This window comes from Salmo salar, chromosome ssa02, assembly GCF_905237065.1.
Source record: "Salmo salar chromosome ssa02, Ssal_v3.1, whole genome shotgun sequence".
NCBI lineage: Eukaryota > Metazoa > Chordata > Actinopteri > Salmoniformes > Salmonidae > Salmo > Salmo salar.
Window position 1 is genome coordinate 61,862,029 of NC_059443.1, and position 144,179 is coordinate 62,006,207.

Below are 144,179 nucleotides of genomic sequence, written 5' to 3' on the forward strand. Positions count from 1 at the left end.
CAACACTCTGGACAGTGAGCTATGGTTTTGTGGTTGAAGGTTTATGTGTATAACTAGATCTACTGTATGGGACAACAAAAAGTACATATGAATAGGGAGTTTAAGCATTTGTAGAGTGACACGGCCTATAAACACAAATGAAAACACATATCAACACAGCCTTATAAATACTAATAAAAACATAGGCTGAATAATACTGAAAACTTTTGTCAATCAACAAAGGAAGATTGACAATGTGCTTTTTTGGAAACCACAACTTATTCCCTAAAAGTACATTCTATTTACATCTTCATTTGGACTAAATATAAAAATATGTACATTAGAGAAACAAGTGTTTTATTTAAACCTTAATTTACTAGGCAAGTCAGTTAAGAACAAATTGTTATTTTCAATGACGGCCTAGGAACAGTGGGTTAACTGCCTTGTTCAGGGGGAGAACGACAGATTTTTTTTTACCTTGTCAGCTCGTGGATTTGAGCTTGCAACCTTTCGGTTACTAGTCCAATGCTCTAACAACTAGGCTACAAGTCGCCCCAGTATAAGTATAATATGTGAATCTGTCTTCGTATGTTTTCAGTGCATCTTATCATTATATACAGTCTATAATCTCAGCCCAAAAACAGAGATCTTTTAATACTGTATAACACAATGTTATAATGACTAGGACTGCATTGTAAAAAGTGCCTAAAACCAAAACATCACTACTTCAAAAGCACCTATAAGGAGAATAACAGCTATTGCATTAACACAATAGGAAATGATTCTGATGTTTGCTTCTCTTTTAGACAATGTTGGTACTACGTTGGTAATGGTTGGTACTACTTTGGTAATGGTTGGTACTACGTTGGTAATGGTTGGCACTACTTTGGTAATGGTTGGTACTACGTTGGTAATGGTTGGCACTACTTTGGTAATGGTTGGTACTATGTTGGTAATGGTTGGTACTACGTTGGTAATGGTTGGTACTACTTTGGTAATGGTTGGTACTACTTTGGTAATGGTTGGTACTACGTGGTAATGGTTGGTACTACGTTGGTAATGGTTGGTACTACTTTGGTAATGGTTGGTACTACTTTAGTATTGACATTCACAACTCCCTGTTTCTATTGCAGAACTCAATAAAATAATGTATACATGCAACTACAAACTGCTTGTCATCTGCAATCAGCACTGAGTGATTTCCACAGTATCACTCTCACAGTCACTCTCACAGTGTCTCAGAAGACAGTCTAGGTTGAACGGGGTGCCGCTGAAGAGGGATTCTTGGCAGGTGGATTTGGGCCGATCGGTGGCTACATCTGGGTTTCTGGGGGGTTTGTTTGGGGGTGGTGGTTGATTATCAGTCTGGTTCTTCTGGATTGTTCTGCTTGATTATTGCGGGGATCTCCTTTGAGACATGACTGAGTCATGGTATTGAAATTAAAACTTGAAAACTAAAATTTTGTGCAGGCTACCATACTGATGCTCTGTTACATCATCAGCAGTGAGCGGACAACTCGGGAAAAAGGACTGGCTCCATACTACAGCCTCTGTAATGTTCATATATATCACAGTACAATGTTACCTGAACAAATACTCTACTACACATGTGTGTGGAGCATCAGTCATATACCATTGCATTGAAATAAGTATTGATCCTCTGTCTAAAATACTATTATTTTCTGAGCTATTGTCAATTTTGTTTGATAAAAAACAGACAATAGGCCTCAAGAATATATCAAATTGTCCTTCTGATTGTCTAACCAACATATAATGCCTATAGCCAGAGTCCTTTACTGTAATAGAAGACTGCCTGTACAGTTCTTTAAGTTCTCTATTCATAGCATCCTTTTCTGAGGGCTATATTTCACTCAAAAGTCGAATATGGTAAAAAAAAAAAGTGAATGTGTGCAAGTTTGTGTGCAAGGCAGTGAACTGGGAAGATAGGGCAAAATGACTATAGGCGCGGGTACGCCTACACTGCCCAGGTGTGGAAAAGTGAAGGGCTGAGGGCACTCATTTCTGTGACAGTGCGCACGTCCCGCGCTTTTACGCACGGTCTCTTTGCAGTAATGCATAAACGTCGTTTTGGTGTTATGACACTAGCTTACTCGATATTTTACAACTAATAAAAAATAAGAAATTAAAGATGTTTACATTTGGTTTATGGCTAGAGCTTGTGCTAAAGCGAATTAGAATTCCATTCCGATTCTAAACAATGTGTAATGACGTATTCCATCTCTATGCGACCGAGAGGGTCACAATGCCGACGCTTCACATGGAACTCCAGAACCCAAGAGATATGTTCCGAACTCTCAAAAAATCTTCAGTTCTTGATCGACAAACAACGAGAGAGACAGCATTATTATGGCGAGCTTTTCATTCATCTTCCCTGAAGACAGACATTGTTCCATTAAGGACAAAGAAGTCAATTCAGGTAAGAACAATAACATACATTTCCGTCTTTAAATACAAAGATTAATTAAATGTGTGATTGTTAGTGGAAAGAAAATAAAAAACGTAGAAGATATGGCTTTAGGCGTTTGTTGTTAGTTACCAAACAATGTAACCATACAACATGATATTTTCCAGCTGACTCGGATGTTACTTAGGCCAATGAAAATACTATATGTCCCAAGTATCTCTCCTTACACCAAAAATGTGCACTTGTTCACTTCCCTTCACTGATTTGAAAGGAAATGACTGGTATAATAAATATGGTTAATATGGTACTAGCCAATGATTTTAGATTTGTTGAAAATATTGAATGAGTGCACACTTCAGGAGAAATAAGATGTTATTGGGATGCATGAAGAATATGAAGAATGCAATGAAGAATATCACTTGCTTGTAATGCTGAAATCAGTTTTGTTAACTCTGTGTTGGTGTTTCTTCCAGGGTTGATGTCAATGGTGACCCAGCTCAACGCCCTTGGCGGTCCAGAGTCAGAGAGTCAGAAGTTCCGTCAGAGCTTTGCAGAGGAACTTGGTGACAAGTACCACTACTCGAATGCCATCGACAGCTCTCTGCTCTGGACTGTTGGGTACACCCCCTACATTCCCGCAGCTCTGAAAGGAAGAAGCTTCCCCTCTGTCGAGAGCTTCTTCCTGGATGAGTGGGAGCCACTGACACTCCTGCAGACTCCTCAGGTTCTGTCCACCAGTGTTTCCATCGAGGAAGACAACCTGATCCAGTCTGCTGCAGGCCTAGTGTCTCAGGTTCTGTCCACCAGTGTTGCTATCGTGGAGAGTGACCTGATCCAGTCTGCTGCAGGCCTAGTGTCTCAGGTTCTGTCCACCAGTGTTTCCATTGTGGAGAATGACCGGATCCAGTCTGCTGCAGGCCTAGTGTCTCAGGTTCTGTCCACCAGTGTTTCCATCGTGGAGAATGACCTGATCCAGTCTGCTGCAGGCGTAGTGTCTCAGGTTCTGTCCACCAGTGTTGCCATCGTGGAGAGTGACCTGATCCAGTCTGCTGCAGGCCTAGTGTCTCAGGAGCTGTCCAGCAGTGATGCTAGAGTGAAGGATCGTGATGATTCCACACTGAGAGACTCCAACCAACCTGAGGTCCATGTGGCTGATGTCTCAACCAAGAGAAGTAGACTAGTCATCACTATTTCTATGTTTTCAACCGAGAGTTGCAATGCTTCGGTCCATGAAGTTGATGCTATTGCTACCAGCCTGGAGCACTCTGCTGAGAAAATGTCTACCTCTACCGCTGATGGCCACATTGTTTCATCCACTGCTGTTGCCAATCAGAAGAAAACAAGGGGTGGATTCATCTCAGCTCTTCGGAGATTGTTTACAAGAAAGAACAGGAAGCCTGTCAGTAATACTTATATAGTTTTTTGTACTGTAATATGTTATCATTTATTAACTATTGTTATACTAATATCCAGTGTTAATATTTTAAAATATTTTTTAAAATATTTTTCTCTATTGTCTACTTGTCTGTTTTTCAGGCTAAAGTGGCTTCCAAGAAGGAGCACATTCACTTGGTTGACCGCCTCAATGCTGAAGTCACCCACTGAGGACACTCACTCATTGCTGAAAGCATCCAGAATGATGCTTCTGTTTCTCCTCAGCGCCACCTACACCCCTGCCCCTCTCCCCCACACCAAACCCTACCAGGGTTGGGGTGAAATCCAGATCAATTCAGTCAATTCAGGAAGTAAACTGAAATTCCAATTCCAATTGTTTCTCATAGGAGGCAATGAGGTAAATTTGAATTGCTATTGGAATTTCAGTTTTTTTACTGAATTGACTGAATTGAAAATGAATTGACCCCAACCCTGATCCCTAAGCCCCCACCCCATCCATTTCTATCTTCAGTAAATTTTGTAGAATTTTATTTGAATGTGTTTTGTATCTTCATTAAAACCACAATACATCTCTAATGAGGGTCACTCATGTTACACATCTAGATTTATCATCAAATATCGTAGAATTCAACAAATGCAGTGGTTTAGCAGTTCAACTTCAGTACTTGTCAATGAGTCATTGCACTGTGACCTTCAGAAACATGTAACATTGTGGAACAATTGAAAACTTTTGCTGACATTCTGTTACAATGTAACTACACTGAACAAAAATATTAACGCAACATGTAAAGTGTTGGTCCCATGTTTCATGAGCTGAAATAAAATCCCAGAAGTGTTCCATTAGCACAAAAAGGTTATTTCTCTCAAATGTTGTGTTTACATCCCTATTATTGAGCATTTCTCCTTTGCCAAGATAATCCATCCACCTGACAGGTGTGGCCAGGGGCGAAAATCTGATTTCCACTTTGGAGGGGACAATTACATGAAATTTTCTCAAGAGCAATTCCTGAGGGGGTCACCAAAAGTAGTGCTGTAACACATAGCCTACATTGTAATATGGTAAATGTATATTGAGGAACCAAAGAAATAAGGTGTTTGCCGTACTCCTAACTACCGGTACCCAAAACTACACAACTAATCACAACAGCAATACCATTGCCTTTAACAAATCTTAGTTCAGTCACCAGTTTAAGTTGAGAGTGGGGGTATCCATGGCATTTTCCAATTATGTTCCTATTTCACAAGTCAAAAAATTGAGAACCTTTCATAATGTTGCCAAACAAAGACTCAACAAACTTACCTGAGACTCCCTGTCTCTGCCAGTCTGTCCCTGCATATCTGTCCCCAACTCTGCTGTCTGTGTGCCATCTGTTGCCTGCTCTGCCTAATGACATCATTGTGAAACATTTCCATTAGAATTTCATTTCTTTCTTATGAACATTTTATCAACTAGTCTTTGGGATATTAGGCTACTAGGGTTCTTACTATGCGTTTTGGTGTATTGAAAAATACTCTGATGTCCGTCTTTTATTTTTCTGCCATTTTTCTACCTGGCTGGCTACACACACAGTGTGTAGGTTATTTACAGTAGGAGATGGGCTTCTATCATCTTCAATCATTCTATATGGGCTTCGATCTAAAAGGTAGCTAGCAAATGTGAAACGGATTAAAATGACAAGAGTTGACAGCTGTATGAGTTCACCATTTACACAACATATGCTGCAACCATTTGTAATTTTAATAGTTTGTTTCATATTGCCTGGCTTCCAACAATAGCTGAATTTGCAAAGCTAGCGAGCACCAATTCAGTTTCAGTGGTGTTTGCTATAATCTTTGCTACCCGGGTTAAATAAAGGTGAAATAAAATAAATAAATAAATAAAAGTTCCCTTGCGACAATGTAGCTTTTGCAACGAGACCATTAAATATATTTAAGACAATGGTAGATGAGAGTGTAGTTCTGTTCAGTTTGGACTTCAGTTTATCGCTAACCTTATCACAGGGACATTGAAGCACTAACTTACATCATCTGCATGCTGATTCCATCTTTGACGACGCCACATAAATGGAATAGGTACTAGCTAGCTTAATAGTTAATATTTGCACGCTAGCTCTGCATATTCAGCTAGTGTGTGTCTGTGCGCGATTGACTGGATGAACCTCACGGCAGTTACGTAGCAAGCTAAGGAACTGGCAGTGGATCAAACCATTGTGAGGCAAAGGGCGGGGGGGTCGCAATCTTTTGAAACTTAAAAACGCGCTATTAAGTGTCTATAATCAGCACAATTGCTTTCATTGCGTATTATTAATATTATTTAAATTACATAGTTATGTTTCAGTGATATATTGGGGGGACAAATCATATTTTTCCCAGGATGAGAGGGTCGTGTCCCCCCGTCCCCCCCGGGATTTCCGCCCCTGGGTGTGGCATATCAACAAGCTGATTAAACATTATGGTCATTACACAGGTGCATCTTGTACTGGGGAAAATAAGAGGCCACTTTAAAATGAGCCGTTTTGTCACACAACACAATGCCACAGATGTTGGAAGTTTTGAGGGAGCGTGCAATTGGCATGCTGACTGCGGAAATGTTCACCAGAGCTGTTGCTAGAGAATTCAATGTTCATTTCTTTACCATAAGCTGTTTCCAATGTGGTTTTAGCGAATTTGGCAGACCACACCAGGGGCTGAGGAGTATTTCTGTCTCTAATAAAGCCCGTTTGTAGGGAAAAACGCATTCTGATTGGCTGGGCCTGGCTCCCCCAGTGGGTGGGTCTGGCTGCCAGGTGGGTGGGCCTATTCCATCCAAGGCCCACCCATGGCTACACCCCTGCCCAGTCATGTGAAATCCATGGACCTAATGAATTTATTTCAATTGTCTGATTTCCCTATGTGAACTGCACCTATAGTAAAATCTTTCAAATTGTTGCATGTTGTGTTTATATTTCTGTCTGCACATTTTCTTGAGAATTACATGCATTCTCACTCATAACCTCTAGAATAAGAAATCAAAACAGACTCAACGTAATATATTAAAGGAATGAAAAGGGCTTTATTCAACTGTGGCTCCTGAAGTCCCTGCACACATTTACATTTACAAGGTTTCATCTTCACTGAGGACAATCTCAGTATTTGATTTTTGCCGAGACAATCAAGCAGAGACAATGAAAAGCAAATAAATAAACAAATAGAACAAACCAAACAAAAACACAGTCCCCACATGACACATGACACATGACACATGACATGACACACGACACAAGACATGACACATAGCCCAAGAACCATATTGGTGCGTTTTTCCTAATCAGATGATTACTGATTGTGTTTGTTATTATAAGTTCACTGTAATGTCCAGCGTGGTAATAAACTAACATGGTAATGTAATGTACATGTTGTCTACTAGTCTGTATGTACTATCAACACTCTGGACAGTGAGCTATGGTTTTGTGGTTGAAGGTTTATGTGTATAACTAGATCTACTGTATGGGACAACAAAAAGTACATATGAATAGGGAGTTTAAGCATTTGTAGAGTGACACGGCCTATAAACACAAATTAAAACACATATCAACACAGCCTTATAAATACTAATAAAAACATAGGCTGAATAATACTGAAAACTTTTGTCAATCAACAAAGGAAGATTGACAATGTGGTTTTTTGGAAACCACAACTTATTCCCTAAAAGTACATTCTATTTACATCTTCATTTGGACTAAATATAAAAATATGTACATTAGAGAAACAAGTGTTTTATTTAAACCTTAATTTACTAGGCAAGTCAGTTAAGAACAAAATGTTATTTTCAATGACGGCCTTGGAACAGTGGGTTAACTGCCTTGTTCAGGGGGAGAACGACAGATTTTTTTTTTACCTTGTCAGCTCGTGGATTTGATCTTGCAACCTTTCGGTTACTAGTCCAATGCTCTAACAACTAGGCTACAAGTCGCCCCAGTATAAGTATAATATGTGAATCTGTCTTCGTATGTTTTCAGTGCATCTTATCATTATATACAGTATATAATCTCAGCCCAAAAACAGAGATCTTTTAATACTGTATAACACAATGTTATAATGACTAGGACTGCATTGTGAAAAGTGCCTAAAACCAAAACATCACTACTTCAAAAGCACCTATAGGGAGAATAACAGCTATTGCATTAACACAATAGGAAATTATTCTGATGTTTGCTTCTCTTTTAGACAATGTTGGTACTACGTTGGTAATGGTTGGTACTACTTTGGTAATGGTTGGTACTACGTTGGTAATGGTTGGTACTACGTTGGTAATGGTTGGTACTACGTTGGTAATGGTTGGTACTACTTTGGTAATGGTTGGTACAACTTTAGTATTGACATTCACAACTCCCTGTTTCTATTGCAGAACTCAATAAAAGAATGTATACATGCAACTACAAACTGCTTGTCATCTGCAATCAGCACTGAGTGATTTCCACAGTATCACTCTCACAGTCACTCTCACAGTGTCTCAGAAGACAGTCTAGGTTGAACGGGGTGCCGCTGAAGAGGGATTCTTGGCAGGTGGATTTGGGCCGATCGGTGGCTACATCTGGGTTTCTGGGGGGTTTGTTTGGTGGTGGTGGTTGATTATCAGTCTGGTTCTTCTGGATTGTTCTGCTTGCTTATTGCGGGGATCTCCTTTGAGACATGACTGAGTCATGGTATTGAAATTAAAACTTGAAAACTAAAATTTTGTGCAGGCTACCATACTGATGCTCTGTTACATCATCAGCAGTGAGCGGACAACTCGGGAAAAAGGACTGGCTCCATACTACAGCCTCTGTAATGTTCATATATATCACAGTACAATGTTACCTGAACAAATACTCTACTACACGTGTGTGGAGCATCAGTCATATACCATTGCATTGGCAAAAAGTATTGATCCTTGTCTAAAATACTATTATTTTCTGAGCTATTGTCAATTTTGTTTGATAAAAAACAGACAATAGGCCTCAAGAATATATCAAATTGTCCTTCTGTTTGTCTAACCAACATATAATGCCTATAGCCAGAGTCCTTTACTGTAATAGAAGACTGCCTGTACAGTTCTTTAAGTTCTCTATTCATAGCATCCTTTTCAGAGGGCTATATTTCACTCAAAAGTCGAATATGGTAAAAAAAAATGTGAATGTGTGCAAGTTTGTGTGCAAGGCAGTGAACTGGAAAGATAGGGAAAAATGACTATAGGCGCGGGTACGCCTACACTGCCCAGGTGTGGAAAAGTGCAGGGCTGAGGGCACTCATTTCTGTGACAGTGCGCACGTCCCGCGCTTTTACGCACGGTCTCTTTGCAGTAATGCATAAACGTTGTTTTGGTGTTATGACACTAGCTTACTCGATATTTTACAACTAATAAAAAAGAAGAAATTAAAGATGTTTACATTTGGTTTATGGCTAGAGCTTGTGGTAAAGCGAATTACAATTCCATTCCGGTTCTAAACAATGTGTTATGACGTATCCATCTCTATGCGACCGAGAGGGTCACAATGCCGACGCTTCACATGGAACTCCAGAACCCAAGAGATATGTTCAGAACTCTCAAAAAATCTTCAGTTCTTGATCGACAAACAACGAGAGAGACAGCATTATTATGGCGAGCTTTTCATTCATCTTCCCTGAAGACAGACATTGTTCCATTAAGGACAACGAAGTCAATTCAGGTAAGAACAATAACATACATTTCCGTCTTTAAATACAAAGATTAATTAAATGTGTGATTGTTAGTGGAAAGAAAATAAAAAACGTAGAAGATATGGCTTTAGTCGTTTGTTGTTAGTTACCAAACAATGTAACCATGCAAAATGAGATTTTCCAGCTGACTATGGTGTTACTTAGGCCAATGAAAATACTATATGTCCCAAGTATCTCTCCTTACACCAAAAATGTGCACTTGTTCACTTCCCTTCACTGATTTGAAAGGAAATGACTGGTATATTAAATATGGTTAATATGGTACCAGCCAATGATTTTAGATTTGTTGAAAGTATTGAATGAGTGCACACTTCAGGAGAAATAAGATGTTATTGGGATGCATGAAGAATATGAAGAATGCAATGAAGAATATCTCTTGCTTGTAATGCTGAAATCAGTTTTGTTAACCCTGTGTTGGTGTTTCTTTCAGGGTGGATGTCAATGGTGACCCAGCTCAACGCCCTTGGCGGTCCAGAGTCAGAAGTTCCGTCAGAGCTTTGCAGAGGAACTTGGTGACAAGTACCACTACGCGAATGCCATCGACAGCTCTCTGCTCTGGACTGTTGGGTACACCCCCTACATTCCTGCAGCTCTGAAAGGAAGAAGCTTCCCCTCTGTCGAGAGCTTCTTCCTGGATGAGTGGGAGCCACTGACATTCCTGCAGACTCCTCAGGTTCTGTCCACCAGTGTTGCCATCGTGGAGAGTGACCTGATCCAGTCTGCTGCAGGCCTAGTGTCTCAGGAGCTGTCCAGCAGTGATGCTAGAGTGAAGGATCGTGATGATTCCACACTGAGAGACTCCAACCAACCTGAGGTCCATGTGGCTGATGTCTCAACCAAGAGAAGTAGACTAGTCATCACTATTTCTATGTTTTCAACCGAGAGTTGCAATGCTTCGGTCCATGAAGTTGATGCTATTGCTACCAGCCTGGAGCACTCTGCTGAGAAAATGTCTACCTCTACCGCTGATGGCCACATTGTTTCATCCACTGCTGTTGCCAATCAGAAGAAAACAAGGGGTGGATTCATCTCAGCTCTTCGGAGATTGTTTAGAAGAAAGAACAGGAAGCCTGTCAGTAATACTTATATAGTTTTTTGTACTGTAATATGTTATCATTTATTAACTATTGTTATACTAATATCCAGTGTTAATATTTTAAAATATTTTTTAAAATATTTTTCTCTATTGTCTACTTGTCTGTTTTTCAGGCTAAAGTGGCTTCCAAGAAGGAGCACATTCACTTGGTTGACCGCCTCAATGCTGAAGTCACCCACTGAGGACACTCACTCATTGCTGAAAGCATCCAGAATGATGCTTCTGTTTCTCCTCAGCGCCACCTACACCCCTGCCCCTCTCCCCCACACCAAACCCTACCAGGGTTGGGGTGAAATCAGATCAATTCAGTCAATTCAGGAAGTAAACTGAAATTCCAATTCCAATTGTTTCTCATAGGAGGCAATGAGGTAAATTTGAATTGCTATTGGAATTTCAGTTTTACTGAATTGACTGAATTGAAAATGAATTGACCCCAACCCTGATCCCTAAGCCCCCACCCCATCCATTTCTATCTTCAGTAAATTTTGTAGAATTTTATTTGAATGTGTTTTGTATCTTCATTAAAACCACAATACATCTCTAATGAGGGTCACTCATGTTACACATCTAGATTTATCATCAAATATCGTAGAATTCAACAAATGCAGTGGTTTAGCAGTTCAACTTCAGTACTTGTCAATGAGTCATTGCACTGTGACCTTCAGAAACATGTAACATTGTGGAACAATTGAAAACTTTTGCTGACATTCTGTTACAATGTAACTACACTGAACAAAAATATTAACGCAACATGTAAAGTGTTGGTCCCATGTTTCATGAGCTGAAATAAAATCCCAGAAGTGTTCCATTAGCACAAAAAGGTTATTTCTCTCAAATGTTGTGTTTACATCCCTATTATTGAGCATTTCTCCTTTGCCAAGATAATCCATCCACCTGACAGGTGTGGCCAGGGGCGAAAATCTGATTTCCACTTTGGAGGGGACAATTACATGAAATTTTCTCAAGAGCAATTCCTGAGGGGGTCACCAAAAGTAGTGCTGTAACACATAGCCTACATTGTAATATGGTAAATGTATATTGAGGAACCAAAGAAATAAGGTGTTTGCCGTACTCCTAACTACCGGTACCCAAAACTACACAACTAATCACAACAGCAATACCATTGCCTTTAACAAATCTTAGTTCAGTCACCAGTTTAAGTTGAGAGTGGGGGTATCCATGGCATTTTCCAATTATGTTCCTATTTCACAAGTCAAAAAAATTGAGAACCTTTCATAATGTTGCCAAACAAAGACTCAACAAACTTACCTGAGACTCCCTGTCTCTGCCAGTCTGTCCCTGCATATCTGTCCCCAACTCTGCTGTCTGTGTGCCATCTGTTGCCTGCTCTGCCTAATGACATCATTGTGAAACATTTCCATTAGAATTTCATTTCTTTCTTATGAACATTTTATCAACTAGTCTTTGGGATATTAGGCTACTAGGGTTCTTACTATGCGTTTTGGTGTATTGAAAAATACTCTGATGTCCGTCTTTTATTTTTCTGCCATTTTTCTACCTGGCTGGCTACACACACAGTGTGTAGGTTATTTACAGTAGGAGATGGGCTTCTATCATCTTCAATCATTCTATATGGGCTTCGATCTAAAAGGTAGCTAGCAAATGTGAAACGGATTAAAATGACAAGAGTTGACAGCTGTATGAGTTCACCATTTACACAACATATGCTGCAACCATTTGTAATTTTAATAGTTTGTTTCATATTGCCTGGCTTCCAACAATAGCTGAATTTGCAAAGCTAGCGAGCACCAATTCAGTTTCAGTGGTGTTTGCTATAATCTTTGCTACCCGGGTTAAATAAAGGTGAAATAAAATAAATAAATAAATAAAAGTTCCCTTGCGACAATGTAGCTTTTGCAACGAGACCATTAAATATATTTAAGACAATGGTAGATGAGAGTGTAGTTCTGTTCAGTTTGGACTTCAGTTTATCGCTAACCTTATCACAGGGACATTGAAGCACTAACTTACATCATCTGCATGCTGATTCCATCTTTGACGACGCCACATAAATGGAATAGGTACTAGCTAGCTTAATAGTTAATATTTGCACGCTAGCTCTGCATATTCAGCTAGTGTGTGTCTGTGCGCGATTGACTGGATGAACCTCACGGCAGTTACGTAGCAAGCTAAGGAACTGGCAGTGGATCAAACCATTGTGAGGCAAAGGGCGGGGGGTCGCAATCTTTTGAAACTTAAAAACGCGCTATTAAGTGTCTATAATCAGCACAATTGCTTTCATTGCGTATTATTAATATTATTTAAATTCCATAGTTATGTTTCAGTGATATATTGGGGGGGACAAATCATATTTTTCCCAGGATGAGAGGGTCGTGTCCCCCCGTCCCCCCGGGATTTCCGCCCCTGGGTGTGGCATATCAACAAGCTGATTAAACATTATGGTCATTACACAGGTGCATCTTGTACTGGGGAAAATAAGAGGCCACTTTAAAATGAGCCGTTTTGTCACACAACACAATGCCACAGATGTTGGAAGTTTTGAGGGAGCGTGCAATTGGCATGCTGACTGCGGAAATGTTCACCAGAGCTGTTGCTAGAGAATTCAATGTTCATTTCTTTACCATAAGCTGTTTCCAATGTGGTTTTAGCGAATTTGGCAGACCACACCAGGGGCTGAGGAGTATTTCTGTCTCTAATAAAGCCCGTTTGTAGGGAAAACGCATTCTGATTGGCTGGGCCTGGCTCCCCCAGTGGGTGGGTCTGGCTGCCAGGTGGGTGGGCCTATTCCATCCAAGGCCCACCCATGGCTACACCCCTGCCCAGTCATGTGAAATCCATGGACCTAATGAATTTATTTCAATTGTCTGATTTCCCTATGTGAACTGCACCTATAGTAAAATCTTTCAAATTGTTGCATGTTGTGTTTATATTTCTGTCTGCACATTTTCTTGAGAATTACATGCATTCTCACTCATAACCTCTAGAATAAGAAATCAAAACAGACTCAACGTAATATATTAAAGGAATGAAAAGGGCTTTATTCAACTGTGGCTCCTGAAGTCCCTGCACACATTTACATTTACAAGGTTTCATCTTCACTGAGGACAATCTCAGTATTTGATTTTTGCCGAGACAATCAAGCAGAGACAATGAAAAGCAAATAAATAAACAAATAGAACAAACCAAACAAAAACACAGTCCCCACATGACACATGACACATGACACATGACATGACACACGACACAAGACATGACACAGCCCAAGAACCATATTGGTGCGTTTTTCCTAATCAGATGATTACTGATTGTGTTTGTTATTATAAGTTCACTGTAATGTCCAGCGTGGTAATAAACTAACATGGTAATGTAATGTACATGTTGTCTACTAGTCTGTATGTACTATCAACACTCTGGACAGTGAGCTATGGTTTTGTGGTTGAAGGTTTATGTGTATAACTAGATCTACTGTATGGGACAACAAAAAGTACATATGAATAGGGAGTTTAAGCATTTGTGGAGTGACACGGCCTATAAACACAAATTAAAACACATATCAACACAGCCTTATAAATACTAATAAAAACATAGGCTGCATAATACTGAAAACTTTTGTCAATCAACAAAGGAAGATTATCGATGTGCTTTTTTGGAAACCACAACGTATTCCCTAAAAGTACATTCTATTTACATCTTCATTTGGACTAAATATAAAAATATGTACATTAGAGAAACAAGTGTTTTATTTAAACCTTAATTTACTAGGCAAGTCAGTTAAGAACAAATTGTTATTTTCAATGACAGCCTAGGAACAGTGGGTTAACTGCCTTGTTCAGGGGGAGAACGACAGATTTTTTTTTACCTTGTCAGCTCGTGGATTTGATCTTGCAACCTTTCGGTTACTAGTCCAATGCTCTAACAACTAGGCTACAAGTCGCCCCAGTATAAGTATAATATGTGAATCTGTCTTCGTATGTTTTCAGTGCATCTTATCATTATATACAGTCTATAATCTCAGCCCAAAAACAGAGATCTTTTAATACTGTATAACACAATGTTATAATGACTAGGACTGCATTGTGAAAAGTGCCTAAAACCAAAACATCACTACTTCAAAAGCACCTATAAGGAGAATAACAGCTATTGCATTAACACAATAGGAAATTATTCTGATGTTTGCTTCTCTTTTAGACAATGTTGGTACTACGTTGGTAATGGTTGGTACTACTTTGGTAATGGTTGGTACTACGTGGTAATGGTTGGTACTACGTTGGTAATGGTTGGTACTACTTTGGTAATGGTTGGTACTACGTTGGTAATGGTTGGTACAACTTTGGTAATGGTTGGTACTACGTTAGTATTGACATTCACAACTCCCTGTTTCTATTGCAGAACTCAATACAAGACTGTATACATGCAACTACAAACTGCTTGTCATCAGCAATCAGCACTGAGTGATTTCCACAGTATCACTCTCACAGTCACTCTCACAGTGTCTGAGAAGACAGTCTAGGTTGAACGGGGTGCCGCTGAAGAGGGATTCTTGGCAGGTGGATTTGGGCCGATCGGTGGCTACATCTGGGTTTCTGGGGGGTTTGTTTGGGGGTGGTGGTTGATTATCAGTCTGGTTCTTCTGGATTGTTCTGCTTGCTTATTGCGGGGATCTCCTTTGAGACATGACTGAGTCATGGTATTGAAATTAAAACTTGAAAACTAAAATTTTGTGCAGGCTACCATACTGATGCTCTGTTACATCATCAGCAGTGAGCGGACAACTCGGGAAAAAGGACTGGCTCCATACTACAGCCTCTGTAATGTTCATATATATCACAGTACAATGTTAACCGGAACAAATACTCTACTACACATGTGTGTGGAGCATCAGTCATATACAATTGCATTGGCAAAAAGTTTTGATCCTCTGTCTAAAATACTATTATTTTCTGAGCTATTGTCAATTTTGTTTGATAAATAACAGACAATAGGCCTCAAGAATATATCAAATTGTCCTTCTGTTTGTCTAACCAACATATAATGCCTATAGCCAGAGTCCTTCACTGTAATAGAAGACTGCCTGTACAGTTCTTTAAGTTCTCTATTCATAGCATCCTTTTCTGAGGGCTATATTTCACTCAAAAGTCGAATATGGTTAAAACATTTTTGAATGTGTGCAAGTTTGTGTGCAAGGCAGTGAACTGGAAAGATAGGGCAAAATGACTATAGGCGCGGGTACGCCTACACTGCCCAGGTGTGCAAAAGTGCAGGGCTGAGGGCACTCATTTCTGTGACAGTGCGCACGTCCCGCGCTTTTACGCACGGTCTCTTTGCAGTAATGCATAAACGTTGTTTTGGTGTTATGACACTTGCTTACTCGATATTTTACAACTAATAAAAAATAAGAAATTAAAGATGTTTACATTTGGTTTATGGCTAGAGCTTGTGGTAAAGCGAATTAGAATTCCATTCCGATTCTAAACAATGTGTAATGACGTATTCCATCTCTATGCGACCGAGAGGGTCACAATTCCGACGCTTCACATGGAACTCCAGAACCCAAGAGATATGTTCAGAACTCTCAAAAAATCTTCAGTTCTTGATCGACAAACAACGAGAGACAGCATTATTATGGCGAGCTTTTCATTCATCTTCCCTGAAGACAGACATTGTTCCATTAAGGACAACGAAGTCAATTCAGGTAAGAACAATAACATACATTTCCGTCTTTAAATACAAAGATTAATTAAATGTGTGATTGTTAGTGGAAAGAAAATAAAAAACGTAGAAGATATGGCTTTAGGCGTTTGTTGTTAGTTACCAAACAATGTAACCATGCAAAATGAGATTTTCCAGCTGTCTATGGTGTTACTTAGGCCAATGAAAATACTATATGTCCCAAGTATCTCTCCTTACACCAAAAATGTGCACTTGTTCACTTCCCTTCACTGATTTGAAAGGAAATGACTGGTATATTAAATATGGTTAATATGGTACCAGCCAATGATTTTAGATTTGTTGAAAGTATTGAATGAGTGCACACTTCAGGAGAAATAAGATGTTATTGGGATGCATGAAGAATATGAAGAATTCAATGAAGAATATCTCTTGCTTGTAATGCTGAAATCAGTTTTGTTAACCCTGTGTTGGTGTTTCTTTCAGGGTGGATGTCAATGGTGACCCAGCTCAACGCCCTTGGCGGTCCAGAGTCAGAGAGTCAGAAGTTCCATCAGAGCTTTGCAGAGGAACTTGGTGACAAGTACCACTACGCGAATGCCATCGACAGCTCTCTGCTCTGGACTGTTGGGTACACCCCCTACATTCCCGCAGCTCTGAAAGGAAGAAGCTTCCCCTCTGTCGAGAGCTTCTTCCTGGATGAGTGGGAGCCACTGACACTCCTGCAGACTCCTCAGGTTCTGTCCACCAGTGTTTCCATCGAGGAAGACAACCTGATCCAATCTACTGCAGGCCTAGTGTCTCAGGATCTGTCCACCAGTGTTGCCATCGTGGAGAATGACCTGATCCAGTCTGCTGCAGGCCTAGTGTCTCAGGATCTGTCCACCAGTGTTGCCATCGTGGAGAATGACCTGATCCAATCTACTGCAGGCCTAGTGTCTCAGGTTCTCTCCACCAGTGTTGCCATCGTGGAGAATGACCTGATCCAGTCTGCTGCAGGCCTAGTGTCTCAGGTTCTGTCCACCAGTGTTACCATCGTGGAGAATGACCGGATCCAGTCTGCTGCAGGCCTAGTGTCTCTGGTTCTGTCCACCAGTGTTACCATCGTGGAGAATGACCGGATCCAGTCTGCTGCAGGCCTAGTGTCTCAGGTTCTGTCCACCAGTGTTTCCATCGTGGAGAATGACCGGATCCAGTCTGCTGCAGGCCTAGTGTCTCAGGTTCTGTCCACCAGTGTTTCCATCGTGGAGAATGACCGGATCCAGTCTGCTGCAGGCGTAGTGTCTCAGGTTCTGTCCACCAGTGTTTCCATCGTGGAGAATGACGTGATCCAGTCTGCTGCAGGCCTAGTGTCTCAGGTTCTGTCCACCAGTGTTGCCATCGTGGATAATGACGTGATCCAGTCTGCTGCAGGCCTAGTGTCTCAGGTTCTGTCCACCAGTGTTTCCATCGTGGAGAATGACCGGATCCAGTCTGCTGCAGGCCTAGTGTCTCAGGTTCTGTCCACCAGTGTTTCCATCGTGGAGAATGACCGGATCCAGTCTGCTGCAGGCATAGTGTCTCAGGTTCTGTCCACCAGTGTTGCCATCGTGGAGAATGACCTGATCCAGTCTGCTGCAGGCCTAGTGTCTCTGGTTCTGTCCACCAGTGTTACCATCGTGGAGAATGACCGGATCCAGTCTGCTGCAGGCCTAGTGTCTCAGGTTCTGTCCACAAGTGTTTCCATCGTGGAGAATGACCTGATCCAGTCTGCTGCAGGCGTAGTGTCTCAGGTTCTGTCCACCAGTGTTGCCATCGTGGAGAGTGACCTGATCCAGTCTGCTGCAGGCCTAGTGTCTCAGGAGCTGTCCAGCAGTGATGCTAGAGTGAAGGATCGTGATGATTCCACACTGAGAGACTCCAACCAACCTGAGGTCCATGTGGCTGATGTCTCAACCAAGACAAGTAGACTAGTCATCACTATTTCTATGTTTTCAACCGAGAGTTGCAATGCTTCGGTCCATGAAGTTGATGCTATTGCTACCAGCCTGGAGCACTCTGCTGAGAAAATGTCTACCTCTACCGCTGATGGCCACATTGTTTCATCCACTGCTGTTGCCAATCAGAAGAAAACAAGGGGTGGATTCGTCTCAGCTCTTCGGAGATTGTTAACAAGAAAGAACAGGAAGCCTGTCAGTAATACTTATATAGTCTTTTGTACTGTAATATGTTATCATTTATTAACTATTGTTATACTAATATCCAGTGTTAATGGTTGTCTTTAAAATATTTTTCTCTATTGTCTACTTGTCTGTTTTTCAGGCTAAAGTGGCTTCCAAGAAGGAGCACATTCACTTGGTTGACCGCCTCAATGCTGAAGTCACCCACTGAGGACACTCACTCATTGCTGAAAGCATCCAGAATGATGCTTCTGTTTCTCCTCAGCGCCACCTACACCCCTGCCCCTCTCCCCCACACCAAACAATATCAGGGTTGGGGTGAAATCCAGATCAATTCAGTCAATTCAGGAAGTAAACTGAAATTCCAATTCCAATTGTTTCTCATAGGAGGCAATGAGGTAAATTTGAATTGCTATTGGAATTTCAGTTTATTTACTGAATTGACTGAATTGAAAATGAATTGACCCCAACCCTGATCCCTAAGCCCCCACCCCATCCATTTCTATCTTCAGTAAATTTTGTCGAATTTTATTTGAATGTGTTTTGTATCTTCATTAAAACCACAATACATCTCTAATGAGGGTCACTCATGTTACACATCTAGATTTATCATCAAATTACATGCATTCTCACTCATAACCTCTAGAATAAGAAATCAAAACAGACTCAACGTAATATATTAAAGGAAGGAAAAGGGCTTTATTCAACTGTGGCTCCTGAAGTCCCTGCACACATTTACATTTACAAGGTTTCATCTTCACTGAGGACAATCTCAGTATTTGATTTCTTGCCGAGACAATCAAGCAGAGACAATGAAAAGCAAATAAATAAACAAATAGAACAAACCAAACAAAAACACAGTCCCCACATGACACATGACACATGACACATGACATGACACACGACACAAGACATGACACATAGCCCAAGAACCATATTGGTGCGTTTTTCCTAATCAGATGATTACTGATTGTGTTTGTTATTATAAGTTCACTGTAATGTCCAGCGTGGTAATAAACTAACATGGTAATGTAATGTACATGTTGTCTACTAGTCTGTATGTACTATCAACACTCTGGACAGTGAGCTATGGTTTTGTGGTTGAAGGTTTATGTGTATAACTAGATCTACTGTATGGGACAACAAAAAGTACATATGAATAGGGAGTTTAAGCATTTGTATAGTGACACGGCCTTTAAACACAAATTAAAACACATATCAACACAGCCTTATAAATACTAATGAAAACATAGGCTGCATAATACTGAAAACTTTTGTCAATCAACAAAGGAAGACTATCGATGTGCTTTTTTGGAAACCACAACTTATTCCCTAAAAGTACATTCTATTTACATCTTCATTTGGACTAAATATAAAAATATGTACATTAGAGAAACAAGTGTTTTATTTAAACCTTAATTTACTAGGCAAGTCAGTTAAGAACAAATTGTTATTTTCAATGACGGCCTAGGAACAGTGGGTTAACTGCCTTGTTCAGGGGGAGAACGACAGATTTTTTTTTACCTTGTCAGCTCGTGGATTTGATCTTGCAACCTTTCGGTTACTAGTCCAATGCTCTAACAACTAGGCTACAAGTCGCCCCAGTATAAGTATAATATGTGAATCTGTCTTCGTATGTTTTCAGTGCATCTTATCATTATATACAGTATATAATCTCAGCCCAAAAACAGAGATCTTTTAATACTGTATAACACAATGTTATAATGACTAGGACTGCATTGTGAAAAGTGCCTAAAACCAAAACATCACTACTTCAAAAGCACCTATAAGGAGAATAACAGCTATTGCATTAACACAATAGGAAATTATTCTGATGTTTGCTTCTCTTTTAGACAATGTTGGTACTACGTTGGTAATGGTTGGTACTACTTTGGTAATGGTTGGTACTACGTTGGTAATGGTTGGTACTACTTTGGTAATGGTTGGTACTACGTTGGTAATGGTTGGTACTACTTTAGTATTGACATTCACAACTCCCTGTTTCTATTGTAGAACTCAATACAAGACTGTATACATGCAACTACAAACTGCTTGTCATCAGCAATCAGCACTGAGTGATTTCCACAGTATCACTCTCACAGTCACTCTCACAGTGTCTGAGAAGACAGTCTAGGTTGAACGGGTGCCGCTGAAGAGGGATTCTTGGCAGGTGGATTTGGGCCGATCGGTGGCTACATCTGGGTTTCTGGGGGTTTGTTTGGGGTGGTGGTTGATTATCAGTCTGGTTCTTCTGGATTGTTCTGCTTGCTTATTGCGGGGATCTCCTTTGAGACATGACTGAGTCATGGTATTGAAATTAAAACTTGAAAACTAAAATTTTGCGCAGGCTACCATACTGATGCTCTGTTACATCATCAGCAGTGAGCGGACAACTCGGGAAAAAGGACTGGCTCCATACTACAGCCTCTGTAATGTTCATATATATCACAGTACAATGTTACCTGAACAAATACTCTACTACACATGTGTGTGGAGCATCAGTCATATACCATTGCATTGGCAAATAAGTATTGATCCTCTGTCTAAAATACTATTATTTTCTGAGCTATTGTCAATTTTGTTTGATAAAAAACAGACAATAGGCCTCAAGAATATATCAAATTGTCCTTCTGTTTGTCTAACCAACATATAATGCCTATAGCCAGAGTCCTTTACTGTAATAGAAGACTGCCTGTACAGTTCTTTAAGTTCTCTATTCATAGCATCCTTTTCTGAGGGCTATATTTCACTCAAAAGTCGAATATGGTAAAAAAAAAATGTGAATGTGTGCAAGTTTGTGTGCAAGGCAGTGAACTGGAAAGATAGGGCAAAATGACTATAGGCGCGGGTACGCCTACACTGCCCAGGTGTGGAAAAGTGCAGGGCTGAGGGCACTCATTTCTGTGACAGTGCGCACGTCCCGCGCTTTTACGCACGGTCTCTTTGCAGTAATGCATAAACGTTGTTTTGGTGTTATGACACTAGCTTACTCGATATTTTACAACTAATAAAAAATAAGAAATTAAAGATGTTTACATTTGGTTTATGGCTAGAGCTTGTGGTAAAGCGAATTACAATTCCATTCCGGTTCTAAACAATGTGTAATGACGTATCCATCTCCATGCGACCGAGAGGGTCACAATGCCGACGCTTCACATGGAACTCCAGAACCCAAGAGATATGTTCAGAACTCTCAAAAAATCTTCAGTTCTTGATCGACAAACAACGAGAGAGACAGCATTATTATGGCGAGCTTTTCATTCATCTTCCCTGAAGACAGACATTGTTCCATTAAGGACAACGAAGTCAATTCAGGTAAGAACAATAACATACATTTCCGTCTTTAAATACAAAGATTAATTAAATGTGTGATTGTTAGTGGAAAGAAAATAAAAACGTAGAAGATATGGCTTTAGGCGTTTGTTGTTAGTTACCAAACAATGTAACCATGCAACATGATATTTTCCAGCTGACTCTGATGTTACTTAGGCCAATGAAAATACTATATGTCCCAAGTATCTCTCCTTACACCAAAAATGTGCACTTGTTCACTTCCCTTCACTGATTTGAAAGGAAATGACTGGTATAATAAATATGGTTAATATGGTACTAGCCAATGATTTTAGATTTGTTGAAAATATTGAATGAGTGCACACTTCAGGAGAAATAAGATGTTATTGGGATGCATGAAGAATATGAAGAATGCAATGAAGAATATCTCTTGCTTGTAATGCTGAAATCAGTTTTGTTAACCCTGTGTTGGTGTTTCTTTCAGGGTGGATGTCAATGGTGACCCAGCTCAACGCCCTTGGCGGTCCAGAGTCAGAGAGTCAGAAGTTCCGTCAGAGCTTTGCAGAGGAACTTGGTGACAAGTACCACTACGCGAATGCCATCGACAGCTCTCTGCTCTGGACTGTTGGGTACACCCCCTACATTCCCCCAGCTCTGAAAGGAAGAAGCTTCCCCTCTGTCGAGAGCTTCTTCCTGGATGAGTGGGAGCCACTGACACTCCTGCAGACTCCTCAGGTTCTGTCCACCAGTGTTTCCATCGAGGAAGACAACCTGATCCAATCTACTGCAGGCCTAGTGTCTCAGGATCTGTCCACCAGTGTTGCCATCGTGGAGAATGACCTGATCCAGTCTGCTGCAGGCCTAGTGTCTCAGGTTCTGTCCACCAGTGTTGCCATCGTGGAGAATGACCTGATCCAGTCTGCTGCAGGCCTAGTGTCTCTGGTTCTGTCCACCAGTGTTGCCATCGTGGAGAATGACCTGATCCAGTCTGCTGCAGGCCTAGTGTCTCAGGTTCTGTCCACCAGTGTTACCATCGTGGAGAATGACCTGATCCAGTCTGCTGCAGGCCTAGTGTCTCAGGTTCTGTCCACCAGTGTTTCCATCGTGGAGAATGACCGGATCCAGTCTGCTGCAGGCCTAGTGTCTCAGGTTCTGTCCACCAGTGTTTCCATCGTGGAGAATGACCAGATCCAGTCTGCTGCAGGCCTAGTGTCTCAGGAGCTGTCCAGCAGTGATGCTAGAGTGAAGGATCGTGATGATTCCACACTGAGAGACTCCAACCAACCTGAGGTCCATGTGGCTGATGTCTCAACCAAGACAAGTAGACTAGTCATCACTATTTCTATGTTTTCAACCGAGAGTTGCAATGCTTCGGTCCATGAAGTTGATGCTATTGCTACCAGCCTGGAGCACTCTGCTGAGAAAATGTCTACCTCTACCGCTGATGGCCACATTGTTTCATCCACTGCTGTTGCCAATCAGAAGAAAACAAGGGGTGGATTCGTCTCAGCTCTTCGGAGATTGTTTACAAGAAAGAACAGGAAGCCTGTCAGTAATACTTATATAGTCTTTTGTACTGTAATATGTTATCATTTATTAACTATTGTTATACTAATATCCAGTGTTAATGGTTGTCTTTAAAATATTTTTCTCTATTGTCTACTTGTCTGTTTTTCAGGCTAAAGTGGCTTCCAAGAAGGAGCACATTCACTTGGTTGACCGCCTCAATGCTGAAGTCACCCACTGAGGACACTGAAAGCATCCAGAATGATGCTTCTGTTTCTCCTCAGCGCCACCTACACCCCTGCCCCTCTCCCCCACACCAAACCCTACCAGGGTTGGGGTGAAATCCAGATCAATTCAGTCAATTCAGGAAGTAAACTGAAATTCCAATTCCAATTGTTTCTCATAGGAGGCAATGAGGTAAATTTGAATTGCTATTGGAATTTCAGTTTTACTGAATTGACTGAATTGAAAATGAATTGACCCCAACCCTGATCCCTAAGCCCCCACCCCATCCATTTCTATCTTCAGTAAATTTTGTCGAATTTTATTTGAATGTGTTTTGTATCTTCATTAAAACCACAATACATCTCTAATGAGGGTCACTCATGTTACACATCTAGATTTATCATCAAATATCGTAGAATTCAACAACAAATGCAGTGGTTTAGCAGTTCAACTTCAGTACTTGTCAATGAGTCATTGCACTGTGACCTTCAGAAACATGTAACATTGTGGAACAACTGAAAACTTTTGCTGACATTCTGTTACAATGTAACTACACTGAACAAAAATATTAACGCAACATGTAAAGTGTTGGTCCCATGTTTCATGAGCAGAAATAAAATCCCAGAAGTGTTCCATATGCACAAAAAGGTTATTTCTCTCAAATGTTGTGTTTACATCCCTATTAGTGAGCATTTCTCCTTTGCCAAGATAATCCATCCACCTGACAGGTGTGGCATATCAACAAGCTGATTAAACATTATGGTCATTACACAGGTGCATCTTGTACTGGGGAAAATAAGAGGCCACTTTAAAATGAGCCGTTTTGTCACACAACACATTGCCACAGATGTCGGATGTTTTGAGGGAGCGTGCAATTGGCATGCTGACTGTGGAAATGTTCACAAGAGCCATTGCTAGACAATTCAATGTTAATTTCTTTACCATAAGCTGTTTCCAATGTGGTTTTAGTGAATTTGGCAGACCACACCAGAGGCTGAGAAGTATTTCTGTCTGTAATAAAGCCCGTTTGTAGGGAAAAACGCATTCTGATTGGCTGGGCCTGGCTCCCCAGTGGGTGGGTCTGGCTGCCAGGTGGGTGGGCCTATTCCATCCAAGGCCCACCCATGCACCCCTGCCCAGTCATGTGGAATCCATGGATCCTAATGCATTTATTTCAATTGTCTGATTTCCCTATGTGAACTGCACCTATAGTAAAATCTTTCAAATTGTTGCATGTTGCGTTTATCTTTTTGTCTGCACATTTTCTTGAGAATTACATGCATTCTCACTCATAACCTCTAGAATAAGAAATCAAAACAGACTCAACGTAATATATTAAAGGAATGAAAAGGGCTTCATTCAACTGTGGCTCCTGAAGTCCCTGCACACATTTACATTTACAAGGTTTCATCTTCACTGAGGACAATCTCAGTATTTGATTTCTTGCCGAGACAATCAAGCAGAGACAATGAAAAGCAAATAAATAAACAAATAGAACAAACCAAACAAAAACACAGTCCCCACATGACACATGACACATGACACATGACATGACACACGACACAAGACATGACACATAGCCCAAGAACCATATTGGTGCGTTTTTCCTAATCAGATGATTACTGATTGTGTTTGTTATTATAAGTTCACTGTAATGTCCAGCGTGGTAATAAACTAACATGGTAATGTAATGTACATGTTGTCTACTAGTCTGTATGTAATATCAACACTCTGGACAGTGAGCTATGGTTTTTTGGTTGAAGGTTTATGTGTATAACTAGATCTACTGTATGGGACAACAAAAAGTACATATGAATAGGGAGTTTAAGCATTTGTAGAGTGACACGGCCTATAAACACAAATTAAAACACATATCAACACAGCCTTATAAATACTAATAAAAACATAGGCTGAATAATACTGAAAACTTTTGTCAATCAACAAAGGAAGATTGACAATGTGGTTTTTTGGAAACCACAACTTATTCCCTAAAAGTACATTCTATTTACATCTTCATTTGGACTAAATATAAAAATATGTACATTAGAGAAACAAGTGTTTCATTTAAACCTTAATTTACTAGGCAAGTCAGTTAAGAACAAATTGTTATTTTCAATGACGGCCTTGGAACAGTGGGTTAACTGCCTTGTTCAGGGGGAGAACGACAGATTTTTTTTTTACCTTGTCAGCTCGTGGATTTGATCTTGCAACCTTTCGGTTACTAGTCCAATGCTCTAACAACTAGGCTACAAGTCGCCCCAGTATAAGTATAATATGTGAATCTGTCTTCGTATGTTTTCAGTGCATCTTATCATTATATACAGTATATAATCTCAGCCCAAAAACAGAGATCTTTTAATACTGTATAACACAATGTTATAATGACTAGGACTGCATTGTGAAAAGTGCCTAAAACCAAAACATCACTACTTCAAAAGCACCTATAAGGAGAATAACAGCTATTGCATTAACACAATAGGAAATTATTCTGATGTTTGCTTCTCTTTTAGACAATGTTGGTACTACGTTGGTAATGGTTGGTACTACGTTAGTATTGACATTCACAACTCCCTGTTTCTATTGCAGAACTCAATACAAGACTGTATACATGCAACTACAAACTGCTTGTCATCAGCAATCAGCACTGAGTGATTTCCACAGTATCACTCTCACAGTCACTCTCACAGTGTCTGAGAAGACAGTCTAGGTTGAACGGGTGCCGCTGAAGAGGGATTCTTGGCAGGTGGATTTGGGCCGATCGGTGGCTACATCTGGGTTTCTGGGGGGTTTGTTTGGGGGTGGTGGTTGATTATCAGTCTGGTTCTTCTGGATTGTTCTGCTTGCTTATTGCGGGGAGCTCCTTTGAGACATGACTGAGTCATGGTATTGAAATTAAAACTTGAAAACTAAAATTTTGTGCAGGCTACCATACTGATGCTCTGTTACATCATCAGCAGTGAGCGGACAACTCGGGAAAAAGGATTGGCTCCATACTACAGCCTCTGTAATGTTCATATATATCACAGTACAATGTTACCTGAACAAATACTCTACTACACATGTGTGTGGAGCCTCAGTCATATACCATTGCATTGGCAAAAAGTTTTGATCCTCTGTCTAAAATACTATTATTTTCTGAGCTATTGTCAATTTTGTTTGATAAATAACAGACAATAGGCCTCAAGAATATATCAAATTGTCCTTCTGTTTGTCTAACCAACATATAATGCCTATAGCCAGAGTCCTTCACTGTAATAGAAGACTGCCTGTACAGTTCTTTAAGTTTTCTATTCATAGCATCCTTTTCTGAGGGCTATATTTCACTCAAAAGTCGAATATGGTTAAAAAAAAATTGAATGTGTGCAAGTTTGTGTGCAAGGCAGTGAACTGGAAAGATAGGGCAAAATGACTATAGGCGCGGGTACGCCTACACTGCCCAGGTGTGGAAAAGTGCAGGGCTGAGGGCACTCATTTCTGTGACAGTGCGCACGTCCCGCGCTTTTACGCACGGTCTCTTTGCAGTAATGCATAAACGTTGTTTTGGTGTTATGACACTTGCTTACTCGATATTTTACAACTAATAAAAAATAAGAAATTAAAGATGTTTACATTTGGTTTATGGCTAGAGCTTGTGATAAAGCGAATTAGAATTCCATTCCGATTCTAAACAATGTGTAATGACGTATTCCATCTCTATGCGACCGAGAGGGTCACAATACCGACGCTTCACATGGAACTCCAGAACCCAAGAGATATGTTCAGAACTCTCAAAAAATCTTCAGTTCTTGATCGACAAACAACGAGAGAGACAGCATTATTATGGCGAGCTTTTCATTCATCTTCCCTGAAGACAGACATTGTTCCGTTAAGGACAACGAAGTCAATTCAGGTAAGAACAATAACATACATTTCCGTCTTTAAATACAAAGATTAATTAAATGTGTGATTGTTAGTGGAAAGAAAATAAAAAACGTAGAAGATATGGCTTTAGGCGTTTGTTGTTAGTTACCAAACAATGTAACCATGCAAAATGAGATTTTCCAGCTGACTATGGTGTTACTTAGGCCAATGAAAATACTATATGTCCCAAGTATCTCTCCTTACACCAAAAATGTGCACTTGTTCACTTCCCTTCACTGATTTGAAAGGAAATGACTGGTATATTAAATATGGTTAATATGGTACTAGCCAATGATTTTAGATTTGTTGAAAGTATTGAATGAGTGCACACTTCAGGAGAAATAAGATGTTATTGGGATGCATGAAGAATATGAAGAATGCAATGAAGAATATCTCTTGCTTGTAATGCTGAAATCAGTTTTGTTAACCCTGTGTTGGTGTTTCTTTCAGGGTGGATGTCAATGGTGACCCAGCTCAACGCCCTTGGCGGTCCAGAGTCAGAGAGTCAGAAGTTCCGTCAGAGCTTTGCAGAGGAACTTGGTGACAAGTACCACTACTCGAATGCCATCGACAGCTCTCTGCTCTGGACTGTTGGGTACACCCCCTACATTCCCGCAGCTCTGAAAGGAAGAAGCTTCCCCTCTGTCGAGAGCTTCTTCCTGGATGAGTGGGAGCCACTGACACTCCTGCAGACTCCTCAGGTTCTGTCCACCAGTGTTTCCATCGAGGAAGACAACCTGATCCAGTCTGCTGCAGGCCTAGTGTCTCAGGTTCTGTCCACCAGTGTTGCTATCGTGGAGAATGACCTGATCCAGTCTGCTGCAGGCCTAGTGTCTCAGGTTCTCTCCACCAGTGTTGCTATCGTGGAGAATGACCTGATCCAGTCTGCTGCAGGCCTAGTGTCTCAGGTTCTGTCCACCAGTGTTGCTATCGTGGAGAGTGACCTGATCCAGTCTGCTGCAGGCCTAGTTTCTCAGGTTCTGTCCACCAGTGTTGCCATCGTGGAGAATGACCTGATCCAGTCTGCTGCAGGCCTAGTGTCTCAGGTTCTGTCCACCAGTGTTACCATCGTGGAGAATGACCGGATCCAGTCTGCTGCAGGCCTAGTGTCTCAGGTTCTGTCCACCAGTGTTTCCATTGTGGAGAATGACCGGATCCAGTCTGCTGCAGGCCTAGTGTCTCAGGTTCTGTCCACCAGTGTTTCCATCGTGGAGAATGACCTGATCCAGTCTGCTGCAGGCGTAGTGTCTCAGGTTCTGTCCACCAGTGTTGCCATCGTGGAGAGTGACCTGATCCAGTCTGCTGCAGGCCTAGTGTCTCAGGAGCTGTCCAGCAGTGATGCTAGAGTGAAGGATCGTGATGATTCCACACTGAGAGACTCCAACCAACCTGAGGTCCATGTGGCTGATGTCTCAACCAAGAGAAGTAGACTAGTCATCACTATTTCTATGTTTTCAACCGAGAGTTGCAATGCTTCGGTCCATGAAGTTGATGCTATTGCTACCAGCCTGGAGCACTCTGCTGAGAAAATGTCTACCTCTACCGCTGATGGCCACATTGTTTCATCCACTGCTGTTGCCAATCAGAAGAAAACAAGGGGTGGATTCGTCTCAGCTCTTCGGAGATTGTTTACGAGAAAGAACAGGAAGCCTGTCAGTAATACTTATATAGTTTTTTGTACTGTAATATGTTATCATTTATTAACTATTGTTATACTAATATCCAGTGTTAATGGTTGTCTTTAAAATATTTTTCTCTATTGTCTACTTGTCTGTTTTTCAGGCTAAAGTGGCTTCCAAGAAGGAGCACATTCACTTGGTTGACCGCCTCAATGCTGAAGTCACCCACTGAGGACACTCACTCATTGCTGAAAGCATCCAGAATGATGCTTCTGTTTCTCCTCAGCGCCACCTACACCCCTGCCCCTCTCCCCCACACCAAACCCTACCAGGGTTGGGGTGAAATCCAGATCAATTCAGTCAATTCAGGAAGTAAACTGAAATTCCAATTCCAATTGTTTCTCATAGGAGGCAATGAGGTAAATTTGAATTGCTATTGGAATTTCAGTTTATTTACTGAATTGACTGAATTGAAAATGAATTGACCCCAACCCTGATCCCTAAGCCCCCACCCCATCCATTTCTATCTTCAGTAAATTTTGTAGAATTTTATTTGAATGTGTTTTGTATCTTCATTAAAACCACAATACATCTCTAATGAGGGTCACTCATGTTACACATCTAGATTTATCCTCAAATATCGTAGAATTCAACAAATGCAGTGGTTTAGCAGTTCAACTTCAGTACTTGTCAATGAGTCATTGCACTGTGACCTTCAGAAACATGTAACATTGTGGAACAATTGAAAACTTTTGCTGACATTCTGTTACAATGTAACTACACTGAACGAAAATATTAACGCAACATGTAAAGTGTTGGTCCCATGTTTCATGAGCTGAAATAAAATCCCAGAAGTGTTCCATATGCACAAAAAGGTTATTTCTCTCAAATGTTGTGTTTACATCCCTATTATTGAGCATTTCTCCTTTGCCAAGATAATCCATCCACCTGACAGGTGTGGCATATCAAGAAGCTGATTAAACATTATGGTCATTACACAGGTGCATCTTGTACTGGGGAAGATAAGAGGCCACTTTAAAATGAGCCGTTTTGTCACACAACACATTGCCACAGATGTCGGAAGTTTTGAGGGAGCGTGCAATTGGCATGCTGACTGCGGAAATGTTCACCAGAGTCGTTGCTAGAGAATTCAATGTTCATTTCTTTACCATAAGCTGTTTCCAATGTGGTTTTAGCGAATTTGGCAGACCACACTAGGGGCTGAGAAGTATTTCTGTCTGTAATAAAGCCCGTTTGTAGGGAACAACTCATTCTGATTGGCTGGGCCTGGCTCCCCAGTGGGTGGGTCTGGCTGCCAGGTGGGTGGGCCTATGCCATCCAAGGCCCACCCATGGCTACACCCCTGCCCAGTCATGTGAAATCCATGGACCTAATGCATTTATTTCAATTGTCTGATTTCCCTATGTGAACTGCACCTAAAGTAAAATCTTTCAAATTGTTGCATGTTGTGTTTATATTTCTGTCTGCACATTTTCTTGAGAATTACATGCATTCTCACTCATAACCTCTAGAATAAGAAATCAAAACAGACTCAACGTAATATATTAAAGGAATGAAAAGGGCTTTATTCAACTGTGGCTCCTGAAGTCCCTGCACACATTTACATTTACAAGGTTTCATCTTCACTGAGGACAATCTCAGTATTTGATTTTTGCCGAAACAATCAAGCAGAGACAATGAAAAGCAAATAAATAAACAAATAGAACAAACCAAACAAAAACACAGTCCCCACATGACACATGACACATGACACATGACATGACACACGACACAAGACATGACACATAGCCCAAGAACCATATTGGTGCGTTTTTCCTAATCAGATGATTACTGATTGTGTTTGTTATTATAAGTTCACTGTAATGTCCAGCGTGGTAATAAACTAACATGGTAATGTAATGTACATGTTGTCTACTAGTCTGTATGTACTATCAACACTCTGGACAGTGAGCTATGGTTTTGTGGTTGAAGGTTTATGTGTATAACTAGATCTACTGTATGGGACAACAAAAAGTACATATGAATAGGGAGTTTAAGCATTTGTATAGTGACACGGCCTATAAACACAAATGAAAACACATATCAACACAGCCTTATAAATACTAATAAAAACATAGGCTGAATAATACTGAAAACTTTTGTCAATCAACAAAGGAAGATTATCGATGTGCTTTTCTGAAAACAACAACTTATTCCCTAAAAGTACATTTTATTTACATCTTCATTTGGACTAAATATAAAAATATGTACATTAGAGAAACAAGTATAGTATGTGAATGTGTCTTCGTATGTTTCCAGTTTGTGTTATCATTATATACACTCTATAATCTCAGCCCAAAAACAGAGATCTTTTAATACTGTATAACACAATGTTATAATGACTAGGACTGCATTGTGAAAAGTGCCTAAAACCAAAACATCACTACCGTACTTCAAAAGCACCTATAGGGAGAATAACAGTTATTGCATTAACACAATAGGAAATAATTATGATGTTTGCTTCTCTTTTAAACAATGTTGGTACTACGTAGGTAATGGTTGGTACTACATTCGTAATGGTTAGTACTACGTTGGTACTGACATTCACAACTACCTGTTTCTATTGCAGAACTCAATACAGGACCGTGTACATGCAACTACAAACTGCTTGTCATCAGCAATCAGCACTGAGTGATTTCCACAGTATCACTCTCACAGTCTTCAAGTCCTCCATTTTGGCTCTGTACATTGTCCATGTGTCCCAGTGCCGTGCCGTTAGTGGACTCCTGACTCAGGGGCGGGCAACTGACGTTACGCTCCAGTTCTGGGTTCAGACAGAGGAAAGTCTGGTTCTTATCGTTATTATTGCTGTTGTTACTAGTAGTGGTGGTGACTACCGACTCGCTAAAGATAGTGTCTGAGAAGACAGAGTCTAGGTTGAACTGGGTCCCGCTGAAGAGGGATTCCTGGCAGGTGGATTTGGGCCGATTGGTGGCTATCGCTGGGTCTCTGGGGGGTTTGCTTGGGGGTGGTGGTTGATTATCAGAGTCTGGTTCTTCTGGATTGTTCTGCTTGTTCTGATTCTGATTACCCGTGTCCATCTCCTGATTTGGGCTCCCATCAGATTCCATGATAGGTAAGGGATCTACTTTCGCCATCACCCTAGTGTCACTGTTGACACTGGATCGTCGAGAGGAACCCTCGGCTGTTGAGATGACGCTACTGGCCCGGGGTAGAGCGGTAGGAGACCATGGTCCTCTTAGACGCACCTCCTTCCCCAATGGGGTGGAGAAGCAGTTAAGACACCCAGACACCGAGGAAGATTTACCCTGGACGTAGAGCACCGTGATCGGGGACATGGCTGAGGCTCGGGTGGTGGTGGTCTCTGGAGCTTTGTTCAGACCTAATCCAGATCGAGATAGTACGGCAACCTGCCCCTGAGCTGTTTTGGGGACATTCCCATTGGAAGGGCGCTGGGGGGCTCTGCTGCCGCTGGCGCACCTCCTGAGGACACTCCTGGGCCAGGGGTCCTGGGTGCTACCCACCTCCCTCCCCCTACAGGGAACTGAACCCTGGGTGTTTGCTATGGCAATAGGTGAAGAGTCCTTCACTCCTACCATCTCTCTGTGTTTGTTGCTGCTGGTGTGTGTTGAGGAAGTGGATCGCTGCTGTGCGTGTGTGGTTGGCGAGGGGTTCTGCCATGTGTGTCGGGGGGTGGAGGTATCGCTAGGCGGGAGGCAGGAGGAAGAGGAGCGGCGTGATGAAGGAGGCGGCTGGACCGGGCTACTGCCGTTGGACCAGGGTTCGTTGTCTTGGCTGAGGCTGAACTCTCCGCTGCTCTGGCTCTGGGCACGGCTCGGCACGCCATTCAGACCTGGGGGAACCGCGGATGGAGAGAACGTCTCTTTAGGTTACTCCAACAGCAGGCTACACTCTTGATTACAACTGTCCGGAAAATGTATGCATTTTCACAATGTATTATAAACACCTTTTATGTAAAATAAACATAGCATAGGCAACAATATAAGCTAGTAAATGCACGTTATATCATTATTTCTGCCTATAGAGGGCAGTATTATCAAGCTGTTCAGACTAATGCCTACTTTGAGCAAAATAAGAGATTCACTTGAAAAAAGGCCATGTTAACAGTTATATTGATTTATTCATCATTTTAACTCCTTATAAATCCGTATACATGGTCTGCATCCCAAATGGCACCCTATTCTCTACATAGGGCTCTGGTCAAAAGTAGTGCACTGTGTACTGAATAGGGTGCCATTTGGGAACCCTCAAATAATGAGTTAGCGGGATGTTGTTTACCATGGTTTTGTAGTTCATCACCGTCGTCAAAGTCAGTCGCCACAGCACTGTCATTATAATCCTTGTCTGTGCAACACAAAATGGCAGGGGACAGAAAATGAGACAACACTGTTTGGGTATCCAGGAGCGAGACAGTGTTGCGTTTAAACTGGTCAGGTTAAAAGCAAGAGAAGCATATGGTAAGTGGTAGTGTTCATTCAAACAAACTGAATTGCAGATGTATGAAGCAACACATCCCTATAGAGACGTTGTAGCTCAAACCCCTTAGCAAATGTACCCTTGTAGCATGATTCTTAAAACTACAGCAAAAGGTGTTCATAGCAGATAGCTGATGAAGATGTCAAATAGAAGGACGTAATATGGATGGTGGAATGACTCTACCTGTCAAACATAGCTCATTGCTATCAGTGGCAGCGGCAGCAGCAGTGGTGGTGGGATAAAACAAAGGAGTGGTGGTGGGCTGGTGTTGATGGTTGATGATGGACAAGATGGAGTCACTCATGGATGAGGTCATAGACTCCTTCCTGGATCTGTCATTCTTGACCTCTGACCCCTCTAGCTGCTCAGGGTCCTCAGACAGGGTTGAGGGGTACACCAAGTCATTCAGTTTGTCCAGGTCATTCAGGGCTGGGGGTGGAGGTGGAGAGAGGTGACTTGAGTTGCCTCTGGTAATGGGGAAGTCCTATATTTTCTTTCCCTACCTGTCTTTCATTCAAAGGAGAGAAGATTCTACACACTTCACTTGAAAAGTATGACGTTTATCAATAACTACGGTTTTAGCCTCACAACCTCCGTCAGAGTCTTCCTGCCTTCCAGCAATGTGGTCCCGAGAAACTAAAACATTATGCAGTACCAGTGTTCTGCAATGCAGTATTTCCTGACCTCTTGTGTAACTCTACAGAACTGCATGGAGAACAGAAGAGTGAGAATATCCATGGTGGCGGATGCTTATGCTAACAGTGAGAAAGTGTGGGTATGGGTATGAAAATTGCAATATATAGCAATATTATGGCTGAACTCAATAATAGGAACGGTGCCAAACTGCACACTTCGCAGAACTCTACACGGAATTCCAAGAGTATTGTCTAGGAGGATTTCTGCTGCATTCATTTAGACAATGGTAGACTAAAGAATAAGGTAAAACATAGTTCACTAGCCTGGGTCCCAGATCTGTTTGTGCTGTCTTGCCAACTTCGTATGGAATTGTCAATCCTAAGAAGTTGGCAAGACAGCACAAACAGATCTGGGACCCAGGCTAATAGTTTGCTAATGATGAGAAAATAGGCAGGTTGCAGCCAAGATGAGGTAGTCACGAGACATCGACCCATCATGTTTCTTACACATGGAACGACGAAAGAGGGACTTGACTTTGTCCTTATCCTTCAGTCTGTTCCTCATAAGGGGAAAGATTTTCAGAGTGGACACTTTACAGTGTGGGACAACAAGGGACAGGGGAGGGAGAAACAGGGGAGGATGAAGGGAGGGGAACGGAGAGAACACGTTAACACACACAAAACAGACACGGGGAAAGACAGAAATAGACAAAACACGAGTTTGGCCTTATTGAGGGAAGGATCCACATAAAGAAACATGCAGACATATCCATAGTGCAACACTAAGTAACAACTGTTTCTGCATGCACTGTCTGTCATAGAAACCCACGTACACAACACAGCCCTCAAACTACACTCTGGACCTCCAAGCCAGTTCCACTGCATTTTTTCATTGTTCCCCTCTAATCGGGGACTGATTTAGACCTGGGACACCAGGTGTGTGCAATGAATTATTATGTAGAACAGAAAACCCGCAGGCTCCGGACCTCGTAGGGTAAGAGGCGAGTTATCCTGCTATACAGGGTAGATAAAGACAGAGCAGCCCTACATCTTACCACTTTAGAAGTCAAGTGTGTTTGATGATTTCTTACCCAGGAGACTCCTATACAATGGCACAGCAACAGATGAGCTTCCAACAGATCATTTTTATTCCTTCTCTTAGATCTCTGTGTAAAGAGCCTGGGAGGCGGGTCTATCTTGATACAAATAGGAGGAGTCTATCTTGTAGGGCCGTCAAATAAAGATGTAGCAATTGAGTGACTTCTGTCTCCCTGTCCAATCGGTGGTGGCTGGGGGAGGTTCCCTGCAGTAACTGGCTCCGCCCATATTTTTCTGTTCTATCCCTGATGGCCGTGGCTGCGGGGTCGGCCGTGGCGAGGGAACGGGCCTAGGTGTCGCTCTCTCTTCTTGGCCTATAGCTCGTAGCAGGGCGGGTGGGCATGTGGTGACGGCGGAGCGTGATTGGACAGCCCGTTCCTGCCTGGCCTATCAGGGCTCTCAGACGGGACCAATGGGAGGGGATAAGGAGGTCATACTCACTGCTGCTCCTCCGGGGGGAGGTGGTGGACCCACCCGAGCCGTCCGAACCAACGAAGGAGCCGTTGTCCTGGCAACAGGAAGCAGAGGGGGAGGTGGGCGGGAGGGCCTCGAAGGACCCGGAGCGTGTGGGGGTGAGGGAGCGATGGTGGTCAGAGGAGGAGGCGGGGCCACAACGCTCGCGGCTCCTCGGCTTCATCAGCTTCCTCATCTTCAGGGCGATCCAGTTCCCACGCCTCGGGAAATATAATAGATATGTTAAAATCGATATAGAATAGGATAAACTTTATTGTCCCTGATGGAAAAATGGTCTTAAAAATAAACAGGTAAAACTAACTAATACTGTATCCAAACTAATGAATCTTGTCACTGTCAAAGTGAATTGATTTCCTCTCCAAACGGCACTGTACCTCCGTGGGGGTGAGGGGTCATAGAACTTGTACTGATCCATGATCTTCTCCTCCAACTTCTCCTTCTGTCTCCTCAGCTCATTCAGCTTGTCTCTGAGAGAGAGAGGAGAGAAAGAGAAAAACACCGTGTTTCACACAGAGAGGTAACATCAACAGAAGAGGTGTCGCTGCTGCAAAGATGGATGGTGTGTTTACATCTTAGAATAAACTCTGACTGAACTGTCTCAACCGTCACACTGTCGCACCCAGCACCTTTAAACACCATCAAACCCCAAGGTCGTATTTATTAAGGCACCAAATGGAAGAAAATGGACTGAAACAGTGAGGAACTACATGTACTCGTCCAATAAGAAACTCTCATTTCCGTTTTCCGTTGCAAAGCGTTTTCCGTTGCATGCTGCAATGAATACGACCCAGGTGAAAAGAACGTGAATGTTATATTTCCATACTTTCATACATATTACACAGTAATATGCCCCGCTTAGTATGCCCCATATGTCCAGAAGATAGGTCAGGCAACTTTTTTTCTAAACTGGCACTACAGATGGCAGACTACATCAATAATCCATGCTCTGTCAAACTCAGATTCCCAGTGTTTTTGGTGCTCTAAATATGATGGGATGCACTGTGTTTTTGGTGCAACGGTGCCCTATAGCTAAATCAATGCCTTTTGTTTTCTGCTGCTCTGGAATGCTTTGTGTCCTATGTGAAGCTTATTGTTTTCGCATAATGTGAATACATTCCATAGGTCTATCATTATGAGAAGAATTATACTGTGGCTGTAGCTGCTATTGTACAAACAATGCTCTTATATACTGTAGATATACTGTACAGTGTCTGCTACTGGTGGAAAATCCATTTTATTTGGTTCAATTAACCTCAATTCAGTCCATTAACTGCAAGTTGGATAGCAAGGGGTTAAAGCTCTACGACTTGGCATTCAGCCAGATAGATGGGTCCCTTACATGTGCTGTCTCTGTTCTACGTGGAACAGGTCCTTGCTCTCCATGGTCTGTTCTAGCAGGGTGCGGTTCTGCAGCATCAGGGTCTGGATCTGGTCCAGCAGGTGACGGTTCTCCTCCTCCAGGTTCCCCTTCAACTGACTCAGCAGCTAGACACAATCGCACATACTATATGTTAATGACTTCTTTAATGATATAATTACTACAACTCATCAATCTGGCACCAAACTGCTTTGAGAGCAAATGCGAATGCGTATATCCTCACATAAACTCTTTGTACAGTGCTTTGGGAATACAAAATCCAATTACTTTGCCAGCAATGCTGTAACGACCCTGGGTTAATAAGGGTGGAGAATCGACTTTGCCACACGAGCATGCTTCTGTGGCACAGTTGATGGCGGGCTGGGCTTCGGGTCAGAAGGTGGAGGGTTCGAGCCGCACTCCCTGACTGTTTCATTACAATACGATCAACAACACCTTCATTACAACTGTACAGAATATTGGCATTTTGATCAAGTTTTGATGCTTTTAGGTAAATATATTTTTTAATTATAACAAAAATGAACCTGGATGGTGAAAGTATTATTAGAAACTGGGTGGTTCGAGCCCTGATTTTTGATTCGCTAACAACCGTGGTATACCACGGGTATGACAAAACTTTAATTTTTACCGGTCTAATTACATTTGTAACCAGTTTATAATAGCAATAAGGCACCTCGGGGGTTTGTGGTATATGGCCAATATACCACGGCTAAGGGCTGTATCCAGGCACTCCGCCTTGCGTCGTGCTTAAGAACAGCCCTTAACCATGGTATATTGGTCATTTACCACACCCCCTCGAGCCTTATTGCTTAAATATATCCTTCATACCTCACACTGGTTGGTGAGCTTGGTGTTGGTGATGTCTAGCTGTTGGTACTGCTCTCTGAGCTTGTTGAAGTCGGACTCTAGCTTGGTCTGCTCCAGCTTGGTGCTGTTCAGCAGGGTCTTCATGTTCTTATGGTCCGCCTGGAGCTCCTCCTGATCCTTCAACAGCTGACGGTACGTCTGGTTCAGCCTGGGGGCACATAGAAATATACACAGAAGAGACACTCTGACAAAGTAAAGCGAAAACATATTGATAAGAACAACAGTTATACAAGCAAAGTTCTCTGAATTCTATGTAAAAGCTATCAGCCTGTAACTATCTTTATTGTGAGTTTATGTGTGTAGTCAGCTATGCTGTGTGTAGAGGGAGTCTTTGTCATCTTTAGGAGATGCTGTGTGTGTGTGTATGTTATGCTATGTGCACCCCTCACCAGTCCTTCTCATCCCGGAGCTGTCGACACTCTGAGGCGGTGGTCCTGTGCTGCTCCTTCTCCACAGACATCTTGTCCTGCTCCTCTCTCAGAGCCTTCTCCAGACCCTCTAGTTTGGCCTTCTGCTGCAGCAGGGTTTTGTACCTACAGCAACACACCATCGTGGTTATTTAGAGAGCGTTCCCCTCGGTTTCTGTTTTTGTCTTTGTTGCATGGATGGGAATAGAGTGTCACAGCCATTGATGAGTGTCTTTGATAAAATATGAATGGGTAGAACCTATATACCGTAGTTCTAAAATCCACATGATTTTTCAAGATCCATTTGACTTGGTGGCACAACAGATATCCTCATTGTTGCACGAGAACATAACATACTTTTATGTTGAGAGGTGGAATTTAAGCAACCAGTAATCAAGCATTCAAATTGTATACCATGAACCATGAACCATGACTTAGAATCAGAATGGTGTCTGGTCCCCCTCCTCTACCTGTCCTCCAGCGTTCTATGCTCCAGCTCCAGGGTGCGGTGGACGTTCTTCAGACTGCCGTGTTTTCTCATCAGGGCCTCGTAGTCCATGGCTTGTCTCTCGTGCAACGCCGCCAGCCTCTCGTGGTCCCTCAGGAGCTGGTCGTGCACGCCGCGCAGCTCCTCGCGCTCACGCATGGCCACCTCCTTATCACCCTCAGTGCTGGATTGTTGGCATTGGAGCTGAGCGTTCTGGGCCAGGAGTGATGCACTCTGGGAGTTCAGAGTGGACTTCTCCACCTGTGGATGGATAGGCGTGGAGATGATTATTATGCGTGAAAAGGTTGTAATTCAAAGGTATGAGTTTATACTGTATAAGATGAAATACTACTCATACCATGTATGAAAGGACTCTATAGGAAGTGGTTCACATTTAACAAATCAACTAAAGTTGCATTCAAATTGCTTCATGTAACACCGGCCTTACAGTATCAGGTTCTACTAGAATGGCATTATATGAGGCAACTTGAGTCCTAGGTATAAAAACAAGATGAATCCAATGCAGAATGGATATCGGCACAGAGATTTCACTTCAAAATAAAAGTACTCACTTCCAAATAAAAGTTCATATTTTGGAAGCATTAAATCAGTGTGTGGGTATTTCTGTATTTTGAGTATCTTATCAGTATACTAGGAGTATATTAGTATATCAGGAATGTTGCTCCTCTAACCTGCAGGTTAGCGTTGTGTGTCTGGAGAGCCGTGTTGTTCTCCTGCAGGGAGGCGGTCTGTCTCTGCAGGGCCAGGATCTGAGCCTGCAGGCCGTCTGACTGGGTCTCCAGCTGTCTGAGCTGGGCCTGCAGTGCCTGACGCTCTGCCTGCAGTGTGGCATTCTGCAGTAGGGGAGGAAAAGAGGGACAAGTCAATAATACATAGAAAAAATGTGAAGCTGGTGTTGATCCATAGTAATAGTCTGGTTGAGATGGATAACATTTGTATTAACGTGGCAATGTAATGTAATGAAATAATGAAGAGTCTGCTAAATGACTAAAATGTAAAGTAGGTTTGATTTCTATCATCCCATAGTCATTATTGGGAGGACTTTAAACAAAGTCAGGTGCATTTCAGAAAATATAAAAATGTAAATAAGAGCATCAAATTTAGTGCTTAGTCACAACATGATGACACAAAGTTCTCCACTCACGTTCCTCTCCACCTCGATGAGGCGGTCCTTGACCCTCAGCAGCTCCCTGGTGGCCTCCTGGCTCTCCCGCTGCCATCCGCTTACCGCCCTGTCACTCTCCCTCTGAGGGGTGGGGCTACGGGCCGCATGCTCCTCCTCCTCCCTCTGCAGCAGGGCTTCATAGTTCAGACGCACCTGTAGGGGTCAAGATCAAAGGTCAGATATTGCTACTGAGCGGGGACATTTTTCAACATGCTTTGACAAAGAATTCCAATGTAAAAGTGAATGAATGTAGACAAGCTATAGTTTCCCTTTGAAACCGAGGAACTTTAGGCCAGACTCACAGTCTTGAGCTCTTGACGTAGCTGCTGGTTGAGGGTGGAAGACTCCTGCAGACGAGCCTCAACGGCAGCCATCTTGTCTTCTTTGATCTGCAGGGACCTCTTCAGAGACGACTCCAGCTCAGACTCCAACATCTTGAACCTACTGGAGAGAGGGAAATAAAATAAAGGGGGATTTAGAACAATACGTGGGGGAGGGAAAAGTAGACATAGTTTTCGGTATTTTGTCACTGATTGTAATTGATGTTATTGAAAAATAACTCACCAATCTATTGTTATGTGTATAACACAGCCATTCACAAACTTAATTGAAGATTTGTGTAACTATCACCTAACCTGGTTTATGGGGGGTAGACTAAATCAGTTGCATGAACCTCACTGTGTCCGGTGTTTTACCTGTTGTCTGGAGTTTCCTCGTCACTCCGTGGTGACGTGTCCTGGTTGAGGACTCTCATCTCCAGCTCGTGGGCCAGCCTCTCCAGCTCATTCTCCCTCTGCTGGGTCTTCAGCTTGTCACTCACCAACTCCTACAGAGGAAAGACGGTCAGTTCAGTGACTCCTCTTGCAGCCATGTAAAGCTCTTGTGACCAATTACCTATTTATCAGAGAGCTGTTAAATCAAAAACAATTGTGATCTAAATCTCCACGACTTCAAGCTCGCTTAACTTTATCTTTCCATGAGGAAACTTACGAATCTGTCATGTCAGGCACACTGAAATACATGAATATCACACATAAGAAGCTAATGCTGATCTGAGTAGCTTCACCTCTCTCAGGGTGACCAGGGTCCTCTGGTTGATCGCTCCCTGCTTGGCCAGCTCTCTGTTATCCCTCTCCAGCCCCTTGACCCGCTCCTCCACCTCCTTCAGTCTCTCCACCTCCTTTCCCATCCCCCTGTTAAAATTGAATAGAAATATAAACCATTTAGCAGATGCTTTTATCCAAAGCTGTGAGGACATGCATTTTTGTATATTGTATTGTATATGAGTAGATACATTTGTATATGTGCATACCTTTTTATACAGTTGAAGTCGGAAGTTTACATACACTTAGGTTGGAGTCATTAAAACTCGTTTTTCAACCACTCCACAAATTTCTTGTTAACAAACTATAGTTTTGGCAAGTCAGTTAGGACATCTACTTTGTGATGACACAAGCAATTTTTCAAAAAAATGTTACAGACAGATTATTTCACTTACAATTCACTGTATCACAATTCCAGTGGGTCAGAAGTTTACATACACTAAGTTGACTGTGCCTTTAAACAGCTTGGAAAATTCCAGAAAATTATGTCATGGCTTTAGAAGCTTCTGATAGGCTAATTGACATCATTTGATTCAATTGGAGGTGTACCTGTGGATGTATTTCAAGGCCTACCGTCAAACTCAGTGCCTCTTTGCTTGACATCATGGGAAAATCAAAAGAAATCAGCCAAGACCTCAGAAAATAAATTGTAGACCTCCACAAGTCTGGTTCATCCTTGGGAGCAATTTCCAAACGCCTGAAGGTACCATGTTCATCTGTACAAACAATAGTACACAAGTATAAACACCATGGGGTCACACAGCCGTCATACCGCTCAGGAAGGAGACGCATTCTGTCTCCTAAAGATGAACGTACTTTGGTGCGAAAAGTGCAAATCAATCCCAGAACAACAGCAAAGGACCTTGTGAAGATGCTGGAGGAAACTGGTACAAAAGTATCTATTTCCACAGTAAAACGAGTCCTATATCGACGTAACCTGAAAGGCCGCTCTGCAAGGAAGAAGCTACTGCTCCAAAACAACCATAAAAAAAGCCAGACTACGGTTTGCAACTGCACATGGGGACAAAGATCGTACTTTTTGGAGTATTGTCCTCTGGTCTGATGAAACAAAAATAGAACTGTTTGGCCATAATGACCATCGTTATGTTTGGAGGAAAAGGGGGATGCTTGCAAGCCGAAGAACACCATCCCAACCATGAAGTACGGGGGTGTCAGCATCATGTTGTGGGGGTGCTTTGTTGCAGGAGGGACTGGTGCACTTCACAAAATAGATGGCATCATGAGGTAGGAACATTATGGGGCTATATTGAAGCAACATCTCAAGACATCAGTCAGGAAGTTATAGCTTGGTCGCAAATGGGTCTTCCAAATGAACAATGACCCCAAGCATACTTCCAAAGTTGTGGCAAAATGGCTTAAGTACAACAAAGTCAAGGTATTGGAGTGGCCATCACAAAGCCCTGACCTCAATCCTATAGAAAAGTTGTGGGCAGAACTGAAAAAGTGTATGCGAGCAAGGAGGCCTACAAACCTGACTCAGTTACACCAGCTCTGTCAGGAAGAATGGGCCAAAATTCACTCAACTTATTGTGGGAAGCTTGTGGAAGGCTACCCAAAACGTTTGACCCAAGTTAAACAATTTAAAGGCAATGCTACCAAATACTAATTGAGTGTATGCAAACTTCTGACCCACTGGGAATGAGATGAAAGAAATAAAGCTTAAATAAATCTTTCTCTTAACTATTATTTTGACATTTAACATTCTTAAAATAAAGTGGTGATCCTAACTGACCTAAGACGGAATTTTTCTTGGATTAAATGTCAGGAATTGTGACAAACTGAGTTTAAATGTATTTGGCTAAGGCGTATGTAAACTTCCCACTTCAAACCCACAACCCTGACGTTGCTAGCACCACGATCATACCATGGTGACCATTAGCATCATACCTGTTCTCTCTCTCCAGACTAGCCACCCTCAGGTTGCTCCCGTCCAGGGTAGAGTCCTGGATCTCTGCCTGTTGCCTCAGCCTGCGGTTCTCCTTCTCCAGCCTTCTCTTGTCTCTCTCCAGGCCTGAAGCCTCCTGCTCCAGGGTCTGCTTCTCCTGCTCCAGCTGCTCCATGCGCCGCGAGGAGATCCTCAGCTCCTCCAGCCCAGCCTGCAGGATCTGGTTCTCAGCCTCCAGCTCGTGGACCTCAGCATCCAGCCGCTGGAGCTTCCGGCCTGGAGGTGAATGGATGCATGAATGGATAGGTGGATGGGTGGGGCGTGGGTGGATAAAAAATAAATAATAATAATTATGAATGAATATAGGTTACTTCATTAATCACCAATCATTAGGTTAGCAGGCATACAGAGCACAAAAATCAACAAGCATATGGATATCTAAACAAGTAAAGCGCATCACATTGCCCACTCATTGGCCCTGCATCTAACGCAACAGAGCCAAACGCTACAAAGAGACAGCAGTGCCACAACATTCTCACAGAAGACCAACCTGTGTTGTCCAGGGCAGCCTGAAGCCGCTGGTTCTCTGTGTCCAGGGCTCTACACTTAGCTTCCAGGCGCTCTGTGTGCTTAGTGGATGAAGAGGAAGCCCTCGTCTGCAGCCCCGTGCTACTGTTCTCCCGACGTGGACTCTTGTTCTTAGAGCAGGGTGAGGTATCACGCGTCAGAGACACTGAAGCGCCTGGTTGAAGGAGATTGCGGGTGTTGCCTTTAGCTACTGCTTCCAGGTCAGCCATGGGGTCACTCAGATCGCAAGACTCTCCGTCTTCGAGTTGGCCTTTCTCTTGCTTCTGAAGGTCCATCTTCTCCTTGAGGGTCTCGCTCTCTCTCTCCAGTCGGTCAATCTGTCCCTCGAGGTCAACCGACACGCCGTTGCACTTTGGGTCCCTGTGATGTGATGTGTCTATGTCAATGTCACAATCCTCTTTGATGACCAATTCAGACTGCTCCCAGGAGGTGTTGTCTAAACTGCCAAGGTACTCTCTAACCACCTCAGCCTAATAAACAAGGAAACACAACCAACATTTTCACATGGAAATAGCACCGCTCACCGCTATAGTTCAATAGAGTCGCCGGGAATCCGAATGTGTGGGTTGATGGTTGTACGTGCGCTCCCTGAGCAGCTGTGTGTGGCTATTGTGTTCATGTTTGTGTCGTGGTCCCTGGCTAGTTACCGTGTTTGTGGGTAGCTGGCCGTCCCTCCGCGTGTGCTCATGGTTATGGTTGTGCTGCGGTCCCAGGCTGAGGTCAGCAGCTCTCAGTTCCTCTATGGTCCTGAGCAGGCTTTGGTTCTCTCTCTCCAGCCTCAGCAGACGACTCCTGGTCCCATCAACCACCTCTTCACCCAGAGACTTCTGACCTGAACACAACCATCAGACCGAAAGGATGACAGGAATATGAGCTAGCTGTTACATAACCTCCACTATGAACAGACAAGTGAGATAATGACTGACTGAATTATCTTATTGAAGTTATCTTTTTTTTGTGCCATATAGAATAGTCCATAACGTTAGAATGATATTTCACATGTCACTTCTCTTCCCATAAGTACCACTGCTCCCACAGGGCAGATGAAGTGGGTAGAAAAAGACTTGTCAGCCATACCCTGTGAGTTGTCGGGGCTCCTGGAGAGCTGCTCCAGCTCCCATCCCAGGTGCTGTGACTCCTCCATGCTCCTCCTCTGGGCCAGGTCCAGGGCCAGGTTCTCCTCCTGCAGCTCCTCCATGCGCCTCCTGTCCACCTCCTTCTCCTGGGAAGGGCCCGAGAGAGAGGACGAGGGTGAGATGACGTTGTTATTCTAAAGATATTCAACTTCCTATTTCTCTATCTGATCTTCGTTGAAAGTATGACCTTTTGACCATGGCACACACATGTCCACAACATAGTCTAGCATGCATGATCCTCTTTGTCCATCAACCTGTTCCATCGCATGTATCTTCCAATACACATCCTCCCCTGCACTAAGACCAGTCCCTTTCCTATCCTTCCCTTAACCTTTAACCTGTTTCCCCTCAATGTTCATATTGACCACCGTTTACGTAGATGTAATCCACTGCATAATACTCCATGTTGTTTACCTGTTCCATGACGTGGACCCTGGCGTTGAGCAGCAGACTGTGTTTCTCTAGCTGGTGTAGTTTATCAGAGCGGGCCCTCCACCCCTCCAGCTGCTGCTGCAGTACAGCCTTAGTCTCCAGCAACACGGAGTTATCCTCCTTCAGCTCCTACAAGATAAGACACAAATCAACGCTGTTACAAACAAAGAAACTCCTGTCAGGTACATGATAACAACAGATCTATGTCAATTGTTAAATGATGAAATACATGAAGTATTGTTTGAGATCTAGCTAAGTTTTTGCAAAGTGCGATAACAGTAATTTGTAAAAACCTTCACAATTGATTTGAAATATTACTAGCTGCGGTGCTTTGCATTCTGAAACGTTCTGATATAAATTTAACAGTGGACAAAATTTACATTTTAAGGTAAAAAAACATTTTGTTTTCAATGTGGCTGTTTATCATGCTATATTCGGAGTATTGAATGTGTTTCTCCGAACGGTACCGTACCTCCACTTTGGCCTTGTAGAACTCCAGGTTGTGTAGTTTCTCGCGGTATCGTCCCACCTCGCTCTCCAGCTTGTCAGCCCTGATGGCCCTCTCTCTCAGGGCATCCAGCTCGTCACGGTACGTACGGGCTGACCGGGCCTCCGCTAGCAACACAGAGTTCTGATACGGACACCGACACGGGAAAGGGTTTTAGCATACATGGGACACCGTCGTGAGGTAAATATACGGCAAAAGTTCTCTCAAGTGGGGAGAGGAAAATGCTGGGAAGTAGCTCCTGTCTTAAAATAAATCTACAGTTTAAACAAAACTATCTACACTGTATTTATCTTTTGAAGATTAAAGTCTTTGAATTTCATTGAATTTATGCGGGGTTTTCCCTGACCATGTAACTCAGTTGATGTAAAACCATGTTTTAGGCATGAAAATAAATAACAAATCTCACTTTCTCCTTTCAGGAAAACAGATTTAGGGAACTCAGGAGGTCAAGCTTCAGCTTTCGTGCTGTTGTAGAAAACAGTGTTGAGGTTTAGCCACTGTCACTAGCTAAGCACTAAGGCTTTATCTACACTAAAGCATAGTGTACATTCATCTGAATAATCTCTGATAGAAGAAAGGATACTGTGTGTCATGTTACTGAGGGTTAGAGAGGAGGTCCATGTGTGTGTGTGTGTGTGTGTATGTTTATGTGTGCGTGTGTCACTTCTCTCTACCTCCTGTTGAATCTTCTTGAACTCAGCCTCCATGTTCTCCAGCTCTTGTCTGCAGTCCAGTACCTGCTCACTCTTCTCCTCTCTGAGCGGGATGGAGAGAGGAAGGGAGGGGAGGGGAGAGAAAGAGATGGTGTAAGTATGCAGAGCTTTTCTTAATGTTACCGCACAAATGCATGCACGCCACACGCACAGTCCTGACTTCTACCCCCCACCCACTCAGACAGATCAAGTCATACAGTCATTATATACAGCTCTTGGAGAAGACATTTAACGCGTTCAATTTAATATTATATAAGAGAACCCTTTGAAGAACCCCTTTTGGTTCCAGGTAGAACCCTTTTGGTTCTAGGTAGAGCCCTTTTGGGCTCCATGTAGAACCCTTCTGGGACCCTTTTTTCTAAGAGTGCAGATATGGGATGCCTGGCTCCTGCTTGCTTGGCCACATTCCACCACACACTGCAGCACCCAGGCCATCGCTTCCTCCACCCCCAGTTTCTCTGGGAAGTAGCACCACACTGGCCAGAACTACGGCATCCCATGCATGACTCTGTTTTAGAATCCCTAGGAGAAAAGCTTCTCTCGTACATGCTTTCTCACAAACCTATCCCTTTGTTGACATCAAGTGTGAACTACAACCTAAAGCTATTACATTTCTAGGGACAGAACAGATAGTGTTGGGTTGCATTATGAGGACACTGTACTGCTGTACTGTACGCCCGGGGGCTAGAGTCAGCATATCCCAGTTAGACGATGAAAGTGATAAAAGAGAGAAGAGGAGGAGAGATGGAGGGCTGAATCAGGTCTGGGGGGTGGCAGGGAGGAAGAGGGCCAAAGTGGGACAACGGCTATGCAAGGCCCTGGAGGTTCATGCCAAGGCAGGCCAGGGTGAGAATATGGGCCAAACTATCCCCAGACACCTTCTCCTGTATCCGTTCAGGATCTCTCTCTCTCTCTCTCTCTCTCTCTCTCTCTCTCTCTCTCTCTCTCCCACCATTTGCCTTGTCTCACAGCTCAACTGTTTAACCTCCAAACATATGTGGAGACAACCCGAGAGAAGAAAAAAGCACTTACAGAATTTGCTTTCAATTAATTATTAAAAAAAAATAGAAAATGATACTGGAACTAGTTGGTCTTATTCATGCTATTTCAAATGTTGCATAGAATATAAAACAGGAAATGAAGATGCCCTAGGGTGCTTTTGAGTTCTTTAAAGAAGGCTTACATACAGTATATCCTCTAACGCTGGGTTAGGGAAATGACATATGTATCCTCTAAACACAATGACCAGTTGGGTGGAAGATGACTCAGAAAGTCCTGAAGCAGTACTGCATTACTGTTAAAATGACAGATTGTGCCTTTCAAATACATTTATGCTTAGCCTGTGTTCGAGATCTGTTTATGTCGTCTTGCCAACCCCATTGCTGTTATTGTCATGCCCAGGTGACTTTATGACCATTGAGTGGGAGGGTTGGGACTGGGAGTGTCCTTATCTGACTACTCACAGCTCCTGGCGCAGCCGTCTGACCTTGGCCTTCGAGTCGGCCAGCTCTACAGACAGGTGCTGGTGGGATGCCGCCTGCTGTTGCATGCTGGGACAGTCACTGGGGGACTGGGCGCTGGGCGGAGAGGGTGACGGGGTGGACTCTCTCTCCTGCATTAGCTCTAAAATAGTCTGGGGTAGGGAGGAGAAAAGAACAGGGGGAGGAAAGATGAAAATAGGACAGGAAATGACACTTCCTTCTAGCTTCATCTGTCATTTCAAGTTCAACTTCCTCCCTTTCAAGTTCCTCCATTTCACCACAGATCAATATAAAAACTCAATCAGTAACTACTGCTATAAAAGCCTAGTAAGACAAAGCTCAAAGATATTCCATTGAAATACATTATCGTCAAATTACATAATATTTTATGGCACAGCAATATCTTGTATGACTCAGCAAGGTCAAACCTACAAACATATAAATATGTCAACAGTGGCCCCTACCTCCAGCTGTGTGTCTCTCTGGCCCACCAGGCCTACATAAGGATAACATAACACATTCATAACCCTTCAAAACCCCTCCATAACCCATTTATAACCCCCTTCCTCCAGCTGTGTGTCTCTCTGGCCCACCAGGCCTACATAAGGATAACATAACACATTCATAACCCTTCATAACCCCTCCATAACCCATTTATAACCCCCTACCTCCAGCTGTGTGTCTCTCTGGCCCACCAGGCCTACATAAGGATAACATAACCCTTCATAACCCCTCCATAACCCATTTATAACCCCCTACCTCCAGCTGTGTGTCTCTCTGGCCCACCAGGCCTACATAAGGATAACATAACACATTCATAAACCCTCCACAACCCATTTATAACCCCCTACCTCCAGCTGTGTGTCTCTCTGGTCCACCAGGCGTCTGAACAGGGTCTCCAGGTCCTCAGCACAGAGCTCGCTGGCCTCCAGCCAATGGAGGTCCAGTACACTGTCCTGACTGTGGGTAACCTGACCAATCACAGGGAGGAACAGAGAGTTGCAGTCGCAATGATTTACAGCACCGAAGGTTGGTGAGGACGGGCTCGTGGTAAAGGCTGCAGCAGAATGAGTGGAATTTGATCAAATAAACCAAACACATGGGTTGACGCCATTCCATTCACTCCATTCTCCACATATATGTATCTCAAAGCAGTACGTGGAATGATACTGTACATAGGTACCACTTCATAATAAATGACTCTAAAACATGTTTGTGTGACTAGTCAAGTATAGTGTAATACTGTGCAGGTCTTTTAGCAATATCTATGTGTGTTATTAGACACATCCTTTAATGTTGCGAAACACTTAGCACATGTTTCAAATGACAATGTTTGGACCATGTTATTGGCAACCAAGTAGGAGTGCCTCTGTGACTGGATTGGCTACAATGGAAGACTGGCAATGCAATGACAGTTTTTCATTTTTCATTGCACTGTTCCCAATAAGCGCTTGATGATCGTGCTGTGCACTGTTGTCACGCAGACAAGACAACACGTGCTAGAATGTTCCTTTGGTATTCGTTCCTGGGGAATCCGAAAGCCTTTTCATTTAGTTTGCATTGCTCGTGACCTGTTCAGAGTAAGTAACATCTAGCACACTGAATCAGGTGATTCAATCCCTGGTCCTATCACACTTACTGTCCAGTAATATGGTCAATCCCTGGTCCTATCACACTTACTGTCCAGTTATATGGTCAATCCCTGGTCCTATCACACTTAGAGTACTGTCCAGTTATATGGTCAATCCCTGGTCCTATCACACTTAGAGTACTGTCCAGTTATACGGTCAATCCCTGGTCCTATCACACTTAGAGTACTGTCCAGTTATATGGTCAATCCCTGGTCCTATCACACTTACTGTCCAGTTATATGGTCAATCCCTGGTCCTATCACACTTAGAGTACTGTCCAGTTATATGGTCAATCCCTGGTCCTATCACACTTAGAGTACTGTCCAGTTATATGGTCAATCCCTGGTTATATCACACTTAGAGTACTGTCCAGTTATATGGTCAATCCCTGGTCCTATCACACTTAGAGTACTGTCCAGTTATATGGTCAATCCCTGGTTATATCACACTTAGAGTACTGTCCAGTTATATGGTCAATCCCTGGTCCTATCACACTTAGAGTACTGTCCAGTTATATGGCCAATCGCTGGTTCTATCACACTTAGAGTACTGTCCAGTTATATGGTCAATCCCTGGTCCTATCACACTTAGAGTACTGTCCAGTTATATGGTCAATCCCTGGTTATATCACACTTAGAGTACTGTCCAGTTATATGGTCAATCCCTGGTCCTATCACACTTAGAGTACTGTCCGGTTATATGGTCAATCCCTGGTCCTATCACACTTAGAGTACTGTCCAGTTATATGGTCAATCCCTGGTCCTATCACACTTACTGTCCAGTTATATGGTCAATCCCTGGTCCTATCACACTTAGACTTCTGTCCAGTTATATGGTCAATCCCTGGTTATATCACACTTAGAGTACTGTCCAGTTATATGGTCAATCCCTGGTTATATCACACTTAGAGTACTGTCCAGTTATATGGTCAATCCCTGGTCCTATCACACTTAGACTTCTGTCCAGTTATATGGTCAATACCTGGTCCTATCACACTTAGACTTCTGTCCAGTTATATGGTCAATCCCTGGTTTTATCACCCTTAGACTTATGTCCAGTTATATGGTCATCTGTAGCACAGAAAGATCTAAAAAAGCTCCAAATGGCTCAAAACAGGACTGCCAGATTATCTCTTCATTGCTCTATCCGTAGGAATATTATACAAATGCATCAGAATCTCTCATGGCTTCACGTTCAAAACAAATTACTATCCAGTCTTCTGATTTTCTTTAGGAATGTTATATTCTTTTTAAAAACACTGAATTTTTCAGTCCAGTTATTACATATTAGCAACACGCATAACCACCAAACCAGACAGGCAAATTCAGGGCAGCTAAAACAACCCAAGCCAAGGACAAATTGCTTTAAATCTACAGTTTTATATAGAGCCATAGCTGAATGAAATTCTTTACCAATCCATATTTTTCAGGCAAAAAGTAAATCCACCTTCAAGAAAAAAATAAAAGAACATCTAATGCATCAACTGAATGTTAAATGTGTTTCCTGTCAGGTATTTTAATTATCTGTATTGTCTACTTGTTGAATGTTTGTGAAGTCTTGATTGTGGTTGTTTGTAATGTCTTGCTAGTTGGTGTTGGACCCCAGGAAGATTAGCTAGCGTTACGGCGTTAGCTAATGTGGATCCTAATAAAAATTACAAAATGACCTATGACCTTAAGTTCCATGTGAACTTCTATTACCTGAGGGAAATAATTACGTAATTTCTCATATGAACTAAATACTATGAAGGTATTATTGTTCTCCTTAATAAATAAATCTGGGATAAATGTGGTATAAAGCTAACCACATAGTCCTTTTTAGCTGAATTGGTAGAGTGTGGTGCTTGTAATGCCAGGGTAGTGGGTTTGATTCCCGGGACCACCCACATGTAAAATGTATTCACACATGCTAAATTGATTTATTATGTTGCTGTTTATTACTAACAGCCCTGTGGTCATATAGGACCTTTAACGGATTATTGTAAAATTAATGTTTGTAATGCTTTTAAAAAAAACATAATTATTTAAATCACAACACTGTTTGGTGCATGCCGCTATAAACAGTTTGCAAATGGCTAGCCTGCCCTTGTCATGTCCTCAATGACTAATACTCCAACATAAGAGAAATATGCATGTTACTGAATGTAGAACAAGCTAGCCTGAGTCCCAGATCTGTCTTGCCGCCTCTACTGCTGTCATTGTCATGCACAGACCAGGGACAAGCGCAACGTGGAACGAGATACTGTACCTCTTGGATATGAGCAGCTATTGCTGCTTTCGTGTCAAAGTCGAGGGTCTGGATGCGTTCGACGTACTCCTCTTTCTTCTCACACTGAAAACACAGAGTGGGTATAGTAGATTAGGGTCTTAATGAGTGTGTGTAGCCTAGCCTGGGGGACGGACATCCTGTTGGTGAGGTGAAACAGGGGTCCCCCTCAAACCCTTAATTATGAGCTAGCTAAAACAATACCTTTCCATTTGAATTTCAGACACACAAAAGCAAGCAGGCGCACCCCCCCACACACACACACAGTGACACACAACTACACACACCCCTCCAACTCCTCCTACCTGGACAGCACAGCCCAATAAGAGAAGAAGTAATTTCTTCATTTCCTCCAGACTTTGCGCTGAGGAGAAAACCCCAAAAATACAACCCCCACATTAAATTCAGATTAAAGTCAATGATTAAAGGAGATTCAGATGTAGTCTAACTTGAGGCAGGCTGCTGTGTGAATTTAGGTCACTCATCAGGCCAGAGACTGTCACAAAGGCTAGCACATCTATCAGACTGATGGTGTGCTATTGAATTACACATCTGCTGAAGACACAGACAGCGAAGGCCCTCAAAGTCTGTCTTACAGGAGTTTTGAGGTCAACTTATAGGGCAGCGTTGCAAATGAACTGGTCTGGTTTGTGTTCAGTTTACTCATATGAATAATTATATTATGTCATGGTATGTCATGGACAACAAATGGAAGGATGATACTGAAAACTCTAAGATGGTGTCAATCATCTTTACAAACTGTACTTAACTATGCAGCACAGATACAGTTGGTATTTCTAGTCTCTCAACAGATGTGTGTGACTGGCAAACCAAGTCTAGAGGTAGGATCTTCATTTGACCACTTTCTCAAAGAAGGAAAAGAATCCTGAAATTTGAATTATTGTGTGGATTATAATTTATGAACATTTTTGTAGGGGTTGATAAAAATGTTGTTAGGGCAAATAAAGTCTGACATTTTAAAGTGGATATTACCAACTTTAAAAGCCTTTTTAAACATTGAGTACAATAAAAGTTTGACATTTTCAGCAACAACAGGGTGATCAAACGAAGATTCTACATCTGTGGAACTAAAGTAGTACTGTACTTCACTGTCACGTCCTGACCATAGTAAGTTGTTATTTTCTATGGTAGAGAAGGTCAGGATGTGACAGGGGGTGTTTGCTCTATGTTTTCTATTTCTATGTTTAAGTTCTAGTTTTTCTATTTCTATGTTGGCATTGTTTGGGTTGATCTCTAATTGGAGGCAGCTGATCCTCGTTGCCCCTGATTAGAGATCATATTTAAGTAGGGGTTTTTCTCTTCCTGTTTTGTGGGTGATTATCTTTTGAGTAGTGTGTTTTCCTCTCTGCGTCACGGTTTTTTTTTTTTGTATTTGGTGTTTTGCAACGTTTCACAATAAATATAAGTATGTGGAACCACAACCATGCTGCGCGTTGGTCCGATCATTCAAACTGCCGTGACATTCACATAGAATTCAATGGCCACCAGTAGAATTTAAAGGGTGTACTGCTCTCCCTTTGGGTTTCTCAACAGAATGTAAAACGGTGTGGGCATGGTGGGCAAACATACCACAGTGAGGAGTCTTGCCAAGCACCAACACGTTGGGTAAGGGCATCATGATCAGCTGCCTCAGAGTCTCCTAGGAAAGAGAAAAGGGGGGATGAAAAAGGGAGGATGGGTACAGAAAAGGACAATGAAAGCGTGAGACAGAAGGACAAAAAGCACTGTTGGGATCTGGCCAATGCTATCTGAATGAGTAAGGATGTGTATGTATAGTCAGGCATTTAAATATGTACACTTGGTGCCAACAGATGGAGAGGGACCAGAATGGCTGTAAGAAACGGGCAGTTTCTTTGGTTCTTCTTTATGCATAACCCTTTCAGCCTATAATGCCAGTGGTGCCAAGGCACTTTCCAGTCTGGGGAATTGTTGACCAGACCTGAGTTCAAATAAAATGTTCTTTCAAATATGTAGCACATTTTATTTAGCCTGCGTCGAGTGCCAGGTGGGCGGGGTTTGCACTTTAGGGACTATTCCATTGTGCCAGGGTAAGCTCAATCAAGCACAGTGAAAGTATTGGAAAGACACTAAATACTATTCGAACCCATGTCTGTTTGTTGGTCGCTACAGTGGCTAGCTAGGCTAATGTGGTGTGAATGTGTAATGCAATGTTTAATTTCCCATTGAGAAAACCAGGGCCCCTCTTTAGTCCAGGAAACAATTAGTAAAGTCCCTAGTAAGAGAGTTCCAGTCTGGCTAGCCATGCAGCTGTGATGCAGTAAAATCCACCACTGCCATCCAACCAACCAGTCAATTTTTCCAGTGACCGCGACCCATTTCCAGTGAGGAATGTTCAAGGGACTGGGCTCTGGGGTCACTTTGCTTTCCCCCTCGAGCTAAAATCTGATTACGAAGTGAAGTCAAATTTTTTGGATTGCGGTTTATAGAGTTGAGATAAAATCATCTCTTCAACCAGTGATTGGTGCACTACACACAAAATAAGACTTTGATACATTTGACGTAGAGATTACAGCTGCAACGTTGCAGCTGAATATGACAAAAAAAGATATCTTTAAAAATCCTGTCACAAAATGCACAAATCTAAGACTAACACAAACTAGGCCAATTCCATCCCAAAATAATTATGTCTAAATATGACAGAATTTGAATCTGTCCTGAAATGATAGTGTCTGGGAAACAGACACCATTTCATCTCTTGATCAAGCATTGTAGCCTACATTACTGCAGAGAGAGAGAGGAGAGCTGCCGTCTTCATTTGCCATCTTAGCATACCTCCCAAATTGCAATCCACTCCTTTTTGACCAGGGCCCATAGGGAATTCTGAGGGGAATTCATTAGATATCTTGAATGTCCTTGGTGTTTCTTTCCTATTTGTTTTTTTTGCTGAGCAAGAATTAGAAGTGATTGAACTGTCCCTCTGGAGTCCAAATCAAACCCTTGGGAAAGTAGATTGCTGCGATGATGAGATTGAACTGGTACTCAACCGTGGTAAACACACCACAGATCCTTTATATATAAACTACGACAATATCATTTCAAAAGACTATCAGTCTTCATGTATTTTTCTAGATGATATACTGTAATGATACACTATGTGTGCTGTATGATGAGGGTTTGTACAAATGCATGCCCTGTAAATAAATACAGACACTACAATAATTGTGTTACATACAACAACAACAAAACCTAGCTAAATACATTCTGTTTCAAAATGATCTCCATACTGGAAATATAACAATATTAAAGTATGTCTCGGCTATCACACATTCACACTGTACTATATTTTCTAACCCACTGGAAGAATACCTTAATTCTCTATTTCCCAATCCCTACTGATCTTATGTCTGTATAATTGCTCTGTTTTTAATTACTACAATTGCTTTCATCCAAACCGCAGCATTAGACAGACAGTCGTGACTGAGAGGGACTCTCTCGTTCTCTGTCGTGATCCCACCCAAATGGGTCATTCCAAAGCCTTGTAGGACTGGCACAGGCATTGCTGTAGCCTGCCTAGCGACACACACTGATTGCACAGATGTTTACATGGTGGATGTGGTGATATTTAGGGCAGTCGTCTTAAGAAGAGCCTGGCTGACAGTCTGGTGGGTGGCCTGGTGACCGACCAGATCAGGCCAGGGCCGTGGGCCAGATGTGCAGAGAGCTGCTCTCCTCACTTAGAGGGTATTAACCCTTCCCATCATGCATTTCTTTAGACTGTGTGTGTGCGTGCGTGTGTGTGTGTGTGCGTGTCCCTTCCCTAGAACGAATGTGGTTTGACTTTCCAATCTTTCAAACTCAAATGTTCCATACAGTATAAAAGGGAGGAATGTTTAATGATGGAAACTTCGCTAAGAGAGAACATCCATAACTGTAACTCACTAGGTAATAGGTTTTGATTTGACGGATGAGAACGGTCAGGTTCAGAATCCTCTGACTGGGGTCGTTGTTCACTTTGTTGACGCTCTGAAGAGACGCTTTGGGATTTCTGAGGAGAATGAAAACATTATAATAACGTTATAGCAACTTAATTACAACAACGTATTTCAGCTACAGTCACAAAGATGGTAAAGTGTTACCTCTGTGATTACTGAAGGAAATTAAATGACATTACATAAAAATGCTATTTCTAAGACGTATTAGATTCTATTTCTACAGCCAAAGAGGTGGTGAGTTATGTGGTAAGCCAAGTGCTATAAAGATATAGTACATCTGGCTAAACTTGGCTTTAACTCCCATCAAACCTGCTTCTAGCTCTCGCTCTCTGTTTTTCCCTCTTTTTCTGCCCCATTACATCATTCCCTCTGTCAGGCTCATGGCATGATGAATTCACAGCCAAATGGTAGCTGCTCTCTAGCCATAGCATCAGCCTGCTCCACTCTAGCCTGGTCCCAGATCTGTTTGCTCTGTGTTTCTAAATCATATGGTCCTTGACACGTGCGAGTTGGGAAGACAGCACAAACAGATTTGGGACCAGGCTAGCAACACTCCACTCAAGCACCTAAAAGCGTCCTCCCTTCACTCATCCACTCCCTTCCCAGCCATTTCAATTTCCCTAACGACTGGCAATCTGACTGACACAGTGACCTAAACCTATTTGGGCTCAGCCTCCTGTAACAGATAGGATGTACCCTGGTATCTGTCCATGGTTGTATTCATTAGGCAGCAAATGGAAGCAAACATTCCAAAACAGGGAGGGACTACCTGAACTGGTCCAATAAGAAACACAAATGTTCGATTCCCGTTGCAAAATGTTTCACTACTGTGAGCCCTAATGAGGATGACCCCACAGTCTCCTGTAGGTCTCTGAGCCACTACTGTCTCCCTCCCTGCCGCCTGTCTCGCTCTCCACATAAAACTAAACACTATCAACAAGCCCCTAATCCAGAGGGTCTCCATGCAATCCAAGGGATTATCCTAAACCTAACCCACCGGCAGGCCCCAGCATTGTGTGTGTGTGTGTGTGAGTGTGTGTAATTAGTGTGTGTGGTGTGTGTGTGTATGTGTGTGTGTGTGTGTGTGGGGGGGGGGGGGTGTATTGTTTTTTTAGCCAGACTGTGACAGATGCTCTTGTCCCCAAGAAGACAGGATATATATATTTTTAAACCTCAAGTTATTTGGGTCCCTTCAAACATAACATTAGTCCGAGATATTGATATTATACACCCAAAAAGTCCGGTACCTCAGGTTCAGAACTAGGCTATGTCTACCCATAATAAAAGTTGTTCTATGGGGTTATAGTGCCTTTTCATTGGACAGCCTGGGTCTAACAAACCCCCAGCCACACTAATGACTGTCTATCAGAGGGGTCATCGTTTTGTGATGATTAGGTAGGTGATGATGATAATTCTCCCAGCCATAAGGTACCCCAACAATAAGCTACTCAATAAGCTCTTGAAGATTTCCTTTAAGACTTTGATGGCTATGGACTTCACACAAAAACCTATTGTGTCCCAGATCTGTTTTGTAATGTCTTGTCAACTTCGTCGCTGCCATTGTCACATCAGCAATGGAGCTGGAAAGACTGCACGAAGTCATCTGGGACTCAGGCTCGACCTTTTCTGGAAACCAATTAGAAATGTTACAGTACATATTCTTGACCGAGACAGATAGACGACAAAGAGCTCCTTCAGAGCGAGCGAGTGACAAAGCACACACTGTAGTGCAGCATCGACTAGTCAACAAGAACTTCAGCAGCTCTGTGCTGTACTAGTAACAGCTGTATCCACTAGCCTACACGCAGAAACAGACAAGAACACAACTTCATTCTGAAAACACAAAATGTCTGGCAGAATGACCCTAACCAACCCAGCACAACTCAGAGCTCTAAAAATAGCATTCCCAAAATGCATCTAAATTCTGAGAGGACTGGAGTACAAACAGGTTAAGTGTTATATCACTTTGTACATACATTTTTTTTTGCATGAAGTTGGCAGCAGAACTCACTCTAATTATATCATGCCAAAATGGAGTCAAAATTGCCTGTGCTCTTCCTATCTCCACTGATGTCATTGTCACGCCAAACATGACAATGACTGACAAGGAGTTAGCATGATAGCAGAGAGACTGGCACTCAGATTATAGTCAAAATACAACCAAGTGAAATAGCCTATTATTATGTAAATTCTCTCGTTATTAGCATGGATGATCACAGCAACATTATGAGCAACATTGTAGCTTGCTGTCAGATGAGCAGAAGCGGTTGATGAGTCAATCATTGACATGGGCTACTAGGTCGAAATGTGTCAAATTCCAGCTACACTAACTGTTTTATCTGGACAGTGCTGCTCATTAACTTGGATTAGGCTACACCAGGCCGGCACAGAGCCAACTTCCTTATTGGCTGCAGTGCATAGGGCAAAATGTGCAACTAAACAAAACAAAACAGACAGAACTTACATTCGAATCATGATCTTGTTCAAAACTACCCCATCCAGTAACTCGGAATAATCCAATGTCATGTTCCCATCGTTTTGCCCAAATGTCTTCACCTGAACAAAACAAAAAATAAAAACATAATTATTTGCTTATTAATAGGAAAATCAACGCCAAGGACATTTATCATAGCTACATCATTAACATGTAGAAGGGTACTTACCCAAATGACAAGCGGGCTGAGCATAAATTGCTCTAGATGGGGGGGAAAAACCTCGCTTTCCATCTTGATCGATGTCCTTGATGATTGATTGATCGATCCTTTAACAGCAAAACATATTGGATTTGATGATGACTTCTGTAGACGTTAAAAGAGAGATCGTTTGCTTGACAGAACACTCTTTATTCAAACATTCGTCCTATCCCTAGATGGGAATGAAACGCCGGACACAGCCACTGTCATTGTGGAAAAGCCTGCAGCATTTCTTGTGGTCGGCAGGGATCCCGTCGCTTTAGTAAAACTATTTGAGAATTCAAGTAGCTCCCTGCTGCAGCCGCAGTGTTGACTGCATAATAGTCCTGTGCGCACTTTTGTCGCTAGTACACAAACTAACATGCTACATCATTTGTTTTGAAAAGATGTCGATATGTAGCCGTGGACACGCATTGTTCAAAAAAAAAATCCATTGGCATTTCCCCCGCAAATGTATTATGTATCCTACATCCCTTGGAAGGTCCATTCCCTGGTGCTGCAAAGGCATCTGCAGGCAGTCAGGTGGCACACATCTAACGTTACGTCCCTCTTTCTCCCCACTCCTGACTCTCTTTCCCGTACAAAAACACATGCACGCGCGTATCACTATCCACTCGCTACAGTTTGAAGTTCTGTTGCGGACACTCAACCTACGAGTGACGCAGTGCCGGGAAAGTAGCTACCTACACTAAGTGCAAAAAAGTTGCAATGATCTCTCACTCTGAATACATTGTATCTTTGCACCGGTCCGTATCTTTGTCATGACAAAACGAGACTGATAACACACTAACCTCAGTCAAACCATCGCACATCCCTGCTGCCACCACCCATATCAAATAATCCCGAGTGGGTGCTAATCCGCAGGAGCAAAACGTGCTAATAGAGCTGTCTAAAATATCTTTGACCTTAATCTGTTGCCATGACAACGGCACCCACCCACCCCACCCTTTCCATCCCCTCCTCTCCTCACCGCTGGGAGGGGGCAGGTCCTTTTCCGTCACAAACACAGGGATAATGCTGAAGCCACGCAACACTTCACTAGAAGAAGCAGGAAAGGAAAGCAAGTTTCCCATTCCATATCACCACCATAGGCTACATAAAGGCTATTCCATAATAACAAAATACAATTTGGACAGAAAAAGAGTAAAACATGGTATAATACAAGTTGAGGGGATACATAAACTGCAATCCAAATCCAAACAAAAAAACGATCAAACGATAGGCCCCATTATATGTTTATAGCAATTTACAACACGAGTAAGACTAGGCTGTAATTTCAACATGAATAGTCTATAATAAAATTTACTAGAAAGGTTGATATCAAACTTTGCGGTTAACATACAACTAACTGAACATGAAAAAGTCATTCTCATCTCTCACTGAATCCATTTACACAGTGACAACCCAGAAGAGCCATTCTATATCCAATATAATACTATAGTACCATCATGTGTTCAAAATAAGTACTACCACACGCCTGATGTTGCTTCATGTGGTGTACGGCACCGGCCCCAAACGCAAGGCACGTGCCCTGGGCCCCCGACCTATGGGGAAGCTAACCAAATTATTATAACACAACTTCTAGCAAAATCTCTAGAATTGCAGGAAATTATCTTTAAAACTGCTAAATTCTCTCATAGCCTCATGACAAGATGTGTAGAATAGCATTATAAAACATATATTTTAGGCATGAAGTTAACTGTTTTCTCAACAACAACAAAAATTTATCCGGTGCCCAGGGGCCCCAAATGTGGTATTCTGGCCCTGTCTGGCACAGGTAGGGAACTTTTATCACTCAGAAAAGGTATTTAATGAAACTTCCTGTTACGCTCTAATGAAGGTCTACCAAGCTGAAACATGTTGGTGTTTGTTCTATAACAGCCCCGATGGGAAAAGTAAGCCCCATGATTCATTTTCCTACACTTTTCCGCTTTACTAGGCCGAAGTGGTGGCCATTATATCATTTGTTTTTCTGCTACTTCTGGTTGGAATTGTTTAAGAACAGTGGAAATAAGGATGAGGTATCGTTTTTATTATAGTCAAGTATAAAATAAGTTCACATTATTTTATAGATCAACAAGGCGAAACTGTATGATAAATATATCATAAATATAGTGTACATTCCATGTATTTTAATGAATCATTCCTACATACATAGGCCTACTGGCTTTTGTATAATGATATTCTTCTGTACTAGGTCAAATTATCCTCTTGTCCTTGAGCGTGTGTGTGTACTGAGAAGGGGGGAGGGCATTTTGGCAGTTCCCCCAAAAGGCATGCCATGCAATTGCACACAGGTAACATCCTACCAGTTATATAGTCATTTAAGTCTACAAAGAGAGGTCGTCTCCATGTAAGCATGTGGAATATAATTAAGGCAAAGCATTTTATGTTTACTATGATTTTTTTTGTGGTTATATAGATTATTATTAAAGGTTAAAATACTGAGGTATTCTTGTCAAACTGAATGCATAATCAAACAATACAAAATGCATATATACTTCAGTGTGTGTAAATGTAGAGGTCCTGAAAAAATGTCACCATTAGAATAGTCTTATATGTTCAACCTCCATGCCGCTCATGCGTATAATAATGCATATAATGGTCCACATAACCAGATTTGTGGATTATCTTCAGGATAATCCATATTTGGCCGTCATCAAACATGGGGTGTATTCATTAGTACACACCACAGCAAACCGCAGCAAAACGTTTTGCAACAGAAACATTTTTGCTACGAAAACGAGAGTTTCATATTGGACAATTTTAACTCGGTCCCACCCCCTTTTGGCCTGTTTGCGTCCGTTTAGTTCCTAGTGAATACACCCTTGTTTCATGACAAGTTAAAGGGAAAGTTGTGCTGATAGTTTATTAATAGGGGTCGTTAGACTCATTCCAGGTGTCTTTGCCCTTCTTGTTATCCGTCAGACTCTTGACCTCTGGTTGTTGTGGAGGTTCCTGTATTTGCTACCCTCTGGGGTCCTATTACTGGCCTGTAGGGTTTTAGCGTAGCGCGAATGCCAGTCTCTCTCGAATACAGCCTTCACCTGTTCCAGGATTGTGGCACCCCTCTCCTTGAGAGTTTGTGTTGGTTTGATGACGAGTCCGGTCCCAGCGTTATAGGCAAACTCACTCCCCACCCAGTCGTGATTACCTGAGGAAATAGAGGCAGCGCACATCAGATATCAGATATCAGACCATTGTGCCCTGAGCAAGGTACTGCATTCCAAACTAGCTCTAGGGAGTGCTGAATTGTGGCTGACTCTTTGCTCCTCTCCAAAATGTGTGTGTGTGTGTGTGTGTGTGTGTGTGTGTGTGTGTGTGTGTGTGTGTGTGTGTGTGTGTGTGTGTGTGTGTGTGTGTGTGTGTGTGTGTGTGTGTGTGTGTGTGTGTGTGTGTGTGGGGGGGGGGTATGTCTTCTTGTATGTCTTCTCCATATAAATAATTGTATAATCAATGATACAGTAAATTCCCAGTGACATCTGGATCACTGACCTATGTACACAGCACTGTCGGTCACCATGTACTTATTGTGGTTGATTCCTGGTTGACTATTAGCCATCTGCTCCCTCCTGCTAAAAAACTTCTGCAGGAATAGAAGATTAAAGTCATGAAACCAAATTGATATCCACCGCAATAGAGGCAATGCTAGTGCACTGTACGGCTTCAAGTTGCTTTAAAACTCAATGAGCCGTCATAAATCTGAATTCCTGAGCCACTTTATTCTGAAAGAAATATTACAGTCCAAGATCAATGTTTTTAGAGCTCAAAAGTAGTCTAATGTCAAGATGAATCCACCCACACCATTGATTGTGTAAAACCAGCTACTGTACATGATATTTTGGAGTGTAATATACAGTACATCTCTTTAATATGCATTTCACAGACTTTCTTTTCATTCACTCACCACTTCGAGGGAGCAGTTGGCCAGCTCCATGCACAGTGACTTGAGGGACATAATGAAGTTAAAGGTGAGCGGGTGGGTCTGCTTCCAGAAACTAATGAGCATACGAACTTTGACCCCTCTCAGGACCACAGCCTCACGTATCATCTCATCGATAGGAGACCAGTATCTGTGTCGATGGAAGGGTCCCAAAGTTACAGGAAATGAGATGCACAGCAGAGTATCACAGGGTCTGACAAGAACACTTTTAGCCACAATCCTTCATTTGTGTTTCAGCCAATGGCACCCCTGCCACTTGGTTTGCTAAAAAGCTGAGGGTTTGGGCTCTCAAATTCATAAATCAAGGCACGGATGCCAACTATGGTTGCACTCAGATTGCAGAAAGTATAGCTACAGCTTTTATGACATATATTATGTCATTGGTCCTACTATAATGAGCACATTGTGAAAAGATGAATAGGTTCATGATCGGATATTGGGAAGCATCACCTTGAAACTAAAGACCCTCCAGACCTTCTGATAAGTAAGGGAAGGTAGTCTGTGACGGAGATGTAGATGAACAACTTGGCATCCTGCATCACATGCTGTATGACATCTATGTCCTTGGCCCGATCCTTAGGACAGAAGAGGTCAGGAGAGGTCTGAGGAGGGAAGGAAGGAACCAAGAAAGGAATCATAATTAAGATGAGAACACACATTCAAATGATTCAATTTGACTTGTTTTGATTGCAGGTTATATTAAAGATGGTCAACTATTTCAATAAGTAGAGCTTCAGCGTTTCATAGCTTCACTTTATTACTGCCTTCTATGTGACAGCCAAAGACCTCTTTTAGCCTATATTTCACACTTTCAAAACAAACGTTATTTTCTAATTTCCCATTTCCTATATTTTAAGCAGTCTCAATATTTAATATAGTCTGAGACGTGGGGGGAGTAGCGGGCGAAACGAGGACGGACATAACTCCAACATGCGTCATTGTCAGAAGTGAGCTGAGGGGAGCGGAGGCAGAGGAGGAGGGCAAGGTTTTGCCAACAGCAGCATCACAGTAGGCTGCCATACCATCATTACTTCCTGTTACGATGATGAATGTGTTCTCTGTAGCTGATCAACATATCATCCCTAGGGGGATGGAGAGATTCATTACTGTCAAATTAGACGCTGACGCGTCCAACGGAGACGTTTCATTTGTTTCTCTGCGTAACATTTACATGATTAATCACCCGGATGGGTGTCGGATTAATGATTGATAAAGGAGTCTGTTATGGGTGTCATAATGTTCTGTAAAGCTGTTCAGAACATTCTAAAGGTACAAGAACATTTTGTAAATATCAGCTGCATGGTCAAGTAATAAGATGTCTAGTAAAACTGCTTAGGGCTAGTTAGGGTTAGTTAGGGTTAGTTAGGGTTATTTAAAGTTAGTTAGGGTTAGGTAGGGTTGGTTAGGGTTATTTAAAGTTAGTTAGGGTTAGGGTTAGCTAGGGTTGGTTAGGTTTAGGGTAAATTAGGATTAGTTAGGGTAAGTTAGGATTGGTTGGGGTTTGTTAGGGTTAGTTAGGGCTATGGTTAGGGTAAATTAGGGTAAATTAGGATTAGGGTTATTTAGAGTTAGGGTTAGTTATGGTTATTCTACTCCATTTCAACAAGAGTGTAGAAACATAACTCCAAAACTCCTATAGCAAGACAATGTTATGGTTTGTAGACCAGTGGTGGCTGGCGTCACTATACATCAGAAGACAGGCTCATTGTAATGCCTGGGATGGAAGAAATGGAACGCAGCCCGTCCTCCGATTCCTCCCTCCACCAGCCTCCACTGATCTGCTCTATGTAATACATAGTACATAATAACGAATCCTCACCGACACATAAGCGGTAACCTCTGTATCATTGAGGTACAGCGTTACGGGGCTGTCCTTGCCGTAGAGGGCCGTGACTCTCTTGGACCAGATAGAAGGGATGTAGTCTCTGTACTGGAGCTGCCAGTAAAAGGAGAAGACCCTATGGAGGTCTATAGCCAGACAGCTGCAGTTATAAACCATCACCCCCAACTCCTTCCTCTGTGGAGAGATGCAGGGAAGAGGCGGAGGGAGAGGAGGAGGCAACGTGGTTAACTGTCTGCTTATTAAAGAGAGAATGAGTGTGTTGACTGGACGGCTGAAAGACTCCTCAAACAGACTAGTTATATGCACTATAAGTGAATACTTGTCTGATGAAAACATTGTTTGTTTCAGTGTATTGTGTTTGTGGACCTTATACCTGTTTATTTCAGCTGACAAAGACTGCTGACAGCTCATTATTGCATGTACAGGACCTTGAGAAATTTCTGTTCTCTGCTGACATTTCTGCTAGTGTGTGTAGATTTCTGTTGTCTTGTCTGTGTGTCTGTGTGGTTGTGTGTGTGTGTGTGTGTGTTGACTCCTCATTGGCCAATATGTTAATTACATTCCATGGGAGTTCTACCACCAGCTGGCATTAGGGCATGAAAGTGCCAGGTAATCACTTCTCTAATCACTAATGGACTATATCAGGGTTACCCAAACTCGGTCCTGGGGCCCTCCCTGGGTGCACGTTTTGGTATTTGCGCTAACACCACACAGCTGATTCAAATAATCAAAGGGTGATGATGAGTTGGTTATTTGAATCAGCTGTTAGTGCTAGGGCAAAAACCAAAACATGCACCCAGGGGGGACCCAGGGCCGAGTTTGGGAAACCCTACTCTAGAACTGGTACCTTGGACAGTGATCTCCAGTCCATGCTGGCACTGCCAATGAACACATGCTTCCTGTCAACAACCCAGAAATTGGAGTGCAGTCCGCCTCTGGTCAGAGCTGACATATTCACAAAGCGAACCTCGCCACCTGCAGGGGGAATATGAAGTCAGGGAAGAAGAATACTTTATTGTCCAATTTCTTGGAGAGAATGGAAATGGGTCTTTTTGCTTAATCAGCCAAACTCCAAGGGACTGGAAGCACAGGGACGGCCTCAGTGTAGAACCCCAGGAGCAGTTTAGAAGGGAGCGGTAAAGTGCCTTGCTGAAGGACACAACCTCCAGACAAACATTTAGGCCCTGTTTCTATTGGCCCCTTAAATCACGGCCACATTAGAGATGAAAGGGAAGCCTGCCAATGTGGCCTGTGGCTGACAGAAAGACGTACAGGCAGCCTTGGAGGCAAGAGGCAGCCCAATTTGACAAGGAAGCAGTTAAGTTGGATCCATTTGCACATTCATGTTGTTTGACCTTGTGGACTCAAGTTTGCCGGAGAGCTCAAGGAGTGAGAGCGGAGCTCATACTGTGATGGATGTTATATAAAATGTTGTATAAACTGGGGGGTTCGAGCCATAAATGCTGATTGGCCGACAGCGGTGGTATATCAGACAGTATACCACGGGTATGACAAAATGTTATATAAAGTGCTGTATCTGTTTTCCTAAAGATAAATATGAGACACTGTAGCCTACAGATGTAGGGTCTACATTTGAGTCAGGTTGCTACAGCAGGAAAATAATTCTGCAGCAAGAGGAAATTTCAATTATTATGTGGATTATAATTAATAGACATTTTTGTAGGGGTTGATATTTTTTTGTGGAAATTATCAACTTTAGAAGCCTTTTAAAAACTCAAATACACTACAAGTTTGCATTTCTGCTGTGCAGGAAAATTCTCAAAGACAAAATAGTGATTGAATTAAGATCTTACATCTGTATGCATAATTGGGCACACACAGTACTATAGGCCATCAATGAATAATACATTGCTGTTTTTGTATATTATGTGGAGTGGTATGAATGAAGTGTCACTTACCATGCTCTGTTAGTTTCTGCAGTTCAGCAGAGTCTGTGAGACTGCTGGCAATCTTCAATTTAACCTCCCGAGTCTTGAGGTTGAGCAGTCTCTGGAACAGAAGCTGGCCCTGAGACATAAAAGGATATGTACAGCATGACTGTTATTGTTCCCTTTGCTCTGTGAATGTCCTTATCCAAAGACTGTTGCAGGTTTTGTGTGGCTTAGTATCAATTTCTGCTGCTGGGCGCACTGCTGATATAATGGAATAGCACTTTGCCAAAGTAGAACATTTGAAGAACGGTCCATAGTTTTATAGTTTGCGATATATGATGATGAAGATGAAGAAGTTGAAGAAGATGAAGAAGTGGCATTCTTGTTACATGATACCTGTTTGCCAGAGTTGGGCCATGTCTCTTGGTCCCATGAGTTGAGGTTCCAGACGGGAGATACCACCTCCACTGAGTGCTTGGCCTGGTCTAACAGGCTGTTGAGGCCTGTGGAGAGGGGCACGTGGGTTGTACCGTCTACGGAAAGGGGGAGGTCCTCCGGAATGTTCTCCACAAGGACAATGCTGATGAGAAAGCATACAGTTTTAATCATAAAAATCATATACATCATTTCAGATCTCTGAAATCGATGATGCAGACATCTATGGTCTATGTTTACGATAGCATCTTAGGGCTTTGGAAGATTTTGACTCCTGTCAATTATGACAATGTTGTAGGCATGTAGCTTTACTTGTTATGGATAGGTAGCCCTGCAGACTGTTTTGGACCTTTGTAATGACTTTCATTTAGCTAGCGCAAGTATTTGGTTCTGGGCTCCTTGATTATAGTTCCGGTACCTCTTACCGACAGTGTCTGTTACAGTTCTCTTCTGTGATTCCGTCCTCGTCCTCCCCCCAGACATCTACGGCAGAGAAGGTGAGAGCCACCAGCACAGCGAAGCAGCACAGCAGAGCAAAGATGGCTATGCACTTCTGCTGAGACTGGAAGACAGGGAGGAACACACATCACGATTGTGTTCATTAGACACCAAACGGAAGAAAATAGAATGAAATATGGATGACTTAAGTGGACTTCTGTTGGGACTGAAAGACAAAGAGACAAACACAACACAACAAATCAGGGTTGTGTTCATTAGGCACCAAACAGACTGAAACGTGGACGGACAGCCTGGACTTGAGAAAGGGTAACTTTTGTTTTCTGTTGCAAAATACTTAGATATGGTGTGCCCTAATGAATACGACCCTGGCGTTATCCAATAGGTAACACAAATACTTGTTTTCCATTGTAAAATAATTTAAAACGTAGGCCCTAAAGAACATTATCCACATCAACCCAGTAATCAGTTGTAACGTTTCTTGAGTGTAATTAAAAGGAACCTCAATAGAGATATTGAATACACCTCAACCTAAATCTCAATCTGTCCCCTTGTAATTTATTTACATCCCAGATTATGACTAATAGAAATGCAGCCAAGGGAGCAAAACTGACAACTAACCGTTTTTAAAAGGAACCTCAATGGATTTATTAAATGCACCTCAATCTCTTCTTTCCTGATTAGGACTAATGGAATCTCAGCCAGGAAGCAAAACTGACTAGATTAACTATTGACAAGTCCATTAGGTCTCAGGTGTTACACAACAAGAAAATCATCCTTCATTAGATTTGTATATCAATCATCAATACAATTGATCAGCAGCCAGGATTTTACGAATCAATAACCCAAATAGAACGTCATTGGACTGTGTAGTCAGACATCAGATGTGACAAAGGAAGGTATGGTCCATATTTAAAGTAGGCATTGAGTGTGTGTGAGCCAGACAGTGGAAGTAATCAATTGTCATTGGAGGCGGCGAAGCACATTTCCTCGGCAGCAATCCTCCGGTGGCTAGCTCCAGGCATGTCAAATGAATGGGCTGAGAATGGACGATGCCAGCTTACAGTCTAATGGTAATATATTGAATATTCATGGTGGATGTCCTATTCTAGAGATCCTGCCATCCTCCCACAAACGATACAATATATACTATAACTAGGACTGAAGGCTATAACTGGTTCTCACAAATGAGATGGGAAAAGGCTTAGTAGAGTCAAAACGAACAATACCTCACAAAGGTACAAACAGAATGAACTGAACTAAATAAGTAGCTGATGAGACCAGGTGAGAAACGAACACAGCTGAAATCAATGAACAAAAATGAAAGACAGGGCTACGTTCAAGAACACAACGAAACAGAACACGAGGTTGACTAAGAAAATAAATACAAAACCTTACACTTCCAAACCAAACTGAAGGCAAATTTGATTCACAGTAAAACTACGTTTAAAGGAAAGAAAGAAGGAAAACACTGTTTTATTGAAGTAAAATAACAGGGGCTTAGTTATGTAGGGCTTTTCTACAGCTGCCCTACGCCCTCCTTCTTTGTTCAGGCGCATCAGAGCTGAAAGGATTTTGTTAAACCTTAAACCGGCTACTTTGCTGTATTGTGACCATGTACTACATTTTGGGGTCTTTTTTTGTCTGTTTACAATCCTTACTTAGTGCAATGTATGTCTTGTAACACTATGTGTAGTAGATGTAAATTACATGTTTAATAGTATAAGTGTCAACGGTGTATTGGAGGTGAAGTCAGGTGCAGGAGAGCAGAGTATAATGAACAGGCGCTCTTTTATTATAGTTCCAAAAACGAGAGCACTACATAAATCAAACTTGCTCAAAAAACGGAACATAAAAGTAAAGCGCGTAAACTAACACCACATAACATGAAACAATTACACACAAAACATGATGGGAACCAGAGGGTTAAATACAAGTAGATTGATTGGGGAAATGAAAACCAGGTGTGTATGGAAACAAGACAAGACAAATGGATATATGAAAAATGGAGCGGCGATGGCTAGAAAGCCGGTGACGTCGATCGCCGAACGAACAAGGAGAGTCGTGACAGTACCCCCCCTCCCCCCACTTGACGCGCGGCTCCAGCGGCGCGCCGACACCGGCCTCGAGGACGACCCGGAGGACGAGGCGTAGGGTGATCCGGTCGGCGACGGTGAAACTCTCGCAGCAGTTCAGGATCCAAAACATCTGCAACCGGAACCCAGCACCTCTCCTCCGGCCCGTATCCCTCCCACTCCACGACGTACTGAAGGCCCCCCATCTGACGCCTCGAATCCAGGATGGAACGAACAATGTACGCCGGGGCCCCCTCGATGTCCAAAGGGGGCGGAGGGACCTCCCGCACCTCAGATTCCTGGAGCGGACAAGCCACCACCGGCCTGAGGAAAGACACATGGAACGAGGGGTTAATACGATAATCAGAGGGAAGTTGTAATCTGTGACATACCTCGTTCAACCTCCTCAGGACTTTAAATGGCCCTACAAACTGCAGACCCAGCTTCCGGCAGGGCAGGCGGAGGGGCAGGTTACGAGTCGAGAGCCAGACCCGGTCCCCCGGTGCGAACACTGGGGTCTCACTGCGATGACGGTCCGCGCTGGTTTTCTGGCGACATGCAGCTCACTGGAGATGGACACAGGCAGCCTCCCATGTCTCCTCCTCGTGCCTAAACCAGTCGTCCACCTCAGGAGTCTCGGTCTGACCCTGATGCCACAGTGCCAGAACTGGCTGGTACCCCAATACACACTGAAAGGGGGAGAGGTTAGTGGAGGAGTGGCGAAGCGAGTTCTGTGCCATCTCGGCCCAGGGCACGAACGCTGCCCACTCCCCCGGTCGGTCCTGGCAATAGGACCGCAGAAACCTGCCCACATCCTGGTTGACTCTCTCTACCTGCCCGTTACTCTCGGGCCTTCAAAACTCTCGACGTGAACTGGGGACCCCGATCCGACACTATATCCTCAGGCACCCCATAGTGCCGGAAGACGTGTGTAAACAGGGCCTCAACAGTCTGTAGGGCCGTAGGGAGACCAGGCAGAGGGAGGAGACGACAGGACTTAGAAAAACGATCCACAACAACCAGGATAATGGTATTTCCCTGTGAGGGAGGAAGATCTGTTAAGAAATCCACTGACAGATGTGACCAAGGTCGTTGTGGAACGGGTAAGGGATGTAACTTACCTCTGGGCAGGTGTCTCAGAGCCTTACACTGGGCACACACCGAGCAGGAGGAAACATAAACCCTCACGTCCTTAGCCAAAGTGGGCCACAAGTACTTCCCAGTCAGACAGCGTCCGTCCGATCCCCGAATGACCAGAGGAGGGTGATGTGTGGGCCCAAGAGATCAACTGGTCACGGACAGGAGACGGAACATACTTACACCCAATGGGACACTGGAGGGGAGTGGGCTCCGTACGCAACGCCTGCTCAATGTCCGCATCCAGGTCCCACACGACCGGCGCTACCAGGCAGGAGGCCGGGAGTATGGGAGTCTGATCCATGGGCCGCTCCTCTGTGTCATACAGCCTGGACAGTGCGTCTCCCTTCACATTCTGGGAACCTGGTCTGTAGGATAGGGTAAACACAAAACAGGTAAAAAACATGGCCCACCTTGCCTGATGAGGATTCAGTCTCCTCGCTGCCCGGATGTACTCCAGGTTGCGGTGGACAGTCAAGATGAGGAAAGGATGTTTAGCCCCCTCTAGCCAATGTCTCCACGCGTTCAACGCTTTAACCACAGCCGACAACTCCGGGTCCCCCACATCATAGTTATGCTCCGCTGGGCTGAGCTTCTTCGAGAAGAAAGCACAGGGGAGGAGTTTCGGTGGCGTGCCCGAGCGCTGTGAGAGCACGGCTCCTATCCCAGCCTTGGACGCATCCACCTCCACTATGAATGCCAAAGAGGGATCCGGATGGGCCAGCACCGGAGCCGAAGTAAACAGAGCTCTTAGCTGCCCATTAGCCCTGTCCGCCTCAGCCGACCACTGCAACCTTACAGGACCCCCCTTCAGCAGTGAGGTAATGGGCGCAGCAACCTGGCCAAAACCCCGGATAAATCTCCGGTAGTAATTGGCAAACCCTAAAAATCACTGGGAGTCGGCCAATTACGCACGGTTGCAATGCGGTCACTCTCCATCTCCACCCCTGATGTGGAAATGCGATACCCTAGGAAGGAGACGGCCTGCTGAAAGAACAGGCATTTCTCAGCCTTGACGTACAGGTTATGCTCCTACAGTTGTCCAAGTACCTTGCGCACCAAGGACACATGCTCGGCGCGTGTAGCGGAGTAAATCAGAATGTCATCGATATCCACCACTACACCCTGCCCGTGCAGGTCCCTGAAAATCTTGTGTACAAAGGATTGGAAAACTGATGGAGCATTCATCAACCCGTACGTCATGACGAGGTACTCATAATGCCCTGTGGTGGTACTGAACGCTATCTTCCACTCGTCTCCCTCCAGGACACGCACCAGGTTATACACACTCCTGAGATCCAGTTTCGTGAAGAAGCGTGCCCCATGCATTGACTCAATCACCGTGGCGATAAGAGGTAGTGGGTAACTGTACCTCACCGGGATTTGATTGAGACCTCTATAGTCAATGCACGGGCGTAAACCTCCATCCTTCTTCTTCACAAAAAAGAAACTCGAGGATGCGGGTGAACTAGAGTGTCGAATGTACCCCTGACGCAGGGATTCAGAGACATATGTGTCCATAGCCACCGTCTCTGCCTGCGACAGAGGATACACATGACTCCTGGGAAGCGCAGCGTCTACCAGGAGATTTATCGCACAATCCCCCCGTCGATGAGGTGGTAATTGAGTTGCCTTCTTTTTACAGAAGGCGAGAGCCAAATCGGCATATTTTGGGGGGGATGTGCATGGTGGAGACCTGCTCTGGACTTTCCGCCGTGGTAGCACCAACGGAAACCCCTACACACCTCCCTGAGCACTCTCGCGACCACCCCGTGAGAGCCCTCTGTTGCCAGGAAATAGTGGGGTTACGCAGAGCCAACCAGGGAAGGCCTACTACCACAGGAAACGCAGGAAAGTCAATGAGAAAGAGACTGATTCTCTCCTCATGATCCCCCTGCATAACCATGGCCAAGGAGATGGTGGCCTCCCTGATTAGCCCGGACCCTAATGTTCGACTATCTAGAGCGTGTACCGGGAAGAGTCTAACTATAGGAAAAATAGGGATCCTAACCTAATGGCTAATGCTCTGTTGATAAAATTCCCAGCTGCGCCTGAATCGACGAGCGCCTTATGCTGGGAATGTGGGGAAAACTCAGGGAAACAAACAGACACAAACAATTGATCAACAGAGGACTCTGGATGAGTGTGGTGCAAACTCACCTGGGGTGACGCCAGAGTGCCCTGCCTGTTGCCTCGACTCCCAGAGGATCCAACACGGCACCGACCGGCAGTGTGTCCTCTGCGCCCACAGATGGCGCACGTGATGGCTCCTCCTCCAGTCTCCCTATGCGCGCACATCCTAACTCCATGGGCACCGGAGCGGGGTTGCTAGATGATGGAACTGACAGAGCCCCCTCTGGACGTCCACGGGTGACCAGCAGGTTATCCAACCGGATGGACAAATCCACCAGTTGGTCAAAGGAAATGGTGGCATCCCTGCAAGCCAGCTCACGTCGGACATCCTCTCGTAGGCTGCATCGATAGTGGTCGATGAGGGCCCTGTTGTTCCAGCTGGCTCCGGCGGCCAAGGTCCGGAATTCCAGGGTGAAGTCCTGGGCGCTCCTCGTCCCCTGCCTCAAATGGAAGAGCCTTTCCCCTGCCGCTCTGCCCTCAGGTGGATGGTCGAAGACAGCCCTGAAGCAACGGGTGAAATCCTCGAAGTGGTCTGGCGCCGTGTCTCCTTCTCTCCACACGGCGTTTGCCCACTCTAGCTCTCTTCCTGTGAGGCAGGAGATGAGGGCGGCCACTCTCTCCCCTCCTGAGGGAGCTGGGTGCACAGTGGCCAGGTAGAGGTCCAGTTGTAACAAGAATCCCTGGCACTGTGCTGCCGTTCCATCTTACTCCCTGGGAAGGGAGAGACGCATCCCCCCGGAATTCTCTCCAGATGGAACGGGTGGAGACAACACCGGTTGTGCTGGTCGAGGCACTGGAGAGACTTCCTGTCTTTCCCAGTGGTCCATGGTCTGGACAACGTGATCCATCATGGCACCAAGATGATGTAACATGGCCGAATGTTCCTGGACGCGCTCCTCGACTTCACTAACCGGGGTACCTGCTCCTGCTGACTCCATTGGGGGTGTGTAATTCTGTCAATCGTGTATTGGAGGCGAAGTCAGGTGCAGGAGAGCAGAGTACAATGAACAGGCGCACTTTTATTATAGTTCCAAAAACGAGAGCACTACATAAATCAAAATTGCTCAAAAAACGGAACATAAAAGTAAAGCGCGTAAACTAACACCACATAACATGATGGGAACCAGAGGGTTAAATACAAGTAGATTGATTGGAGAAATGAAAACCAGGTGTGTATGGAAGCAAGACAAGACAAATGGATATATGAAAAATGGAGCAGCGATGGCTAGAAAGCCGGTGACGTCGAACGCCGAACGCCGCCGAACAAGGAGAGGAGACGACCTTGGCAAAAGTCGTAACAATAAGGGGCGCAACTTCGGTTTCAGAAGTGGGAGGACATCATTATTATAATTTTTTTTGTATATCATTTTTTTACCCAGTCAGATAATCACTCTAAACAGTCTACGCGATCACATCCGCAGGGTCCTAGCCCACCGTTGCCTCGTTTTGTATCACATTCCAATGATAAAACTGGGAGGACAAAAATGCTAATTCAGAATGTTGGGGGGGACATGCCCCAGTGAAAGTTGCGCCCCTGAGTGTAAGTATCTATTTTATTCAACAGTATTGTGTCTTGAAGGCACATCCCCTTGAGGGTTAGTAAAGATAACATTTTTCTTCTTTCTTCTCCTACGGGTTTGATGTATGTAGCTTTAATTGAGGGCCATGTCAATGTGGTCAATAGTCAGAATACAGAAGTCCCCATTTTTTTTTCTTCATTTAAAAGTGCGGGCCGGCAGTTCTGTTTCACTTAGCTCGACACACTCACTTAGCTCGGTTGTTTGGCCCTTTGGCACGATTTTTCTCCCATTTTGTATTTTAATCAACCTTCTCCCTTGGCCCCTGCCAGCTTGTCTACTGTCTTTGGGGTGAGGGAGCTTTGCCCTGAACCCTTTTTCCACAACTGTAGCTTTTTAAGATTCTATGTAGTCAAGAATTTTGCCAACCAATAAAACGTCCGACAGCTAGAGTTAGTATTTTCATCACCATCCCTCTCTGGCCCCTTGTCAGCGTGTTTAATGCCTTTGGGTGAAGGAGCAGTGCAAATTTCCCCCTTTTTCCAGCAGCTTTTTAAAACTTCAAACAGTCAGAAATGTACCATCATTCACAACCTATGAAACTTTTGCCAGTGAAGCAAAACAAAGACTTGTCAAAGTCAGAAAAAACAATACAACTTTTGACAGCTAGTGAAACAAAAAGTGTCACTCCTCAGATATAACATGTTGAGAATGGCCAGTCCACATAGAAAAATATTGTCAAGTCAATTTCAAACCCGGGCCATCATCTACTCTCCGCCCTGTCTGTCTCGAGCGCTCATGCGGAAAGGAGAAACAGCCCGGATGCACTTTGCACTCGTCTGTCGCGCCGAGGGAACGAGGGAACCGCTCCTCCCTTCAATTCATTTAGCCGAGTCAAGGACCCCGCCACGTTTCGCTGGTGTTAATACCCATGGGGAAATTTATCCGCAATAAATACAAGCCAGACCTGTCAGATAAATGAAAAGATTTCACAGAAACTATCCCGGCATAAACCCAGAATTACATTTTCTGGTATCATTTTTAATTCCACAGCAAAATGGTAGTTAATTATATAATTAAAAAAACACTATTCTCTGTAACCAATTGTATCTGTATGCAACTAATTACAAGTAAAGTCTATTATAATCAACCAATCAAATCTCATTATGATCAAGCATTAAAATCTCAGCGAGAAAAGTTACGCAACCGAAATGAGCCAGAATGTTCTGTAAGGACATTAACACCCAATTCTGTATAATATAATGAATACGAATATACACAAATCCTTCTAAAGAATAAAAAAGGCAGATGATGAATGAATACATCATTGGTAAATCTCAAACTCACCTTCATAGGCTCCTGTGGTTGTGTAGTTGGTGCCGCCATGAGTCCTTTAAACTTCACACACCTGGTCAACTAACGGTCAACTAACGGTTAATCACATTAGACATTCTCCAGTCTCAGTGACCTAGTAAACAATGACCGTGTCCTCATAAATCATAACCATGACCCTGTCCTCACAGTGTCCCCTTGTCCTCATAATGCTGTTGCTCTGGTCCCGACGGTGTGTGTGTGATGCGTGGTGTAGTCCGAGGTCTGTCCCGGTATGCCCTGACATGGTCTCTCCACTTCCTCTCTGGCTCTTCCTTTGTGTGCTCTTCTACTCTGTCCACAGTGATAGTGTGAAAGTGTGTGTGTTGGGATGTGTATGTGTTGGGATGTGTGTGTTTGGATGTGTGTGTGTGCGCTCGCTCTACTCCCCTCCACACTGACAGAGGCAGAGGTTGAGGTAGAGTAGGAACAGGACTATGCCCACCCCTTCAGTCCAAACATCCAATGTGAAAGCTCTCTCCAAGCTGAGCCTCATCCCTCCCTCCCTCCCTCCCTCCTCCCTCCCTCCCTCCCTCCCTCCCTCCCTCCCTCCCTCCCTCCCTCCCTCCCTCCCTCCCTCCCTCCCTCCCTCCCTCCCTCCCTCTCTCTTTTTCCTTCCAACCAGCTCCTCTCCCTTCCTACATGCCCTGTGAAGCAAAACTCAACCGGCAGAAAGCAAATGGACCTTGCTAGGGACTAGAATGAAATCCCCAAACATACCCACTGGATATAGGGCAGAAACTAAAGAAACATACCCACTGGGTATAGGGCAGAAACTTAAGAAACATACCCACTGGGTATAGGGCAGAAACTAAAGAAACATACCCACTGGGTATAGGGCAGAAACTAAAGAAACATACCCACTGAGTATAGGGCAGAAACTTAAGAAACATACCCACTGGGTATAGGGCAGAAACTTAAGAAACATACCCACTGGGTATAGGGCAGAAACTTAAGAAACATACCCACTGGGTATAGGGCAGAAACTAAAGAAACATACCCACTGGGTATAGGGCAGAAACTAAAGAAACATACCCACTGAGTATAGGGCAGAAACTAAAGAAACATACCCACTGGGTATAGGGCAGAAACTAAAGAAACATACCCACTGAGTATAGGGCAGAAACTAAAGAAACATACCCACTGGGTATAGGGCAGAAACTAAAGAAACATACCCACTGGGTATAGGGCAGAAACTAAAGAAACATACCCACTGAGTATAGGGCAGAAACTAAAGAAACATACCCACTGGGTATAGGGCAGAAACTAAAGAAACATACCCACTGGGTATAGGGCAGAAACTAAAGAAACATACCCACTGGGTATGGGGCAGAAACTAAAGAAACATACCCACTGGGTATAGGGCAGAAACTAAAGTAGCTGCAGAACTAACAGAATGTTTATGGTATTGATTCAACTGCACCTCCATCCACCCAACATAATCATGTGATGGATATAAGTATACAGTGTACACAAATACATTATACATACAGTGTACTAAGAACACACACACACACACACACACACACACACACACACACACACACACACACACACACACACACACACACACACACACACACACACACACACACACACACACACACACACACACACACACACACACACACACGCACACACACAGCATATCTTATAATACTATGCATCAAGCCAATTATAAATCTTCAAATGATGTCATAACAGTATGTTTGTTTTCTATGCCCTACATTTCAATTTCCTGCGTCATAATAATTGAAATTCAATCACTGCGCTTAAGGCCATCAACATCCATAACATCTCTCCACCAGCCCAGTCCCCTTTCTGCTCTAGTCTACAGTCTACAGAGGAAGATAAAACACTCTTGCACTCTGCAGTGCACAAAAGCGCATTCAAGACCGCAGTGAGGAAGTGAGGTAGAATCAAGCATGCATGAAACTAAACCACTTTCATCTTTCTCTTCACCTCTAATGTCTCTTTTTTTATTCACAGGGAGACTTGGCATGGTTTAGCACTAGCGAAGACTGAAGAGCATATGCTACCTACTGCAGAAGGCTACTGCTGAATCTAACTCGGCATAGGGGGTTGGAGCCCATAGGGAGAGAGAGAGAGAGAGAGAGAGAGCTGGTGGGGAGTGGAAAAGTTTAGTTAAAGTCAATTTACCTCAAACAACCTTGGGAGTCTGAGGAATACTTCTTTCACATCCATCTCCCCATCTTGACCCATCTATCTCTGCTTAGCATCTGAGATCTCATCCATAAAGTGGAGAAACTTGTCAGACTGACACTCTATATCACCCACTTCAGGGATGTTCATATACACTAACCCAGCCTGCAGTATAAACAGCTGCATCCTCAATAGTATCAGTTAAAGGAAGGTACAAAAGGAGGCCTGGAATCCAGGCTACATCCTCAACGACATAGAATATAAGAACAGTGCTTGACTCATGTTTCAATACCATGTGAGGAAATGTTACTTCTACTCTACTGTCAATGAAGTGTGTATAATGGTTACAGGATATGTGCTGGTTGCTCATACTGTACTAGAGCATGCTGGAGAGATAATGTGATGAGGAACCCCACTGGGCTCTATAACAGAGAGAGCGGTGCCCTCTGGATGTCACCCTCTGACTGGAGGAGAGAGAGAGAAAGAGAGAGAGAAAGAGAGCGGGATGCAGCGAGAGAGAGAGAGCAGGACGGTGTAGACATGAAGGGTTGAGTCGTGTCCCGAGAGGAAGAATGTTGCCAAAGGTGGGTGCACACGCTGGAACACACACACACGTTTCTAGATACAGTCGATGCCCAGAAACCCCCACCATAGTGTTATTGGCGGGAGGTCACACTTTAACATGTCTGTGTGTTTTCTCAAACCATATTTAGGTCAGTAGGTCAACGTTTTTTTTTTATTTGATCAAAAAACACTTAGGTCATATAGTCAGTAAAACTCTTGTTGTAACCATGGAGATAACCCCTCCACTGAGCTATCAAATTCAAATCTAATCAAATGGTATTGGTCACATGCACCGAATCCAACAGGTGTAGACTTTGCGGTAAAATGCTAATTTACGAGCCCATTCCCAACAGTGCAGAGTTAAAAAGCAAGACAAATATTTGCTAAATAACAAAGGAAATAGCAGCCCAATAAAAACAATAACGAGGCTATATAGAAGGAGTACCGGTACTGAGTCAATGCACAGTGGTACGAGGTAGTGGAGGTGATTGAGGTAACATCAGGAAACATATTAAACAGAGTACCAGCAGCGTGTGTGAAGTGTGTCTATGTGTGAGTGTGTGTTTTGTGTGTGTTTTGTGTGTGTGTGTGTGTGTGTGTGTGTGTGTGTGTGTGTGTGTGTGTGTGTGTGTGTGTGTGGTGTGTGTGTGTGTCTGTGTGTGTGTGTGTGTGTGTGTGTGTGTGTGTGTGTGTGTGTGTGTGTGTGTGTGTGTGTGTGTGTGTGTGTGTGTGTGTGTGTGTGTGTGTGTGTGTGTGTGTGTGTGTGTGTGTGTGTGTGTGTGTGAGTGAGTGTCAGTGTAGTATGTGTGAGTGTGTTGGTAGAGTCTAGTGAGTGTGCATAGAGCCAGTCAAGGGAGTCAGTGCAAAACAATTAGGAAATAAATAATAAAGGGGATCAATGTAAATAGTCCGGGTAGCCAGTTGATTAGATGTTCAGCAGTCTTATGGCTTGAGGGTTGAAGCTGTTCAGATATCTTTTGGTCACAGACTTGGCGCTTGGTTACTCATTGTGGTGCAGTAGTAGAGAGAACAGTCTATGACTTGGGTGGCTGCAATCTTTGACAATTTTTAGGACCTTCCTCTGACACCTCCTGGTATAGAGGTCCTGGATGGTAGGGAGTTCGGCCCCAGTGAAGTACTGGGCCGTACGCACAACCTTCTGTCGGATACCGTGCAGATGCTATACCAAGGGGTGGATGCAGCAAGTCAAGATGCTCTCAGTGGTGCAGCTGTAGAACATTTTGAGAATCTGAGGGCCCATGCCAAACCTTTTCAATCCAATTCCAGTGCTGATTCATTGCACTGGCTCAGAGCAGCCTGTTCAGACTGTAATTCTCCAGTAGGGACTTCATTATCTTCTATGCATTGTCTATGGCCCAGCACACCCACACTAGCGACTGATTAAGACTAGCTCAGCTGTACAAGATGCTACTATTGCAGAGGTCTCATACTGTATACAGTGGAGATCCACTCAACCCACAGAGAGACATGTCTGTTGTGTTACAGTGGTTACAGTGTGTGGGAATGTGATTTCTCTGTGGAGGGGAAGATACAGATGTAGGATCTTAATTTGAGCCAGTTTGCTACAGCAGGAAAAGAAACCCTTAAGTTTGTCATTTCAATTTTTTTGTTGCTTAAAAGAGAGAAGTTAAAACAAAGTTTGGAGCTCGATCGAGACTATTTAAAGCAGGCATTGAGTGTGTGTGAGGCGGACAGTGGAAGTAATTAATTCTCATTGGAGGCAGCGAAGCACATTTCCTGGGCAGCAATCCTCCGGTGGCTAGCTCCAGGCATGTCAAATGAATGGGCTGAGAATGGACGATGCCAGCTTACAGTCTAATGGTAATATATTGAATATTCATGGTGGACCTCCTATTCTAGAGATCCTGCCATCCTCCCAGACATGATACAGTATATACTGTAGTAGAACACTTGAGTTTAAGTATTTCAAATACTTGACCTGTGTCTGATTGAGCTTGCCTAACTAAATGGAACTAATACAATAGTCCTAGAAAATTCTCAGCCACAAAAGAGTGATCAAATGAAGATCCTAGATCTGTAGGGGTCTTGTACAATATGGTCAGTTTTGAATGAGGATGGAAAGATCACAAGTCATTGATGAAATGTGCATTTTTGACAACAGGGAATACAACAGAATTTCCTACATCTCTATTCTGCCCCTCATGTGTCATAAGAATGCAATAATATATTCTCTTTACTCACTTGTACAGGCACTGTCGTGAAGGGGATCCAGGTACTCGTGATAGAGGTGACACAGGTACACAGCTGTTCACCTTCACACATAATACCATGACTCATTCACACGTTACAAAACAGGAACAGGAACAGGAAATAGGTGTTTGTGTGTCCGCATGTCAGCATGGTTTCATGGTGAGGGTCAATGTCTGTGATGTGCTGAGTGGGCCGTCGGGCACCAGTGCCATGGGAGACTGGCGCCGTGCCCACGAGAGAGAGAGAGAGAGAGAGAGAGAGAGAGAGAGAGAGAGAGAGAGAGAGAGAGAGAGAGAGAGAGAGAGAGAGAGAGAGAGAGAGAGAGAGAGAGAGCAGACAGTGGAGCTGGAGTGAGCTGACGGTGAAGAATGACCAAAGTTTTAATACTGGCAGGAAGTTAAAGTTGCTTGAAAATATAGATGAATTACAGATGCAGGATCTTAATTTGATCACTCTTTTGTTGTTGAGAATTTTCCCGGGCAGCAAAAAAGGCTAACTTGTAATGTATTCAAGGTTTAAAAAGGCTTCTAAAGTTTGTAATTTACACTTTAAAATGTCAGACTTCCCCTAAAGAAAAATGTATCAACCCCTACAAAACGTTTACATTAATTACAATCTCCATAATAATTCACATTTCCTGTTGCTGGAGGATTATTTTCCTGCTGTAGCAAACTGGCTCAAATGTAGATCCTACGTCTGTAGAAGCCGCCGGTCCACAAAGTCTCTGTCTATAGCTGGAGACTCTATCTTACTTTGTAGCTGCTCGGCTTTCCCAATAATCCATTTATTGTAATGCATCACTGCGTGATCCATTCACCAGCCCAATGGATTAGTGTGTGGGGTTGAGTTGCGTCTGGGCTGCATAAAGGAACAGTAGAGTGTGTAGTGTAACAGACAGACCTCAGGGCTTCTGAGGACAGACTGTACATAACAGTACTAGAGTAGCATGTCTCCCTTTTCCGACATGACATTTCAGGGCAGGGTTCAAATACTATTTGAAATCATTTTAAATACTTGACCTGTGTCTAATTGAGCTTGCCTAGCTTAAATTGAACTAATACAATAGTCCTAAAAATGTAAACCCTTCCCATCTGGCACTGCAGGCAGGCTCAAGCAAACACGGAAATTATTAAAAAAAGATATATACATTATTTGAACCCAGGTCAAGTACATAACAGCTACTATTGTGGCACATCTCTCACTTCCCTTCAGACATGAGATGTCAAGGCAGGTGTCTGCTATACTCTGTATACTTAAAGCAGGCAGATCTCCCAGTCCCGTACCACCCCCAACCATGAAATATTTACACTCAATTTCAGCTAAAAAAACTCACTGCCTCCGAGAGGGCACACTTAGAGGGAGAGGAAGTCTCTAGCCTATGGCAGAGGAGTTTAGCCTAAGTCTGTGTAACCCTAACGTAAGGTGAAAACACATGACTCCCTTAACTTAAACAATCATGTAGAAAATAGAAACCCAAGCAGAAACCCAACACTTAAGTTAGTTTGAGTTTTGGCAGCGGGCATTTCAAATTAAAAGAGAGAAGAAGTTAAAACAAAGTTTGGAGCTTGATCGGCACTATTTAAAGTAGGCATTGAGTGTGTGTGAGGCGGACAGTGGAAGTAATCCATTCTCATTGGAGGCGGCGAAGCACATTTCCTCGGCAGCAATCCTCCGGTGGCTAGCTCCAGGCATGTCAAATGAATGGGCTGAGAATGGACGATGGTAGCTTACAGTCTAATGGTAATATATTGAATATTCATGGTGGATGTCCTATTCTAGAGATCCTGCCATCCTCCAACACACGATACAGCATATGCTTTAGTGGAACACTTGAGTTTAGGTTGGAGATATAACGCTTCATTGCATGGCATTTAAAAATAAAGGATTGCAATTTTGTATAGTGTCACATTTTGACTTGAGGACAGCTAACCTGGGCCCCATTTCTTTGATAGTCACGGTACTTGGCAAACTGGTTCCTGCATGAATATTTCAATCAGCTTACATTTATCTGAATGTATTCCCTGTGGATATCCTGTCCCAAATCAATTACATTTCATCCAAGTTGAGTTGATTGAATCCTTGGGTTAGACAAGAGATCGAAGTCAACTGTCCCTCAAATCATTCTCAGCCAGTACCCCAGCCAAACCTGTCTTCAGCCTCTATCCCCTACTAATACTACTGTATGACATTCCTCTGGAATCTCCCCAACAACTTCCCCCAGTGGGTGTAAGGTGTGCTTAAGTGTGCGTTCAGGGTACTCACATGTTCCAGCTTCTCTTTGCTGCGGAGCCAGATGGTTGCAGAATAGTCCTGTTGCTGGATAGCACTGTTGGCGTAGATGTCAGAGAGGTGGGGTGCGTGGAGGGGTTCCCCTCTACCCCTCATCCCATGGCCTCCTGATGCCATGATGCACACGCACACACACACACACACGCACGCACACACGCACGCACGCACGCACGCACGCACACACGCACGCACACACACACACACACACACACACACACACACACACACACACACACACACACACACACACAAACAATCACTTAAAAGCTCCTCTTCTAGCCTCTTCCCTCCTCTAGACTCTATCACTGTCAGTCTATAGCTAGTCAATGAGTGAGCCAAGCCCTTCTAAACCACCGTGGATCTGTAAGTGGGTGACTGTCTATAGCTCTTCAAACCCACCGAGGTTCTCTTCTCTCACTGGCTGTCTAACTGTCTGGCGTGCGTATGGGCAGTGGGTGGGCTGGTTCCTCGTGGGAGGTAGGGCTCAACAGGGAGTGCTGCAGCAGAATGAAGTGGGAGAGTGCCAGACCCACTTAAAGGCACTGAGTGAGTGAGTGAGGGTGAGTGTGTGTGTGTGTGTGTGTGTGTGTGTGTGTGCACTACATTCAAATTAATATTCTTACATCAGTGAGGAAATCTATTTATCAGATGATAAAGCTATAGTATGTTTATCTCTGTTAGTCCAGTGGTGTCTGTAGCCTAACCCACTGCACATGTCAGAGTATATCACTGTATTGTACTGCACCAGAGTGGGACACTAGTGGGTTAGCTAATAAAGTATTGATTTGACACTGCCTTGACTACATATAGACTGCTGTGATATTGCCTCTGCCTCCAACGGCATTTCATTGGTATATACAGTACGCCTTTTAGGTCATTATGTAGTTTCACAGTGCCGATATAGCCATATAATGTAAGTCTTGAATGAATGGAGGTTGTGTAAATACTGAAGCAAAGAGAAAGGAAAGTGTTCAGTGGCCCTTGAACGATTTATGTCACGGCTAGAGAACCTTTCTGACACCAGAATGGATTTTGCAGTGATTGTTCTAGTTTCATGACCTAAATTATGCAGCCATCATTGCATCAATACTGCACAGCTAACCTGATTCTTAATAGGTGAATTCTCCTATGGCAGTAGTTCCTATATAGCCTGTCAAAATGTACTTACTCACAAGCCTCCATCTCTCCACTCCAGGATGGAAATTGCAATATTTATGCCCTTACTTTTCCTCCTGTGTTTATAGTGAACAGCATACTAATTCCTCCGTATCCCCTACAGCCAGGTCTGCACAGGCAGATTTGCTGACACAGTACTTTTGTTTCTTTTTTTTGTCCTCCTCAAACCTTCATCAGTCGACCACAAGCAGTAATAGTTAATTGATGGAAAGTATAGACTATGTAAATATAAATGCCCTATTGCACACACAAGCTTGTTTGGTGTCGTACATCTTAGTCTACTCAATGTGAGGAGACAAAGTGCCAAGTCATCATCACTGACAGCTGAACTTTTTGATATCCATGTTATGTAAGATGAACCAAAGACTTTGATACAGTATTCTACTGTGAGAAGTGTGTATCAGAACAAACAGAATGCAGCATAAAGGTCCAGTAATATCATAGAAAACCAATTTGAACGTTATACTTTATATAAACCAATATCCGTCAGATATGTAAAAGAATTGAGGTACTGCCTAGGTCCCCAAGTCATCACATTTGTCAAAATGAATCAAAAACTAGTCCAGTCTCTCTATGCACGCTGACTCTACACACTCATAACATACACACACATTTATACTGACTCTACACACTCATAACATACACACACATTTATACTGACTCTACACTCTCATAACATACACACACATTTATACTGACTCTACACACTCATAACATACACACACATTTATACTGACTCTACACTCTCATAACATACACACACATTTATACTGACTCTACACTCTCATAACATACACACACATTTATACTGACACTCCAACACACTCATAACATACACACACATTTATACTGACTCTACACTCTCATAACATACACACACATTTATACTGACACTCCAACACACTCATAACATACACACACATTTATACTGACACTCCAACACACTCATAACATACACACACATTTATACTGACTCTACACTCTCATAACATACACACACATTTATACTGACTCTACACTCTCATAACATACACACACATTTATACTGACTCTACACTCTCATAACATACACACACATTTATACTGACACTCCAACACACTCATAACATACACACACATTTATACTGACTCTACACACTCATAACATACACACACATTTATACTGACTCTACACTCTCATAACATACACACACATTTATACTGACTCTACACACTCATAACATACACACACATTTATACTGACTCTACACACTCATAACATACACACACATTTATACTGACTCTACACACTCATAACATACACACACATTTATACTGACTCTACACACTCATAACATACACACTCATTTATACTGACTCTACACACTCATAACATACACACACATTTATACTGACTCTACACACTCATAACATACACACACATTTATACTGACTCTACACACTCATAACATACACACACATTTACACTGACTCTACACACTCATAACATACACACACATTTATACTGACTCTACACACTCATAACATACACACACATTTATACTGACTCTACACACTCAAATACAATCATTATTTATGCTGCTGCTACTCTGTTTATTATATATATATATATATATATATGCCTAGTCACCTTACCCCTATACATACCTACTTCTATCACTCCAGTATACTTGCACATTGTAAATATGGTACTGGAACTGACCCTGTATAAAGCTTCTTCCTTTCTTGTGTTCTTCTTATTTATATTTCTGTATGTTTTTGTTCTACCTTATGTTATTTTTAGTGCTACATTGATATCGATTACTGCATTGTTGTATTTGTAGCTTGCAAGAAAGGTATTTCACTGCACTTGTGCACGTGACATTAAAACTGGAAACTTGAAACTGTACAGAATAATATCCTACCCAGACAAAAGGACAACGAGGCCAGCACACTCTTAATCTTTCATTTCCATGTAAAACCCCAAGACATTCAAAACCACAGTCCAGTAACAAGCCTCAACTTAATTCTGAAAACCCAAGATTCTCCCAGTAGAATTAGAGCTCCAAAAGCACATGCTGTGCAGCAGCAGCATCAGTAGCCCAATATGACAAAGGGGAACGGCTTTTTACACTGCAGGGGGATTAAACAAGTGGAGCAGAATATCTTAAGACACAGTAATTACAGTATTTTTTTTTTTTACAATTGCTAGGACCCATTTCTCAATACTTAGGTCACTTTTTCAAAACTTTTCACACAGTTCTCTTAACCAACTTTCAGCTTGGCACAGCAGTTCATTTCACATCCAAAATGCACTAAAACTACCAAAACACTTCATACATGTCTCAAATCAACTCATTCTTCCATAACACTAGCAAAGGTTGTCACCCAACAAGCACACTGTCACTCATAAAACAACGACCTAAAAAACACTAACAACAGATAGCACTACACAATGTTTTCTTTTGTAAAAGGTCTTCACAAAACCAGAATGACACCTCTCAACTGTTTAGAATTCACTGCAGTATATGTTACAGGAATGAATCAGACATGATGCAATATGCTTCAATATGTTTTATGTCATTTTTTGGCATTGAATGATTCCAAAAATACAAGAATTTGTGTATACACCATCTACCGATACAGATACAGTAGCAATGCTAGTCAACCCTGTCTTCTGCATTTGGCCACAGGTTCTCATCCACGTCACATCTTATGTCATCTTGGGCAATATACACTTGATCATGTGGATGGTGGTCATAAGCCTTCCACCTCCATGAGGAAAATAATTCCTCTATGGGGGTTGAGGAATGGAGAGTAAGGTGGGAGGAAAAGCGACACCATCCTGGGATGGGCTGCAAACCCTTCTGTGACTGCACACCCTTCCATAGAGGTCATCCAGGAATGAAATGAGGGCCAATTATCGGTTTGTGTAACAGCAATCCATCAGAAGATATTTCTGCACACATTGTGATGTTGGCACCCCTCTGGCCCGGGACATCCACTGTGGCTCTTTTCCCAATCACATTTCTTCCTCGCCGCAAAGATGAATATGTGGGATGTTTGCGCCTGGCTTCAATCTCCATGACTCTCTTGTGTGTTATGTTAGGGTTTGAACTTAAGTTGAACAGTTTTGAAAAGAGTATGTAAACATGTGCAAATTGGCCTGTAGGTACATAGAGTTTTGGTGGTGGTTGTGTCTGAGTGAAAAAAGAATGAACGAAATTTGAAAGATGTAGCCATTGAACGCATTTTGTGCCAAAGCAATGCAAAATGATCCACAGTTTAGCCCACATAGACTGCTGTTGTGTTCACTGTGTGAAGACCTTTGAAAAAGTGACCTAAGTATTGAGAAATGGGTCCTAGCGATTGTAAAAAAAACTGTAACAGAGCACCGCAGACGGCCCTTCTGAGCCATGGGACGGTCCATTTTAATAATTATATTTCTATGTTCTGTGTTTCCTGTATGTTCCGTTTAATAGTGACTGAAAGAGGTCGGACAATGGGGTAGGGTTGAGTGTGGCGCTGAGGGAGAAAAGCAGGGAGGGTTAACATACTGCAGCCAGGGAATTTTTACAGTAGCAGCTGACTGACTAAAATATTTCATAGAATTTAGTTATTGTCCCAACATGTGTTTAGAAATATATACAGCATGGATATCTGGATATGAAATTCACATGAAAAAAACTGTCAATGATAATCATGCATTTTATTAAAATCAGTGGAAAGTAGACAAACAAAAATCATGTAACCATTATCTTACAAAGATAACAAATAAATCATGACAATTAGAAAACCTATCCGTACAAAATATACAAGCAGAAACATGTAAAAGGTTTGAAATGACATAAAGACAATAAAGACCTTACTAATAAGCCACAAAACGCTATTTTCTTTATTAATAATCAAGCTGTTTTGGCTGAGAAACATCAACAGTTACGATCAGGTTACATTCATGTGTAAACATTGGTATGAGGCAGGACATCCAGACACAGTATGGGTATATCATAGAGGTAGATAGAGGACTCTAGTGCCTAAAAGCCATTTCAGCATGGGCAGCACCATTAAGGAATTTCACAATTTTTAAGTAGAACTGGATGGGACTTTTTATGGGTTAAGAAAGGATCACATAATTCAAACCAGCACATCAGGAGGGATCAGCCAATGAATTACACTTGTGAACAAACATTCCATAACTGCAGATGGCGGTAAATCATAAACCTTGGATTTATACCTGTTCAAATAACACACTCCAGGTGGCAGTGTGCACCCTTTCAGTTTGTTTACCAACTCATTGTAGTAGAATAAGGAAAGTAACCACTTCAAAATGGAGATGGCCTCAATGGTGCTGTATGCTCTCACAGACGCCATAAACGGACAGATACAATGTTGTGTCCTCTATCTAGCTCTATGGGGTATATAGAGCTACTTCCTGGTCCAATTTACTTCCTGGGTCCATTTAATTTCCCGGTCCATTTCAGGGTTTCTCTCAGCACATGGTAATGTTCATTAGGGTACACTGTAGCAAAATGTTTTGCAACGGATAATAAAAATGAGTGGTTACCTACCTGCTTAACTCCATTTCAAAACGTTTTCTCCCGAATGAACATGATCCTGGTCTCCGACTATTATCCCTTTCTATGCTGGCTTTTACTCAGATCTCTTCGCTTCATAAGCGTTCTTCAAGTACGTTAACCAGAACACTAGTGTGTGTTCCATGACTCAATCACAGATGGCTGGTGGCGCCTTAATTGGGGATGAGGGGCTCATAGTAATGGCTGGAATGGAATTTGATACCATTCCATTCACTTCATTCCAGTCATTATTATGAGCCGTCCTCCCCTCACCAGCCTACGGTGGACTCAATCATAATGGATAATCAAAACCAGTTCCAATCAAAACCAGTTCCAATGAAACCCTGCATCCACAAGGAGTACACCCAGACCTGTTTTGGTCAACAGATGTTACGTATCCTTACTATCGACAGCTATCCTTACTAACACCACCACTCTGTGGTGAATCACCTCAGCTTTAACATGTGCAAATCAACAAATGTTAGCTTAGCTACATCTCCTAGCCTGAGTGCCAGTCTGCTTCTGCACTCTTTCCAAACTCCTTACACAATTGTCATGCCAGACATGAGGCACCCAGGCTATTTCCATCTTATAGTTTCATCAACACTCTCATGGTTTTGACAATGGGCACTTTGTGACGTAACACACTTGGATATGGGGACTACTTTCGGGAACACATTTTTCAGGAAGCTACTTTACCACCTAGCCTACAGTAGTTAGTTATTAGTAACATACAGTACAGCTATCTTTGATGCATCATTCTTAAGAGATACTGTATCACTCCACAAGGGAAGGCATGGATGGGAGAATTAGAACTATTATACACATTTAAATGGATACATAACACTGTACATACCCTATGTCTTTTTATCTGAATAAATAAAGAATAATATTGGTCTCTCTTTAGTGGAAAAATCGTAATATTAGAACAAGCGCACCAAGCTGCAAGTGCTACAAGTCAGCTAACAGATACAGTATGCTATATATTCATATTCACAATATTTGCTGAACTATGCTATGCTATGCTATGCATAATGGCGGGATATTCTGAAAAATATTTTCAGAAAGACACTGAATTCTATTCTCCAATGCTGAACCATGGTGTCCATTTAGTTTTTGTTGTAATTTGGGTTCTATATAGACCCCAAAAGGGTTGTAACCACAAAGCAGACAGTCGATCAGGCAACAGTCAAATGCAAGCTCATCAGTCTAAGCAGTGACTTCATCGCTTGTAAATAGTAGCCTGTACACTAAGAAAATAGGGTTCCTCAAGGGTTCTTTGGGAAGGGTGATGATTCTATGTGGAACCATACTGACCCAAATAACCCTTTGAGCCCTTCAATGGTTCTTTGCTTTTAGCGATAATTCAAATGTAGGGACGGTGACTCATTTGAATATTTTGGGGCGTGGTTTGCTATCAACTATTTTCGTCCAACCGTGAGTGAGAGTGTAATTTCAGTTGATCTAATCTGTTGGGTTATACTGATACATGTGATACAATATGTGACTATAGCCAGTGACAAACGCATGTATGGCCTTGTGTCAATTGAGAACGGTTGATTAAGTAGTTCTGGAACGCTGTTCCAGAGCAAGCACACCTGATTCAACAATAATAAAACCTATGGAAATGTAACAGTATAATATGTCTATTAAACCTGAATTAAAACCCCTCTATGGATTTACAAAAAACCTTTGAGATTGAGATGGTTCTTTACAGAACCATTGTCCATTAAAAAAAGGGTTCTATATAGCCCCCAAAAGGGTTGGAACCACAGCGGAACCCTTTTTGGCTCTATATATAACCTTTTTTAATGGAAAAGGTTCTTTATAGCACCATACAGGTTCCATTTAGAACCTTATGAGTATGGTTAAAGAACCAAAGCCAAAGAACCCTTATTTGCCACTATATAGAACCATTTGTTTTTAGTGTGTAAAGTTACACGGTGTTACACAATCGGCAACACTGTCGAACACAAACAGAATCATATCAAAAGTCTTCTGAAAAGTCATCAATCAACCAGCAACAGCTGCCGTTAGCAGACCATAATGCAAAATAACTCTTGATACTTTTCAAACGTGTTCAAGAATATTGATAGAGTAGTGTTGATGACGGACTGTAGGACATGTACTGGTACAGAGATTGTATTGACAGTACATCATCCTTTCACAACCTTTCTATACACATGTTATAGCTACAGAACAAGCTCACTGTTGGCTCCAATTCATATGAACAAATGGATTGGTATGTCATAGACAAAGATTAACAGTGTTTCTTCACTTCTCTTTTGGTCAGGTCTGATGTCCAGGAGGTTTGTCCAGACATTGAAGGAAATGTCAACCCACTGGGCGTACACTAGTTGAGTCAACATCGCTTCCACGTCTTTTCAATGAAATGACGTTGAAACAATGTGGAAGAGATATTGAATTGACATCTGTGCCCAGTGGGAATCCCATCTCTCCAAGTCTTTTACCATCCTCCCTAGTAGTGAGCCTCAATCAGGGCCCCTCCAAGCAAGTGTTTAGGTAGTTGTACTTTAGTTGTGTGTTCTTGATCCAGTATCCTCCTCATTTATGAACCACACAGTTCTGTTCTCCACCACTAGAGGGCAGATTATTATTCACATGGAGTCCCAGGTCTCTCTCTGCCACCTGGGTAGAGGTGCCTGAGGCCCCCGAGGAGGGTCCACCGCTGGGGGCCGACAGGGTGCTGCTAGAAGGGCCTTCTCCACTACTACCTCCAGGGGGGTGACCGGCAGCGGAGGGCCCCGCTGCCCCAGGACTGACCCTCTGCAGGTCGGTCAGAGGGCTGGTCAGTCCCAGGCTGGTCAGGGCATCCAGGGTGCCGTCCGGATCCACCATCACATCAATCACTGTGGAGGAAAGAGGAGAAGGTCTAAGTCAATGAAAGAGGTGGTCTGTCTATCAGTCAGTCAAAGAGGAGAAGGTCTGTAAATCAGTCAGTCAAAGAGGAGAAAGGTCTGTCAATCAGTCAGTCAAAGAGGAGAAGGTCTGTCAATCAGTCAATCAAAGAGGAGAAGGTCTGTTAATCAGTCAGTCAAAGAGGATGTCCGTCAGTCAAAGAGAAGGTCTGTCAATCAGTCAGTCAAAAAGGAGGTCTGTCAATCAGTCAATCAAGCAAGCAAACAATCAATCAATCAGAGAATGGAAGATTTATTGATATAAAATGTGATGATTGATATGATGAAATACGTATGAATATAGATGCTCTATGCAGATGCTAACTGTATATCTCTATGACTTGTACTATATACAGCTGAAATCAAATCATGTATGACTGTCTCAGGACTCATACCTAGTAACTGTCTCTCCACTCTCTTCAGATCCTGGAGGACGGTGGTGATCTCCTGGTAAACAACCACACAACAAACAAAAAGGTCAACAACAAAAAACACAACAATTGTTTATGGAATTGAAGAAGGGATACCGTTCACGATAAGACACTGACGTCCTCACCTGTTACCTTCCTTATACAACAACAACATCAGATTGACCCTTGTTACCTTCCTCCTATCTACTGGGAAAAGTTGAAGCAATTAAAACGTGGCATAATCATCCCCTCCATTTGGACTCTAGTGAACAGACACATCACTGAGAGGTAGCCTAAGGCCAGCCACTGTGTTCAGTCTGAATTTACAACCTTGTTCCTGAGCAAGGCAGTATTTTTTGGACCACCCACGACAACTGACTATAAGTCAAGTCCTTTGACTAATCAAACTGCTCCTCTCCTCCAGCTTGAATGGAAGTTCTGATATAGGATCAGTTTAGCCTTTTAGATCATAATTAATACAATTATATGAACATGAGAGACCTGATCCTAGATCAGCTCTCCTACTCTGAGACACTTTTTAATACGGGAGGACAGTGAGGAGGGATCGCTGATATAGGGAGGTGGGACTGAAAGGCTGTCGGTTCAAATCCCAGGATGGACATATTATCGCCGTTCACCCGAGAGTGACACTTGATTCTGATGTGATGTTTGATACTGTTGTCGAATGTTATGTTATACTCTCGGAGAGAGAGAAAGATAGGGAATGAGAGAGTGAGAGAGAGGCAAGAGAGGGAGGGAGGGAGAGAGAGAAAGACAGAGGGAGGGAGGGAGAGAGAGAGAGGGAGGGAGGGAGACGGAGGGAGAGAGAGAGAGAGGGGGAGAGAGAGGGGGAGAGAAAAGAGAGAAAGAGAGAGAGGGGGGGAGGGAGGGAGACGGAGGGAGAGAGAGAGAGAGGGGAGAGAGAGGGGGAGAGAAAAGAGAGAAAGAGAGAGAGGGGGGGGAGTCAAACCTCATCAATTAAAGTGGATATTAAAATACTTTATTACAATCAAGAAACATCATAACTTATACTTTCAGAATTGAGAGGAAGTGACTTATTATCTTGATTCAGAAAGTGATGCCAACTCACTTCTCAATTAAACAAATGTGACTGTGCAGACCGGGGGGCAGGTTTGAGAAACACGTCCTTACCTCACCCCCTTACCACCTTCTGTTTAGGTCGTCCTACTACATCTGGGTGTTTGTCAGGCTTAACAGACATGATTAATGCAACAGCACCATCAGCCAATGACGGCCTTTAAAACTACTCCGAGCTACCCAGATGGTGGTAGAAGTCATCAATTATTTACCGTCCCAAAGTTTTGTTGCATCATCACCCCAAATAAGCACTCTCTGGTTTGTGTTTAGATTTTTACCAGGCACTTCTCTTGCACCATTGAGAGCGTCCTGACCGGTTGCATCACGGCCTGGTACGGGAATTGCTCCGTCTATGACCGCAAGGCCCTCCAGCGGGTGGTGAAGATGGCCCAGTACATCACTGGGACCGTGCTCCCACCCATCCAGGACATCTACTCGAAACGGTGACTGAGGAAGGCCCACAGCATCATCAAGGACTCCACAAACCCCAGCCACGAGCTGTTCTCTCCCTTACCGTTGGGCAGACGTTATTGGAGCATGAGGTCTGATACCAACAGGCTCAGAGCAGTTTCTTTCGACAAGCCATCAGACTGCTGAACACTTGAACTGGACTGACCACCTGCTCTGATTCTCCATACCTTAGCACACATGCACTCACTGACGCAAGCATTCACACACCCACACAGACACATATACATTCATGCTACACACACATCACAACTGTCGCTACCAGAATGTTATTATTATTTCTAAATACTGCACAATGTAAACACTTGCCCCCCAACCCCCATTCCCCCAAAACACGTGTAAATATTGGACTATAAATTGTGCCTTCCTTTATTATACTTATGCTAAAATGTTTATTCTATTCTACTGAACCATTAACTTTATGTTCCTATTATTATTTTTTATTACGTTTTATTGTGGTTGCACCGTCCAGAAGGAACCTGCCAGTACACATTTGGTTGGACGGTGTATACTATGTGTATCCCGTACCTACGACTAATAAAACTTGAAACCTGAACTTGAAACTAGGTCCACCTGCCCTCTGTAGTCATTTATCCCAGCTGCTGGGTGGTACAGCAAGAGGCAAGGTGTGAGGTCAGGACAGTAGGGGTCTGGCACCTTACCGTGCTGGAAGTCTGGAGGAGTAGAGAGTCATGCTCGGCTTGGAGTTTATTCTCAATCTCGTCCCATTTCCGGTCCTTATCTTTGAATAATATCCTGGAGAAGTTTTCAAAAATAAATTGAAAATAAATATCTGTTCTATGATCACGTTGAGTGATTTAATTTGTGTGAAATGGGTTGAGGGGGGACATGAAATTGGTTTCTGATGTTTAAAAAGTGAGGATGGATGATTCAAGTTGTCATCTTAACCTTTATGAAGTGCCATTCATAATATGCAAATTAGGATACCGTATTTTCTAGGATACAATCCATCATATCTTATACAACACTACTGATTCTTCCTTGTCGTTAACCGGATTTGATCCAGTTCAAAGCACAGCATGTAGCTGCATGTATTCAGAATGAAATGACTTCAAAATCAAACGCTAGCCTATTATTTCACACTGCTTGTGTTTTCTTGCAACTCATAAAGCACTTCATCATCAAAATCAGGGAATTCATTATTTCACATTCCTTTTCTTTGAATGAGTCGTGATGAAAGGTGATGCCTACCTGATTTTGCCTGCTGTTTTGTCCACAGAATGGCGTATCCGTGCAGAGAGCTGGGTCACAGATGCTAATAGTAAACTGTCCAACACCGCCTGAGGGGAAACAACAAGGAAAAGAGGAGGTCTTATGTAAGAGGTGCTTCAGTAAACACCTAAAATAGCATAATAACTAGGACAGGCAGGGATACCAAGGCTATATGCAGTCACAAAACCATGAGGATATTAGATATACAATAGCTTCTTTTTGCACAAATCTCCCAGAAACCAGCATCATCCATCATTAATATAGTAATAATTGTGATATTAAGGACCGGACCTTTTTTTTCCAATTTTTGCCTAAAATGACATACCCAAATCTAACTGCCTGTAGCTCAGGCCCTGAAGCAAGGATATGCATATTCTTGGTACCATTTGAAAGGAAACACTTTGAAGTTAGTGGAAATGTGAAATGAATGTAGGAGAATATAACACATTAGATCTGGTAAAAGAAAATACAAAGAAAAAAACAACCTTTTTTTGTTACATCATCTTTGAAATTCAAGAGAAAGGCCATCAAAAATTTATTCCAGCCCAGGCGCAATTAACATTTTGGCCACTAGATGGTAGCAGTGTATGTGCAATGTTTTAGACTGATTCAATGAACCATTGTATTTCTGTTCAAAATGTTATATCAAGACTGCTCAAATGTGCCTAATTGGAATATTAATAACTTTTCAAGTTACACACTGTTTCATCAATAATACAGTATGTTTCTGATGGGATAGGGTCAATTCACCCTGACATCAAGTCCTTTTGGTTTATTGGCTGTGTTTTGTCTCTCTCTAACGACTGTTTTTCAAACTTCTTTATCTCAAACTGGTAATGTTGCCATTGTCATTATAAACACACATTGGATAAAGACAAGCTGAACCAGACTAGAAACCAGGCTAAACCAGAGTACAATCAAATACTTTCAATTATTTATATTTTTAGTTTGGATTCCAAGCGGCAACAACTCACGTCCTCTCTGTTCCAGGTCTGGCGGCGAATGGCGCGGGGACCCTGTCTGTTTGAGTTGCGTGGCCGGAGCTCCACGGGGCGGATGTTATTACCCAGAATGTTCTCTGTAGATGGGCCGCTTCCCAGATCCAAGCCATCGTCAAAAACTCGCTCCTCCAACTGGGCAAAGCAACCAATACAAAGTAATTTGTTTTCTGATATATAGAGTACCAGTCAAAAGTTTGGACACATCTACTCATTCCAAGGTTTTTCTTTATTTTTACTCTTTTCTACATTGTAGAATAATAGTGAAGACATCAAAACTATGAAACAACACATATGGAATCATGTAGTAACCAAAAAAGTGTTAACCTCTCTAGGGTTGGCGGGACGAAATCATCCCACCTACGTAACAGCCAGTGGAATCCTGTGGCGCGTTATTCAAATACCTTAGAAATGCTATTACTTCAATTTCTCAAACATATGACTATTTTACAACATTTTAAAGACAAGACTCTCGTTAATCTAACCACACTGTCCGATTTCAAAAAGGCTTTACAACGAAAGCAAAACATTAGATTATGTCAGCAGAGTACCCAGCCAGAAATAATCAGACACCCATTTTTCAAGCTAGCATATAATGTCACATAAACCCAAACCACAGCTAAATGCAGCACTAACCTTTGATGATCTTCATCAGATGACACACCTAGGACATTATGTTATACAATACATGCATGTTTTGTTCAATGAAGTTCATATTTATATCAAAAAACAGCTTTTTACATTAGCATGTGACGTTCAGAACTAGCATACACCCCGCAAACTTCCGGTGAATTTACTAAACATTTACTAAATTACTCACGATAAACATTCACAAAAAGCATAACAATTATTTTAAGAATTATAGATACAGAACTCCTCTATGCACTCGATATGTCCGATTTTAAAATAGCTTTTCGGTGAAAGCACATTTTGCAATATTCTGAGTAGATAGCCCGGCATCACAGGGCTAGCTATTTAGACACCCAGCAAGTTTAGCACTCACCAAACTCAGATTTATTATAAGAAAAATGTTATTACCTTTGGTGTTCTTCGTCAGAATGCACTCCCAGGACTTCTACTTCAATAACAAATGTTGGTTTGGTCCCAAATAATCCATTGTTATATCCAAATAGCGGCGTTTTGTTCGTGCGTTCAAGACACTATCCGAATGGTAAAGAAGGGTGACGAGCACGACGCATTTCGTGACAAAAATTTCTAAATATTCCATTACCGTACTTCGAAGCATGTCAACCACTGTTTAAAATCAATTTTTATGCCATTTTTCTCGTAAAAAAGCGATAATATTCCGACCGGGAATCTGCGTTTAGGTAAAAAGACGAAAGAAAATAAAGCATGGGGTCGACTCGTGCACGCGCCTAAGCCCATTGTCCTCTGATCGGCCACTTGCCAAAAGCGCTAATGTGTTTCAGCCTGGGGCTGGAATTACATCATTCAGCTTTTTCCCGCCTTCTGAGAGCCTATGGGAGCCGTAGGAAGTGTCACGTTACAGCAAAGATCCTCAGTCTTCAATAAACAGAGGCAAGAAGCTCAAGGAATGGTCAGACAGGGCACTCCCTGTAAGGAATCTTCTCAGGTTTTTGCCTGCCATATGAGTTCTGTTATACTCACAGACACCATTCAAACAGTTTTAGAAACTTTTGGGTGTTTTCTATCCAAAGCCAATAATTATATGCATATTCTAGTTACTGGGCAGGAGTAGTAACCAGATTAAATCGGGTATGTTTTTTTATCCGGCCGTGCAAATACTGCCCCCTATGCCCAACAGGTTAAACAAATCCAAATATATTTGAGATTCTTCAAAGTAGCCACCCTTTGCCTTGACGACAGCTTTGCACACTCGCTAACGTCTGCTTCCAACTCACACTCTCAAACACGTAGATCCCCTGAACGCGGCTCATTTTCCAACCCACTTTCCAGCTCACACTCTCAAACACATTGATCCCCTGAACGCAGCTCACTCTCCAGATCCCAATCACCTGAATTCTGATCACCTGTTCACACACCTGTATGTCATTATCACACACTATTTAGTTCAGTTCTTTGCACCCCATCATTGTGAGGTATTGTTTGTTTTGTGACACACTTCTAGTTGGAGCTCTGGTTTGCCTGTAATTTAAGCATCCTGTGTATGTGTCACGTCCTGACCAGTATAAGGGTTATTTGTTATTGTAGTTTGGTCAGGACGTGGCAGAGGGTATTTGTTTTATGTGGTTCGGGGTGGTGTTTTTGTAGAAGGGTATTTGATTCATGTATTCCGGGGTTTTTGGGCACTGTTCTATGTTAATGTATTTCTATGTTTAGTCTAGTTAGTTGTATTTCTATGTTTAGGTTAATGGGGGGTTGGACTCTCAATTGGAGGCAGGTGCTTTCTCGTTGCCTCTGATTGAGAGTCCTATATATGGGTATATGTTTGGTTTAGTGTTTGTGGGAGATTGTTTCTTGTTTTGCCTGTGAGCCTGACAAGACTGTTTTGTTTTTCGTGAGTTCTTCGTTGTTTGTTATTTTGGTGTTCACTTCATTTTAAAATAAATCAAGATGAGCATCCACATTCCTGCTGCGTTTTTTTGGTCCTCCATTCCCGACGACAACCGTGACAGTATGATAGTTGTTGCCTGGCTCACTAACGACACCTTTTGCCTATTCCCTGCCTGTACTTTAGCCTATCGGATTTCCTGTTATCAACCTATTATCTGATCTCCCAGACAATGTTACTAGCCTTTTCCCTGCCTGTACTGTTGCCTTTTTGGACCCCCTGTGTATGACCTTCTGCCTGCCCCTGGACCCAGCTACCTGCCTCCTCCTTTGGTACTTTACATTAAACACCTGCTGCGCCCTGCGCTTGAAAGCAGCTCTCTGTCTCCCAAAGTGTTCATTACACACGCTTGGCATTCTCTCAACCAGCTTCATGAGGTATTAACCTGGAATACATTTCAGTTAACAGGTGTGCCTTGTTAAAAGTTAATTTGTGGAATTTCTTTCCTTCTAAATGTGTTTGAGCCAATCAGTTGTTGTGACAAGGTAGGGGTGGTATACAGAAGATAGCCCTATTTGGTAAAAGACCAAGTCCATATTATGGCAAGAACAGCTCAAATAAGCAAAGAGAAATGACAGTCCATCATTATTTTAAGACATGAAGGTCAGTCAATGCGGAAAATTTCAAGAACTTTGAAAGTTTCTTCAAGTGCAGTTGCAAAAACCATCAAGCGCTATGATGAAACTGGCTCTCATGAGGACTGCCACAGGAAATAAAGACCCAAAGTTACCTCTGCTGCAGAGGATAAGTTCATTGGAGTTAACTGCACCTCAGATTGCAGCCCAAATAAATGTTTCACAGAGTTCAAGTAACAGACACATCTCAACATGAACTGTTCAGAGGAGATTGTGTGAATCAGGCCTTCATGGTCGAATTGCTGCAAAGAAACCACTACTAAAGGACACCAATAATAAGAGACTTGCTTGGGCCAAGAAACACGAGCAATGGACATTAGACCGGTGGAAATCTGTCCTTTGGTCTGATGAGTCCAAATTTGAGATTTTTGGTTCCAACCGCCGTGTCTTTGTGAGACGCAGAGTAGGTGAACGAATGATCTCCGCGTGTGTAGTTCCCACCATGAAGCATGGAGGAGGAGGTGTGTGGGTGCTTTGCTGGTGACACTGTTATTTATTTAGAATTCAAGGCACACAACCAGCATGACTAATACACGCCATCCCATCTGGTTTGCGCTTAGTGGGATTATCATTTGTTTTTCAACAGGACAATGACCCAAAAACACCTCCAGGCTGGGAAAGTGCTATTTGACCAAGAAGAAGGGTGATGGAGTGCTGCATCAGATTACCTGGCCTCCACAATCACCTGACGTCAACCCAATTGAGATGGTTAGTGTTGAGTTGGACCACAGAGTGAAGGAAAAGCAGCCAACAAGTGCTCAGCATATGGCGGAACTCCTTCAAGACTGTTGGAAAAGCATTCCAGGTGAAGCTGGTTGAGAGAATGCCAAGAGTGTGCAAAGCTATCATCAAGGCAAAGGGTGGCTACTTTGAAGAATCTAAAATCTAAAATATATTTTGATTTGTTTAACACTTTTTTGATTACTATATGATTCCATATGTGTTATTTTATAGTTTTGATGTCTTCACTATTATTCTACAACGTAGAAAATAGTACAAATAAAGAAAAACCCTGGAATGAGTAGATGTCCAAACGTTTGACTGGTACTGTAAATCCACAATATTCACAAGGAGCAGGCTTCAGGGCCCGTATTTATGTAGCTTCTGATAGGAGTAGTGATCTAGGCTCAGTTTTTAGAATTTTGATCATATTCCTAGATCAGCACTCCTACTCTGAGACGCTTTATGAATATTTTACATTTACATTTTAGTCATTTAGCAGACGCTCTTATCCAGAGCAACTTACATTTCATACATTTTTTTTTTTCTTTCCCGTACTGGCCCCCCGTGGGAATCGAACCCACAACCCTGGCGTTGCAAACACCATGCGTTGTAAACACCATGCTCTACCAACTGAGCTACAGGGAAGGCATGGGCCCTGATATGTACAGGTAGCTCAGACTTTTGGGGAAGTCATGACTGATGTCAACAGCTACATAAAGTGGGATTTATTGCATCGTGGGATGTGTAGTACCATGGCTCCTGGGTCAGTGGCAGCACTAGCGGCTGGGCTGACTGAGTCGATCTCTCCGGCCACGTCATGGATCTCCCTGGCCAGCATGGCCAGGTCTTTGGCTAGGTCCTGACTGATCCTGTCAACATACAGGAAATGAATCAGTTAAATACCCTTGATTTTACTTCTATTGTGTATTATTGTGCGTATTATATTGTATAGGCCTAGTGAGATTGCTCCACTATGGAATTGACCCTACAGTATCTCTGTATATGTACAGTACAGACTGCTCCTCCATACCTGGCGATCTCTTCACTGTGAGTGGTCCAGTCCTTCATGTACTCCTCCTGTTCTCTGCCTGCTGACTGCTGCCTCAGAGCCGCTATGCCCCCCGGACTGGGCGTGGCAGGGGCGGAGCCACCCAGCTGGGTCAGCCGCGGCGACGCAAACTGCCGGGCGGGACCGCTGTGCTTGGACGGGTGGCGGTTGGAGCCGAACTCGTCCTCAGAGGTGGAGGCGTAGTCCATGGGCATCCGGCGCCACCGGCCACCAGCTGGAGTCAAGAGAATATGTTTTGTCAGTAGCAGTAGTAGTGATTGAGAGCTTTACCACTACTAGATACACATAACTGTCCATAGAGAAGAGATTTTACTCATACATATAAATGTACATAAAGATGCTCAATTATGACAGAACCTACAAAAAGACTATAGCACAAACATGATACAAAATCAAACATTGCGGTGGATAAGTTACTAGAGAACAGTCACTCAGAAACACTACTTCTGTATCAGACAGTACAGTATGTTACCTGTGGGGGTGATGTAGCCCTTAGACTTGTCAGGTAGTTTGGAGGCGCTGTTAGCCCTGGCCCTGGGTATTATCCCTCCCATGTTGCTGACTCCTCTGAGTCCCTGTCGGACGGCGTAGTTGGTAGCAATGCTACGAGCCCCTATCCCCCGGCTACGGCCCCCCGTGGCCTCTGAGTCACTCTGGGCAGACGGAGATCCCATCCTGGGCTTCCTGGGCTGGGCCAGGGCCTCAATGCGGGACAGGCCTCTCCGGATCCCTGGTCCGGGAGCCGCGGACCTGGAGCTAGCGGTGCTAGCCTCGGAGGCTACGGACATCCGGTCCATGTCGGCTGGTTCGGTATCGGAGGAGTCCCCCAAACGGGCACGTCTGAGTATCGAGGCCCGGGTGGGCCGCACCTTGGGCAAGGTGGTGGTAGGTTTACTGAGGGTGTTCGTGGTGGTGCTGGACGCCTGGGTGTTTTTAGCCCGGCTAGCCTTGGTGCTAGCCTCCACTCTGGTGCTTCCGGCTTGGGTTCTGGCGTGGGAACTGTGGGAGCTAACCTCATGTATGGAGGGTTGGGAGTCGGAGAGGAGGGAGTTGGAGTTGACGTCGTCATCTGTTAGGTCCAGGGAGGTCCAGGCACGACCAGCTTGGCGGGTCCCTTGTCCTCCAGACGGTCTGGATTTGGGTTTCCTATCCTGGGTATCTCTGGCTCTGGTAGGCCCCTTGGTGGAGGAACTCAGCACCGTCTTCTCCCTCTCTTTCTGTTGGGCCGCTAGGGTACGTCTCTTCTGGTGGACCACCTTCCGCCCTCCGATGCCCGCTGCCTGGCTAACGGTGCTGGTGGTGTCCACATCCGACTCGGGCGACAAAGACCCCTCGATGGACTGGCTAATTGGTTCACCCAGGTCTGATACCGTTGTCTCCAGAAATGCACCCACCGCCTCTGAGTCCTTCTGCCGGGTGGTACTATCCACCCTGCCCTCCTTTGTCAGTATTCGTGCCCCAGTTTGCGTGTCAATCCGTGGGATGAGCTCCTGGGGGACGTTGGTGCTGGGTCTCTCCACCGTAAAGCTCTCTTGTCTAAGAAGCGGTTTCCCAACACTCTCCCTTTCTTTAGCCTTCTCCTCCATCTCCTTCTTCCTCCTCCGTGCCTCCTCCAGTCTCTTCCCCCCACTACTCACTGGCCGAGGAGGCAGTTTCGCCAACACAGTTTCTTTCCGGCTTCCCGCATCTTGGTTCTTAGCTGGAGAGCCTTTTTTTGGACTTCCTCTGGTGCTTCCACCCACACTACCAGCCTGGCTACCCCCACCACCTCCACCACCAGGCTTGGTCCTCCCTACTCTCCCCATCTCCTGGTTCTCCTTCTCCTGGAGCTCAGTGTCCTGTTTCTCCCCCACATCGGAGGGGCGATGAGCTGGACCAGGGGATCTCCTCCCCCCTGGGGTTGCCTCCTTTGTGGAGGGGAGCTGGGGCAGGGTTCTCCTCTTGCGCTCTGTATAGCTGGAGGAGGCCATGGAGGCAGAGTGACTGGACTCACTGATCTCAGCTATAGAGAGACAGGGTATTAAAAAAAATCATAATCATTTCTACACAATAATATCTATTGTGTCTAACTAACTCTCATATATTGGCGATATAAATACCCAACACTCTTTTCTTTATTCTAGTTATTTTTGACTTTATACTGAAATAAGTGGTATGACTAATAAATTAAAAACAACTGAAAAAGAGCAAATCACTTCAATTTCAAAACAGGTCTAAAACCAGCAGTAGTACCTCTGTCCTCAGTGTGGTAGTGGACATGGGACTCAGCTCCAGAGCCCTCAGGATCAGTTCTGATGTGGCTGGCTGCCAGAGTAGCCCATTGGGAGACCCACCTGGGACCACCCACAACCAGCTCCTCTGGGAGAGACTGGAGGACAAACAGGGGAGAAACTTAAATTGAACAACACCCAGTCCCCAACATAAAGGGGAGAGACTAGAGCACAGGGAAGACAAGGACACATTCTACTAGTCAGAGTGTCACAGTGGCATGTACACATCTATTATTTACAGGTAAAATGCTTAGGACTACTTCAAACAAAACCGCACTTTTGAGAGCATATCTTTTCTTTATAAAAAATCGTATTCTTTCCACAAGGAATGACATCAAACTGAAAGCTTTCTTTACGTGTGAAGTCTGCCTTAATCTTGGAGTATAAATATAGCAAATCTACAGTAGTGTCTGGCTTAGAGTTGAACTCCTTCACTCCTCTGCAATGGAGAGTCTCTGTGTAGACAGACAGAAATGCTGTTACCTCTGGTTCGATACGTCCAGGCTTGCCTCTGTCTCCTGAGCCTGGTCTCTGAGTGGTCAGTCTCTCTCTCTGGATGTCAGGATAGCCCCCCACCCTGGACAGAGACTGGTAGTCCTCCACACCAAATACCTGGGCCAGAACATGGACTTCAATAAACATTCAACCAAACAATCAATCAAGAGATCAACATAATGTGGGCTTAGTGCACTTGCACTGTATCACTTGCAGTAAATACGAGGCTATGCCCTTGACAATAATACACCAATTATGGGACTCATGACTGTGTAAAATAGTTATTTACCATCCCCACCTTGTCAATCATTCTCCTGGCCTCCTCCTCTTGGTTATCTTCGTTCTCTATCTCTATGGTATAGGTCCCCCGGTCGCTATAGTCATCTCCATGGCGATTCTGAAACCCCTCCCCAAGTCCTATCGGTTGGTGTTGGTCGCGGTGGTAAGGAACTGAATCCTTGGTCCTCTCTCTCTCTCTTAACTCTCCTCCGATGGGTGCCATTTTGGAAGCTGAGGATCTGTGTCGTCGGGCTGGGCTATCTTCCTCGGCAAAGAGTCCCTCTGGGACGTTGGCGCGCCCCTCTCGTATCTTGACCCCTGACCCCTCTAGTCGGCCGCCCCACAGCCCCCTGGAGTGGTCCTCGAGGGCGGCCCAGCGTTGCTCTCCCAGCGCGGCTGCGTTCTCCGAGTCGCTCTGGGTACCGTCCTCGTGTTTACTACCTGAAACGAGAGAGAAGGGGGTTGGACGTTTGGTGTGTGCAGTTATAATCCTATGAACCTATTGGGTTGGTTTCCCAGACACCGATTAAGCATAGTCCTTGACTATGAAGCGCTTTCGATGGAGATTATCCATTGAGCATGCTTTCAAATCAAGGACTAATCTTAATCTGTGTTTGGGAAACTGTCTCATAGTGTAATAACTGTGTAGTGCTATGTAATGTAATGGCAAGAGGACTTGCCGACGGAAAAATCTCAATTCTATTCTTATGGTGATTGGTAGGTTGGTCTTACCTTTAAGACTCTTCAGCTGAACCGGCACATCGCTCTTCACGCTCTCCCCGTCGTCCTCCGCCACTCTGTCAACCGACTCCGTACGGGCCAATGGGATCTCGTTCTGGGCCAGCCAATCAGCTACTTTCACCTCCGCCGCCACCATGGCCGTTTGCAGGGCGCTCAGCTCCTCTCCCGCGCCCTTCTTTGGGGGCCGTGGCCTCACCTCCGGCGCCACCTTCGCCACCCGGTCCTTAACCGTCACCTTATTGGACGCCTGCAGGTCAAACTTGATGGTGAAGGAGGCGTGGCCCTGGGGGATGACTTCAGGACCGGAGGCGGGGTTAGTGGCGGTGGCGCCATCCGTGTCTTGGGAGGGGGGTTCGTTGGTATAGGAGGGGATCTCGAAGTAACTGGGCTCCTGGCCTGAGGTGTACAGGCCATTCTCCTGGGCCTCGGCTGTTGTCTCCTTGGGGTCTTTACCATCTGTCGTTTCAAGCAGATATCAAGATGGCGTAATACAAGGACGTAGACTTTGAGATTCAATTGCTGTCATATGCTACCAGAAAAGCAAATGTCTAATGTTATCTGGTAGGGTTTTTTATGTATAAACAGGCAGACAGACAGACAGACAGACAGACAGACAGACAGACAGACAGACAGACAGACAGACAGACAGACAGACAGACAGACAGACAGACAGACAGACAGGCAGGCAGGCAGGCAGGCAGGCAGACAGACAAAGTGAAACACAGCTAACTTCAGTCTGTATTCCAGGCTAGACAGCATCTACCTGACTCAGATCTCTCCTGCTTCCTGTCAGTTGTCGTCCCATCCTGCTTCCCAGAGTTCTCATCGTCTGCGTCCCCGTCCCCCCACCAGGAAGGCTGGCCGTACAGAGGGGTGCCCCTTTTTAGTACTGCAATGTCCCCTGGGAAAGAAACGACACCCTCCACAAGGTCAGTGAGAAAGACATGGATTTTGTTTTGAACTGAAATTGTGTTTCCTCACAGTTCTCCAAAAGGCTATTGTGACAGAGCAAGTTTAACCTCCTAGTTTGTCTTCCGCAGGTATTCCCACACGCATTGCCTTCGGGAGTATGCCAAATAAAAATGTATATATATTTTTTTTATTTAAAAAAAATGATTCTTCACATTTTCAAACAGTCCATTTATATTTTCCAACGGGGCTATACATTTGGGTGAGGTTTTCTTCTCACCTGAGTAGCCTCGTTTCACTGCCAAAAATAGTGTTCAGTGAAATAACAACACAATGTCAAATACAGGTAGCCTAGTCAAATAATTAACATCCAATCACATTAACCGTTACTTTCTCGCGGGAATTCCATTAACGGACCGTATGTAGTCAAACATAGCTGCCACTCATTCCGTTTGCTCGAAAATTGATAAATGGTTTAAAAAAGTTAGGCCCGCATCCATAGAGATACATACCAGCTCTACTGGTAGTACTGCTACTACTAGCAGTACTACACCTGCACCTGTCAACGACACAAGTTGTTCTGCTTCCACGAGCACATCCAATATACATTTGTTGTTATCCCAGCTAGCATGGACACTGACAGTTGTGAATCTGACGCAGCCGAAGAGCTACTGCCTCCTTACCCGGGAAAGCACCGAACAACAGACAGGGACGTTGGACCATCTAAGAGGCGCAAATATGATGAGAACTACATTGATTTGGGGTTCATTTATATTGGGAGTAGTGCCTTTCCTCAGCCACAGTGTGTTATATGTGCAAAAGTACTATCTCACAACTTGATGAAACTTTCACTCTTGCGCAGACATTTAGAAACAAAACATGCCAATTTGAAAAATAAGCCACAGGAGTTTTTTGAGCGAGAATTAAAACGACATTTGAGTAGTAAGACGTGTATAAAAGCCACAGATACCATTAATAAGAAGGGGCTAGAAGCGTCTTATATGGTGAGCTACCGAGTGGCTAGGACAGGCAAGCCCCATACTATTGTGGGGGACTTAATTCTTCCTGCTGCCGAGGATATGGCTTGGACAATGCTGGGGGAAAAGGCCAAAAAAACTATAGAGACAATGTCTTCATCAAACAACACTATTTCACGATGCATCAGTGACATGGCAAGATATGTTTTGAAACAATTACTGCTTCGCATACATGCCAGTGAATTCTATGCGTTACAGCTGGATGAGTCAACAGACGTGGCGGGCCAGGCACAGCTGGTATATGTCCGTTACGTTTATGGGGGGTCAATTAAGGAAGACATCCTCTTCTGCAAACCACTGGAAACCAGGACAACAGGAGAGGATATTTTTAAAGTACTGGAGAGCTTTGTGACATCAAATGGAATTTGGTGGTCAAGATGTTTTGGTATCTGTAATGACGGCGCAAAAGCCATAACAGGTGTAATAAAGATAATCTAACGTTTTACCTAATGATATATAAGGAGGGCATTTGCACAACATGTTTCACAACAGCACACAACAAAATTCCAGAGACATATTGAGCGACCAACTGATACCAATCACGACCACACCCAGAGACAGATGGCTGACTTAAGCCCTAGCCACACGAACTGACCACTGGTGTAAAGAACAACATTCCATGAATATCGCAAGCACCCAGACACGAATTACCAGAAATACACACACACACACACACACTTAGGTGTGTTGGACTCCGAGGACAAAGGACACTGCCAAGGGCCAATGGGAAGTCGACACCACCTGGAGAATGGACCGTCCCTCCACTCATCGACCAGTCAGGAGAGCGGACCTACTAGACTCAACGTCAACACACTGTTATTTCATTGTATAAATTGGATGTACACTATGTTTCGGGGCTCTCTTCTGCTAGTTCCCTATGAGCTAAACGAAGGAGTCCGTGCACGCTTTGCCAAATATCTTTGTCTCCTAATAAACTGCCTTACTATAAACTGAATCACCCGGTCCAACGTCTTGACTTGGTCTCCTTCTCAAATAACTAATCATCAACACAGGGAGACATAGTGGAGTGGTAACGAAGCTTGCAAGCAGTTGCTCTCGACGCCACTTGGGTACACTGCAGTATCCACCGAGAGGCTCTTGCTGCCAAGGGAATGCCTAACAGCTTGAAATACGTTTTGGACACTACAGTGAAAATGGTTAACTTTGTTAAAGCAAGGCCCCTGAACTCTCGTGTATTTTCTGCACTATGCAATGATATGGGCAGCGACCATGTAACGCTTTTACAACATATAGAAGTGCACTGGTTATCAAGGGGCAAAGTATTGACATGTATTTTTTAATTGAGAGACGAGCTTAAAGTTTTCTTTACTAACCATAATTTTCACTTGTCTGACCACTTGCATGATGACGAGTTTCTCACGCGACTGGCCTATCTGGGTGATGTTTTTTCTCGCCTGAATGATCTGAATCTAGGATTACAGGGATTCTCCGCAACTATATTCAATGTGCAGGACAAAATTGAGGCTATGATTAAGAAGTTGGAGCTCTTCTCTGTCTGCATTAACAAGGACAACACACAGGTCTTTCCATCATTGTATGATTTTTTTGGTGCAAATTAACTCAAATTTACGGACAAATGTCAAATGTGATATAGCAAAGCACCTGAGTGAGCTGGGTGCGCAATTACGCAGGTACATTCCTGAAACGGATGACACAAACAACTGGATTTGTTATCCCTTTCTTACCCTGCCTCCAGTCCACTTACTGATATCTAAACAAGAGAGCCTCATCGAAATTGCAACAAGTGAAAATTAAATTTAATCAGAAGCCACCGACAGATTTCTGGATTGGGCTGCGCTCAGAGTATCCTGCCTTGGCAAATTGCACTGTTAAGACACTGATGCCCTTTGCAACCACGTACCTATGTGAGAGTGGATTCTCGACCCTCACTAGTATGAAAACTAAATACAGGCACAGACTGTGCGGAAAATGATTTAAGACTGAGACTCTCTCCAAAACAACCCAACATTGCAGAGTTATGTGCATCCTTTCAAGCACACCCTTCTCATTAACCTGTGGTGAGTTATTCACAATTATCTATGAACAAATAAGGTTTTATATGTAAAATGGTTAAATAAAGAGCAAAATGATTGATTATTATTATATTATTTGTGCCCTGGTCCTATAACAGCTCTTTGTCATTTCCCACTTGTGACAAAAACTCACACTCATTCTTATGTTTAATAAATGTATCGTATAGTGTGTGTTTGTGTTGCAGGCTTTCAACGATGGCAAAAAACAACATTTGAGAGTGCGCTGACCCTGGTGCTAGACGGGGTACGCAGCTGGAGGTTGAATGTTTGAAGGGGTACGGGACTATAAAAAGTTTGAGAACCACTGGTCTACCGCAATGTCCCCTGAGAAACAAACAACGACCTCTGCAAACTCGAACTAGCACTTTGTACCCACACAAGTCCCCAAAAGACATTGCGGCAGAACAGTTTGACCTCCAAATTTGTCTCCAAGTCAGAACACTTTAGAATCACATTTAGGTGACAGCCTAGCGTAGGAAACTAAAAATACAGGACACACGGTTGTCACAGCACAGACTGTGTGGGTGTATGGCATCGCCAAAATCCTGTCACCTCTGTTATCTAGTCCTGTCATCTCTGTTAACCTAATCCTGTCACCTGCGTCACCCTCCAAGGTCCATGCGGAGTGCAGACCCTCTCACCTGTCAGCTTGTCACCCCCGACCTCCTCTCTGCTGGTCTCAGGGGGTTTACTACCCACTGCCACCGCCCCGTCGGATCCACCCTCGGAACCACCCTGGGCTGCAGCCTTGACCTCTACTGCAGGTCTGGATGGTTCCGGAACAGCTTCTGGAGGCTTTACCGTCTGCAGCAGGAGCTGACTATTAAACTTCTCGTGCTGATAGACGAAGACACAGGACAACACAGAGAGGAGATGAGCTCACACAGTTAGAGGTATGATTATATGGGTCAGTTTAATAAGGAGCTCTTCTATGTTTGCACTAACATACATGGGACAATCTATCCTTGCATCAGTGAAATTATACAGTAGTCACGGTCTTGGTTATAAGCATAGAATTTTTTGTTGTTGTGCAAATCTCAATTGGCATCAGTTCACGATTCACGCAAAATCTGAGTCATTTATGCATGTAGAACTCAAGTTAGGATTCAGACAGACCTAACTGAACAATGTATCTTCAAGTTCCTCATAAAGTATGTTTTTGTCATTCGAACAAAGCAGTGAGGTTTTGCTACATGCAGCAGAAACCGCCGCCATTCTTGACTGAACATAATCTCCATTAAACATGCATCAACCGACGTAGTAGAAAAAGGCATTTCTCAGGGCTTTTCTTTCATAATACTTTGTAAGCATATTTTACTGGGGCTCTTTCTCAATTCATATTTCCTCGAGTCCTCGCATCCTCTCTCCTCACCTCCTTCTCAAAATGGATTACAGAAGAAAGTCAGAGGGGAGGGACCTTGGAACCTCTCCTCCAATATGGTTGAGAAAAAGGCGAGGAGATAGGATGATAAGAAACACAGAAAGAGAACTAGCTATTTCTTAAGCCTACTGTCCAACCAACCTTTAGTGCTTCCTCGGGGACATGGAGCTCTCCTCGCACCACAGTGAACAGGTTGGTATGTGAGACAGGTTAAGGAAAGGTGATTGTACAGCACAGGCTTAGCTCTTTACAGGAGATAGCACAGATATTTAACATTTTAGTCATTTAACGGCCTACATTCTTATTCAGAGCGACGTACAGTCAAGAAACAGATATGCTAATCTATTATGCATTAGTCACAGCAGTAAGTTTGAAAGGTTAGATGATTTTTCAGGCAGTATATTAAGAGTTATTATTTTACAGTTTTATATACCCGTACTCTGGTCTTGAAGTCCTTTTTTTTGTCGCTCTCATTCATTATGTATTGATGAAATTTCAATTAACTACTGTAGGCTAAACTTCAAAGAATAAATGTCACCATGACAGGATATCATATCCAAACCTCAACTTGTCGTCAATTTTCAAAGTGATATACACCTGCTCCTGTATTCTGACATCATTCACAAATGTCTGGAAGGAAAGGAATATCATTATTAGCAGTTTAGAACAGTTTATGAAGCACATGAATCATTTCATAATCATATTTATTAAAATCTTACTTACCCCATTCAGGCTTCCCAGGTCCTTGACTTTATGTTCGTCCGTGGTTGGCTCATAGTTGATAACGGCATGCTGTTTGTCCACACTGCGGGACTAAAGACACAATAATCCAGTCAATCAATATAATCCTGCTAATCTCTTTATAATCCAGATTACATAGATTACATTTGGTCCATCAGTCACCTGCAGTAGTGTGACCCACTAGATTCGAACCCAGGTCTCTTGACAAGACTGTGTGAGCCCGCGGAGCTAAAGCCTAGAGATCAGCTCTGGGAGCTACCGCACGTCTTCAGGTTACTCATCATGCCGGAGTGGTACATCGACCCACCTCCATAACATTAGCAGTGGTAGTACAGTTTAGGCATAACAGCTACAGTGTTGGACTGACATTCTCCAGTACCCGGGTTGGAGTTCCGTTCTAGACTCGCTACAATACTAAATATGATTTACCTGTAACATGAGTTCACAGTCGTCTCGACCAACAAAGATCATCTCCCAGGGGAGGCGGTGCCTCATGCCCCCGCCACTCACCAGGAACCAGGAAGAGACACTCATCTCTGCCACGCCCACTGCCACACCTGCTCACCTTTAACCCCTATGACACCCTGTGTAAGAAGACAAGGGGCTCCATTCAATCAGTATGGCGGAAGTTCAACGGTACAGCGTGAATGAATGTTTAAAGGCAATGTTCCCGCGTTAGCGGAGACTGCATTCACGGTAACCGCTACATATCTCGGCTCAATGGGAAATGACCGTTACATTTCTATCATGCAATCTGTAACACTTCAGCAATACAGATTGAATAGAGCCCACGGTCAGTATCAGTTAGTTAGAACAACCAGTCATAACAGCCAACTGTAAATGGAGGGAACACAATCATTACCCTTTTTATTAAAACATTTTATATGGTTGCTCACAATGTAAAGAGCTTTGTGATTTTTGTCTGTAAATAAAAATCTCTCTACCAATGAAGTGTAGGCCTATTATTATAATGTATTATTGTCACGACATTCAAACTATTTTCGACAAAGTCGAATGAAGAGAATGGATAAGAACCTAAAAACAAACAGGGATAAAGTTAACAACTTTGTCACACCTAAACTCAGAAAAGAGGTTTCTTTAAACAAAATGCCCAGCACACTGACCTGCTGGTATGACTGGACCTTGTTGCTAACAATACGGCCTTAGAATAGACTACATTGCAACCATTCCAGAAGAAATGAGATAATACGTCAGACTGTTTGACATCCTGCATAACGGCCAAATTTAATTACTGAGTGTTGCCGGGTCACCAAACCAAAGTCTCACTGAACCAATGTCACTGAACTGAGAGTGGCCATTCAGTGATGATGGATATAGTGTGTTACAGCAGGTTGTGATACAGGCTAACATACAGGATCTAAACAACGACGATAACTGTTGGATAGTTGATCAGATGGCTTAGATAGACCAGACAGACAACCTGAAAGACATGAAGATACTGTATAACATGAGTATGACTCAGGACAGGCACAGAGATCACAGCAGGTAGACAGAGAGGGAGAGATGGACACACACCCACACACTGACAAAGAGTCATCTCATTTCCGCTCAGAAGAAACATACCATCTGGTGCTCATTTTTTGGCCATAATTCCTATATATATATATATATATATATATAGGCCTACAGTAGCCTACATAAAAACACACTAAGACTATATGGCCTAACTAGCCTACCATTCAGTTTGCAGTGACACAGGCCTCCATAGGCAATGCTTGAAGGGGTATGCTACTGGTAGGCCATGCTGACTCACGATGCCCCATCAGTGGAAAAGTGATTTAGCGAGATTTAATCTAATCAGGCACCTTGTCATATCTAGGCCCCGATTGAGTGTTGATGGTTCATATGTGAATGCGACCAGACAGTCCTGATTCTCCATTGTGGAATTGGATTGGTTAACCCTCTATGCGGCCTCGGTCTCGCAATTGTGCCCGACGTTTTTGCATTGGTTTCGTTGCCGTCTCTCTCTCGTTCTCCCTCCTTCTCTCAATTACAGAGCTATATCGTAAATGACAGCTCATCATTTCTCCCTGGAAGCTACAGTAGATGGCCCTGCCTGAGCATAAAAAACAACCAACCCTGCGTTAGCGACCGTTCACTTCCTTATTATTACATTTACCATGTGTCCAATAATCATTATTTGTTTTATTAACATAGGCTGTTTTGGGTGTACTAGACACCATATTGATGTATGGCAACTGATGCTGCTGTTTTTCAGTCTGGTCGGTAACCTTTTGCGGTTAAAAGCTTATATGACATCTTTATCATAATCGATAGCTTACATATGTGGTATTACGAGTGCCATTTAGGGCAACGCGTAACACCGAATTACACATACAGGTTAATTTGAAAGGTTTACAATAATAACCCGTCACGTGTTGTTTAGGTCGCCAATTTGATGTGTTCTCTGGGCTGTACCGTTATGGACGAAATAGCCTGGTACCCTCGGACACAAATAGCCTAGAATTTTCATTTTGCGGGCCTTTTTTTCTGTAAGGCAGGTCGCGGGCAAATGCATTGTCTGGGTGTGGTCAGATACGGCGGAGTAATAAAACATGCATCTCACTCACCCTTTGTCAGGTACGGAGTATTCAGCATCCGATTTGTATCCTGTAAATCTTTTGATGCACGGTGCAGTGACATACAGTGAGGGAGCCTGCTGCCTGCCCAGCCCTGGTCCTCGAGCGCTTCTCTTCCTTCGCCTCGAGGTGGCGCTGCGCTGATGTGCAACACAACAAGCCAAGAAGGCAAAGGCAGTCCATCCATGATGCTACGCAATGACAACAACGGCGCAATGAGCGCATCTTCTTGCGTATGACGTTGAGATGTAAACTGTAATCCAATGGTTCCCAACCTTTTTCTGTTACTGTACCACCAATTTAATTTAGCTCTGCCCCAGAATACCCCTCAGGTACCCCCTCATGTGCATTTGACCACGAAGCCTATGGTCTCATGAGTCTTCTCACGTACCGCAGAACACCTGTTGTAGGCTACTGAGTTCTTTAAGGTTGGTCAATGCTGTCCCATGAATATGATCCAGTTGTTTTGATATAGCCAGATGCTGCTAATTCGCGATGGTTGCAGTAAACACAAGTGTTCTTTATTTCTTTATGCTGGAGGCTACTGCATGTGTTGGACCGAAGGATCACTGTCACATAATGTGGTCTGTTATGGGTGTAGTGACAATGTTTTAAGTAGGCTACTGGAATTAGTCTTAAAATGTTGAGCATGTGGAAAATAGTAATTGTTTGCTAGATTGCATTGCCTTACTTAGTATCCTATGAAACGAACCTTTATAGACTGTAGGACTTCACTTTTATTTGATAATAGGCTACCATTTCAATAATCCCTCATGGACAGATTTTAGTTCTGTGTTTCGAAGAGTACTTGATAAATGACATGTGTTAATTTGACGTTATAACCGGCAGAGGGCAGCCTAACTCTATGTTTGGCAGTGAACCAATGGAGCATGGTTCACTGCTGTGGTGGGTGACTGCCAGGTACCAGTACAGGGTGTGTGTGTGGTGTGTGTGCCTGCCAGTAACCAGTAGTCAGGGCTAACATTGTAGCCAGCAGACTGTCTCCCCCTCCTCTCTTCTACTTCCTTAATGGAGTTGTCAGTGCTGAAAGATGCTTCTGGTCGACCCTGCGGATCGGAATCTGATAGTGAAGCCAAGAGCAGCTGGACCGTGTAGGCTACGTGTGCCATTTTTAAATGTGTATAGCGCTGTCCTTGTGATGTACTTGTTCTGTATTATGTCATGTTTCATGTTTTATGTGGACCCCAGGAGGAGTAGCTGCTGCTTTCCCAACAGCTAATGGGGATCTTAATAAATACCAATACCAAGCTGCTTATTATGACCGTCTGACAGTCCTGATAGGTAGACAGACATACAGTTACTGTAATCTGAAGTTGCTCCTAGGTACAGAGCTAGGACCAGTTTGCTCTCCCCAAATTATATCCTGAACCATTAGGGAGGGAAATACAAAACTGACCCAAGATCAGTGTAGAGGGGCGACTTCACCCTAATCCGCTGTCTTCCTTTTAGGCTGGACTGAGATGTCTGCTCTTGGCATTAATCAACCAGGAGTTACTCTCTGTGGTAGACTTGTTAAAAATTAATATACCGTAAAATAAATGCAACTGTCAGAAGAAAACAACAGTGTCAATGATAGCTTCAAAGATCCTTATAATGGCCAGGATATGACATCACATGGCGTTAGTGTATCTTGGCTGTAAAAATGGAGGGAAAGAGAGAGGGGGGCAGCACGGTCACAGGTGACTGTCATGTTTAATAATAATTATCACCACGCACCTGCGCCCCCACACTAATTAACTGGCGCATATGCAAATGAGGCAGGAGAGCACAGCGAAGGCCCAATGGAGAACAGCTAGCTTGTTCAGCTGCAGGACTTGACTAGGATAACGAACAGTCAGGCAGGGCCAGGGAGGAGAGGTGGACGATAGGAGGAGAGCGGGATAAAGAAGGAGGAGGAGACGGGAAGAGAGTGGGAGGAAGAGGAGTGATCACCAGGGAAACTGTAATAAGAGCAGGTGGATGTGTGTGTGTGTGTGTGTGTGTGTGTGTGTGTGTGTGTGTGTGTGTGTGTGTGTGTGTGTGTGTGTGTGTGTGTGTGTGTGTGTGTGTGTGTGTGTGTGTGTGTGTGTGTGTGTTGGACTGGCATCTGGTGCTAGTGACCACATAACATGAGCCATAACATAAGATTGCGGTGTTGGTGGCAACCGTAGAACATGTGGTCATCAAAGTCCCTATCACTACAGTATGTCTAACCTCAGCAGGTGGACATGGAAGGAACTGACTAACAAGCCAGTAGATCGGAACATTTTCATATTTTTCTGTTGTGGCTTTCAATATTTCTATGCCATATATTGGACACTGACTGATTTAGAAATAGGGTCCCTAATGGAATTTGCACGGTCATTCAGAGAAAGCTTTGGATTCATTGTCATTCATCACATTCTAAACACGAATTCAAAGCATTTCAGAGAGACCTTTCTTCCTCATACATTGAGCGTTGGTCTGAAGAGCTTTGAGTTCATTCTCATGCATCACATTCTAAACACGAGTCGCCATAGTCCTCATTGTGAGCTCGTCTGGGCATGCCTCTGGAACAAAGCAAATTATAGTTCAGTAAACTCCACGCCCCCAATCTCAGCACACAGGGGCAGCTAGCCGCCACACAGATAAGGGGTGAATTAGGGGTTTTATTCCTGGTTTTACATTTCAATTTATCCCCAGGCTTTAGTCCTATTAGAGGACCATAATCCAAAGCCTGGTCAGTGGGTTCCCTCTCTCTCTCTCTCTCTCTCTCTCTCTCTCTTCTCCCCATTTCTCTCACTCTCTCTCTCTCTCTCTCTTTCTCTCTCTCTTTCTTCCCCATTTATCTCACTCTCTCTCTCTCTCTCTTCCCCATTTCTCTCTCTCTCTCTCTCTCTCTCTTCCCCATTTCTCTCTCTTTCTCTCTCTCTCTCTTCCCCATTTCTCTCTCTCTCTTTCTCTCTCTCTCTCTCTTCCCCATTTCTCTCTCTCTCTCTCTCTCTCTCTCTCTCTCTCTCTCTTCCCCATTTCTCTCTCTCTTTCTCTTTCTCTCTTCCCCATTTCTTTCTCTCTCTCTCTCTCTCTCTCTCTCTCTTCCCCATTTATTTCACTCTCTCTCTCTCTCTCTCTCTCTCTCTCTCTCTCTCTCTCTCTCTCTCTCTCTTCCCCATTTCTCTCTTTCTCTCTCTTCCCCATTTCTCTCGCTCTCTCTCGCTCTCTTTCGCTCTCCATCTCTTCCCCCTTTTCTCCCTCTCTCTTCCCCTTTTCTCTCTCTCTCTCTCTCTCTCTCTCTCTCTCTCTCTCTCTCTCTCCCCATTTCTCTCTCTCTCTCTCTCTCTCGCTCTCCATCTCTTCCCGCTTTTCTCCCTCTCTCTCTTCCCCTTTTCTCTCTCTCTTTACCCTCCTCTCTATCTCCCCCCGTCTCTCTCTCTCTCTCCCTCCCCACAATGTGGTAATATTACCTTGTCGGAACGAGGCACCAATCCAGACTTATTACGGGCCATTATATTCCTATTATGTTTAATATATGATAGGAACACATCTTATTGTCCGTAAATGGCCCAATGTGTTGTAATGCTGTGCTGTGGTGTTACCACATGTTACCGCTGTTTCATTATCCTAGAGCACAGAGCACTAGGTAGTGGAATTGCAACAGGGATTGTCTCGGTTGGTGTGTGTAATGACTAAACCGATGCACTGAGCCATGTGTGTGGTGTGTATGTGTGTGTGTGTGTGTGTATGTGTGTGTGTGTGAGTGTGTATGTGTGTATATGTGTGTGTGTGTGTGTGTGTGTGTGTGTGTGTGTGTGTGTGTGTGTGTGTGTGTGTGTGAGTGTATGTGTGTGCGTGCGTGTGTGCGTGCGTGCGTGTGTGTGTGTGTGCGTGTGTGTGTGTGTGTGTGTGTAAAAGCATGGAGGAAGGAGGAGACACTCAGCAGGTGTAGAGTCAGAGGCTGACAGGTAATTGTCAGAAGATCATACCAAGATGACCAAGACAGCATGAAATCTAAATGAACACACTTAGAATAAAGCATCAACCATGGGTTAAGTGATTACAGGTGCTGGCAATAATACAGATTTTTCCCACTGAACGTGACCAAAGTAAACACTAGATGGCAGCTGTTGATCTACACTGACCTAACCTCCCTCCTCCTCTCCCTTCCTTCCCTTCCTCCTTTCCCTGCTCCCTCCTCTCCCAGCTGAGAGAGAGAGGGAAACTTAGGGAGAGCGAGCGGTCTGGGTCATGTAGCTCCATATATGTCTGTATCTCTCTAACCTTGGCCTTTTCCCACTCAGATGAGCCAAGGTGTTGTCACCCACTCCCTCCCACTCTTCCAGCTGAGGAGAGAGAGAGAAGAAGAAGAGAGAGAGAGAGGTCTGGGTCATTTCACTCTGTAACCCTGCCTGCTCCCTTTCTTCTCTGCCAGCTGTGAGAGAGAAGGAAAGAGAGAAAGAGAGAGAGAGAGAGGGAGAGAGAGAGGGAGAGAAATCAAGTGGAAAATAGTGTAAAGTCTGTTCCGGCACCGCTCTGCTCTGTAACCCTGCCCCGGCACCGCTCTGCTCTGTAACACTGTCCGGACACCGCTCTGCTCTGTAACCCTGCCCCGGCACCGCTCTGCTCTGTAACCCTGCCCCGGCACCGCTCTGCTCTGTAACCCTGCCCCAGCACCGCTCTGCTCTGTAACCCTGCCCCAGCACCGCTCTGCTCTGTAACCCTGCCCCGGCACCGCTCTGCTCTGTAACCCTGTCCCGGCACCGCTCTGCTCTGTAACCCTGCCCCAGCACCGCTCTGCTCTGTAACCCTGCCCCAGCACCGCTCTGCTCTGTAACCCTGTCCCGGCACCGCTCTGCTCTGTAACCCTGGCCCGGCACCGCTCTGCTCTGTAACCCTGTCCCGGCACCACTCTGCTCTGTAACCCTGGCCCGGCACCACTCTGCTCTGTAACCCTGTCCCGGCACCGCTCTGCTCTGTAACCCTGTCCCGGCACCACTCTGCTCTGTAACCCTGGCCCGGCACCGCTCTGCTCTGTAACCCTGTCCCGGCACCACTCTGCTCTGTAACCCTGGCCCGGCACCACTCTGCTCTGTAACCCTGTCCCGGCACCACTCTGCTCTGTAACCCTGTCCCGGCACCACTCTGCTCTGTAACCCTGGCCCGGCACCACTCTGCTCTGTAACCCTGTCCCGGCACCACTCTGCTCTGTAACCCTGCCCCGGCACCGCTCTGCTCTGTAACCCTGTCCCGGCACCACTCTGCTCTGTAACCCTGGCCCGGCACCGCTCTGCTCTGTAACCCTGTCCCGGCACCACTCTGCTCTGTAACCCTGGCCCGGCACCGCTCTGCTCTGTAACCCTGGCCCGGCACCACTCTGCTCTGTAACCCTGGCCCGGCACCACTCTGCTCTGTAACCCTGGCCCGGCACCACTCTGCTCTGTAACCCTGGCCCGGCACCACTCTGCTCTGTAACCCTGGCCCGGCACCACTCTGCTCTGTAACCCTGGCCCGGCACCACTCTGCTCTGTAACCCTGGCCCGGCACCGCTCTGCTCTGTAACCCTGTCCCGGCACCACTCTGCTCTGTAACCCTGTCCCGGCACCGCTCTGCTCTGTAACCCTGTCCCGGCACCGCTCTGCTCTGTAACCCTGGCCCGGCACCGCTCTGCTCTGTAACCCTGTCCCGGCACCGCTCTGCTCTGTAACCCTGTCCCGGCACCGCTCTGCTCTGTAACCCTGTCCCGGCACCACTCTGCTCTGTAACCCTGTCCCGCACCACTCTGCTCTGTAACCCTGGCCCGGCACCACTCTGCTCTGTAACCCTGGCCCGGCACCACTCTGCTCTGTAACCCTGTCCCGGCACCACTCTGCTCTGTAACCCTGGCCCGGCACCACTCTGCTCTGTAACCCTGTCCCGGCACCGCTCTGCTCTGTAACCCTGGCCCGGCACCACTCTGCTCTGTAACCCTGTCCCGGCACCACTCTGCTCTGTAACCCTGTCCCGGCACCACTCTGCTCTGTAACCCTGGCCCGGCACCACTCTGCTCTGTAACCCTGGCCCGGCACCACTCTGCTCTGCATGCTCTGTTCTGCTCTGGGGGTCTTTGGCCTGGGCCAGAGGCTGTGGGTGGAGGTCTGTGGCTGGGCTGGGAACATGTGGTAGCAATCTGGTTGTTTAACTGTCTGGCTCTGGCGGTGAAAGTGTTGGGCAGGGGCTAAGGGCGGTCTGGATTGTGTCAGAAGCCGCCGCGATCAGGTTACCCTGACAGGGCCAGACAGGACTGAGAGGAGAAGGCCAGCCCTGGGGCCTTCTGGCTGCAGGAGTGGGAGAGGGAGGGAGAGAGAGGGCGAGAGGGAAAGAGAGAGAGAGAGAAGTAGGGGAAGGAGGGAAGGTGGGAGAGAGAGAGAATAAGGGAGAGAGGAGGAGAGGGGGAGTGAGGAGTAGAGGAGGAGTGAGAGAGAGAGGGGGGGAGAGGGGTTGAGTGAGCAGACCCAATCTTTTGACTCTTTCGGGCCTACCCCCTCGACGAAAGCTATTTTCATAAAGCTGTGCGTGCTTGTGTGTGTGTATGTGTGAACCCAGGCCAGAGGGCTGCTTGAGATCCAGGTCCACTAGAACCAGACCCAGCTGAGAAAACAAATAGCCTCTCTCTCTTCTTTCTCCCTCCCTCCCTCCCTCCCTCCCTCCCTCCCTCCCTCCCTCCCTCCCTCCCTCCCTCCCTCCCTCCCTCCGTTCATCCAATTTTATTTGTCCTTTTTCTCCTCCATTATGGTCATTTCATCAGGTAGGCGAGCTAATCAGAACCAGAACACAGCTACTGACCCCTCCGCTATCCCCTCGTAATCCTCAAACTCTGCTTGTCATTTTCTTATCGACCTGGAGGAGGTGAGCTGGGGCTGTCTGCCTCTCCACTAGCCATAGAGAAATGCCAGACTAGTACTGGGATAGAGTGGAGTTTATGGTTAAACCTACATAAGATCCATCTGAATATACCTTTATAAAACAACAGTCATATTTTATATCATCCATTGAATTAGTTCAAGTTCAAGTTCTGTTTCACCTGTCTTTGTGATTGCCTCCACCCACCTCCAGGTGTCACCCATTTTCCTCCCTTAGTCCCTGGGTATTTATTCCGGTGTTCCCTGTTTGTCTGTTGCCAGTTCATCTTGTCTTGTCAAGTCAACCAGCGTTTTTTTCCGTGCTCCTGCTTTTTCTTATCAATCTTTTGCTAGTGTTGACCCTTGCCTGCCTTGATTCTGAACCCACCTGCCTGACCATAATGCCTGCCCAGACCTCGAGTCTGCCTGCCACTCTGACCTTGTTATGATATTTTGCCTGTGCACGACCATTCTCTTGCCTGCCCCTTGGATTACAATAAATATCAGAGACTCAAACCATCTGCCTCCCGTGTCTGCATCTTGGTCTCCCTCTGTGCCCTTATAGTACGAACTGGCCATGACAGATTCAGCGGAATTGAACCAGCTCCGCCACACTGTCTCCCTGCAGGGAGCCACCATTGGGAGGCATGAGGAGCTACTGCTGGACAGCCTACTCCGGCTCCCTGAGAACCCTGCTGACCTCCGGAGCAATATTCTGACAGGGTTCTTTCTCAGTGCTCCCTTATTTTTGAGCTGTAGCCATCTTCGTTCCCTTCGGATCGGTCGAAGATAGCGTATATTATTACGCTAATGTCGGGAAGGGCGCTCTCCTGGGCTACGGAAGTTTGGGAGCAACAATCCGCTATTTGTCGTGCTCTGGAAGACTTCACGGCAGAGGTGAGGAAGGTTTTAGATTCTCCGGTATCTGGGAGAGAGGCGGCCCGAAAATTACTTGAACTACGTCAAGACTCACGTAGTGTGAACTGTAGACTTTTGCATGTTGGCCGCCGAAAGTGCCTGGAATCCGGAGTCCCTATTTGATATTTTCCTTCACGGATGCACAGAGGTGATAAAAGATGAGCTTGCTGCTCGGGAGTTACAGGTGGACCTCGATTCCCTGATTGCCCTCACCATTAGGATTGATGGACGTCTACGGAAATGCAGGAGTGAGAAGAGGTCTGGACTAGGTCACACTCGTCAATCCGCTGCGGCTCGCTCACCTCTGAAGGAATCCAGAAGTCCCCGAAGGCTGTTTTTCCGAGAGGATCCGAGGCCACCCGAGCTCCCTATGCAACTGGGAAGAGCTAGATTATCGCCTAGGGAACGTTCACGCAGGCTAAGCTCCAATAGTTGTGTGCATTGTGGTGCTGTAGGGCATTACATAGTCACCTGCCCAGTGAAGAGACCTGAATCCTTAATAGGTACAAGAACACTGGTGTGCCTGACTGGGAACTCTCTAATTCCCATTACCCAAACTCCTTTTTATGTGATCTTTCTGTGGGGAGACCAGTCTAAGTCTCTCCAGGTGCTCATTGACTCTGGGCAGATGAGAGTTTCATGGACGCTACCCTGGCATCGGAACTAAGTATCCCTACTCAACTCTTCTCCGTTCCCATGGATGCCAGGGCACTGGACGGCCACTCCATTGGAAGAGTCACGCACATCACAGTTTCCATTAATATGCGGGTATCTGGAAACCACAGTGAGTCAATACAGCTTTACCTCATTGAGTCTCCCCACATCCCTATTGTTTTGGGATTTTCTTGGCTCCAGAAGCACAACCCCAATATTGACTGGACCATGGGCTCAATCCTGGGTTGGTGCCCGTTCTGCCATTCACATTGCCTCTTCCTCGGAACGTCTGCCTCCAGGGTTGAGTACGGCCGTTCCCACAGAGTACCATGACCTCCTGGAGGTTTTCAGCAAGGCTCATGCTACCTCCCTTCTTCCACATCATCCTTACAATTGTGCTATTGACCTCCTCCCGGGCACCACACCGCCTCGAGGACGGCTATATTCGCTGTCTGGTCCCGAGACCAAGGCCATGGAGGAGTACATCGAGGACTCTCTGGACGTTGGGAGCATTTGTCCTTCTGCCTCTCCTGCTGGCGCAGGATTCTTCTTTGTGGGGAAGAAGGACAAGACCCTGTGTCCATGTATTGATTACCGGGGCCTCAATGACATTACGATCAAAAATTGGTACCCTCTACCACTCCTCTACTTGGCTTTCGGACCTCTCCAGGAGGATACCATCTTTTCTAAACTGGACCATCGGAATGCCTACCACCTGGTGCGGATACGTGAAGGAGATGCGTGGAAGACGGCTTTCAAAACTGCCAGTGGTGTCACGCTTGTCGTCGGTGAAGGAGGACCAAAACGCAGCAGGTAAGTGCAGGCTAATCTTGACGTTTATTTATTTTCAAAATGAATGCCAAAATAACAAACCACGAGAATGAACGAACAACCAACAGTCTGGCAAAGCATAGGCTCAACACAGAACAATCACCCACAAATAACAACCACAAACACACCCTCATATATGGGACTCTCAATCAAAGGCAGATAGACAACACCTGCCTTCAACTGAGAGTCCCAACCCCAATTAACCAAACATAGAAACAGACATACTAGACAAATCATAGAATACCTGAAAACCAAACAGTGCCCAAATACCCCGGAATACTAAAACCAAATGCCCCTTCAACAAAACACACCACCCCGAACCACATAAAACGAATACCCTCTGCCACGTCCTGACCAAACTACAATAGCAATTAACCTTATACTGGTCAGGACGTGACAAGTGGACACTGAGTATGAGTACCTGGTCATGCTGTTTGGACTTATCAACATGCCCGTTGTCTTCCAGGTCCTGGTCAATGATGTGCTCCGGGACATGTTGAATGGCATTTGTCTACCTCGACGTCATCCTGGTTTTCTCTCCTTCTGCCCAGGAACACATTCTCCATGTTCGACAGGTCCTTCAGTGCCTCCTGGAAAATCAGTTGTTTGTAAAAGCTGAGAAGTGTGAATTCCACCGCTCCACTATCTCCTTTCTGGGATACATCATCGCTGAATGGAATGTTCAGATGGATCCGGAAAAGTTGAGAGCGGTGGTGGATTGGCCCCAGCCCACGTCCAGGGTGCAGCTACAATGGTTTCTGGGGTTTGCTAATTTCTAACGCCGTTTTGTTCAGGGCTACAGCAACTTGTCAGCTCCGCCCTCCAACTCACCTCTCCCTAGGTACCGTCCACATGGTCGCCAGCAGTGGACAAGGCTTTTGGGGATCTAAAGCAGCGATTCACTACTGCCCCCATCCTCATCCATCAGGACCCGACTCGTCAGTTTGTGGTTGAGGTTGACACTTCCGACGTGGGAGTAGGGGCCGTCCTTTCCCAGCGATCTGTCCAGGACCAAAAACTTCATCCCTGTGCCTTCATGTCCCATCGTCTCAACCCTGTGGAAAGGAACTATGACGTTGGGAACCGGGAACTCCTAGCGGTTAAGATGGCTCTGGAGGAGTGGAGGCACTGGCTGGAAGGGGCGGAACATCCATTTTTGGTATGGACGGACCATACGAATTTAGAATACCTCCACACTGCCAAGCGCCTCAACCCAAGGAAAGCTTGTTAGGCCTTGTTATTTACCAGGTTCAATTTCACCATCTCCTACCGCCCATGGTCCAAAAACGTGAAGCCGGACGCTCTGTCCCGTCTGTATAGTTCCACTGCCACTCCCTAAGAATCCGAGAACATCCTCCCTGCCTCATGTTTGGCGGCTTCGATTGTTTGCGGTATTGAGGCTCTGGTCCGCAAGGCACAACGTTCCCAGCCAGACCCGGAGGGAGGAGGGGGGGGGGTCCGGCTAACCGGATGTTCGTTCCTGATTCAGGCCGGCCTCAGGTCCTGAAATGGGCTCACTGCTTACCTGTCATCCTGGTGCTCGTCGTACCCTGGCTTTCAGGGAATTTTTACTAGGATTAAGTTTTTTTCACATTTGCTGACATTTAATCAGGTAAAAATTCCCTCTCTTAGGTCAGTTAGGATCGCCACTTTATTTTAAGAATGTGAAATGTCAAAATAATAGTAGAAAGGATGATTTATTTCAGCCTTTATTTCTTTCATCACATTCCAAGTGGGTCAGAAGTTTAGATACACTCAATTAGTGTTTGGTATTATTGCCTTTAAATTGTTTAACTTGGGTCAAACGTTTTGGGTAGCCTTCCACAAGCTTCCCACAATAAGTTGGGTGAATTTTGGCCCATTCCTCCTGACAGAGCTGGTGTAACTGAGTCAGGTTTGTAGGCCTCCTTGCTTGCACATGCTTTTTCAGTTCTGTCCACACATTTTCTATAGGATGGAGGTCAGGGCTTTGTGATGGCCACTCCAATACCTTGACTTTGTTGTCCTTAAGCCATTCTGCCACAACTTTGGAAGTATGCTTGGGGTCATTGTCCATTTGGAAGACCCATTTGCAACCAAGCTTTAACTTCCTGACTGATGTCTTGAGATGTTGCTTCAATATATCCCCATAATTTTCCTTTCTCATGAAGCCATCTATTTCACGGTTGGGATGGTGTTTTTCGGCTTGCAAGCCTCCCGCTTTTTCCTCTAAACATAATTAATGATGGTCATGACCAAACAGTTCTATTTTTGTTTCATCAGAACAGAGGACATTTCTCCAAAAAGTATGATCTTTGTCCCCATGTGCAGTTGCAAACCGTAGTCTGGCTTTTTTTTATGGCGGTTTTGGACCAGTAGCTTCTTCCTTGCTGAGCGGCCTTTCAGGTTATGTCGATACAGGACTCGTTTTACTGTGGATATAGATACTTCTGTACCTGTTTCCTCCAGCATCTTCACAAGGTCCTTTGCTGTTGTTCTGGGATTAATTTGTACTTTTCGCACCAAAGTACATTCATCTCTAGGAGACAGAATGCGTCTCCTTCCTGAGCGGTATGATGGCTGCGTGGTCCCATGGTGTTCATACTTGCGTACTATTGTTTGTACAGATGAACGTGGTACCTTCAGGAGTTTGGAAATTGCTCCCAAGGATGAACCAGGCTTGTGGAGGTCTACAATCTTTTTTCTGAGGTCTTGGCTGATTACTTTTGATTTTCCCATGATGTCAAGCAAAGAGGCACTGAGGTTGAAGGTAGGCCTTGAAATATATCCACAGGTACAGGTGCAGGTTGACTCAAATGATGCCAATTAGCCTATCAGAAGCTTCTAAAGCCATGACATAATTTTCTGGACTTTTCCAAGCTGTTTAAAGGAACAGTCAACTTAGTGTATGTAAACTTCTGACCCACTGGAATTGTGAAACAGTGAATTATAAGTGAAATAGTCTGTCGGTAAACAATTGTTGGAAAAATGACTTGTGTCATGCACAAAGTAGATGTCCTAACCGACTTGCCAAAACTATAGTTTGTTAACCTCTCTTGGGTAGGGCGCAGTATTTTCATGTCTGAATGAAAAGCGTGCCCATGTAACGCCCTGGCCATAGAGAGGGGTTTTTGTTCTTTATTTTTGGTTAGGCCAGGGTGTTACATTGGGTGGGTGTTCTATGTTCTTTTTTCTATGGTTTTGTATTTCTTTGTTTTGGTCCGTGTGTGGCTCCCAATCAGGCACAGCTGAAGTTCGTTGTTGCTGATTGGGAATCACACATAAGTAGCCTATTTTTCCTTTGGGTTTTGTGGGTGATTATTTTCTGTTTCGTTTTGTACCTAGCAGAACTGTAGGCTGTCGTTCATTTTCGTGTTTTGTTTAAAGTGTTTCTATTAATTAAATATTGAATATGAACACTCACCACGCTGCGCTTTGGTCCCCTACTTCCACAGACGACGGTCGTTACAGCCCAAAGTAAACTGCCTGTTACTCAGGCCCAGAAGCTAGGATATGCATATCTTTAGAAAGTCTAATGTTTCTAAAACTGTTAAAATTATGTCTGTGAGTATAACAGAACTGATGTGGCAGGCAAAACCCCGAGGACAAACCATCCCCCCAAAAAATGTTCAGCCTACCACTGTTTTCAATGGCTGTCACTTTTATTATAAGGCGAAATCCTCCAAGATTATAGTTCCTAGGGCTTCCACTAGATGTCAACAGGCTTTAGAAAGAGTTTCATGCTGGTTTTTGGAAAAATGTGCCAGAAATTGTAGTTTTTCTAGGTGGCTCCCATTTTGGCTGTAGTGTTTCCAAGCGCGTGGAAGAGAGCGCGTTCTTTTGTATTTTTCTCCGGTAAAGACAATAACGATTCTCTGTCTTAAATTTGATTGTTTATTTTCGTATTACGGTACCTAAGGTTTGATTATAAATGTTGTTTGACTTGTTTGGAAAAGTTTATTAGTAACGTTTGGGATTCATTGTATGCATTTTGATTGAGGGAAACTGGGTGGATTATTGACTGAAGCGCGCCATCTAAACTGAGTTTTTATGGATATAAAGAAGGACATTATCAAACAAAAGGACCATTTGTGATGTATCTGGGACCTTTTGGAGTGCCAACAGAAGAAGATCATCAAAGGTAAGGCATTTATTATATCGCTATTTCTGACTTTCGTGGCGCACCTGCCTGGTTGAAATATGTTTTTCATGCTTTTGTATGCGGGGCGCTGTCCTCAGATAATCGCATGGTGTGCTTTCGCCGTAAAGCCTTTTTGAAATCTGACACAGTGGCTGGATTAACAAGAAGTTAAGCTTTATTTTGATGTATTACACTTGTGATTTTATGGAAGTTAAATATTTATAATTCTGTAGTTTGAATTTCGCGCCCTGCAATTTCAAATCTAGAAATCATTTCTCTTACCAAAACTTTTGCCAACTTTTTAGCATCACAGTGCATAGTTGGAAATGCTTCACCCCACCTGGTAAAGTGGCCAATTATTACCAGGCAGTATCTCTTTCTTACCTTTCGTTCAGCCATGTCTATGAAATCCATAGCTAAATGGGTGAACGGGCTGGCCTGCGCTGGATATTTCCCCCGTGGCCCACCCCGACACACAGAGTCAGAGCCAGAACTGGTTTGCCAGAGAGTGATTGACTCCACAGATCATCAGGGCCTCCGGAGCAGCCTCTAGACTCCCACAAAGGGTGATTAAGTGCATCCGCAGCCTGGTGTTGTATGTACAGTTGAAGTCGGAAGTTTACATACACTTAGGTTGGAGTCATTAAAACTCGTTTTTCAACCACTCCACAAATTTCTTGTTAACAAACTATAGTTTTGGCAAGTCGGTTAGGACATCTACTTTGTGCATGACACAAGTAATTTTTCCAACAATTGTTTACAGACAGATTATTTCACTTATAATTCACTGTATCACAATTCCAGTGGGTCAGAAGTTTACATACACTAAGTTGACTGTGTCTTTAAACAGCTTGGAAAATTCCAGAAAATGATGTCATAGCTTCAGAAGCTTCTGATAGGCTAATTGACATAATTTGAGTCAATTGGAGGTGTACCTGTGGATGTATTTCAAAGCCTACCTTCAAACTCAGTGCTTGACATCATGGGAAAATCAAAAGAAATCAGCCAAGACCTCAGAAAATAAATTGTAGACCTCCACAAGTCTGGTTCATCCTTGGGAGCAATTTCCAAATGCCTGAAGGTACCACGTTCATCTGTACAAACAATAGTACGCAAGTATAAACACCATGGGACCATGCAGCCGTCATACCGCTCAGGAAGGAGACACGTTCTGTCTCCTAGAGATGAACGTACTTTAGTGTGAAAAGTGCAAATCAATCCCAGAACAACAGTAAAGTTTCTTGTGAAGATGCTGGAGGAAACAGGTACAGAAGTATCTATATCCATAGTAAAACAAGTCCTATATCGACATAACCTGAAAGGCCGCTCAGCAAGGAAGAAGCCACAGCTCCAAAACCGCCATAAAAAAAGCCAGACTACGGTTTGCAACTGCACATGGGGACAAAGATTGTACTTTTTTGGAGAAATGTCCTCTGTTCTGATGAAACAAAAATAGAACTGTTTGGCCATAATGACCATTTTTATGTTTAGAGGAAAAAGCGGGAAGCTTGCAAGCCGAAAAACACCATCCCAACTGTGAATCACGGGGGTGGCAGCATCATGGGGGGGTGCTTTGCTGCAGTAGGGACTGGTGCACTTCACAAAATAGATGGCGTCATGAGGAAGGAAAATTATTAAGACATCAGTTAGGAAGTTAAAGCTTGGTGGAAAATGGGTCTTCCAAATGGACAATGACCCCAAGCATGCTTCCAATGTTGTGGCAAAATGGCTTAAGGACAACAAAGTCAAGGTATTGGAGTGGCCATCACAAAGCCCTGACCTCAATCCTATAGAAAACTGAAAAAGCGTGTACGAGCAAGGAGGCCAAAAACCTGACTCAGTTACACCAGTTCTGTTAGGAGGAATGGGCCACAATTCAACTTATTGTGGGAAGCTTGTGGAAGGCTACCCGAAATGTTTGACCCAAGTTAAACAATTTAAAGGCAATGCTACAAAATACTAATTGAGTGTATGTAAACTTCTGACCCACTGGGAATGTGATGAAAGAAATAAAAGCTGAAATAAATCATTCTCTCTACTATTACTCTGACATTTCACATTCTTAAAATAAAGTGGTGATCCTAACTGACCTAAGACAGGGAATTTTTACTCTGATTAAATGTCAGGAATTGTGAAAAACTGAGTTTAAATGTATTTGGCTAAGGTGTACGTAAACCTCCGACTTCAACTGTATATGTCATTGTGTATGTATTGTTTATCATTCACAGAGCAATATGAGATGTCAACATGCTCTTCACTCTTCCTCACCAAAGGCCTCTCTTTTTTTATCGAAACAATAGAGAGATGAAGTGATACATTGGGTCCAGTACTGAGGGAGTGGCGATCTCTGATGATCCCACGTATGCACACACATACACACAGAGAGAGAGAGAGAGAGAGAGAGAGAGAGAGAGACACACATGGGTCATCGAGGGTCAGGGTGATAAGTCGTCTGCTTGTGAATTAATAGGAACCAGATGGAGCTACCTTTACTAGATGGAGGAGAGCGTGTGTGTGTGTGTGTGTGTGTGTGTGTGTGTGTGTGTGTGTGTGTGTGTGTGTGTGTGTGTGTGTGTGTGTGTGTGTGTGTGTGTGTGTGTGTGTGTGTGTGTGTGCAGAGGGGTGCTGGTCCTCAGAATAGATTTATCCGTCTATGTGATGGGAGCACGGGGAGCGATGTCTGCTGACTCCCCTGCTCTGAGAGGATTTAGTACATTCCTTCCCCACGGTGAACTAGGAGGTGTCTGTGGACTGGCAGAACCTTACAGTTGGAGAGGGGGGAGATTTAGAACTATTAGGATTGTAAATAATATGATTCATAAAAAATGGTGATAAGTTACAGTTGTACGAATGTTTCCTACCGTGATCCCTAGAATACCCAGCTCATAATTAGGGCACTGAGTTTCTCCAATACCATATGACTTGACTAGGAAAAACTCTGTACCCTAGTTACTTGAATCTAAAGATGAAAGATAGCCATTTTGAATAGGGCCCTGAGTTTTCCATGACCAAGTTGTAACCTGACATGGAAAAAAACTCAGGACCCTATTCATCATTTGTTATCTGTAGAGCCCATCTCATTAAATCACATAATTGTAACAAAAGATACTCGAGAGATCAAAAATACTCTGTACATGGCGAATTTAACATCCTCCAACAAAAAGCCTCTCGCCAACAAAAGACCTAGTTCCTGATCCGTGCATGCCGTGAGATGTCAACCCCGTTTGACCCAATCACAGGCCCTCGTTGGGGGAAGCAGAGTGCATGGAGTGGGCCACTCTCATTCTTATCGCTTTAGTGATAATGGCCGCAGCATAAAAGATGACCTGGCGAACCTCCATAAATGCCACCGCTGCCCAATTAGCCACTATGCATTTCATACAATTTGCGAAAGGGCCAAATGTTCCTCAGCTGTAATTATGTACTCTGCCCAACCAGGCTGTCGTTAGGCTGGTTGGGTTGTGAGGTAGAGAGCATGGTGACTGAATGCTGTATGCTGACTCTAAAACAATAGAAATGAGTGCTTGCTATTGGTCAGGTTTGGCTTGGCATCGTAGCAGGGTGTTGTGATGTGTGTGTATTGATATTGATATTGATATTCAAAGTGTTTAATGATCACATGTACAGGGTTGCAGGTGTGATTGCAGGGTACAGTAAAAACCTTAGGCTCCGAGCTCCAACATGACTAAGTGAAATAACACCTTGGAAATGGTAACAAAAAACAACAGCAATAGAAATAGACATACCACTATATAGGATGAACATAGGGGGAGCAGCAGGCTGACTAAAGACTGTTGAGGGGGTGGAGGATGAACATAGGGGGAGCAGCAGGCTGACTAAAGACTGTTGAGGGGGTGGAGGATGAACATAGGGGAGCAGCAGGCTGACTAAAGACTGTTGAGGGGGTGGAGGGTGAACATAGGGGGAGCAGCAGGCTGACTAAAGACTGTTGAGGGGGTGGAGGGTGAACATAGGGGAGCAGCAGGCTGAATAAAGACTGTGGAGGGGGTATAACATACAGCAGCTACTAAAGACTGTTGAGGGGTGGAGGATGAACATAGGGGAGCAGCAGGCTGACTAAAGACTGTTGATAATAGCAGGCTGAATAAAGACTGTTGAGGGGTGGAGGATGAACATAGGGGAGCAGCAGGCTGAATAAAGACTGTGGAGGGGGTGGAGGATGAACATAGGGGGAGCAGCAGGCTGACTAAAGACTGTTGAGGGGGTGGAGGATGAACATAGGGGAGCAGCAGGCTGACTAAAGACTGTTGAGGGGTGGAGGCTGAACATAGGGGAGCAGCAGGCTGAATAAAGACTGTTGAGGGGTGGAGGATGAACATAGGGGAGCAGCAGGCGAATAAAGTCTGTTGAGGGGATGGATGATGAACATAGGGGGAGCAGCAGGCTGAATAAAGACTGTTGAGGGGGTGGAGGATGAATATAGGGGGAGCAGCAGGCTGAATAAAGACTGTTGAGGGGGTGGAGGATGAACATAGGGGAGCAGCAGGCTGAATAAAGACTGTTGAGGGGTGGAGGGTGAACATAGGGGAGCAGCAGGCTGAATAAAGACTGTTGAGGGGGTGGAGGATGAACATAGGGGGAGCAGCAGCCGAATAAAGTCTGTTGAGGGGATGGATGATGAACATAGGGGGAGCAGCAGGCTGAATAAAGACTGTTGAGGGGGTGGAGGATGAACATAGGGGGAGCAGCAGGCTGACTAAAGACTGTTGAGGGGGTGGAGGATGAACATAGGGGAGCAGCAGGCTGACTAAAGACTGTTGAGGGGTGGAGGCTGAACATAGGGGAGCAGCAGGCTGAATAAAGACTGTTGAGGGGGTGGAGGATGAACATAGGGGGAGCAGCAGGCTGAATAAAGACTGTTGAGGGGGTGGAGGATGAATATAGGGGGAGCAGCAGCCGAATAAAGTCTGTTGAGGGGATGGATGATGAACATAGGGGGAGCAGCAGGCTGAATAAAGACTGTTGAGGGGGTGTAGGATGAACATAGGGGGAGCAGCAGGCTGAATAAAGACTGTTGAGGGGGTGGAGGATGAACATAGGGGAGCAGCAGGCTGAATAAAGACTGTTGAGGGGGTGGAGGATGAACATAGGGGAGTAGCAGGCTGAATAAAGACTGTTGAGGGGGTGGAGGATGAACATAGGGGAGCAGCAGGCTGAATAAAGACTGTTGAGGGGGTGGAGGATGAACATAGGGGGAGCAGCAGGCTGAATAAAGACTGTTGAGGGGTGGAGGCTGAACATAGGGGGAGCAGCAGGCTGAATAAAGACTGTTGAGGGGGTGGAGGGTGAACATAGGGGGAGCAGCAGGCTGAATAAAGACTGTTGAGGGGGTTGAGGATGAACATAGGGGAGCAGCAGGCTGAATAAAGACTGTTGAGGGGTGGAGGGTGAACATAGGGGAGCAGCAGGCTGAATAAAGACTGTTGAGGGGGTGGAGGATGAACATAGGGGGAGCAGCAGGCTGAATAAAGACTGTTGAGGGGGTGGAGGGTGAACATAGGGGGAGCAGCAGGCTGACTAAAGACTGTTGAGGGGGTTGAGGATGAACATAAGGGGAGCAGCAGGCTGAATAAAGACTGTTGAGGGGGTGGAGGATGAACATAGGGGGAGCAGCAGGCTGAATAAAGACTGTTGAGGGGATGTGGGGACCAAGTGAAATAAAACAACAGAAATAATAATAATAATATACATATTAACAACTGCAACAGTGATGAATGTCATTGGGATGGGGGCAGAGTAAAAGTCAGCTGAGGGGGTGTGGGGGGGGGGGGTCCATAGGGGGAGTAGCAGAAGGGAGGGGGTAGTAGGTAGCAGCCTGAAGGTCTGGGGGTAGAAACTATTGGCCAGTCTTCCAGTTTTCGCCATGATGCTCCTGTACTGCCTGAGTCTGAGTGATTGAAGCGGGGATAAAAAGGCTTGGTTAGGGAGGCTGGGGTCCTTGATGATCTTCTTGGCCTTCCTGCGACACCTGGTGTTGTATGTGTCATGGAGGGCAGACTGTGTGCACCCAATGGTGCGTTTGGCTGCGTGTATCACCCTCTGTAGCGCCATGCTGTCCTTACCGGTGGAGCAGCTTTAGTAGTCTCTCAATGGTGCTCTGTGAGGGCTCTTGGGGACAATTTTTTGCTCAAATGCCACCCTTTTTACCTTCCGAGATAGTTCTCAGGGATAATTGCCATGGCTGTGTACATCTCACTCCAAGCCAACACAAAAAATATCTTCATTGGACCCTGAACAAACTGGAGACCGCATTACCGGAGGCAGCGTTCATTGTTGCATGGGACTTTAACCAAAGTAATATGTAACACGATCAGTGATAAGACAAATAAAAACATTACAAACAAAATATCAGCCATACCTATCCGTGCAATAATCATCATCATCTATCCTGACATGTTGTGTTCCTACAGTGGTTTCTTTTCCTTTAAGGACTTTTGTTTCCTAAAGACTAAAATCTCCAGAAAAGGGTTCACAGGGAATCAACATCAAGGTACTCAGGCCCTCTCTAACCTATCTAGTGATGATCAGGCCCTCTCTAACATATCTTGTGGTGTTCAGGCCCTCTCTAACCTATCTAGTGATGATCAGGCCCTCTCTAACATATCTTGTGGTGTTCAGGCCCTCTCTAACCTATCTAGTGATGATCAGGCCCTCTCTAACATATCTTGTGGTGTTCAGGCCCTCTCTAACCTATCTAGTGGTGATCAGGCCCTCTCTAACCTATCTAGCTAGTGCTCAGACCCTCTCTAACCTATCTAGTGGTGCTCAGACCCTCTCTAAACGATCTAGTGGTGCTTAGACCCTCTCTAACCTGGCTAGTGGTGTTCAGACCCTCTCTAACCTATCTAGCGGTGCTCAGGCCCTCTCTAACCTGGCTAGTGCTCAGACCCTCTCAAACCTGGCTAGTGGTGCTCAGACCCTCTCTAACCTGGCTAGCGGTGCTCAGACCCTCTCTAACCTGGCTAGTGGTGTTCAGACCCTCTCTAAGCTATCTAGTGTTGCTCAGACCCTCTCCAACCTATCTAGTGGTGCTCAGACCCTCTCTAAGCTATCTAGTGGTGCTCAGACCCTCTCTAAGCTATCTAGTGTTGCTCAGACCCTCTCCAACCTATCTAGTGGTGCTCAGACCCTCTCTAAGCTATCTAGTGGTGCTCAGACCCTCTCTAAGCTATCTAGTGTTGCTCAGACCCTCTCTAACCTATCTAGTGGTGCTCAGACCCTCTCTAACCTGGCTAGCGGTGCTCAGACCCTCTCTAACCTAGCTAGTAGTGCTCAAACCCTCTCTAACCTAGCTAGGTGCTCAGACCCTCTCTAACCTATCTAGCGGTGCTCAGACCCTCTCTAACCTATCTAATGGTGCTCAGACACTCTCTCTTACCTATGTAGCGGTGCTCAGGCCCTCTCTAACCTGGCTAGTGCTCAGACCCTCTCTAACCTGGCTAGTGGTGTTCAGACCCTCTCTAAGCTATCTAGTGTTGCTCAGACCCTCTCCAACCTATCTAGTGGTGCTCAGACCCTCTCTAACCTATCTAGCTAGTGCTCAGACCCTCTCTAACCTATCTAGTGGTGCTCAGACCCTCTCTAAACTATCTAGTGGTGCTTAGACCCTCTCTAACCTGGCTAGTGGTGCTTAGACCCTCTCTAACCTGGCTAGCAGTGCTCAGACCCTCTCTAACCTGGCTAGCGGTGCCCAGGCCCTCTCGAACCTATCTCGCTGTGCTCAGGCCCTCTCTAACCTGGCTAGTGCTCAGACCTTCTCTAACCTGGCTAGTGGTGCTCAGACCCTCTCTAACCAAGCTAGTGCTCAGACCCTCTCTAATCTAGCTAGTAATCAGACCCTCTCTAACCTAGCCAGTGCTCAGACCCGCTCTAATCTGGCTAGTGGTGATCAGGCCCTCTCTAACCTATCTAGTAGTGCTCAGACCCTCTCTAACCTGGCTAGCGGTGCTCAAACCCTCTCTAACCTGGCTAGCAGTGCTCAGACCCTCTCTAACCTATCTAGCGGTGCTCAGGCCCTCTCTAACCTGGCTAGTGCTCAGACCCTCTCTAACCTGGCTAGCGGTGCTCAGACCCTCTCTAACCTGGTTAGCGGTGCTCAGACCCTCTCTAACCTATCTAGTGGTGCTCAGACCCTCTCTAACCTATCTAGTGGTGCTCAGACCCTCTCCAACCTATCTAGTGGTGCTCAGACCCTCTCTAACCTGGCTAGCGGTGCTCAGACCCTCTCTAACCTGGTTAGCGGTGCTCAGACCCTCTCTAACCTGGCTAGCGGTGCTCAGACCCTCTCTAACCTGGCTAGCGGTGCCCAGGTCCTCTCTAACCTATCTAGCGGTGCTCAGACCCTCTATAACCTATCTAATGGTGCTCAGACACTCTCTCTTACCTATGTAGCGGTGCTCAGGCCCTCTCTAACCTGGCTAGTGCTCAGACCCTCTCTAACCTGGCTAGTGGTGTTCAGACCCTCTCTAAGCTATCTAGTGTTGCTCAGACCCTCTCCAACCTATCTAGTGGTGCTCAGACCCTCTCTAAGCTATCTAGTGGTGCTCAGACCCTCTCTAAGCTATCTAGTGTTGCTCAGACCCTCTCTAACCTATCTAGTGGTGCTCAGACCCTCTCTAACCTGGCTAGCGGTGCTCAGACCCTCTCTAACCTAGCTAGTAGTGCTTAGACCCTCTCTAACCTGGCTAGTGGTGCTCAGACCCTCTCTAACCTATCTAGTGGTGCTCAGACCCTCTCTAACCTATCTAGTGGTGTTCAGACCCTCTCCAACCTATCTAGTGGTGCTCAGACCCTCTCTAAGCTATCTAGTGGTGCTCAGACCCTCTCTAACCTATCTAGCGTTGCTCAGACCCTCTCTAACCTATCTAGTGGTGCTCATACCCTCTCTAACCTGGCTAGCGGTGCTCAGACCCTCTCTAACCTAGCTAGTAGTGCTTTGACCCTCTCTAACCTGGCTAGTGGTGCTCAGACCCTCTCTAACCTATCTAGTGGTGCTCAGACCCTCTCTAAACTATCTAGTGGTGCTCAGACCCTCTCTAACCTATCTAATGGTGCTCAGACCCTCTCTAACCTACCTCGTGGTGCTCAGACCCTCTCTAACTTACCTCGTGGTGCTCAGACCCTCTCTAACTTTTCTAGTGGTGCTTAGACCCTCTCTAACGTAGCTAGCTGTGCTCAAACCCTCTCTAACGTAGCTAGGAGCTTAGACCCTGTATAACCTAGCTAGGTGCTTAGGCCCTCTTTGACCTATCTAGTGGTGCTTAGACCCTCTCTAACCTGGCTAGTGGTGTTCAGACCCTCTCTAACCTATCTAGCGGTGCTCAGGCCCTCTCTAACCTGGCTAGTGCTCAGACCCTCTCAAACCTGGCTAGTGGTGCTCAGACCCTCTCTAACCTGGCTAGCGGTGCTCAGACCCTCTCTAACCTGGCTAGTGGTGTTCAGACCCTCTCTAAGCTATCTAGTGTTGCTCAGACCCTCTCCAACCTATCTAGTGGTGCTCAGACCCTCTCTAAGCTATCTAGTGGTGCTCAGACCCTCTCTAAGCTATCTAGTGTTGCTCAGACCCTCTCCAACCTATCTAGTGGTGCTCAGACCCTCTCTAAGCTATCTAGTGGTGCTCAGACCCTCTCTAAGCTATCTAGTGTTGCTCAGACCCTCTCTAACCTATCTAGTGGTGCTCAGACCCTCTCTAACCTGGCTAGCGGTGCTCAGACCCTCTCTAACCTAGCTAGTAGTGCTCAAACCCTCTCTAACCTAGCTAGGTGCTCAGACCCTCTCTAACCTATCTAGCGGTGCTCAGACCCTCTCTAACCTATCTAATGGTGCTCAGACACTCTCTCTTACCTATGTAGCGGTGCTCAGGCCCTCTCTAACCTGGCTAGTGCTCAGACCCTCTCTAACCTGGCTAGTGGTGTTCAGACCCTCTCTAAGCTATCTAGTGTTGCTCAGACCCTCTCCAACCTATCTAGTGGTGCTCAGACCCTCTCTAACCTATCTAGCTAGTGCTCAGACCCTCTCTAACCTATCTAGTGGTGCTCAGACCCTCTCTAAACTATCTAGTGGTGCTTAGACCCTCTCTAACCTGGCTAGTGGTGCTTAGACCCTCTCTAACCTGGCTAGCAGTGCTCAGACCCTCTCTAACCTGGCTAGCGGTGCCCAGGCCCTCTCGAACCTATCTCGCTGTGCTCAGGCCCTCTCTAACCTGGCTAGTGCTCAGACCTTCTCTAACCTGGCTAGTGGTGCTCAGACCCTCTCTAACCAAGCTAGTGCTCAGACCCTCTCTAATCTAGCTAGTAATCAGACCCTCTCTAACCTAGCCAGTGCTCAGACCCGCTCTAATCTGGCTAGTGGTGATCAGGCCCTCTCTAACCTATCTAGTAGTGCTCAGACCCTCTCTAACCTGGCTAGCGGTGCTCAAACCCTCTCTAACCTGGCTAGCAGTGCTCAGACCCTCTCTAACCTATCTAGCGGTGCTCAGGCCCTCTCTAACCTGGCTAGTGCTCAGACCCTCTCTAACCTGGCTAGCGGTGCTCAGACCCTCTCTAACCTGGTTAGCGGTGCTCAGACCCTCTCTAACCTATCTAGTGGTGCTCAGACCCTCTCTAACCTATCTAGTGGTGCTCAGACCCTCTCCAACCTATCTAGTGGTGCTCAGACCCTCTCTAACCTGGCTAGCGGTGCTCAGACCCTCTCTAACCTGGTTAGCGGTGCTCAGACCCTCTCTAACCTGGCTAGCGGTGCTCAGACCCTCTCTAACCTGGCTAGCGGTGCCCAGGTCCTCTCTAACCTATCTAGCGGTGCTCAGACCCTCTATAACCTATCTAATGGTGCTCAGACACTCTCTCTTACCTATGTAGCGGTGCTCAGGCCCTCTCTAACCTGGCTAGTGCTCAGACCCTCTCTAACCTGGCTAGTGGTGTTCAGACCCTCTCTAAGCTATCTAGTGTTGCTCAGACCCTCTCCAACCTATCTAGTGGTGCTCAGACCCTCTCTAAGCTATCTAGTGGTGCTCAGACCCTCTCTAAGCTATCTAGTGTTGCTCAGACCCTCTCTAACCTATCTAGTGGTGCTCAGACCCTCTCTAACCTGGCTAGCGGTGCTCAGACCCTCTCTAACCTAGCTAGTAGTGCTTAGACCCTCTCTAACCTGGCTAGTGGTGCTCAGACCCTCTCTAACCTATCTAGTGGTGCTCAGACCCTCTCTAACCTATCTAGTGGTGTTCAGACCCTCTCCAACCTATCTAGTGGTGCTCAGACCCTCTCTAAGCTATCTAGTGGTGCTCAGACCCTCTCTAACCTATCTAGCGTTGCTCAGACCCTCTCTAACCTATCTAGTGGTGCTCATACCCTCTCTAACCTGGCTAGCGGTGCTCAGACCCTCTCTAACCTAGCTAGTAGTGCTTTGACCCTCTCTAACCTGGCTAGTGGTGCTCAGACCCTCTCTAACCTATCTAGTGGTGCTCAGACCCTCTCTAAACTATCTAGTGGTGCTCAGACCCTCTCTAACCTATCTAATGGTGCTCAGACCCTCTCTAACCTACCTCGTGGTGCTCAGACCCTCTCTAACTTACCTCGTGGTGCTCAGACCCTCTCTAACTTTTCTAGTGGTGCTTAGACCCTCTCTAACGTAGCTAGCTGTGCTCAAACCCTCTCTAACGTAGCTAGGAGCTTAGACCCTGTATAACCTAGCTAGGTGCTTAGGCCCTCTTTGACCTATCTAGTGGTGCTTAGACCCTCTCTAACCTGGCTAGTGGTGTTCAGACCCTCTCTAACCTATCTAGCGGTGCTCAGGCCCTCTCTAACCTGGCTAGTGCTCAGACCCTCTCAAACCTGGCTAGTGGTGCTCAGACCCTCTCTAACCTGGCTAGCGGTGCTCAGACCCTCTCTAACCTGGCTAGTGGTGTTCAGACCCTCTCTAAGCTATCTAGTGTTGCTCAGACCCTCTCCAACCTATCTAGTGGTGCTCAGACCCTCTCTAAGCTATCTAGTGGTGCTCAGACCCTCTCTAAGCTATCTAGTGTTGCTCAGACCCTCTCCAACCTATCTAGTGGTGCTCAGACCCTCTCTAAGCTATCTAGTGGTGCTCAGACCCTCTCTAAGCTATCTAGTGTTGCTCAGACCCTCTCTAACCTATCTAGTGGTGCTCAGACCCTCTCTAACCTGGCTAGCGGTGCTCAGACCCTCTCTAACCTAGCTAGTAGTGCTCAAACCCTCTCTAACCTAGCTAGGTGCTCAGACCCTCTCTAACCTATCTAGCGGTGCTCAGACCCTCTCTAACCTATCTAATGGTGCTCAGACACTCTCTCTTACCTATGTAGCGGTGCTCAGGCCCTCTCTAACCTGGCTAGTGCTCAGACCCTCTCTAACCTGGCTAGTGGTGTTCAGACCCTCTCTAAGCTATCTAGTGTTGCTCAGACCCTCTCCAACCTATCTAGTGGTGCTCAGACCCTCTCTAACCTATCTAGCTAGTGCTCAGACCCTCTCTAACCTATCTAGTGGTGCTCAGACCCTCTCTAAACTATCTAGTGGTGCTTAGACCCTCTCTAACCTGGCTAGTGGTGCTTAGACCCTCTCTAACCTGGCTAGCAGTGCTCAGACCCTCTCTAACCTGGCTAGCGGTGCCCAGGCCCTCTCGAACCTATCTCGCTGTGCTCAGGCCCTCTCTAACCTGGCTAGTGCTCAGACCTTCTCTAACCTGGCTAGTGGTGCTCAGACCCTCTCTAACCAAGCTAGTGCTCAGACCCTCTCTAATCTAGCTAGTAATCAGACCCTCTCTAACCTAGCCAGTGCTCAGACCCGCTCTAATCTGGCTAGTGGTGATCAGGCCCTCTCTAACCTATCTAGTAGTGCTCAGACCCTCTCTAACCTGGCTAGCGGTGCTCAAACCCTCTCTAACCTGGCTAGCAGTGCTCAGACCCTCTCTAACCTATCTAGCGGTGCTCAGGCCCTCTCTAACCTGGCTAGTGCTCAGACCCTCTCTAACCTGGCTAGCGGTGCTCAGACCCTCTCTAACCTGGTTAGCGGTGCTCAGACCCTCTCTAACCTATCTAGTGGTGCTCAGACCCTCTCTAACCTATCTAGTGGTGCTCAGACCCTCTCCAACCTATCTAGTGGTGCTCAGACCCTCTCTAACCTGGCTAGCGGTGCTCAGACCCTCTCTAACCTGGTTAGCGGTGCTCAGACCCTCTCTAACCTGGCTAGCGGTGCTCAGACCCTCTCTAACCTGGCTAGCGGTGCCCAGGTCCTCTCTAACCTATCTAGCGGTGCTCAGACCCTCTATAACCTATCTAATGGTGCTCAGACACTCTCTCTTACCTATGTAGCGGTGCTCAGGCCCTCTCTAACCTGGCTAGTGCTCAGACCCTCTCTAACCTGGCTAGTGGTGTTCAGACCCTCTCTAAGCTATCTAGTGTTGCTCAGACCCTCTCCAACCTATCTAGTGGTGCTCAGGCCCTCTCTAACCTATCTAGTGATGATCAGGCCCTCTCTAACATATCTTGTGGTGTTCAGGCCCTCTCTAACCTATCTAGTGATGATCAGGCCCTCTCTAACATATCTTGTGGTGTTCAGGCCCTCTCTAACCTATCTAGTGATGATCAGGCCCTCTCTAACATATCTTGTGGTGTTCAGGCCCTCTCTAACCTATCTAGTGGTGATCAGGCCCTCTCTAACCTATCTAGCTAGTGCTCAGACCCTCTCTAACCTATCTAGTGGTGCTCAGACCCTCTCTAAACGATCTAGTGGTGCTTAGACCCTCTCTAACCTGGCTAGTGGTGTTCAGACCCTCTCTAACCTATCTAGCGGTGCTCAGGCCCTCTCTAACCTGGCTAGTGCTCAGACCCTCTCAAACCTGGCTAGTGGTGCTCAGACCCTCTCTAACCTGGCTAGCGGTGCTCAGACCCTCTCTAACCTGGCTAGTGGTGTTCAGACCCTCTCTAAGCTATCTAGTGTTGCTCAGACCCTCTCCAACCTATCTAGTGGTGCTCAGACCCTCTCTAAGCTATCTAGTGGTGCTCAGACCCTCTCTAAGCTATCTAGTGTTGCTCAGACCCTCTCCAACCTATCTAGTGGTGCTCAGACCCTCTCTAAGCTATCTAGTGGTGCTCAGACCCTCTCTAAGCTATCTAGTGTTGCTCAGACCCTCTCTAACCTATCTAGTGGTGCTCAGACCCTCTCTAACCTGGCTAGCGGTGCTCAGACCCTCTCTAACCTAGCTAGTAGTGCTCAAACCCTCTCTAACCTAGCTAGGTGCTCAGACCCTCTCTAACCTATCTAGCGGTGCTCAGACCCTCTCTAACCTATCTAATGGTGCTCAGACACTCTCTCTTACCTATGTAGCGGTGCTCAGGCCCTCTCTAACCTGGCTAGTGCTCAGACCCTCTCTAACCTGGCTAGTGGTGTTCAGACCCTCTCTAAGCTATCTAGTGTTGCTCAGACCCTCTCCAACCTATCTAGTGGTGCTCAGACCCTCTCTAACCTATCTAGCTAGTGCTCAGACCCTCTCTAACCTATCTAGTGGTGCTCAGACCCTCTCTAAACTATCTAGTGGTGCTTAGACCCTCTCTAACCTGGCTAGTGGTGCTTAGACCCTCTCTAACCTGGCTAGCAGTGCTCAGACCCTCTCTAACCTGGCTAGCGGTGCCCAGGCCCTCTCGAACCTATCTCGCTGTGCTCAGGCCCTCTCTAACCTGGCTAGTGCTCAGACCTTCTCTAACCTGGCTAGTGGTGCTCAGACCCTCTCTAACCAAGCTAGTGCTCAGACCCTCTCTAATCTAGCTAGTAATCAGACCCTCTCTAACCTAGCCAGTGCTCAGACCCGCTCTAATCTGGCTAGTGGTGATCAGGCCCTCTCTAACCTATCTAGTAGTGCTCAGACCCTCTCTAACCTGGCTAGCGGTGCTCAAACCCTCTCTAACCTGGCTAGCAGTGCTCAGACCCTCTCTAACCTATCTAGCGGTGCTCAGGCCCTCTCTAACCTGGCTAGTGCTCAGACCCTCTCTAACCTGGCTAGCGGTGCTCAGACCCTCTCTAACCTGGTTAGCGGTGCTCAGACCCTCTCTAACCTATCTAGTGGTGCTCAGACCCTCTCTAACCTATCTAGTGGTGCTCAGACCCTCTCCAACCTATCTAGTGGTGCTCAGACCCTCTCTAACCTGGCTAGCGGTGCTCAGACCCTCTCTAACCTGGTTAGCGGTGCTCAGACCCTCTCTAACCTGGCTAGCGGTGCTCAGACCCTCTCTAACCTGGCTAGCGGTGCCCAGGTCCTCTCTAACCTATCTAGCGGTGCTCAGACCCTCTATAACCTATCTAATGGTGCTCAGACACTCTCTCTTACCTATGTAGCGGTGCTCAGGCCCTCTCTAACCTGGCTAGTGCTCAGACCCTCTCTAACCTGGCTAGTGGTGTTCAGACCCTCTCTAAGCTATCTAGTGTTGCTCAGACCCTCTCCAACCTATCTAGTGGTGCTCAGACCCTCTCTAAGCTATCTAGTGGTGCTCAGACCCTCTCTAAGCTATCTAGTGTTGCTCAGACCCTCTCTAACCTATCTAGTGGTGCTCAGACCCTCTCTAACCTGGCTAGCGGTGCTCAGACCCTCTCTAACCTAGCTAGTAGTGCTTAGACCCTCTCTAACCTGGCTAGTGGTGCTCAGACCCTCTCTAACCTATCTAGTGGTGCTCAGACCCTCTCTAACCTATCTAGTGGTGTTCAGACCCTCTCCAACCTATCTAGTGGTGCTCAGACCCTCTCTAAGCTATCTAGTGGTGCTCAGACCCTCTCTAACCTATCTAGCGTTGCTCAGACCCTCTCTAACCTATCTAGTGGTGCTCATACCCTCTCTAACCTGGCTAGCGGTGCTCAGACCCTCTCTAACCTAGCTAGTAGTGCTTTGACCCTCTCTAACCTGGCTAGTGGTGCTCAGACCCTCTCTAACCTATCTAGTGGTGCTCAGACCCTCTCTAAACTATCTAGTGGTGCTCAGACCCTCTCTAACCTATCTAATGGTGCTCAGACCCTCTCTAACCTACCTCGTGGTGCTCAGACCCTCTCTAACTTACCTCGTGGTGCTCAGACCCTCTCTAACTTTTCTAGTGGTGCTTAGACCCTCTCTAACGTAGCTAGCTGTGCTCAAACCCTCTCTAACGTAGCTAGGAGCTTAGACCCTGTATAACCTAGCTAGGTGCTTAGGCCCTCTTTGACCTATCTAGTGGTGCTTAGACCCTCTCTAACCTGGCTAGTGGTGTTCAGACCCTCTCTAACCTATCTAGCGGTGCTCAGGCCCTCTCTAACCTGGCTAGTGCTCAGACCCTCTCAAACCTGGCTAGTGGTGCTCAGACCCTCTCTAACCTGGCTAGCGGTGCTCAGACCCTCTCTAACCTGGCTAGTGGTGTTCAGACCCTCTCTAAGCTATCTAGTGTTGCTCAGACCCTCTCCAACCTATCTAGTGGTGCTCAGACCCTCTCTAAGCTATCTAGTGGTGCTCAGACCCTCTCTAAGCTATCTAGTGTTGCTCAGACCCTCTCCAACCTATCTAGTGGTGCTCAGACCCTCTCTAAGCTATCTAGTGGTGCTCAGACCCTCTCTAAGCTATCTAGTGTTGCTCAGACCCTCTCTAACCTATCTAGTGGTGCTCAGACCCTCTCTAACCTGGCTAGCGGTGCTCAGACCCTCTCTAACCTAGCTAGTAGTGCTCAAACCCTCTCTAACCTAGCTAGGTGCTCAGACCCTCTCTAACCTATCTAGCGGTGCTCAGACCCTCTCTAACCTATCTAATGGTGCTCAGACACTCTCTCTTACCTATGTAGCGGTGCTCAGGCCCTCTCTAACCTGGCTAGTGCTCAGACCCTCTCTAACCTGGCTAGTGGTGTTCAGACCCTCTCTAAGCTATCTAGTGTTGCTCAGACCCTCTCCAACCTATCTAGTGGTGCTCAGACCCTCTCTAACCTATCTAGCTAGTGCTCAGACCCTCTCTAACCTATCTAGTGGTGCTCAGACCCTCTCTAAACTATCTAGTGGTGCTTAGACCCTCTCTAACCTGGCTAGTGGTGCTTAGACCCTCTCTAACCTGGCTAGCAGTGCTCAGACCCTCTCTAACCTGGCTAGCGGTGCCCAGGCCCTCTCGAACCTATCTCGCTGTGCTCAGGCCCTCTCTAACCTGGCTAGTGCTCAGACCTTCTCTAACCTGGCTAGTGGTGCTCAGACCCTCTCTAACCAAGCTAGTGCTCAGACCCTCTCTAATCTAGCTAGTAATCAGACCCTCTCTAACCTAGCCAGTGCTCAGACCCGCTCTAATCTGGCTAGTGGTGATCAGGCCCTCTCTAACCTATCTAGTAGTGCTCAGACCCTCTCTAACCTGGCTAGCGGTGCTCAAACCCTCTCTAACCTGGCTAGCAGTGCTCAGACCCTCTCTAACCTATCTAGCGGTGCTCAGGCCCTCTCTAACCTGGCTAGTGCTCAGACCCTCTCTAACCTGGCTAGCGGTGCTCAGACCCTCTCTAACCTGGTTAGCGGTGCTCAGACCCTCTCTAACCTATCTAGTGGTGCTCAGACCCTCTCTAACCTATCTAGTGGTGCTCAGACCCTCTCCAACCTATCTAGTGGTGCTCAGACCCTCTCTAACCTGGCTAGCGGTGCTCAGACCCTCTCTAACCTGGTTAGCGGTGCTCAGACCCTCTCTAACCTGGCTAGCGGTGCTCAGACCCTCTCTAACCTGGCTAGCGGTGCCCAGGTCCTCTCTAACCTATCTAGCGGTGCTCAGACCCTCTATAACCTATCTAATGGTGCTCAGACACTCTCTCTTACCTATGTAGCGGTGCTCAGGCCCTCTCTAACCTGGCTAGTGCTCAGACCCTCTCTAACCTGGCTAGTGGTGTTCAGACCCTCTCTAAGCTATCTAGTGTTGCTCAGACCCTCTCCAACCTATCTAGTGGTGCTCAGACCCTCTCTAAGCT

At 44.6% G+C, this 144,179-nt stretch overlaps 4 protein-coding genes and 1 non-coding gene across 9 annotated transcripts; 1 reads left to right on the top strand and 4 right to left on the bottom strand.

Annotated features, from left to right (window-relative positions):
* The first annotated feature begins 21,554 nt into the window (after nucleotides 1–21,554).
* LOC106588687 (topoisomerase I damage affected protein 7-like) lies at nucleotides 21,555–29,822 on the top strand. 2 transcript variants are annotated; one of them, XM_045707229.1, is made up of 4 exons: nucleotides 21,555–21,736; nucleotides 22,197–22,585; nucleotides 28,045–28,995; nucleotides 29,126–29,822. In XM_045707229.1, exons 1-4 carry the CDS (start codon nucleotides 21,667–21,669, stop codon nucleotides 29,192–29,194), a joined length of 1,479 nt encoding a protein of 492 aa, XP_045563185.1. In that variant the 5' UTR covers nucleotides 21,555–21,666; the 3' UTR covers nucleotides 29,195–29,822. The 2 variants fall into 2 exon arrangements, with proteins under 2 accessions (XP_045563185.1, XP_014033405.2); XM_014177930.2 differs by lacking the exons at nucleotides 21,555–21,736; nucleotides 22,197–22,585 and adding an exon at nucleotides 26,930–27,332 and having other exon boundaries at nucleotides 27,794–28,995.
* A 701-nt stretch (nucleotides 29,823–30,523) lies between these two features.
* Nucleotides 30,524–59,337, bottom strand: LOC106588822 (girdin). 3 transcript variants are annotated; one of them, XM_014178283.2, is made up of 29 exons: nucleotides 58,413–59,337; nucleotides 58,214–58,305; nucleotides 55,697–55,802; nucleotides 53,366–53,435; nucleotides 52,081–52,139; nucleotides 51,758–51,841; nucleotides 48,731–48,850; nucleotides 47,862–48,031; nucleotides 46,360–46,441; nucleotides 45,650–45,808; nucleotides 45,160–45,306; nucleotides 44,687–44,831; nucleotides 44,257–44,441; nucleotides 43,572–44,079; nucleotides 43,024–43,297; nucleotides 41,079–41,205; nucleotides 40,708–40,838; nucleotides 40,315–40,456; nucleotides 39,992–40,165; nucleotides 39,519–39,680; nucleotides 38,810–39,087; nucleotides 38,322–38,465; nucleotides 37,894–38,080; nucleotides 37,027–37,172; nucleotides 36,062–36,154; nucleotides 35,655–35,887; nucleotides 33,664–33,909; nucleotides 33,283–33,348; nucleotides 30,524–32,836 (listed from the first exon to the last, which is right to left on the bottom strand). In XM_014178283.2, the coding sequence occupies exons 1-29, from the start codon at nucleotides 58,473–58,475 to the stop codon at nucleotides 31,644–31,646; spliced, it is 5,586 nt and encodes a 1,861-aa protein (XP_014033758.2). In that variant the 5' UTR covers nucleotides 58,476–59,337; the 3' UTR covers nucleotides 30,524–31,643. The 3 variants fall into 3 exon arrangements, with proteins under 3 accessions (XP_014033758.2, XP_045563212.1, XP_045563223.1); XM_045707256.1 differs by lacking the exon at nucleotides 33,664–33,909; XM_045707267.1 differs by lacking the exons at nucleotides 48,731–48,850; nucleotides 51,758–51,841; nucleotides 52,081–52,139; ... (2 more) ...; nucleotides 58,214–58,305; nucleotides 58,413–59,337 and adding an exon at nucleotides 48,344–48,674.
* A 1,121-nt stretch (nucleotides 59,338–60,458) lies between these two features.
* pld5 (phospholipase D family member 5) lies at nucleotides 60,459–82,630 on the bottom strand. Of its 2 annotated transcripts, none has more exons than XM_014178293.2 (10): nucleotides 82,466–82,630; nucleotides 66,981–67,117; nucleotides 66,517–66,700; nucleotides 66,148–66,256; nucleotides 65,076–65,203; nucleotides 64,205–64,402; nucleotides 62,836–62,987; nucleotides 62,350–62,515; nucleotides 61,938–62,028; nucleotides 60,459–61,596 (listed from the first exon to the last, which is right to left on the bottom strand). In XM_014178293.2, the coding sequence occupies exons 1-10, from the start codon at nucleotides 82,607–82,609 to the stop codon at nucleotides 61,367–61,369; spliced, it is 1,539 nt and encodes a 512-aa protein (XP_014033768.2). In that variant the 5' UTR covers nucleotides 82,610–82,630; the 3' UTR covers nucleotides 60,459–61,366. The 2 variants fall into 2 exon arrangements, with proteins under 2 accessions (XP_014033768.2, XP_045563239.1); XM_045707283.1 differs by lacking the exon at nucleotides 82,466–82,630 and adding an exon at nucleotides 75,221–75,635.
* Nucleotides 82,631–90,347: 7,717 nt separating this feature from the next.
* LOC106588807 (centrosomal protein of 170 kDa) lies at nucleotides 90,348–112,971 on the bottom strand. Its single transcript, XM_014178268.2, has 19 exons — nucleotides 112,826–112,971; nucleotides 110,664–110,818; nucleotides 110,217–110,306; nucleotides 110,045–110,123; nucleotides 109,635–109,693; nucleotides 108,754–108,949; nucleotides 104,876–105,013; nucleotides 104,104–104,568; nucleotides 103,391–103,812; nucleotides 103,081–103,209; nucleotides 102,560–102,695; nucleotides 100,800–102,329; nucleotides 100,289–100,541; nucleotides 100,010–100,127; nucleotides 95,323–95,481; nucleotides 94,328–94,416; nucleotides 93,778–93,871; nucleotides 91,535–91,586; nucleotides 90,348–91,091 (listed from the first exon to the last, which is right to left on the bottom strand). The coding sequence occupies exons 2-19, from the start codon at nucleotides 110,766–110,768 to the stop codon at nucleotides 90,787–90,789; spliced, it is 4,419 nt and encodes a 1,472-aa protein (XP_014033743.1). The 5' UTR covers nucleotides 110,769–110,818; nucleotides 112,826–112,971; the 3' UTR covers nucleotides 90,348–90,786.
* Nucleotides 99,815–99,906, bottom strand: trnav-uac (transfer RNA valine (anticodon UAC)). The gene is given in 2 exon segments: nucleotides 99,815–99,850; nucleotides 99,867–99,906. It is a non-coding gene; the product is annotated as a tRNA-Val (tRNA).
* Nucleotides 112,972–144,179: the final 31,208 nt, after the last annotated feature.

Coding starts and splice junctions, on each gene's coding strand:
- pld5 (XM_014178293.2), bottom strand. CDS start 82,609: ATGGCATCAGGAGGCCATGGGATGAGGGGTAGAGGGGAACCCCTCCAC. Junction 66,701..66,980: donor AACTGTAACAGACACTGTCG/GTAAGAGGTACC, acceptor CTTTCTCATCAG/CATTGTCCTTGTGGAGAACA. Junction 61,597..61,937: donor CGACAGTGCTGTGTACATAG/GTCAGTGATCCA, acceptor CTATTTCCTCAG/GTAATCACGACTGGGTGGGG.
- LOC106588807 (XM_014178268.2), bottom strand. CDS start 110,768: ATGAGTGTCTCTTCCTGGTTCCTGGTGAGTGGCGGGGGCATGAGGCAC. Junction 110,307..110,663: donor ACTGTGAACTCATGTTACAG/GTAAATCATATT, acceptor TTGTGTCTTTAG/TCCCGCAGTGTGGACAAACA. Junction 100,542..100,799: donor GGGCTACATCACCCCCACAG/GTAACATACTGT, acceptor TCTTGACTCCAG/CTGGTGGCCGGTGGCGCCGG.
- LOC106588687 (XM_045707229.1), top strand. CDS start 21,667: ATGGCGAGCTTTTCATTCATCTTCCCTGAAGACAGACATTGTTCCATT. Junction 22,586..28,044: donor CTGCAGGCCTAGTGTCTCAG/GTTCTGTCCACC, acceptor CAGACTCCTCAG/GTTCTGTCCACCAGTGTTTC. Junction 28,996..29,125: donor CGAGAAAGAACAGGAAGCCT/GTCAGTAATACT, acceptor TCTGTTTTTCAG/GCTAAAGTGGCTTCCAAGAA.
- LOC106588822 (XM_014178283.2), bottom strand. CDS start 58,475: ATGGAAAGCGAGGTTTTTCCCCCCCATCTAGAGCAATTTATGCTCAGC. Junction 55,803..58,213: donor AACAAGATCATGATTCGAAT/GTAAGTTCTGTC, acceptor CATTCTCCTCAG/AAATCCCAAAGCGTCTCTTC. Junction 46,442..47,861: donor AGACGGCTGCGCCAGGAGCT/GTGAGTAGTCAG, acceptor CATCCCGCTCAG/AGAGGAGAAGAGTGAGCAGG.